At 41.7% G+C, this 144,179-nt stretch overlaps 3 protein-coding genes across 4 annotated transcripts in view; 2 read left to right on the top strand and 1 right to left on the bottom strand.

Annotated features, from left to right (window-relative positions):
* Positions 1–8,160, top strand: part of dlc1 (DLC1 Rho GTPase activating protein) — a 129,344-nt gene extending 121,184 nt beyond the window's left edge. For both annotated transcript variants that reach the window (XM_080722891.1, XM_080722892.1), the window contains 5 exons: positions 1,145–1,259; positions 3,090–3,305; positions 4,341–4,558; positions 4,821–4,994; positions 5,898–8,160. In XM_080722891.1, the coding sequence (XP_080579017.1) occupies positions 1,145–1,259; positions 3,090–3,305; positions 4,341–4,558; positions 4,821–4,994; positions 5,898–5,997 (823 nt within the window). In that variant the 3' untranslated portion in view covers positions 5,998–8,160. The remainder of the gene's footprint in view (positions 1–1,144; positions 1,260–3,089; positions 3,306–4,340; positions 4,559–4,820; positions 4,995–5,897) is intronic.
* Positions 8,161–67,076: 58,916 nt separating this feature from the next.
* On the top strand, positions 67,077–83,549 carry lonrf1 (LON peptidase N-terminal domain and ring finger 1; the record flags this gene model as incomplete). Its single annotated transcript, XM_080722580.1, has 12 exons — positions 67,077–67,746; positions 70,879–71,000; positions 72,030–72,152; positions 75,887–76,072; positions 76,664–76,883; positions 77,792–77,891; positions 78,039–78,153; positions 78,326–78,447; positions 78,598–78,756; positions 79,350–79,512; positions 80,248–80,400; positions 83,391–83,549. The coding sequence occupies exons 1-12, from the start codon at positions 67,140–67,142 to the stop codon at positions 83,547–83,549; spliced, it is 2,229 nt and encodes a 742-aa protein (XP_080578706.1). The 5' UTR covers positions 67,077–67,139.
* Positions 83,550–88,244: 4,695 nt separating this feature from the next.
* On the bottom strand, positions 88,245–131,206 carry cabp4 (calcium binding protein 4; the record flags this gene model as incomplete). The annotated part of the gene is made up of 11 exons (XM_080722579.1): positions 88,245–88,273; positions 93,147–93,294; positions 95,297–95,406; positions 96,121–96,264; positions 96,665–96,695; positions 111,953–112,085; positions 112,529–112,648; positions 113,644–113,701; positions 114,767–114,815; positions 117,322–117,327; positions 131,090–131,206. The coding sequence occupies 11 exons, from the start codon at positions 131,204–131,206 to the stop codon at positions 88,245–88,247; spliced, it is 945 nt and encodes a 314-aa protein (XP_080578705.1).
* Positions 131,207–144,179: the final 12,973 nt, after the last annotated feature.

Genomic DNA, 144,179 nt, shown 5'->3' with positions numbered 1-144,179 from the left:
CAGTTTGGGGTTTGGGTTAGGATTAGGCATTTAAAAGTTAAGTTTAGGGGTTGAAAGGGCACTGAAAATAGTCAATTTACAATTGCTGTAAAAAAACATCAATGTCCTTACAAGTATAGTTAGTTTGTGTGTGTGTGTGTGTGTGTGTGTGTGTGTGTGTGTGTGTGTGTGTGTGTGTGTGTGTGTGTGTGTGCGTGTGTGTGCGTGTGTGCGCGTGCGTGCGTGCGTGCGTGCGCGTGTGTGCGGGCGTGCGTGCTTCTGTGGCCGTTTCACCTTAATCAACCCAATTCCTTTATTTTGTCTATCAACATGAGCATTGTGATCGCAGCAACGGCTTTGCACAACGTGGAATATACCACATGTTCTCAAAACAGGAAAAAGGTCACGCTGCTAGAGATTACAGAAACTGGAGCAGGATGCTGTAGGTAGAGAGAGAGGAGGGAGTGATAAGGACAACCTCTAGAGAAGTAGGAGGTCAGGGGAAGCAGAGAGGTTATGTCAACTAAAAAAAAGAGGAAATATTTCAACCTGATTAAGAAATGTACATTACATTGATCTTTATTAGGCACAACAGGGTTCATCTACGTGACTACGTGTGTTGCGTTCTGTCGGTGTTGTTTTGTGTTTGTTTATGTTATATGTGAAAAAATGAATTGAATGCAAACATGTAATATACCAAAACAAATTCCAGTGTGTATTACACAATGGCAAATAAAGGAATCTGAATATGAATCAAGTTCGTAATGGTTAAGTTCCTTTTAACAACTTAGGCCCTACTTCAGTGTTTCTCACACCTTCAAATTTCAAGGTCTCCCCTTAACTCTGACAGTGTACAAATGGAACCAAATGAACCCGTGGTTCCATTTGTACACTGTCAGAGTTACAGACTTGTATGGGTCAATTTAGACTCCCATAAAGGAACCCACAAAGTCCCTGGAATCCACTTTGAGAACCACTGCCCTACTTTATACTCTGCGTTGTATGATGGTGTTGCGCGAGAATAGCCATTCTACGGGCTTTTTTTCCTCTCTCACACACACTCCTACGTCCTTCCTTTACCACCTATCTGGATGATGGATGATGTCGCTAACTTTTGGCGTGTCCTCGCTTGTGTCTTCCTCCGTTTCTGTTCCTGGGGTCAAAGGGTGATGAACAGGAAGCAGAACCTGGGAAAGCCCGACCAGCGGGACCTGAACGAGAACCTGGCGGCCACCCACGGCCTGACACACATGATCCAGGAGTGCAGGAAACTCTTCAAGGTCAGTAAGGTCTCCGAAAACCAGTGGTTCTCAACCTTTTCAGGCCGCGACCCCCAAAATAATCCTATTTGAACTGGGGACCCCCCACCCTGACAAGAGTTGAGGCATTACATTTTGTATAATCACGATTCTATTGTGAAAATAGCCGATCGACATGCCCACGTACTCCCTCGTACTCTGGTGTCTTTTTTTAAGATATTCTGAAATACCCAGAAAAAAAGACACCAGGTTGAAAGTGCATGGAATGATCTACTGATTGTGATCTGCACGTTCAACTCCCGCTTAGGGTCTGTCCTAGACCGAGGACTTGAACATCGCCCGTGGCCTATCTGTTCCATCTCACTGTCAGACATCTTTGTGTCTCAGTGTTTGTTCTGTAAACACGCTCTAGTCCCAGTTCCTCTGGTTACCAGACGTCAGTTCACACTCACAGCCGTCACTCGCCCAAAGGAATGTTATGGTTACATAAGGTAAATCTGCTTATTATCGTTCCCCTGTGTACACATACCCAGGTTGTACGGTTCCTGACCTCCTTACCTTTCACAATGCTCAAGTCCCATGGTGGGAAGGGCAGTCACATAAGAGCTCCCCACCCCCGCCCCGCCACCCAAGCTTAGTGCCACAAAGCTTCAGAAAAGTCATGTTGCGTATATAAGGAGAGCAAAGGGAAATAGCCCTTTACAATTCAGACGACAGCACCAGTTGGCTCTGAATAGGCTCTGAGCAGCACTTGCTGGTACGACCTTTGCGTAATAGGACCACAAGCAAGGGATCCATGTGAATAACAATACAATTGCATTATAGCAGCTAATTGTGTTCTTGTAATTTGATTTCTATTTGCCTGATGATGGGCAAAAGTGGAAGACAAGCTTTTATTTTCCTTCTCTGATCAAATCAAGTGTGCTGATAGCCTCTCTGTTACGGCTAATATTAGACAATAATGCTCTGAAAACTCAATCAATGCTGACAGAGGGATAGACGGAGAGAGAGAGGGATAGAGAGAGATCAAGAAGGGAGAGAGAGAGAGAAAGAGATCAAGAAGGGGAGAGAGAGAAAGCATATAGGGTTAATAATAACAAAAGGCAGGGAAGAAAACAGGATGTGTTGTGCTTCCATTTTCAGTGGCCCATTATGCTGTCTGAGTTTAAATTAATTTTCCATTTCCCATGGTTTAATACCTTATGAATCTAATCAGGATGGAGAAGCCTCTGAAAGGAATAGAACCATTGGACACTGTAATAGATTATTGCTGTTTGTTGCAGCCCGGATCGTTTGGTTTGAGCTATTTTGGCAGATTTCGTTTTGCAGGAGGTTCACCTACTGTGACATGCAGTCATGTGGATCATAAGTTGTTGTTACAGTTTGATTATTAACCTATTAAGACCTGGAATTATTTTATACTTTAGCTATTGAACAATAGCAGATATACAAGCCCACATACAGCAAATATTTGAATATATCTTTTTAAAAGCAAACATTTGTAACTCAAATATCTGCTTCTGGGGGGTTCCTGGAACAACATATTTTGAGATGGGAGTCCACGGCCAAATTTTGGGCGTCCTTGACATGAAAAAGTTCGAGAACCACTGATTTTTAGAAGAAGGGTTTAGAAGATTTGTATAGTATCCGGTCAAAAATATTCAGACATGCACACATTTTATCTGGTTTTTCAAAAATAGCAGATCTACGAGCTGTATATCTGCTATTTTTCAATAGCTAAAGCATAAAATAACGGTCAAAGCGGTTGAAATCTCAAGTGGACACAGATTTGCTTGTCCAGGTTCTAAAATGGCTTATTAATTGTCCTGTCTCCCCAACCGTCCCGTGCAGATCCCAGAGGAGATGAGCCGCTGCAGGAACTCGTACGTGGAGCAGGCTCTGCTGCCCGTGCGCCTGGAGGAGCTGGGGGGAGAGGAGGCCGGGCCGGGGGGCTACAGGAGCTACCTGAGAGACAGCCTGGACGCCCTGCTCAAGGAGTCCAAGGACAAGTTCAGAGGCTACGACAGCTGCTCCACCCCCGAGCACGCAGAGCTGGCCTATAGGAAGGTAAGAGGGCTCAACCGACCGGCACACATTTCATTTCTCTCTCTCTCTCTCTCTCTCTCTCTCTCTCTCTCTCTCTCTCTCCCTCACACACTCCTTTTCCTGAATATCTAATGGAAAAACAGCAGTTCCTATTTCCTGTGTAGAAGCGCGTCCGTGTGAAACTGGCCCCGGGCTCCTCATTCCCAACCCAGCAAACTGGCCGCTGTCCCAGAATGACATCAGCTTGTCACGCGCAGTCACTCTCTCACACACATACACACACACGCGCACGCACACACACACACACACACACACACACACACACACACACACACACACGCACACACACAGAGCACAGGCCCCCCACTTCCTGTGTCCAGTGTGAAGGGGCCCCTTGCAAGGATCCATGTCAGATGTCCTTCATTTTGAGTCACTCAAGGCCTGCAGAGGGTCTTTATCGGCTGGAAGCTGAAAAATCCACTGGGAACCTTTTAGAAAAGTCCAGCTGGTATTCACTGGTATATACCAGGAAGTCCTGATGTCATGCCAGTGTTATTTATTATATCAAAGGGAAACCTTGTATGCCCAAAACCAAACCAGAACCTGGGTTCCAATAATTGATCCAGATTAGTTAGGATTTAGTCAAAAGATTTAGTCAAAAGCTCTTGTTAATACTTTTCATTGGTTACATATTTATAAAACCCACAGACAGAATGAACCATTACCATTTATTCATTTATTTTCAAAATGTTCCGGAAATAGCTAAAGTCGCTGAACCACAAAATCACAAAAGCATTACCACTCAATGCGATCAGCTATTTCCGCTACTTTTGCACAATACTCTTGTACGACCAAATAGGCCGTATTTGTAACACAAATTTTACTTCTGGGGGTCCCTTGCACAACATATTTTGAGATAGGGGTCCGTGGCCAAATACATGTAATTTTTAGGGTCCTTGACACAAAAAAGTGTGAGAACCACTGATTTAGAAGAAGGATCAATCAGCAGTGGTACCTAACCCTCAATCCTCCATCTGTGCCGTGCCGTGTGTCCAGGTGAACGACGGCTCTCCGCTGCGGCTGTGGAAGGCGACCATCGAGGTGCCCGCCAGCCCCGAAGAGGTCCTGACCCGGGTGCTGCGGGAGCAGGCCCACTGGGACGAGGACCTGCTGGAGAGCCGGGTGGCAGAGACCCTGGACGAGAGGACGGAGGTCTACCAGTACGTGCGGAACGCCATGGCCCCGCACCCCACCAGAGACCACGTGGTGCTCAGGTACGAACAGAGTCAACTTTTATTTTTTTACATTAACCACTTGAACCCCTAGCCTCCCTACTCTGAGGAACATTAGCCAAAAATAACCAGTAAGACTCCCTAAATCGGGAGATAAGCAACCGTCTGCTCTCTGTCGAGTGTGTCTGCAACTTGCGTCTCATGCTCTTTCTCTCCATGATCTCTCTCTCTCTCTTTCTCTCGCTTTGCCCCGCACCCTCTCAACCCATGCTAACATCTCGGTGTGCTCTCTCCCCACCCCCAGGACGTGGCTGACTGACCTGCCTAAAGGTGCGTGTGCGTTGGTGTGCACCTCCGTGGAGCATGCGGGGGCTCCGGTGCTGGGCGTGCGGGCCAACGTCCTGACCTCGCGCTACTTCATCGAGCCCTGCGGCACCAACAAGTCCCGCCTCACGCACATCTCCAGGACCGACTGCAGGTCAGTGGTGGATACTTAAGTAAAAATATCAATACTGCAATATAGGAATACTCTGTTATACAAGTAAAAGTCCAGAATTCAAAATGCACTACTAGAGTAAAAGTACAAACGTATTGGCATCAAAATGTACTTAAAGGAGTAGTTCACCCCCAAAATGACTTTTTTTCTATTGATTACTCAGGCCATGGAGAGTAGAGTTCAATAATATTTTTTGGTTTTTGTCACATTCCTAAGACAACATTTTGATTCAAGTAAATTTACCCCCATTGATTCCGGATGGTGACCTGTTTCGAAATGGGTCACTATCCGGAATCAATGGGGGTAAATTTATTGTTATCACATTTTTGTCTTAGGAATGTGACAAAAACCAAAAAATATTATTGAACTCTACTCTCCATGGCCTGAGTAATCAATAGAGAAAAAGTCATTTTGGGGGTGAACTACTCCTTTAAAGTATTAAAATTAAAGTACATCATTTTTTAAATAGCAGATCTACAAGCTCTGCTATTTTCAAATAGCCTAGGTATAAACTAGGACTAAAGTGGTTAATGTATTTTTTATAATATTATAATGTATATCTACAAAGTTACTAACTAGTAACTAAAGTTACTAGTAACTAAAGTAAATAAAGGTAGTGGAGTAAAAGTGCAATATTTGGATCTGAGATGTAGTGGAGTAGAAGTAAAAGTATTGGAAATTGAAAATACTCAAGTAAAGTACCAAAACCTCAAAATTGCACTTACAGTACAGTACAGTACTTAAGTAAATGTACTTATTTCATTTACACCACTGCATGGGGGTTGACAAAAATAAATGAATAATAATAATGAATGCATGGATGTCGACTAAGATGAAATCATTAACGCTCTCTCTCTGTGTCTGTGTGTCTTTCTGTCTGTTCAGGGGTCGGTTCCCAGAATGGTACAATAAGCTGTATGGTCACTTGTGTGCTGCTGAGGTGGTGCGGATACGTGACTCCTTCACAGTGTCAATGGAGAAGTAAAAGGACCAAAGTGCAGTTTTGGTTGACAAAACATCACAAAAGAACGTATTTGAACGCCTGGCCTGCCTGTTGGGACTACACTTTGAACCCCATTGTGAACATTAAGCGACATATAATATTGTGATATCTAAAACTCTCTATACATACTAAAGTCATATGGACAAACCCTGGATCACGGATGCTCTGATTGTGCCACAAAGATGTGACGTCGTCATTTCCCCTCCCAAGTTAAGAGTTGTGGTTGTGATGTCACTTTTGTTCAACCATATCCAGAGAACGCTACTGCTTCTGAGAAGCAAGGGGATTCAATGTGTGTGTGTGTGTGTGTGTGTATGTATGTATGTATGTAATGTATGTGTAATGTGTACGTGTATGTACTGTATGTGTCTATGTGCACTTGTAAGCACATAAAAGTGGTTGATATCGTCGTTGTCGTGTGAAAACCTTGTTTGTCCAAAACCGTTCGTTTTGCGTTTATTGCGTTTATCATTTTAGCACACAACGGCGTTGTGTGCTTGTAGATCTGCTGTTTTCACAACTTTTGTGCGACGGCCTTGTATGGTGAAGCAGGGCTTTGCTTTGCGAAAGAACGTACCAATTTGAAACTTGGAGATACAAGGTTTCCACCCGACAGCGACGATATATAAGTATGTATGCGCACTGGTTTCCAGGTGTCCAGCTGCAGTGTGTACATATAGTATTCTGAAACTATTCCCAATAGTTCTTGATGTGCATATGTTCCTTTTTCTGTTACAGCAAAACATAGATTGTAGGCAGAGCAATGAATATACCGTATATTATCAGTCGGTGGATGAATCCATTGGGGATAATAGTGAAAATAATGAATGAATGAATGTGCTGGCAATATACAGTGTGAGTTTTGACCACTTGAGCTTTTCGACAATAGCCAATTTACACAAGCTCGCTTGTAGATTGACTCTTTTTTTGGAAAGTGGTTAAATGGTGAACAGGATGTGAGATGACAGGTGGCTAGACAAAACAGAGGGCTTTAGTGTTCCAATGGCCAGAGACACATCGATTGTGGTGGCTGGCTCACCAATAGGAAATCATGTACAGATGGCTTACATACAACCAACATCCCAAAACAGGTTTCTTCTTCATTCCCTTATTAAGAGTATTTTCATGAGAATTCAGTGTTAATCAGTATTGTTGGTGATATAAAGCAAGGGTGTGTTTTCTTGAAGCTTGTTACATTTCATGTTATGATGCGAGGCATTCTACATACCTGGATTTAGCCCTGTCACAGCTTTGCAAAATAATGTGTGCTGACGACGCGTAAGCACAAAACTTAAGAAAACTATACAGAGGCACCGGGAGGAAGTGTTGCATACCTTAAACGATAACACAACTTTTAATTAAGACCAAGCTTTATGATGGACCAAATTTAGAAAAAAAAGCCAAAAGAAATGTTTAAAGAAGCCAAACCAAACTACTACGTCAGTCTCAGTGCTGATAAGGACACAGACAAACCTTTTGCTCGGATGCTTTGGTTTGTGGGCCAAACATAAAAAAAAAAAAAAATAAATAATGGGAGTAAAATTTAAACAACCCTCACAATCCCGTGAGAGCAGACAGAATTTGTTCTGTTCTGACTTGCAGCGGAAACCGCTGAATTACCTTTTGAGAGCGAACGTGAGAAGTAAAAAAGAACAGAGAATGTCCTTTTATAAAGGTGGGGATTTTACAGGTTTTACTGTAAAGAAAAGGCAATGAGGGCTGAGAGAATGTTTCTGTGTGGTTTAAAAGAAGGAAATACATAATCTACGTGCAAGCTTCTTTATCTGTACCGTCTTGTCAGTGTTTAAATGAAGTAAGACTTTTTAAGACCTCATAACAAAGTTGCTCTTAAGTCATATTACTCACGTTTCAATCTGAGAGCTCACATTTATTTTATGTTGTTCTATAATTAATTCACTAAAGCCATTGTTCATATCATAAACGTGTTTGTACATTAACTGTATTCCTGCCAAATAAGAATAACGCATGACAATGACAGTTAATTTAAAACCCATATATTTATACCTCAGATATTATGTTTGTTTTGTATCATACCATGTTATTTTATTGTAAATGTTAAGCTTTATGTTACAGAAATGAACAAAGGTTTTATCTTTTTTATTAATATTATTTCTGTACAGTTTAATCACAGTGCACTATTAAATGTTTTAAAGTAAACTTTTGCTGCCTCAGAGACTTCATATAATGGGATGTCTTGTTCATTCTTCGTTGCATGACCGTGTCTCACGTCGAAAAGAGAAGACCTAAAAGCTTCCATTGCGTTGTGAGCTTGGACGGAGTATAGATTAGGCTTGAGAGAGTACACATGTAACCCAATGAAACTTTACGGATGTGTAGCTCTATGAGAGTGTACAAATGTGACCAATTTGGTTACATTTGTAGTTCTCAGTTAAATTAACTCAGTATTTTACTGTGTACAGTAGTAATATCACCTCCTCTCTCTCCCTCACTCTTCAAAATAAAAAAGCACTGGCTCTCTTCCACCCCTGCACTTCAAATCCTTCGTCGTCTGTCCTCTAATTTGTTTACCATACAAGTTGTACAAACTGCTCGTGTCGAGCGTGGGCATAATAACACAGGAGAACAAACAACCTCTCTCTGTCTCTCTCTCTCTCTTTGTGTCTGTCTCTCTGGGTGTCTCTCTCTCTCTCACTCTCCGCACAAATATGAGCATTAGAGGGAATGGGCTGGGTAGCAACTGGCGTGGATAGATGGTGATCTCACTGCTTGTTTCTTACATAACAGTTTCATATGGCAGAAGACAATGGGGCTCATTGTGCCACAGCTGGCCCGGTCCAGAACGGGTGGGGGGTGAAGGGCGGGGTGGGGAGGGTCACAGGGCACAGAGTGGGGCATCAAGGCGGGCCAGAGAACGGGAGTTGGGAGGGGGCTCCGTGCCCATGTGTTTTTTCTCTCACATGCCATTCAGGCTAACAGGGGCCATCTGTGGGAGGGAAGAAATCTTTCCCACCACACACACACACGCACGCACACACACTGACACACACACACACACACACACACACACACTGTGTACAGTAAAATCCTCAACATCTATTTAACTCTGAGAGCAAATGGAATGGACCTGAATGGGCCCATTCTTCAGAGGCGTCAATTGGGTATGGCAAGCTGTGGCAGCTGCCATACCTTGGTTACAGGGGGAAATAATAAAATGTACTTTTCATCGTGCCTCTTGCTAAGGTAGGCAACATGACTGGTGTCTTGCACGCGTGCAAGACACCAGTCATGTTGCCATTCTTACACTCTCAGTTCAGTTCAAACCGAGCATGTGCACACCAACCAAAAACATGCTTTCGCTTACAAGCGCAAGGCCTCACTTACATCTTCACAAAAAATAGGACTTGTGTACACTGGCGATTTGGCTTCACATGGCTACATAGATGCATAGTGAGTGTATGTACACTTGCGATATCGTGTTCTGTTCCTGGCTTTGCTCTTATTCAAATATCGTACCTTTATGAAGTGTTTACTTTGGCTGTGCATTTACATGGCTTTGACATAGGTGCTTTCCACACGCACGCACGCACGCACGCACGCACGCACGCACGCACGCGCGCGCACACACACACACACACACACACACACACACACACACACACACACACACACACACACAGGGTGAAAGGAAAAACAGGTCCAAACGTGAAAGCCCTCCACCTTTATATCAAGATAATTCAGATATTCTGTGGTCACGCACTCATTCCTTTCCCTGTGGCTCACGTGTACCTCGACACTGCAAGAACTCTGTGTGAGTGTATGTGCATGCATGAGTGCGTGCGTGCATTTGTGCGCTAGTAGGCTCATAGTTTTGCACAAGGATGTGTAAGTGTTTGTGCTGGGAACCCAACCATCTCTGGGAGGTTGTGCAGGGCCAGATAAGACTGACCCACGGTCAGCATTCCTGCGGCCTTTGAGAAGCAAGCAGAGGAGGTTTCCCACATTGATAAATGGATGAAAAGAGGGTCAATACAGCACTGCGTGTGTGCGTGTGTACTTGTGCCTGTGTATAAAGGGTATGCGCAAGTGAATGGCAAATCGAGTGGCAAAGTGAGTTTAACATATTTTAACGTTGTTTAATGCAATCAGATAGGACTTTTCTGTTTGGATGTATGAGCTGTCAAGGCCAGAAAGTAGTTTTTGCCACTTAGTAGGCATTCCTGCATAATTTCCGGGTATGATGATGATGTCACGTGTGCATACCCTCTATTCTTCCAAATTCCTTTCAATTCATTTCATAATCGTAGGTCCCAAATCACAAAATATCATCTAATAAAACCCCAATATTATACCTGTATTCAATGGTGCCCATTCCAGCTTTGACCAGCCTTCCATACAAACCAACCTCTTTATATACAGACTTAGATGATTCAGGGACACCTCAGCCAATGCGAGAAGCCCTGACATGACCACTAGAGGCCCAGTTGATACTTACTTCCTGTGGCTCACTATGTATTTTTAGTCCCATCACAGTGTGCAGCTAAAGCGCCTTTGGCCTTTGGTTTCAGCGTCAACATGGTTGGTGAACAGTTGAGTTTGGTCACTAGAAATCCCACAGGCGTGCCAAATAGCTGTGAGGACCTATCGGTCACGTAGTACCATGTGGAATGGAATGCCCTGATGGATCACTTGCGGTATTGTTGTGGCAACAGAAATGGTATGTCATCATGATAACATGGTATTACAAGTGTCAACATGAGGAGAAAAGACAGCAAAGAATTTGGTCACACGATGTTCAGACAGTTTATGTGATATCATTCCTCAGGATATCTCCATTTATTCCAGGAATGCCAGTGGCCAGAGTCATAATCCATGGCAGAACCGATCTGTGCGATTTTCCACAAAGCAACAGAATTTGCCTCAGTGCAGCAAATTCACACTCACCATTCACTGAAGAACATATACTTCACACGCACATACGCGCGCGCGCGCACGCGCACACACACACACACACACACACACACACACACACACACACACACACACACACACACATTTATATAGTGTCTACTAGTCTTTCCTACCACTCAAATGCGCTTTACAATGTACTTCACGTTCAGCCATTAACACACCACAGTTCACTAGCAAAGACCACACATTCAAACAATCTGTCGTGAATCTCCTCATTCCACTCCAAACATATTTTGAAATATCATCTCTCTCTTATTTTATTTTTTTAAATATATAGTGTGTTGTGGTGCCATATCTCTCTCAGTATCAAAGCAAGCAGGAAAGTGGAGAAATACACGCTTTCTTTTGAGAGAACATGGCCATTGGTCGAGTGACCATCATAACTCTGAAATGAAACAAACATGTTTGTAGCTCACCATCACATTTAACTTTAGTTAACTTGTGCTTCATATTTGTATAAGATGATTGAATTATCTGTGAGAGTACATTTTATAAGGATGTTTAAGGTGCTCCAGGTCACTCTTTCAAAGGAAAAAATGTTTGTCGACTACCTTTTTTCACTGACGAGAACAAAATAAAAACTAAGCTATCATGGCTAAAACTAAGAGTAAATATATTGACAATTATAGACAAAGATGTTAGGGAGGGGCAGCTAGTGGGCCATCAAGGCCGGCCAACATTAGTAGGTAGTCGACAAAATCAACTGTGCATTTATCTATCTCTACATCATGTCAAACACAAGCAAAAAAAAAGAAAAAAGAAAAAAAAAACACTAACACAACCTAATAGTGCAGTGTCCAAAGGTCAGAGCGATAAAAACAACTAGCAAAAGAAAAGAAAAAAAACAAAAAAAAAACAAACAAGAAAGGGTGATGCGGCAAGACGCACAAAAAAACACCCTCCCTGGAAGGTCCTTAGAGGTCAAAGTCAGTGCAGATATAGTTCCAGTAAAGAAAAAAAAGGCTACCGTCGTCCTACGTTAGGAAGGTAGTCCTTGTCAATCGACCGTTGTGTGTCTCGTTGTACAGCTTGAGAGCAGCCGGTACAAAAGACGGTTATGTGGCCATGTACATCCTGGCCATATGGTGCGTTCCTGTTTCCGGCGAAGATAAGATAAAAACACTGAAAAAACGTGGCAGAGGCGGCTGAATGAATTCATTGATTAACGAATTAATTAATTAACAAATTAATTAATTGTGTTGTGACTGCAGGTCGCAGTTTACTATGAAACCCGGCTGATCCTGTCCGTCCGTGAGTCAGTGGGTAACACCTCAATGTCTATAGCTGACCTGTTGTGACATCACATTGTTGACTTTTACGCTCCATATATGACTGCCTGTTCTGGCAAATATATGGAGATCCCTGATATGATTGATATTAAGCCCATATTAGGCAATGCCCATATATGGACGCTCCATATGGCCAAGACAGAATTCATTTGCAAAATCAAGACTGCTGACTATCATCACCTGGATATCCATATATGAAGATCACAACACTGACCTCTGGGCCATTTTTATTTTTTCCTTTTTTTTACCCTCCCCGGGGAGTTTTTTTGTTTTGTTTTACTCCCCCCGTCCCGCATTGTCCCGCGAAACGGGGTCACCTGTCCTGCATTGGGCCTGCTTGGAGGTGGTCACCCTACCTCGCTTCTCGCCCTTAGGGCGTCTTACTGGTAGTTAATGTGTGGTTTCTTTTTCTTTTTCTTTTTTCTTGTTTTTTCTTCTTTATTCATGGCTTCCAGTTCCGACCTGATGTCGTGTGGGAGTTCAGACTGATCCAGACCGTACTGAATAACTGCTAGCATGCATAATGTCTTCAGACTAGGACTCATGTCTAAGATAAACGGGCCCTCTGATCTGTGTCCTCCAAAGAGGATGACACGATCTCCCATCACGCAACAGCAGCTATTAGACATCCATAAGGGATAAGGGTTTCCCTCTGGCTTAACTTTCTTCCAGGATAATGTCTCTGGATTGAATTTCCACAGATCATTGAAGTACTGCCGCAGAGAGCAGTGGCCACCAATTATGTACAGCTCTCCATTGTAGGTAAAGGCTGAATGAAACCAACGTCTTTTTGGAAGAAGCTGTGTAGAAGGTGTGTTCAGCCAGCAGTTGGTCTCTGTGTCAAACACTCTGATGGAGTTATATGCCGCGCATTCCTTTTCCGTCCTTTTCCATGATCCGTAGCCCCCAAATACAAACATCTTTGTCCCGATGATGGTGGCAGAGTGACCACAAGACACAAGGGGTCGAGTTCCTCCAGGGTTAATTAAAGACCAGAGCATTGTGGTGGTGTCCAACTTGTAGACGTCATTAGTGTGTCCAGTCCTATCGTTGAATCCTCCATAGATAAACATGACCTTCCCCAAGACACAGGCAGAGTGGAAGGACCTCCCCTCTGGAACAGTACCAGAAATCCTTGGCTTAAACCATGTGTGGGTGTGGATATCAAATGCATAAAGTGTACCATCCAAACCCATCCCTCCCCAGATGTAGACGGTATCTTCTACCAGCACAGCAGTGTGGTCTTCACGCTTGCAGGGAACTTCAAGGGGACCTTCTCCTCTGCTAGTTGTCACTGGGAGCAACATCCTCCATCCCAGAGACACTGTGTTGAAGACGAAGACATTGATTTGATCCTGTGGAGGTACAATAGAGGGACCTCCAAATAAGTACAGCTTGTACCCCACGGCCACTGCAGCCTGAGTACAATTAGCATTTGGTGCCCATCTCAAATTCACCGTCCAGTGCATCGTTGGACAGCTCACTGAATAACTGATCTGCAACGAAAAGTGTCTGAAGAGTCGGTTCAGTTCTGTTTTCCTTCGATGTCTTATAGAATGTCTGTCGCTGCCTTCTTCAAGCTCCCTGCTCCCAAGTTGTCCAGTTCTGTGACTCTGCTTGACCTTCTTATACTGTGACGCTCCCGCTGAGTCACTATGACTCAGCCATAACCATATATAGATCTCCACCGCAGCCACGCCCCAAATATGGCGTGTGACGTCTAACCTACAGTAGCAGTGTCAGCGTGACAGTATAGAGCTCTAAATCATTCACTGCCCAATGTGCCCATATACAGTACTGTATGGAGTTTTGGGTCGACAATTATGTCCAAATATGGAGTCTGTAGGTTCCTTACTCTGATATTGCAAAAATCACATCTAGTGTGAAGTGAGCGGTGACCCATGAGGTCCCGAGTCAGCATATCACAGGTCTCACAGCACATGGTTGGTTCAACAGACTCCAACATTCGCACATGGATAGCTCAGATTTTTCCTACGTTCTTAGCTACTTTCCCTGCTGTTACTTGTACTTGCACGATGTACAGTTGTACGGAATAAAAAAAATTCTGTAGAACCGCCGATCCAACCAATATGCCCATAAAAGGGGACAAGGACTGAGAGATACATAGATCTACATATATGGGCACATATGCGATTAACGTCACACTAATCACACGCACAGACTTAGTCCTACTGATGTCATCACGTATCTCCATATATAGGCATTAAATGGACAAGGACTGACAGAAACTGACACGCACAGACTTTCACATAATGGCCGTTTATGGTAAAACCTACAATCATATGGTGGACATCACGGACACAAGTCAGGTTTTACTGCAAGGGAGCACTAAAAAACAACAACGCTATGTCCATAAAAATAATGTATAAAGACTACAACTTTTGCACAAAGAAAGCTCAGATTTTGATCTTACAGTAGCTGCTTCCCCTACAGTTACTCTACTTGCACGATGTACAGTTGTACGAAACAACATTTTTTAATAGAACCACTGATCATCCAACCAATATGCCCATATGGGCACATATTATGTGATTTACATCACACTGACACACACAGACTTAGTCCTACTGATGTCATCAGGGATCACTGACACCCTCTAAAATCCCTGATCATAACCTCAAGTTGAAAGTAGGAACACCAGTCATGCTGATAAGAAAGGTCCCGACCGCACTCTCAAGAATGGCACCAGAATGGTGGTAATGGACAAAGTAATTGAGTGTGAGATTGTAGTAGGCACAAACGGGTAAAACAATCTTCCTCACAAGAATACCTCACAATGGCCCTCAATTATCAATGAAGTGTAAAAAGCAGTGTATTCCTTTCCTCCAATATTTGCGTAGGCCAACGTTGAAGTGGCATTTATGAAATCATACTACCTGGCCAACCCTGGCGTACATATGATCCCAGCAGATTTTTCTCCCTCTAAAACATGATTATCAACTATTATGATCACTAGGAGGAAGATTTTTTCCAAAAAAGTGTACAGAAGGAGTTAAAATGCAGAGTGAGTAGAAATCTAACAATGAGCATTAGGACCAATTAAATAAAGATAAGGTTGAATATAGATTGTTTTCCTTACAATATAACATTATGAAGAAATGAAAATATACAACTAACTTTAATCGTCATTATAATATTGTTGGACATCATCACCTACCATTTACTGTGTAGGTTGTTGCATATCGTTGTTGTCGGGTGAAAACCTTGTATCCTAATGGGAGTGTTAATATTCGCTCACGTTCAAAGTGTTATTAAATATAGCCTACTAGAAGCTCGGCCGCCCGAAGGGGCAGGCCGACCCGGGAACGATGTAAATAGGGAATGAATGCCCCGCCCTTTAACGCAAACCCCATTATATCTGATGTCAGACGGCAGGTCTGCATACGAAGATTCCGAACCTTTCGCGCCGGTCCCGGAGAACCGCCTATCGGGTCGGGTCGAGGCCATATATGGATATCTCCGTTGCTTTTTGTTTAGGCCCTATTACACTGGGCCGTTTTCGACGACGATCAGATGTCGGGCTGTATTTTATGACCTCCCCGGGAAAAAGAAAGTTCGGCCACGGACTCGGTCTTGGTTTTGAACGGGACCCCGAATGGCTTTTTTATGACCTTGGAGTTTGATTTTCTCGCACTGTCGGGTAGAAATCCTTTGCAATTATTGTCATCTGAATGAGCTCCCGGGAATTCTCCAGACAATATACCAAGCCACCTCCTCCTCTGCCTTTTGCATGCTTGAAACTATAAGCTAATGACAGCGTCGCAGTAGTGTGCGATGATTTTGTCAAGATTGACAATTGTTTTTAATGAGACATACATTGTAATTAGGCTACACTCCCAACTCCATAATATTATCGTCTGTTCAGTGCGTTCAGTGCTGTGCGTTCCGAACACGCACCGAGAGTTGATGATCTACACAGTACACACTGGCGTGACACACAACCCGAAATGGGAAATGTACAGAATGATGTGTAGTTTTTTTTATCTAGCGACTGGCGAGGCCTTCCCTCCTGTCCTGATCTTATGTTGTTCTGGTCCATGGCACACCAACATACTGTATTATTATTATTTAACCTCTCTTTTTTAGATACTTTAGGGGGTTTTATGCCATCATGATAGTATTTAGTGGAGACAGACAGTAAACTGTTAGCCTGACACATTTACATTTCGTTTCACTCCATCAAACATATAATTTTCCGAATGTCTGTCTGTCTGTCTGAGTGAGTGTCTGAGTGAGTGTCTGTCTGTCTGTCTGTCACAGAGTTTCTCCTCAGTGGCTGGAGCAATTGTTCTGAAATCGCATCACCATAAGCATATGAACACACCTGACATAACTGTGAAGCCTGTTTGTCACTTTCACAAATCGTATGCTGTATATTAGCATTTTTATGGTGTATCTACTATCTATTCTGCATCTAGCGAGGCACATCTATTCTGCATCTAGCTTGAGGCAAAATGTTTAACCAGCTCTGTGTGTGTGTGTGTGTGTGTGTGTGTGTGTGTGTGTGTGCAGGCAGGCGGGTGTGTGTGCAGGCGGGTGGGCGGGCGGGCTGGGGGGGGGGGGGGGGGGACAGTATCTCTGTAGCCATTAAACAAAACGGGTTTCTTACATTGATGCTCCTACATCATGCAAGCACCAGTTAAAGTTACTTTCCATCCCTCATATACTGTGTGCACAGTGCACATCCCATAACCCACACACTGCACATCATTTTGGAGCTCATATCTTTGAACGGGTAAGGGCTAGTCAAACATATAATTTTGCGAATGTCTGTCTGTCTGTCTGTCTGTCTGTCTGTCTGAGTGAGTGTCTGAGTGAGTGTCTGTCTGTCTGTCACAGCGTTTCTCCTCAGTGGCTGGAGCAATTGATCTGAAATCGCATCACCATTAGCATATGAACACACCTAACATAACTGTGAAGCCCGTTTGTCACTTTCACAAATCATATGCTGTATATTAGCATTTTTATGGTGTATCTATATCTATTCTGCATCTAGCTTGAGGCATATCTATTCTGCATCTAGCATGAGGCAACATGTTTAACCAGCTCTGTGTGTGTGTGTGTGTGTGTGTGTGTGTGTGTGTGTGTGTGTGTGTGTGTGTGTGTGTGTGTGTGTGTGTGTGTGTGTGTGTGTGTGTGTGAACAGTATCTCTGTAGCCATTAAACGAAACGGGTTTCTTACATTGATGCTCCTACATCATGCAAGCACCAGTTAAAGTTACTTTCCATCCCTCATATACTGTGTGCACAGTGCACATCCCATAACCCACACACTGCACATCATTTTGGAGCTCATATCTTTGAACGGGTAAGGGCTAGTTATTAAACACATTTTTAAAGGGGTGTGGCTAGCGATTCAGGGTCTGGAACCAGGCTAGGAAACAGTGAGAGAGAGAGATGGGAAGTGACACAAGGCAAAGAATCGGAAGTGGGATTTGGACCTGCAGCGCACTGTCAAGCAGCATTAGAGCGCGTCTGGACCGCTAGGCGAGTGGGCTCCCCCATATTATGTGGTATTCTAAGTGGTACACAACATTCACATGCCAATGGTGGGGTAACCATGCAAGGCATCAGTCAACCTGCTCATCTGAGCATTAGAGCTTCTCTTGTTCCAGGATACTTTGACATGCAGTGGTGGAAAAAGTACTCACATGTTTTACTTAAGTAAAAGTATCAATTACTACAATGTGTAAATACTCTGTTAGGGTGCCCTCAGACCAAAATACCTATGAGAGTGGAATCTGCGTTCCGCCAATGCATTTCAATGATTGATTTTGCAAAAATCCTCTGCTGGCATGAAACCACTTCACTCTCATTGAAATGCATTGGCGGAACACGGATTCCACTCTCATAGGTATTTTGGTGTGAGGGCACCCTTTCAAGTAAAAGTCCAGTTCAAAATGTACTTGAGTAAAAGTACAAAAGTATTGGCATTAAAATATAATTAAAGTACCAAAAGTAAAAGTAGAAAATGTTTGAAAATAGCCTAGGTATAAAATAGAACTGAAGTGGTTTATGAATGTTTTATAATGTAATTTAAATCTGCAAAGTAACTAGTAACTTAAGTTTTCAAATAAATGTAGTGGAGTAAAAGTACAATAGCCGATCCAAGATGTAGCGCAGGATAAGTAAAAGTAAAGTAAATAGGAAATACTCAATTAAAGTACAAAATATAAAACAGTTTGAAAAGCGCAGTAACTAAGTAAATGTACTTAGTTACTTTCCACCACTGTTGACATGCCAGGAGGAGCCAGGAATCAAACAGACCATCAAGACACTGTTTTAAAAGTAAAATTAATAAAAAATGAATTATGATTGTTGTGGCCTCAATAGTCTACTCTATAGAGGCATAGTCAGTCCTCAGCTTTTACACATATCAAATTCAAAACCAGTTCTGTGCAGTTCTCTCTCTCTCTCTCTCTCTCTCTCTCTCTCTCTCTCTCTCTCTCTCTCTCTCTCTCTCTCTCTCTCTCTCTCTCTCTCTCTCTCTCTCCCTACCTCTCTCTTATATTAAAAAATACCTGAAATCGAACCCCAGTCTACCACGTGGAAAATCAACATCTTATAACCACTATGTTTTGGTCTTCTAGCTCAGATTTGTCCTTCTATCAATTCTTGTCAGATGAAAACTATTTTTGCAGCTCAACCCTGCTATCTAGTGGTGACAGTATGCCCTTACAACACCCAATCTCAACAACAATGAATCTAACTGACACTGAGAGACTGAGGCTGAAAGAGAGAGAGAGAGAGAGAGAGACTCAGAAAGAGAGAGACTCAGAAAGACAGAGAGAGAGACTGAAAGAGAGACAGAGCCTGAGACCCATTTTGAGCTGTTAATATATGTTAGTTTGTAACTAACATATTACAAAAATGTATACAAATGTTCATCTGAAATGATCAATGATCAATACAATAAGCAAGGCAATACAGCAACAATACATCAAATGCATAGAAATATCACCCTAGAAAAAATAGCGTTGGTAGACCACTCACCTTATGGATGTTCCCTGGATGTGAGAGCAGAACTGGCATCGTCGAGGTCCCCTGGATGTCGAGAGGAGGCGCGTCAACTCTATCACACACTCAGGTGTTGTCGAGGATCCCTGGATCAAAATATGCATTTGAAAACAATACAGTTAATTGGACACAGTTTCATACCTTTCTTACCTAGAGCACACCTACATAAGGAGGGATTAGTTCCCACTTACCTTGTTATCATGTTAGGGGGAGGCATTATAAAAATGTTCGTCTGAAATTATCTTTGGCCTTGGGAACATGTCAGAGATCTGCTTTTAGCTTACCCTTTCTGATGGAGTGAAATTATCTCAATGCCTTAAGTTCTAATCAATAAAGTGTAATTAAAAATGTTCGTCTGAATTTATCGTTGGCCTTGAAAACTTGTAATTCCATCAGCTATGACCTTACCTCCTCTGAAGGAGTGAACTGATCTCAAATGCCTTCAGATCGAACTAATGCTCAACTTCGCTCCATCTTCAAGTTCTCGTCACAATTTCAAGACTCCTCTTCCATCACTCAGCTTCCCTTCTTCGCTATTTCAGCCTCTGCCTGTAAAATGACACACACAATGAAATGATTATGAGAAAACACACAAACAGGCACCACAAGCACAAAACACAATCAAATACAGTAGCCTATAAGCCTACTATTGAAAACAATACAGTTGGAGTGGACATTGTTTCATACCATAGCCTACCTAGATCACACCTACATAAAAATAAAGCATATGTAATACTGTATTGAAAGGAAACGTTTTCATTATTACTAGTTAGGAATCATTATACAAATATGTGTCTAACTTATTGTTGTCTAAAAACAATACAGATAAGAGTTAAGCAGATATTGTTTCCCACTATATTGTTTACCACTTTCAAGCTAGAAGGTGGCATTATAAAATGTTCATCTGAAATTAACTTAGTCATCAGCTTTTATCTTACCTTTTACTGAGGGATTGAAATGATCTCAATGCCTTCAGATCGAACTAATACCACAACTTCTCTCCATCGTCATAAAAGCCAGTAACAACCTTAATATAAACATTACATTACAAGACAAAGATACAAAATTAACACTTACAACATGAAAACCGCTGTTAAAAATGTAATTTTGCATAAATAAAAATGAAATATGACCCAATCAATCTAGCCTCAACAACACATTAACCATGTCAAACAAACAACCAAACGTTAAGAGGATCTCAACCATCCCAAACCTATTTAATCATGTCCAACAACCAACCATTAATAAGATCTTAACCAAAAAGTCTTTTACAGGTTAGGGGAGAACGGGGTAAGATGAACCGCAGGGTAAGATGAACCACCCACTTTATCTTTAAAACTATACACATGAGTTGTCATTTGACCTTAAAATAAGAACACAAACATCATTTCCACCTGGCTGTGGAGTTTACAGACACATGGGCAAAGTGGAAAGAATATTTCTACCCCAAAAAGTGTTTTTTGCTGGTCAAAGTCAATTTTTGACTTTTATGGTATAATGATTTTTATGTTAAAGCAAATGTACCCAGGTCTAAACGTATATAGCATGCATGTTGGTGATAGCCCAATGTATAAAACTATGTGAATCATTTAGCTAAAGATGAGCCTTAAGCATTAAGCTAGCCAGGTTTTGTCAAAATGGTGGCTCTGGGGTAAGATGAACCATATGCCTTGGGGTAAGTTGAATTCACCATTCATATTTTTTATTAGGTCTTTGCTACTCAAATTATGCTGAATTATCTTTCATTTTGATGAATACACTCATTTAAGACAAGTTTTTAATATTATATTAATAATTGCAAATATTAAAAGGTTCTGAATAACAAACGTTATTTAATTGGTTTTAATAATTTTTCTTACAGTTTAAATAACCGTAAGAAAGGAAATAAGACTATTTGCAGAAGGGAAATGTTTCTGATAAGTAAATACATTCTTTGTTCAAGTTTAAACTGTTAAAAGTTTAGAATATCACGTGGGTCAACTTACCCCTTTACTTGGATCAACTTACCCCTCACCTGGGGCAAGTTGAACCACATGACCACTTTTTTTTATAAGTCATATTTTTATGGTCCTTTGTCATAGACACTTACTTATAATTTCAAATGATAGCAGACATCCTGAAATATGTCTAGATGTTTTGAATTTACTGCCATCTCACTTTTTCTTGCTTCCAGGTCAACTTAAGCAAAAAGCATCTTACCCCGTTCTCACAGCACAACAGTTATTAGCATTTTTCTAACTTGACACAAGTCAAGTGATACATTTTGCAATACTTACAGAACTTTACCGCCCTCCACTGGTCAAACGAGCAGATCAAGATACAAATGGAACCAAATGGCATGGGTTAGGGTCCATCCATTTGGTTCCATTTCTAGTGCACTCTCAGAGTTAAATTAACATTGATTTCACAATTTAAATTGGTGTTCAAAGAAATAGAAATTGGCTACCATTAAATGGGAGGCAGTAGCCTAATGCATGTCAAACTGGGGGTCCATGAAATTGAAATAGTTGAGAATCACTGCTAGAGCTGTAAAAGTCTTCTCTTATGGGGGTCCCTGGCTTATCTTTTCACATGGGGGGCTAGTCATTGTCAATTTGGGGGTCCTTGACATGAAACGGTTCAAGAACTAGTGGATTAAATGAGTAGATCCTTAATATTCTGATTATTTTCCCTTCATTAGGTGGCTATCGTAGTCTCAGTGTTGTTTGTTTGAAAATGGGTGGTTCTCTCTTTAAGTGTGTCAGCGAAATGCCTAAATAGTAAATTGAAACACACATTTAGTAAACAGATTTTAAATCACATTTCACTCCACCCAAATTATACAGTAGGCCTATATGATTCCATGAGGCTAATTATTTCTGGATATAACCAGTAAGACTCCCTAATCGGGAGATAAGCGACCGTAGGTCGCTTATCAAATAGGGCAAAAATGTGGGCAAATAGGGCAAAAATGTGTTTTTCCAAAATCTTCTTGATCCATGTTGATGAGATGAGTGTAGACATGCTGTGTAGTGATTTTCGTGATTTTAGGGCAAAATCTGTAGGAGCAGTGTACAAAAATGTGTTTTTTAAAAATCGGCCTGAAGGTGGCGCTATATGGGACAGATTCATGTTGATGGGATGAGTGTAGACATACTGTGTAGCGATTTGCGTGATTTTAGGACAAAAACTGTAGGAGCAGTGTCCAAAAATGTGTTTTAAAAATCGGCCTGAAGGTGGCGCTAGAAGAGGGCCATGTGAGAAATGAGGGGTGGGGTCTCCGCGTTGCCTTGGCGGACGAATAGGTACCAGCCCCGGCTCTCCCGGACGCTCCTAGCCCGAGTTACGGCATTTTATGTGAGCTGCAGTGGAGGGGGTCCTCCACTGGGGGCGCCACCACTTTTGCATCCGTTCTGGAGCACCAGGAGTGGGTGGTCCCCAGGAATTCCCCGTGAGCAGCCCCGTTGGGGTGGTCATTTGGTCATTTTTGCACATTTGGTCATTTTTTACACCTGAGGGTCCCCCAGGGACCTGGGGGTCCCTGGAGCTCTGGGGGTCCTTGGAGGTTGTAGTTTGCCAGGTAAGGAGTGTGTGTGCAAAATGTGGCATGGATGGGGGCAACGGTTGTGGAGATATGAGCAGGGCAAAAGTGTGACGTGTGACGTCTGACTCACGGAGGGACATTTTTTTACACCTGGGGGTCCCCCAGGGACCTGGGGGTCCCTGGAGCTCCGGGGGTCCTTGGAGGTTGTAGTTTGGCAGGTAAGGAGTGTGTGTGCAAAATTAGGCATGGATGGGGGCAACCAGTGGCGGTTGGTATGTATATTGCGCTCTAGGCGAGGTAGTATAGCGCCGCCCTATGGCCGCGCGAAGCGCGGCCCCTCAACGGCGCCGCAAAGCGGCGCCGGAAAAATCGGTTATTTGCGGGCAAATTATGCATTTTTTCAAGTTATTTGCGGGCAAATTATGCATTTTTTCAAGTTATTTGCGGGCAAATTATGCGGTTCGGTTCTACACGGCGGCAGAACCATTTTGGGCTTAATATAATAGGGTTTATAAAAGCATGATCTGACTGTCTTAGTCTTACCTTGGGCTGGTCAGGAGGAAATGGTTCTTTCACAGTCACGCACAGTGAGACAAAGTCCTGGCTGATAGAGCCTGAGGTTTGTGTTTTGTAGAGGAAGTCAGGTACAAAATGATCCTCTCCATGTGATGTTTCAGGGCAAGCAGCTATATTATAATATCTACCGGTAGTCACGTCCATAGTAGTGAAGAGCTCGAACTCCATGCTTTATTTTTAACAGATGTTGTTTTCAATTTCAATACTGGCGCGTGAATATGACATCACATCAGGAGGGGAGGGGGGGGGGCTGCCTGGAGCTGCCAGCCTCTATCACTACCACCAGGGGGTGTTGTTGTATTCGGTCTGAGTGGACTGTTGATCTTACGTCTGCTCTGCAGGGCCGTCACTTTACTTTTTTTTTTCTTTTTCTTCTTCTGGCGCCCCCGCAAAGTGGCGCCCTGTGCAATGGCCCCGCTAGCCCCCCCTGCCGGCCGCCCCTGGGGGCAACGGTTGTGGAGATATGAGCAGGGCAAAAGTGTGACTGACTCACTCACTCACAGACGGACAGCCGGTGGAGGTTTTGGTAGTAAATGCGACCTACGGTCGCAATAACCAGTAAGACTCCCTAATCGGGAGATAAGCGACCGTAGGTGGCTTATCTCAACAAATAGGGCAAAAATGTAATAATCAGGTTTGGGCTGACAGTGAACACAGGTTCAGTGAACCTGTCTGTGGTTAAAATAAAGGATGTAGCAGAGTATTTGTAGTTGTATTTGCAAGCAGTATTTTAAATAGTGTTTGTTTGTTCCAGACTAATAGAGATGCACACGCTGGCTAACTAACTGATGGAGCTGACATTCCTCGACTACCGGCCGTCTGAGATCGTTGCTGCTTCCTTGTTCCTCTCCCAGCTGCTGCTGGATGGCCTGTCATGGGTGAGTTGACTATAGGACCAATGGAGGTACAGGGATATGTTGGCTTATATTATATTAGTACAGATGGCTAGCTGGACACTTTGTCTTTTGGTTCTAGTTGTTTTTGCTTCATGTGTTACAGACTCCTACAGAGCAGTACTACACCACATAATGACCAGGCTCACCTACAGCCAATCATGCAGCACATCACCAAGAAAGTAGAGGTCGTCAATGAGTTGAAAACAGAGCTCCAGGTAAGTTGGAAAATAAAGGCATTTGGAAGTTGATTGACTGATTGTATACTGTACTTTATGAAACTAATACAGTAAACAGACAAAAAAAAACTCTGCCACTCTCTAGCGTTGCGCGACTATAGCGAGACTAAAATAATTGATTTGCATTATGGGGAACAAAAACAATGCAATGCCAACCGGAACTAGAGATGTGCCGATTGATCGGTGAGTGATAGATAGCCGATAATGCCTCTACAAGCTAAATCAGCTATTTTCACAATATTTATCTGTGGGACTGAATGTAACCTCAGCTTCAACCACTACAAGTTGAATAGAATAGCCTACTAAAGGACCTCAGCCTGCAATCTCTTAATGTTTATACTTAAAGATGGGGTGCCATGATTTTCCCCTCTATAAAACATGATTATCTAGTATTATGATTATACTAGGAGGAAGACTCTTTCCAAAAAAGTGTACAGAAAGAGTTAAAATATGTTTTCTATGTGGCCACACCCACCAGTTCATTGGTATGCGTGGTTGTCATGGTGGGTGGTGACCCAGCTGAAGTTAGCCACACCCACATGTGTTGGGTGAATGGTAGTTAGGGGAGGGGTTGATTCTATGATGTAATAAGTATGGGTGTTTTGGGAACTGCACGTCTGACCCAACAGGTGGCATCCTCCAGCTAAAAACACAAATAAAAAGAGAATGCATAATTGCTCATAACAACCACACCAGGGGGTCTAACGAAGTACTGTCAACCTCCTAGACACATGAAAACCAGAAAAAGTACAAAACTATGGCACCACCTCTTTAATATACAATGTCAATGTTTTGTAAGAATAATAATTAAATATATAAATGCTGCTACAGTAACACAATAAATAGAAGAATTTATGGATTTGACGGTGTGAGCGGGAATATCGGTATCGGCAGATACTGATTCCAGTTGATCGGTAATTGGTACGGAGCATCTCTAACTCGGAACCAACTACCGGCACCACAATTCCTTTTTTATTTATTTTTGAGCGGTGGTCACAACGCTCCTATACGTGGCCGTGTGTGTGGGTATGCGTGTCTGTAGCCTGCAGTAACCTTTTCTGACCACACATGTTAAGGGAGGGGCACTGTTGTTCAGACTCACATTCACACACACACACACACACACACACACGCACGCACACGCGCACACACACACACACACACACACACACACACACACACACACACACACACACACACACAGCCTCCACCGCTCAGTTCACACGAGTGTGATTTTTTTCTAAACTGGAGCTCACAGACAGTTTTAGAACACTAGGCTACATATACAAGGCTTTCCTCCGCGCAGGTGATGCAAGGTTATTTGGGCATGGCTATGTGATGGGTATGGTATGAATACTAATGCTCATGTTCCTTCTCCTCTAGGTGGTCAAGAGAAGTATTCCGGGAGCAAGCTGATGAACATCTCTGTCCTCTGCAGTCTCCTGCTACTGGACAACGTCCCAGTTGAATACTCATGTTTTTTCCTCCCCATCCATTTGCACCTTACTGTGACACACCGATAATATCAACTAGCAGTGAAACTAGCAAAGGTCTCATATGTAAATAATTAATTCAATTGTGTGATTAACAGTATTTGTTGTAGGTCTGACACTTTTTTGTCTAAATCAGGGGGTCTGGGACTCCTAGGGGGTCCCCAGAGATTATGCAGAGGAGGCGCTAAATCTTTGTGTTTATATTAACCACGTGAACCCTCCCATCCCTGTTCTTGGGGGAACATAAGCCTAAAGTAGCTGATCTCACAACGTGTCTGCGACATGTTGTGAGCTTGTAGAAAAAAGAGCAGACCAAGTCAGACGAGCCAAAGGTCAAGTTTACAACGTATTGAGGGTAGTAGTTAATATGTAGTGGGTCCCTGCTTCATCTCTCTCTCTCTCTCAGCTAAGGGGTCCTTGGCCTGAAAATGTAACTCTAAATTATATGACTTTGTAATGGTGATGAATGTCCATCTATCCAAACCTTAGACATTGTTTGAGATTAACTGACAAAATACCATATGGGTTAACATACAACTACAGTGGGTTTCTGCTGTTCATAATCAACACAAACAAAATCATTATTATTATTTTAGGTATGAGTCTATTTCAAAGTCTGAGGTAAAAGTTGTGTATACAGCATAAGACTCAGATGAAACCATAGTATGACTGTATGTAGTTACTTTATTTTGCCACAAGATGGCGGAATTCACTATCAAACCAGAGAGGATGCCACAATGCACAAACTGCTCATCAACCTCTGCCAACGATCTGAGGAGAAAGATCATGGAAGCTTCACAAGTCACATCATCACATTTAAAATACAAACAGAAATTATTTCTAACAGCAATTTACATTAAAACCTAGTTTTCATGTAAATTGTATTCTTGTAAAGTTATTGTCTCAAGGAACCCATAGATCAGGGGGATTGGACAGTTTTCTGTGATAGGCTGGCTGCTTCCCTCACTATGGTTACGCTGCCTGCATGTATCTATTCTGCATCTAGCTTGAGGCAAGGCCCAAATTCAGAGTGAACGTTTCTATCTCAGATCTTTGCTTCTGGGCTGGGGGTCCGAATACATGTCATTTTGGATAGGGCTGTCACGATTATGACATTTTACATGACAATTAATTGTCACTCAAATAATTGTGATTAAATGATTTAATTGTGTTTTTGTTGCTGACAATTACATTTCTGTTTGGCTTGTAGGCTTATTGAAGTTGCACATGGCAGATATAACATAACCTAAATAATTATAAGAAATGACTGACATATTTGAAAACGTAATACTGAGAAATAACATTGATAGTAGAAATAGCAGATCTACAAGATCGCATCTCGATGCATTGTGAGCTTGTAGATGTGCTATTTCCACTATTTTTTGAAAAAGTTTGAAAATGATTTGGCTGCGGAACCCCATCTCAAAAAAGACTTCCTACATCCTTCTCTAACAATTCAATATTCAAGAACAATTCAATTTTCATATAGGATGCAAAAACATGTTAAAACAGCATATGGAATAGAATAGATTCGAGTCTATTCTATGGTATTTTATTCAATGTTGTTATAACCCTTAGGGGTTTGGGAGTTTGCATGGACAATCATTTATAGGCCTATGTACCAGCAGTACTATCAAAGCTGTGAAGACAGCCAAGATGAACCCATATTTTGGGTGTTCCAAAAATATATACAAGTAACGCATTGTGACGGATTGTGAGCTTGTGTTTATTATCTAAAGTATAAAGTAGGGTTAAAGTGGTTAAACTATTTTTCAGGGGACCCCGTGAAACCCCGTTAGGGACCCCTGGAGGTCAACTTTGAGGACCACTGTGGTTATATCTCTCCTTTAACTCTGGACAGAACATCAGAGATCTCATCATTTTACTGTTTAACATGATAGAAATATCAACACAGTTCAGTTCAGGATTACAACTTTCATTATGTTGAATGCTGTATGCCAGTGGTAGCCTTGATCCAGTCTAGGTAATAGCAGACATCCATAAAGAATGCTTCAGAAGCGCCCACTTCAGCACTGTCTGCAGCATGAACCCCCTACAGCTTTTTGTTCTGCACCACTCCTCCACCTGAGTCACCCTGAGAGGAGGAGAGGAGGCGGGGGGGAATACTGTCAATCAAGTTCCAAGAAACACTATTCTTCTTCTTTCGTGTATCATCGTCCTTGATGATTGGTTGACGACATTTTATTTCACAAGATTTCTTGTTACTTAGGGGAGGCCATGGGGTGGCTGTCGTCTTCTCCCCCTTGTAGCTAAGCAGATTAATGGGTCATTTCATCGAAATCGTTCACTTTGTGATACAAGCGTGAAAACTTGGTACATATACTCTTCAAATCCTGCTCTCTTCAAAAATAGCGCTGGCCACTCAAAATTCCAAGATGGCGGTCCCCAAAATCCAAGATGTCTGCCCAAAAATGATGTTATTCCTTCATAACTCGAATTGCATTCATTTTAAGACCCATAAATGTATTGAAATCGAATATAAAGATGGGCATTGCGGATGTTTTGGTACCGAGTACATGTCTGTATCTATTACGGTTATCGAGATACAGCATATAGTCGGAGCAGATTATTGGCTAATATCATACGAATCGTTCATTTGTAATGCAAGCATGAAATTTGGTACAAATACTCTCTAAGGGCCACTCTTATAGAAAAAGGCACTGGCCACTCAAAATTCCAAGATGGTGACCTTTTTTTTCAAAATGGAAGCCACCTTCTCAGAGAAGATCTTGATATAATAAGAATAAGAATCGTTCACTTTGTGATACAAGGATGACATTTGGTACATTTACTCTGTAAGGGCCACTCTTATGAAAAAAGGCACTGGCCACTGAATCATTTGTTCCTTTTTAAAAATTTGCCTTTAATCTGCTCCGACTATATGCTGTATCTCAAGAACCGTAATAGATACAGACATGTACTTGGTACCAAAACATCCGCAATATCCATCTTTATATTCTACTTCAATACATATATGTGTCTTAAAATGAATGCAACTCGAGTTATAAAGGAAAAACAATATTTTTGGAAAGACATCTTGGATTTCGGGGGCTGCCATATTGGAATTTTGCGTGGCCAGCACCTTTTTCCATAAGAGTGGCCCTTACAGAGTAAATGTGCCAAATGTCATCCTTGTATCACAAAGTGAACGATTCTTATTCTTATTGTGGGCTCGCCTGGAAGGCGAGCACACGTATGTTATCTTCATTATTGTGGGCTCGCCTGGAAGGCGAGCACCGTATGTTATCTTCATTATTTATATACTATACTAGTCAGTATCTCCTCAAAACTTTGGCGCGCTTCATCTCTTAAACGCTTACACCTTTCAACACCATTCAAATTTTTATGTGTTCAGCTTACTGAGGACACGTGTGCTTGTACTTTTGGTTTTGAAATGTTTTGTAGTATAAATATAAAAAAATAAAAATGTTTAACTTTAAGCACCCAATGCATTTCCAATGGGTTTAGTGAGTGGAGAGAAGGATAATAGACCCATGTTTATGTTAAGGCGCTGTGGCTGCAGTGTTCACACTTCAGATATGCTATCTATATCATTGCGTTCACACAGGTCTGCTCTCTGATTTGATCCAAATGTCTAAGCTGTGTGATGTATAAAACTATAGTTATAGTTAAAACTATAAATAAATGTCCCTCTCCACTCTACTGATTACACAGCTGTGATCAAGAATCAAGTCCGGGCGATGGGATGTAAATCCCATAGCCATATATCCTAGAGCCCGCAGGGACAGTCAGCCATATTAGTGGTTGTTGTTGGTTGTCAGGGAGATATCAAAACCAATGCATTTCCAAGTCAGATCCACAAACACAATAAAAGCCATGCTCCACTCCTCAGTCTGGAGTGGCCACATAGAAGAACGCCTTGGTTATAGACATAGTGGAGGACAGATGTGATCTGGGATTGTTAGCCTACAGTATATGCACTCAATATACTCCACTACAGTTGGAGTCCATTTGACAGTTGCTGGTTCCCAAACACAGAATCAAAAATGTAGATCTAGAACACATAGAATATGTACAGTACAGTAAGGTTCAGTAGAGTACAGTAAAAGTACAGTAAGGTTCAGTAGAGTACAGTAAAGTACAGTAAGGTACAGAAAGGTACAGTACAGAAAGGTACAGTAGAGTACAGTACAGTAAGGTACAGTAAAGTACAATACAGTACAGTAAGGTACAGTAGAGTACAGTACAGTAGAGTACAGTAAAGTACAGTATAGTAAGGTACAGTAGAGTACAGTACAGTAAGGTACAGTACGGCACAGTAGAGTACAGTACAGTATAGTACAGTAAGGTACAGTAGAGTACAGTAAAGTACAGTACAGTAAGGTACAGTACAGTAAGGTACAGTAGAGTACAGTAAAGTACAGTAAGGTACAGTACAGTAGAGTAGAGTAAAGTACAGTACAGTAAGGTACAGTAGAGTACAGTAAAGTACAGTAAGGTACAGAAAGGTACAGTACAGAAAGGTACAGTAGAGTACAGTACAGTAAGGTACAGTAAAGTACAATACAGTACAGTAAGGTACAGTAGAGTACAGTACAATACTGTAGGGTACTGTACCTTACAGTACCTTAAAGTATCCTATTTGTTGGGTTGGAATCGAGCCCACACTGTTTCGAAGGAACAGTATTTCTAGTTTATTTATTTATCTATCAGTCAGTCAGTATCTCCTCAAAACTTTGGCGCGCTTCATCTCTTAAACGCTTACACCTTTCAACACCATTCAAATTTTTATGTGTTCAGCTTACTGAGGACACGTGTGCGTGTATTTTTGGTTTTGAAATGTTTTGTAGTATAAATATAAAAAAATAAAAATGTTTAACTTTAAGCACCCAATGCATTTCCAATGGGTTTAGTGAGTGGGGACAGAGTGGAGAGAAGGATAATAGACCCATGTTTATGTTAAGGAGCTGTGGCTGCAGTGTTCACACTTCAGATATGCTATCTATATCATTGCGTTCACACAGGTCTGCTCTCTGATTTGATCCAAATGTCTAAGCTGTGTGATGTATAAAACTATAGTTATAGTTAAAACTATAAATAAATGTCCCTCTCCACTCTACTGATTACACAGCTGTGATCAAGAATCAAGTCCGGGCGATGGGATGTAAATCCCATAGCCATATATCCTAGAGCCCGCAGGGACAGTCAGCCATATTAGTGGTTGTTGTTGGTTGTCAGGGAGATATCAAAACCAATGCATTTCCAAGTCAGATCCACAAACACAATAAAAGCCATGCTCCACTCCTCAGTCTGGAGTGGCCACATAGAAGAACGCCTTGGTTATAGACATAGTGGAGGACAGATGTGATCTGGGATTGTTAGCCTACAGTATATGCACTCAATATACTCCACTACAGTTGGAGTCCATTTGACAGTTGCTGGTTCCCAAACACAGAATCAAAAATGTAGATCTAGAACACATAGAATATGTACAGTACAGTAAGGTTCAGTAGAGTACAGTAAAAGTACAGTAAGGTTCAGTAGAGTACAGTAAAGTACAGTAAGGTACAGTACAGAAAGGTACAGTAGAGTACAGTACAGTAAGGTACAGTAAAGTACAATACAGTACAGTACAGTAAGGTACAGTAGAGTACAGTAAAGTACAATAAAGTACAGTAAAGTAGAATAAAGTACAGTAAGGTACAGTGGAGTACAGTAAAGTACAGTAGAGTACAGTAAAGTACAGTATAGTAAGGTACAGTAGAGTACAGTACAGTAAGGTACAGTACGGTACAGTAGAGTACAGTATAGTATAGTACAGTAAGGTACAGTACAGTACAGTAAGGTACAGTAGAGTACAGTACAGTAAGGTACAGTAGAGTACAGTAAAGTACAGTAAGTTACAGTAGAATACAGTAAAGTACAGTAGAGTACAGTAAAGTACAGTAAGTTACAGTACAGTACAGTACAGTACAGTACAGTACAGTACAGTACAGTACAGTACAGTAAGGTGCAGTACAGTATAGTAAGGTACAGTACAATACTGTAAGGTACTGTACCTTACAGTACCTTAAAGTATCCTATTTGTTGGGTTGGAATCGAGCCCACACTGTTTCGAAGGAACAGTATTTCTAGTTATATAAAGATCTCCTCTGAAAAGGTGGCTTCCATTTTGGAAAAAAAAGGTCACCATCTTGGAATTTTGAGTGGCCAGCGCCTTTTTCCATAAGAGTGGCCCTTAGAGAGTAATTGTACCAAATTTCATGCTTGCATTACAAATGAACGATTCGTATGAAATTAGCCATTAATCTGCTCTGAGTATATGCTGTATCTCAAGAACCATAATAGATACAGACATGTACTTGGTACCAAGACATCCGCAATGCCCATCTTTATATTCAACTTCAATACATTTATGGGTCTTAAAATGAATGCAATTCGAGTTATGAAGGAAAAACATCATTTTTGGGCGGACATCTTGGATTTTGGGGGCCGCCATCTTGGAATTTTGAGTGGCCAGCACTATTTTTGAAGAGAGCAGGATTTGAAGAGTATATGTACCAAGTTTCACGCTTGTATCACAAAGTGAACGATTAAACCATTAATCTGCTTAGCTATTGCTGACGTCAGCTTAGGCAGGGTTTGAACCACTCACCTTCCTGATCAACATGATTACATCTAATTACAGTACTAACACAAATGTTCACTAAAGATTTCACCTCAAATTGATCCCCTTTTTAAATGATTTCCCATTTTCTGCACATAGCCTACTACACTACAGTAATCTCAGACCTGTTTCTGGTATTTAAAACATTTTTGTTAAAGAGCAAAAAATCTGGTGAGAATCAGTGGATGCTGAAATAAAATTCAGATGATACAGTGAAATGTGGTTTTGTACTTTTATGCATAAACTTTCAAAAAGAACATTTTAAATCGTAGGATATGTTAACATGCTCACTTTACATAGATCAGCACTATCGCTTTTGCCACAGAAGAAATGTCTGTGCAATCCATCTTTCAAATCGAGTTGGTCATCTTTAAAGGTGGGATTGGTACAGTCGACAACCTTCATCTCTACACATTGCAGTGTAGGTGAGGCCGGAAAGGGTGTATCAGGCATTGTTGAGAAGCAGAATCTGTTAATGTGTTCAGGACATGAGGACAACTAATGCAAACGGACTCAATGACATGTTCAACAGTGTGTTCAAACAGGGTTTATTTATTTTTTTAACTTATAAAGAGATTCTGAAACAGTTAAAATAGTGTATTTGTAGTAGTGGACAAAGCACTCAATCTACTTGAGTATAGATACTCCTGGTCAAATAGGCCTATTATTCACCTACAATTGGAAGTTGCTCACTGCTCAGTCAATTAATTGTACACCTGAGTTAAACCCTAATATCCATTTATTCTGAAGGGAAGAGGGTAGAGTAGAGTGTAGAGGGGAAAGTAGTCACCCCACCTCACCTGCCCACGACCCCACTTTGGGTCGGGACCCATAGTTTGAGAACCGCTGTTCTAGATGTAAGATTGCTAGTATGCTACACTGTCAAGTCAATCAACAATCCATGTTAGGTCCATTATACTGTAAGCACATTATTCACATGCAAGTAGAACAGCAAATATAGATTATTTTGTTAACAATTATTCTCTATACTTTTTTGATTAATCAAGTAGCACTTTAATATATTTTTTCAACAGATTTACCAAATAAGCCCTATTTTATACCGTGTCCCATAACAGTGTTGTGCAGAAATAGTAGATCTATAAGCTCACAATGCATTGCGATACCTTGTTTATTTTGATGGAATTGGAATTCTAAATTGGAACTTTGAAAATAAATGTTTCTGTAGATTTATTTATCAGATTATGGTCTGTTTTTATGATAAATTTGATTTAAACCAGTGTTAATCTGACAAGAAATCTGACACAACTTTTAAAATGTGTTCCTTTTATTCTGTTGTATTACTGCCTTCCTTGTTTCTTAGTTTTAGTTCGTTTTACTTTAACACTCATGTACCTTTTATTTTGTAGTAGGCCTACCATGTGTTAGTGTCTCCTGGTTTCCTCTGTTGCTAATGTTACCTGTTTTGTCTCACCAGTCCTCTGATTATTATGTTTTGCACCTGTGTCCTTTTAGTTCTAGCCTATCCCTGTGTTGATTGTCAATTAGTTTAACCTGTGTCCTGTTACTTTCTGTCTATATACTCCCCTGTAGTTGGTTCCCAGTTTACTTGTCAGATTGTAGTCACAGTGTTCAGTGTTGCCATCAGAGTGCATTCCTTGCTCCGTGTTTGGTGCCTTTCCTAGTGCTCCTTGTGTTCCCTGTTTTGGTGTTGAACACTTCAAATATTTTTGATTACATTTTTTATAAAGCCCACGGGTGAATATACATAAAAATACAAACTCCTTACCCTATTTAATAAACACTGCGTTTGGGCCCTCTGTTTTTGAACCGTGACAACAGTCACGCCCTCTTTGAAAATATCTCATCAACAACTAGAAATACTGTTCCTTCGAAACAGTGTGGGCTCGATTCCAACCCAACAAATAGGATACTTTAAGGTACTGTAAGGTACAGTACCCTACAGTATTGTACTGTACCTTACTATACTGTACTGCACCTTACTGTACTGTGCTGTACTGTACTGTACTGTACTGTAACTTACTGTACTTTACTGTACTCTACTGTACTTTACCTTACTGTACTTTACTGTACTCTACTGTAACTTACTGTACTTTACTGTACTCTACTGTACCTTACTGTACTGTACTTTACTGTACTCTACTGTACCTTACTGTACTGTACTGTACCTTACTGTACTGTACCTTACTGTACTGTACTTAACTGTACTCTACTGTACCTTACTGTACTATACTGTACTGTACTCTACTATGCCGTACTGTAACTTACTGTACTGTACTCTACTGTACCTTACTATACTGTACTTTACTGTACTCTACTGTACCTTACTGTACTCTACTGTACTTTACTGTACTCTACTGTACCTTACTGTACTGTATTGTACTTTACTGTACTGTACTTTACTGTACACTACTGTATCTTGCTGTACCTTACTGTGCTGTACGTTACTGTACTTTACTGTACTTTACTGTACACTACTGTACTGTACTGTACCTTACAGTACTGTACTTTACTGTACTCTGCTGTACCTTACTGTACTTTACTGTACTCTACTGTAACTTACTGTACCTTACTGTACTGTACTTTACTCTACTCTACTGTACTGTACCTTACTGTACTTTACTGTACTCTACTGTACCTTACTGTACTGTACCTTACTGTACCGTACTTTACTGTACTCTACTGTACCTTACTGTACTATACTGTACTGTACTCTACTGTGCCGTACTGTACCTTACTGTACTGTACTCTACTGTACCTTACTATACTGTACTTTACTGTACTCTACTGTACTTTACTGTACTCTACTGTACCTTACTGTACTGTATTGTACTTTACTGTACCTTACTGTACTGTACTCTACTGTACCTTTCTGTACTGTACCTTTCTGTACCTTACTGTACTTTACTGTACTCTACTGAACCTTACTGTACTTTTAATGTACTCTACTGAACCTTACTGTACTGTACATATTCTATGTGTTCTAGATCTACATTTTTGATTCTGTGTTTGGGAACCAGCAACTGTCAAATGGACTCCAACTGTAGTGGAGTATATTGAGTGCATATACTGTAGGCTAACAATCCCAGATCACATCTGTCCTCCACTATGTCTATAACCAAGGCGTTCTTCTATGTGGCCACTCCAGACTGAGGAGTGGAGCATGGCTTTTATTGTGTTTGTGGATCTGACTTGGAAATGCATTGGTTTTGATATCTCCCTGACAACCAACAACAACCACTAATATGGCTGACTGTCCCTGCGGGCTCTAGGATATATGGCTATGGGATTTACATCCCATCGCCCGGACTTGATTCTTGATCACAGCTGTGTAATCAGTAGAGTGGAGAGGGACATTTATTTATAGTTTTAACTATAACTATAGTTTTATACATCACACAGCTTAGACATTTGGATCAAATCAGAGAGCAGACCTGTGTGAACGCAATGATATAGATAGCATATCTGAAGTGTGAACACTGCAGCCACAGCGCCTTAACATAAACATGGGTCTATTATCCTTCTCTCCACTCACTAAACCCATTGGAAATGCATTGGGTGCTTAAAGTTAAACATTTTTATTTTTTTATATTTATACTACAAAACATTTCAAAACCAAAAGTACAAGCACACGTGTCCTCAGTAAGCTGAACACATAAAAATTTGAATGGTGTTGAAAGGTGTAAGCGTTTAAGAGATGAAGCGCGCCAAAGTTTTGAGGAGATACTGACTGACTGACTGACTGACTGACTATAAATAATGAAGATAACATACGTGTGCTCGCCTTCCAGGCGAGCCCACAATTAGAAGGCAGACAGACTGGACCCTATGTGCTCTTGTCAGGAAGATAAAAAAAAAAATCCTAAAGAGATAAACAAAAGGCCAAGAATCAGACAAGAAGTGTACAAGACTTGCTCAGAACCTCAAGGCATTGAGTGATTAAAGCACCTTACCTTTTGGGATAAACCATTCCAGACTAGATGATCTTGGTTGTGGTATTGCAGAAACCCTTGCAATGCATAATGCCCTGTAATTTGTGTGTAGTCAGGGCTGAATCAAAGGCAAGAAAACGAAATGCAGACTTGAACTTAGCCAAGCAACTTGCACGTCTGTAAAAAAAAAAGACTCAGAGCAAGTCCCACTAGCATAATTATGTTTCTTTTGTGATAGCATTATCCATGAAGAAGTAGTTCACAGGGTAGCAAAAACATTTTTATAACAATGTGTGATGCATGGCAACAGAGTTGAGGGATACAAAAATACTGGCTAAATTGTCGTAGGTGATATGACAGCATCAGATGCTATATATCACAAGAAGTGCATGACGCCTCATGCGATACAGATCATTTGTAAGAAAGAAAGAAGCAAATGAAGTCCAATGAAGATATACAGCCAGAATCGGTAGCTTTGACTGAATTGATATCTTATCTGGAAGAAATTAGGTATAGGCTACAGATGACAGTAACATAACACTGTTTAAGCTGATCTTTGGAAGCTTATGTCTGGAACAACTGGGAGGCGACACCTCAAAGAGGATCAATTCAACTCGCCTGAAAGATAACATTCTCAGTCAGCTTCCGCAACTTGAGGCATATAAGACCGAACATGAAGTTCATTCAAACAGGACATTGGTGAAGCTTTATTGTGTGCTGGTCAAAATATCCCTGATGATGCAGTTATTCTCACGACAACTGCCCAGATTTTGAGCAAAGACATTTTGCAAATCAAGCATAAATTCAAAGGATCCCTGGTTGACAATAACAAATCACCAGCATCATCCAGCTTTGATGCAAATGATCCTTGCTGGTACAAACAAAAATAAACTGACAGATCAACAAGGAAGTAAGCATGCCTGTGAAAACCTTAACTCAACTTATAACATTATTTGTATATATATTTTTTATTGGGGTTTTTAACATACAATACCAACTTATAACATTTAACACTATCAAACAAGGAAGGTCAGAAACTACAGCAGTAGGCCTACATCACAATTTTGGGGGCCCAACTGTATTCTCCATGGTAAAAACGTCATGTTTGTTGCTCTCAGCTCCAGTCATGTGGCCTAGCATGTTAGCCTAGGCTGTTAGCATGTTTACCTTTAGGCTGCTACTGTGGGGTGCCATGTTAGCCTTCAGGCTATTCTTCTCTGAGCTAATAGCAGCAATGAATTTTGGGAGGGATTTGATCACTTTCTAATTTTCAGATCGTGCCACTTAGAATAGTGGTATTAATGTGTCCCTTAAAAACTGATCAAAATTCTGTGCAAAAGACTGCATTTCACCTTAACTCTGTTTAAAGCAGCTTTTCTTAGCTGGGCAATTCAAATGGTTTATATCTAGTTTCATTTCATTGCAGCAGTGTGAACATTGCCTACAGAAAAACGATGGCGCAGCTCGTCTCCACCAGCCTCTGCGCATCTTGGAGGCAGCGGATGAACACCCAGATGGAGTCTGTCCACCCGTGTGTTCCATCTGTGATGAAAACCTGAAATAAATGTATAACTATAGCATACATGCAGGACACATGGCACATTTGCATTTCATTCCCACGTTGCTCAGTGATATTGAAGAAATTAATAATAAAGTCAATAAATCTAAGTTGTTTCTTGGCCCAATGAGCCTCACACTTGGTGTTCAATAAGGGTACCATCTGAAGAAAAAAAAAACTAATGTAACCACCAAAAACTCTTTTATTCTGACATGTAGCCTATGACAGTTACAAGAATTACAAAATGTTAACAAACTGCCGTTATCCTGCTATGGAGGCTTATAAAAAGTACAAACATTGTTTATCCACTGCCTCATTCCCCACCTTTTCGTTTTAATTTATTTTATCCCCGGCTCAGTGTGGATGTGACTTTTTCATTTCCCAACCGTAGATCACTTCTAGGTGATCTTGATGTTTTTAGGTTTTGGGGTGGTATTGGCTCCTACCTGCAAATAAATAAAAACACATCACACCAAAAATTACTACATCAGTTTTTGTATTAGTTACATCTAATTCCAATTTCACTTACTCAAATTACTTTACGTGGCTCTAACAATGCTGGAGACATTTATGTAAAGGAAAAAACATGCGTCCACGTCCAGTTATTGGGGATTCTACACCTTACTGTACATACAACAACCCGAGAAGTCGCCCACCCATTTAGACCTGAGGAGGCCAATTCTAAAAACACCTTCTAAAACCCAACCCGTTTCTGAAAAACTTCAAATTCTCAGTAAAAAAATGTAATAAAAATAATTATCTTGCTATATGTATAGCAAGTACTAATGAGACAGAAGTGACTCCCTCTTCAAAAGGTATAACGTATAGGTAGCACCAGGTCTAAATGGGTTAATTAATTGGTTAACTGGTAACTCTGTCTACTTACTATTTGGCAATAGTCATTTTCAGTTCCTTTGCGTTTTGCAATCAATCAAGGTCATCCAGGGTTGTTGGTCCTTTTCGGGCGCTACCCTTTTTTGGCATCCTTCTCTGTGCCTGTTAGGAGTAGGTCCCAATCGGGAAATGGCCATTTTCACTTCCTTCTCGTTTTCCAATCCATCGAGATCATCAAGTGTTGGTGCTTTTGGGTCGATACCCTTTTTTGGACGGCGCTTCTTTTTGTAGCTCTGCCTCCTCCAATGTCTACTTACTCAATTATGTCCATCCTTTCCAATTTGGCAATAGTCATTTTCAGTTCCTTTGCATTTTGCAATCGATCAAGGTCATCCAGGGTTGTTGGTCCTTTTGGGGCGCTCCCCTTTTTTGGATGCCGCTGCTTCTTTGGCATCCTTCTCTGTGCCTGTTAGGAGTAGGACACATTACAACTTTAGGGTCGATTCATACTCCACTTTTAGAGCCCAATTTATTTTGGTTCGGGTCTGTCTAAACTATGATATGGTGTCATTCAGAGGGATCGGGGGGGGCGGGAAACGTCATTAATTCGGCTCCGAATGACGCCATTATAATAGTTTAGACTGAGCCGAACCGAAATAAATTAGGCTCTAAAAGTGGAGTATGAATCGACCCTTAGAAGGGGGTATTTCTATATTGGTATTTCTACCAATATAGTCATGTGTGGCCGTAAGTCCTGCCTGTATGAAGAAATAAGTTACTTAAATACTACTAATTTCATAAGCACTCAATATAGTAATATATTTTACAAAGAAATTATTTAAAAAAAAAAGTTTCTACCCATGTATGAATGGCTTTTCTTTCTTGAATGAAATGCCTGGATCCTGAGACTACCCTACATCTGATAATGCTTATCTGCAACAGGAGCTTAGGCCTATACCTCGTTCACAATTAGGAATGTGCCGAATGAAGGCCCTATTAAAAAAAGATCACCCCATGACCTTTGCTACAATAACTTTAGCCTGTTTGCCTATTAGCAACCACACTAATTATTATTAATAATAATGTTAATTTTATTCATTTTTTTTTTTTACTATTACTGCCTAAATACCAATAAGTATTTCAAGCAGAATGAAAAAACATGCGTCCACGTCCAGTTATTGGGGATTCAGTTATTGGGGATTCTACACACCTTAATACATACAACCTGATAAGTCGCCAACCAATTTTGGACCAGAGGCAGATTCTAAAAACACCTTCTAAAACCCAAAGGTTTCTGAAAACCTTCAAATTCTTAGTAAGAAAATATATGTATAGCTAATACTAATGAGACAGAAGTGACTTCCTCTTCAAAGGTATAACGTAACGTATAGGTAGCACCAGATCTAAATGGGTTAATTCATTGTCAACTGGTAGCTCTGCTGCTCCAATGTCTACTTACTCAACGATGGCCATCTGACCGAGTCTGGCAACGGTCATTTTCATCTCGTCGTTGAACCCTTCCATGGTTCCACCATGGGGTGGTGGTCCCTTCTTGTTGTGCCGCCTCTTCTTTTCCGGGAACCTTATCTGTGCCTGTTAGGAGTAGGACCCTATATACTCTATGAGTAGGACACATTACAACTTTAGGGTCGTTTCATACTCCACTTTTAGAGCCCAATTTATTTTGGTTCGGCTCTGTCTAAACTATGATATGGTGTCATTAACATCATTAACGCAGCGTCATTAATTCGGCTCCGAATGACGCCATATGATAGTTTACTTTAGACAGAGCCGAACCGAAATACATTAGATAGTGCATCATTCAATGTTGAGTAACATTTTTAGATTTGTATTAATGACACTTGTGACAAATGTATAGGCATTATGCAAAAAGTAACTTACAGGTGTGGCCTTCCCTTTGTTCTTGCGGTAGAGGACCGTCCAAGCGAACTCTTCAGGTCCCGGGGCCTCTTTAGGGTCCTTCTTTTTCTGTGCGAGGCAATGCGCCTCGACCTTGGCATTAAGCATGGGTATGGTCTGATGAAAACAAACAAATGTAACCACCACGGCACTGTAGCGTGTCATGTAATTCACTCCGAATGACGCCATATCATAGTTTACTTTAGACAGAGCCGAACCGAAATACATTAGATAGTGCATCATTCAATGTTGAGTAACATTTTTAGATTTGTATTAATGACACTTGTGACAAATGTATAGGCATTATGCAAAAAGTAACTTACAGGTGTGGCCTTCCCTTTGTTCTTGCGGTAGAGGACCGTCCAAGCGAACTCTTCAGGTCCCGGGGCCTCTTTAGGGTCCTTCTTTTTCTGTGCGAGGCAATGCGCCTCGACCTTGGCATTAAGCATGGGTATGGTCTGATGAAAACAAACAAATGTAACCACCACGGCACTGTAGCGTGTCATGTAATTCACTCCGAATGACGCCATATCATAGTTTACTTTAGACAGAGCCGAACCGAAATACATTAGATAGTGCATCATTCAATGTTGAGTAACATTTTTAGATTTGTATTAATGACACTTGTGACAAAATAGGCATTATGCAAAAAGTAACTTACAGGTGTGGCCTTCCCTTTGTTCTTGCGGTAGAGGACCGTCCAAGCGAACTCTTCAGGTCCCGGGGCCTCTTTAGGGTCCTTCTTTTTCTGTGCGAGGCAATGCGCCTCGACCTTGGCATTAAGCATGGGTATGGTCTGATGAAAACAAACAAATGTAACCACCACGGCACTGTAGCGTGTCATGTAATTCATGACCACCAGATACATTAGCCGCAAATTGCTGAGAAGTCGCCAACCCATTTAGACCAGAGGCAGATTCTAAAAACACCTTCTAAAACCCAAAGGTTTCTGAAAACCTTCAAATTCTTAGTAAAAAATATATGTATAGCTAATACTAATGAGACAGAAGTGACTTCCTCTTCAAAGGTATAACGTAACGTATAGGTAGCACCAGATCTAAATGGGTTAATTCATTGTCAACTGGTAGCTCTGCTGCTCCAATGTCTACTTACTCAACGATGGCCATCTGACAGAGTCTGGCAACGGTCATTTTCATCTCGTCGTTGAACCCTTCCATGGTTCCACCATGGGGTGGTGGTCTCTTCTTGTTGTGCCGCCGCTTCTTTTCCGGGAACCTTATCTGTGCCCGTTAGGAGCAGGACCCTATATACTCTATGAGTAGGACACATTACAACTTTAGGGTCGATTCATACTCCACTTTTAGAGCCCAATTTATTTTGGTTCGGCTCTGTCTAAACTATGATATGGTGTCATTAACATCATTAACGCAGCGTCATTAATTCGGCTCCGAATGACGCCATATCATAGTTTACTTTAGACAGAGCCGAACCGAAATACAATAGATAGTGCATCATTCAATGTTGAGTAACATTTTTAGATTTGTATTAATGACACTTGTGACAAATGTATAGGCATTATGCAAAAAGTAACTTACAGGTGTGGCCTTCCCTTTGTTCTTGCGGTAGAGGACCGTCCAAGCGAACTCTTCAGGTCCCGGGGCCTCTTTAGGGTCCTTCTTTTTCTGTGCGAGGCAATGCGCCTCGACCTTAAGCATGGGTATGGTCTGATGAAAACAAACAAATGTAACCACCACACTGTAGCGTGTCATGTAATTCACTCCGAATGACGCCATATCATAGTTTACTTTAGACAGAGCCGAACCGAAATACATTAGATAGTGCATCATTCAATGTTGAGTAACATTTTTAGATTTGTATTAATGACACTTGTGACAAATGTATAGGCATTATGCAAAAAGTAACTTACAGGTGTGGCCTTCCCTTTGTTCTTGCGGTAGAGGACCGTCCAAGCGAACTCTTCAGGTCCCGGGGCCTCTTTAGGGTCCTTCTTTTTCTGTGCGAGGCAATGCGCCTCGACCTTGGCATTAAGCATGGGTATGGTCTGATGAAAACAAACAAATGTAACCACCACGGCACTGTAGCGTGTCATGTAATTCACTCCGAATGACGCCATATCATAGTTTACTTTGGACAGAGCCGAACCGAAATACATTAGATAGTGCATCATTCAATGTTGAGTAACATTTTTAGATTTGTATTAATGACACTTGTGACAAATGTATAGGCATTATGCAAAAAGTAACTTACAGGTGTGGCCTTCCCTTTGTTCTTGCGGTAGAGGACCGTCCAAGCGAACTCTTCAGGTCCCGGGGCCTCTTTAGGGTCCTTCTTTTTCTGTGCGAGGCAATGCGCCTCGACCTTGGCATTAAGCATGGGTATGGTCTGATGAAAACAAACAAATGTAACCACCACGGCACTGTAGCGTGTCATGTAATTCACTCCGAATGACGCCATATCATAGTTTACTTTAGACAGAGCCGAACCGAAATACATTAGATAGTGCATCATTCAATGTTGAGTAACATTTTTAGATTTGTATTAATGACACTTGTGACAAATGTATAGGCATTATGCAAAAAGTAACTTACAGGTGTGGCCTTCCCTTTGTTCTTGCGGTAGAGGACCGTCCAAGCGAACTCTTCAGGCCCCGGGGCCTCTTTAGGGTCCTTCTTTTTCTGTGCGAGGCAATGCGCCTCGACCTTGGCATTAAGCATGGGTATGGTCTGATGAAAACAAACAAATGTAACCACCACGGCACTGTAGCGTGTCATGTAATTCATGACCACCAGATACATTAGCCGCAAATTGCTGAGAAGTCGCCAACCCATTTAGACCAGAGGCAGATTCTAAAAACACCTTCTAAAACCCAAAGGTTTCTGAAAACCTTCAAATTCTTAGTAAAAAATATATGTATAGCTAATACTAATGAGACAGAAGTGACTTCCTCTTCAAAGGTATAACGTAACGTATAGGTAGCACCAGATCTAAATGGGTTAATTCATTGTCAACTGGTAGCTCTGCTGCTCCAATGTCTACTTACTCAACGATGGCCATCTGACAGAGTCTGGCAACGGTCATTTTCATCTCGTCGTTGAACCCTTCCATGGTTCCACCATGGGGTGGTGGTCTCTTCTTGTTGTGCCGCCGCTTCTTTTCCGGGAACCTTATCTGTGCCTGTTAGGAGCAGGACCCTATATACTCTATGAGTAGGACACATTACAACTTTAGGGTCGATTCATACTCCACTTTTAGAGCCCAATTTATTTTGGTTCGGCTCTGTCTAAACTATGATATGGTGTCATTAACATCATTAACGCAGCGTCATTAATTCGGCTCCGAATGACGCCATATCATAGTTTACTTTAGACAGAGCCGAACCGAAATACAATAGATAGTGCATCATTCAATGTTGAGTAACATTTTTAGATTTGTATTAATGACACTTGTGACAAATGTATAGGCATTATGCAAAAAGTAACTTACAGGTGTGGCCTTTCCCTTTTTCTTTCGGTAGAGGACCGTCCATGGAAACTTTTCAGGTCCCGGGGCCTCTTTTGGGTCCTTCTTCTGCGCGAGGCAATGCGCCTCGACTTTTTTGTTTAGCATGGGTATGGTCTGAAGAAAACAAACAAATGTAACCACCACGGCACTGTAGCGTGTCATGTAATTCATGACCACCAGATACATTAGCCGCAAATAGCCGCAACTTGCTGAGAAGTCGCCAACCCATTTAGACCAGAGGCAGATTCTAAAAACACCTTCTAAAACCCAAAGGTTTCTGAAAACCTTCAAATTCTTAGTAAAAAAATATATGTATAGCTAATACTAATGAGACAGAAGTGACTTCCTCTTCAAAAGTATAACGTAACGTATAGGTAGCACCAGATCTAAATGGGTTAATTCATTGTCAACTGGTAGCTCTGCTGCTCCAATGTCTACTTACTCAACGATGGCCATCTGACCGAGTCTGGCAACGGTCATTTTCATCTCGTAGTTGAACCCTTCCATGGTTCCACCATGGGGTGGTGGTCCCTTCTTGTTGTGCCGCCGCTTCTTTTCCTGGAACCTTATCTGTGCCTGTTAGGAGTAGGACCCTATATACTCTATGAGTAGGACACATTACAACTTTAGGGTCGATTCATACTCCACTTTTAGAGCCCAATTTATTTTGGTTCGGCTCTGTCTAAACTATGATATGGTGTCATTAACATCATTAACGCAGCGTCATTAATTCGGCTCCGAATGACGCCATATCATAGTTTACTTTAGACAGAGCCGAACCGAAATACATTAGATAGTGCATCATTCAATGTTGAGTAACATTTTTAGATTTGTATTAATGACACTTGTGACAAATGTATAGGCATTATGCAAAAAGTAACTTACAGGTGTGGCCTTCCCTTTGTTCTTGCGGTAGAGGACCGTCCAAGCGAACTCTTCAGGTCCCGGGGCCTCTTTAGGGTCCTTCTTTTTCTGTGCGAGGCAATGCGCCTCGACCTTGGCATTAAGCATGGGTATGGTCTGATGAAAACAAACAAATGTAACCACCACACTGTAGCGTGTCATGTAATTCACTCCGAATGACGCCATATCATAGTTTACTTTAGACAGAGCCGAACCGAAATACATTAGATAGTGCATCATTCAATGTTGAGTAACATTTTTAGATTTGTATTAATGACACTTGTGACAAATGTATAGGCATTATGCAAAAAGTAACTTACAGGTGTGGCCTTCCCTTTGTTCTTGCGGTAGAGGACCGTCCAAGCGAACTCTTCAGGTCCCGGGGCCTCTTTAGGGTCCTTCTTTTTCTGTGCGAGGCAATGCGCCTCGACCTTGGCATTAACCATGGGTATGGTCTGATGAAAACAAACAAATGTAACCACCACGGCACTGTAGCGTGTCATGTAATTCACTCCGAATGACGCCATATCATAGTTTACTTTAGACAGAGCCGAACCGAAATACATTAGATAGTGCATCATTCAATGTTGAGTAACATTTTTAGATTTGTATTAATGACACTTGTGACAAATGTATAGGCATTATGCAAAAAGTAACTTACAGGTGTGGCCTTCCCTTTGTTCTTGCGGTAGAGGACCGTCCAAGCGAACTCTTCAGGTCCCGGGGCCTCTTTAGGGTCCTTCTTTTTCTGTGCGAGGCAATGCGCCTCGACCTTGGCATTAAGCATGGGTATGGTCTGATGAAAACAAACAAATGTAACCACCACGGCACTGTAGCGTGTCATGTAATTCACTCCGAATGACGCCATATCATAGTTTACTTTAGACAGAGCCGAACCGAAATACATTAGATAGTGCATCATTCAATGTTGAGTAACATTTTTAGATTTGTATTAATGACACTTGTGACAAATGTATAGGCATTATGCAAAAAGTAACTTACAGGTGTGGCCTTCCCTTTGTTCTTGCGGTAGAGGACCGTCCAAGCGAACTCTTCAGGCCCCGGGGCCTCTTTAGGGTCCTTCTTTTTCTGTGCGAGGCAATGCGCCTCGACCTTGGCATTAAGCATGGGTATGGTCTGATGAAAACAAACAAATGTAACCACCACGGCACTGTAGCGTGTCATGTAATTCACTCCGAATGACGCCATATCATAGTTTACTTTAGACAGAGCCGAACCGAAATACATTAGATAGTGCATCATTCAATGTTGAGTAACATTTTTAGATTTGTATTAATGACACTTGTGACAAATGTATAGGCATTATGCAAAAAGTAACTTACAGGTGTGGCCTTCCCTTTGTTCTTGCGGTAGAGGACCGTCCAAGCGAACTCTTCAGGCCCCGGGGCCTCTTTAGGGTCCTTCTTTTTCTGTGCGAGGCAATGCGCCTCGACCTTGGCATTAAGCATGGGTATGGTCTGATGAAAACAAACAAATGTAACCACCACGGCACTGTAGCGTGTCATGTAATTCATGACCACCAGATACATTAGCCGCAAATTGCTGAGAAGTCGCCAACCCATTTAGACCAGAGGCAGATTCTAAAAACACCTTCTAAAACCCAAAGGTTTCTGAAAACCTTCAAATTCTTAGTAAAAAATATATGTATAGCTAATACTAATGAGACAGAAGTGACTTCCTCTTCAAAGGTATAACGTAACGTATAGGTAGCACCAGATCTAAATGGGTTAATTCATTGTCAACTGGTAGCTCTGCTGCTCCAATGTCTACTTACTCAACGATGGCCATCTGACAGAGTCTGGCAACGGTCATTTTCATCTCGTCGTTGAACCCTTCCATGGTTCCACCATGGGGTGGTGGTCTCTTCTTGTTGTGCCGCCGCTTCTTTTCCGGGAACCTTATCTGTGCCTGTTAGGAGCAGGACCCTATATACTCTATGAGTAGGACACATTACAACTTTAGGGTCGATTCATACTCCACTTTTAGAGCCCAATTTATTTTGGTTCGGCTCTGTCTAAACTATGATATGGTGTCATTAACATCATTAACGCAGCGTCATTAATTCGGCTCCGAATGACGCCATATCATAGTTTACTTTAGACAGAGCCGAACCGAAATACAATAGATAGTGCATCATTCAATGTTGAGTAACATTTTTAGATTTGTATTAATGACACTTGTGACAAATGTATAGGCATTATGCAAAAAGTAACTTACAGGTGTGGCCTTTCCCTTTTTCTTTCGGTAGAGGACCGTCCATGGAAACTTTTCAGGTCCCGGGGCCTCTTTTGGGTCCTTCTTCTGCGCGAGGCAATGCGCCTCGACTTTTTTGTTTAGCATGGGTATGGTCTGAAGAAAACAAACAAATGTAACCACCACGGCACTGTAGCGTGTCATGTAATTCATGACCACCAGATACATTAGCCGCAAATAGCCGCAACTTGCTGAGAAGTCGCCAACCCATTTAGACCAGAGGCAGATTCTAAAAACACCTTCTAAAACCCAAAGGTTTCTGAAAACCTTCAAATTCTTAGTAAAAAAATATATGTATAGCTAATACTAATGAGACAGAAGTGACTTCCTCTTCAAAAGTATAACGTAACGTATAGGTAGCACCAGATCTAAATGGGTTAATTCATTGTCAACTGGTAGCTCTGCTGCTCCAATGTCTACTTACTCAACGATGGCCATCTGACCGAGTCTGGCAACGGTCATTTTCATCTCGTAGTTGAACCCTTCCATGGTTCCACCATGGGGTGGTGGTCCCTTCTTGTTGTGCCGCCGCTTCTTTTCCTGGAACCTTATCTGTGCCTGTTAGGAGTAGGACCCTATATACTCTATGAGTAGGACACATTACAACTTTAGGGTCGATTCATACTCCACTTTTAGAGCCCAATTTATTTTGGTTCGGCTCTGTCTAAACTATGATATGGTGTCATTAACATCATTAACGCAGCGTCATTAATTCGGCTCCGAATGACGCCATATCATAGTTTACTTTAGACAGAGCCGAACCGAAATACATTAGATAGTGCATCATTCAATGTTGAGTAACATTTTTAGATTTGTATTAATGACACTTGTGACAAATGTATAGGCATTATGCAAAAAGTAACTTACAGGTGTGGCCTTCCCTTTGTTCTTGCGGTAGAGGACCGTCCAAGCGAACTCTTCAGGTCCCGGGGCCTCTTTAGGGTCCTTCTTTTTCTGTGCGAGGCAATGCGCCTCGACCTTGGCATTAAGCATGGGTATGGTCTGATGAAAACAAACAAATGTAACCACCACACTGTAGCGTGTCATGTAATTCACTCCGAATGACGCCATATCATAGTTTACTTTAGACAGAGCCGAACCGAAATACATTAGATAGTGCATCATTCAATGTTGAGTAACATTTTTAGATTTGTATTAATGACACTTGTGACAAATGTATAGGCATTATGCAAAAAGTAACTTACAGGTGTGGCCTTCCCTTTGTTCTTGCGGTAGAGGACCGTCCAAGCGAACTCTTCAGGTCCCGGGGCCTCTTTAGGGTCCTTCTTTTTCTGTGCGAGGCAATGCGCCTCGACCTTGGCATTAACCATGGGTATGGTCTGATGAAAACAAACAAATGTAACCACCACGGCACTGTAGCGTGTCATGTAATTCACTCCGAATGACGCCATATCATAGTTTACTTTAGACAGAGCCGAACCGAAATACATTAGATAGTGCATCATTCAATGTTGAGTAACATTTTTAGATTTGTATTAATGACACTTGTGACAAATGTATAGGCATTATGCAAAAAGTAACTTACAGGTGTGGCCTTCCCTTTGTTCTTGCGGTAGAGGACCGTCCAAGCGAACTCTTCAGGTCCCGGGGCCTCTTTAGGGTCCTTCTTTTTCTGTGCGAGGCAATGCGCCTCGACCTTGGCATTAAGCATGGGTATGGTCTGATGAAAACAAACAAATGTAACCACCACGGCACTGTAGCGTGTCATGTAATTCACTCCGAATGACGCCATATCATAGTTTACTTTAGACAGAGCCGAACCGAAATACATTAGATAGTGCATCATTCAATGTTGAGTAACATTTTTAGATTTGTATTAATGACACTTGTGACAAATGTATAGGCATTATGCAAAAAGTAACTTACAGGTGTGGCCTTCCCTTTGTTCTTGCGGTAGAGGACCGTCCAAGCGAACTCTTCAGGCCCCGGGGCCTCTTTAGGGTCCTTCTTTTTCTGTGCGAGGCAATGCGCCTCGACCTTGGCATTAAGCATGGGTATGGTCTGATGAAAACAAACAAATGTAACCACCACGGCACTGTAGCGTGTCATGTAATTCATGACCACCAGATACATTAGCCGCAAATTGCTGAGAAGTCGCCAACCCATTTAGACCAGAGGCAGATTCTAAAAACACCTTCTAAAACCCAAAGGTTTCTGAAAACCTTCAAATTCTTAGTAAAAAATATATGTATAGCTAATACTAATGAGACAGAAGTGACTTCCTCTTCAAAGGTATAACGTAACGTATAGGTAGCACCAGATCTAAATGGGTTAATTCATTGTCAACTGGTAGCTCTGCTGCTCCAATGTCTACTTACTCAACGATGGCCATCTGACCGAGTCTGGCAACGGTCATTTTCATCTCGTCGTTGAACCCTTCCATGGTTCCACCATGGGGTGGTGGTCTCTTCTTGTTGTGCCGCCGCTTCTTTTCCGGGAACCTTATCTGTGCCTGTTAGGAGCAGGACCCTATATACTCTATGAGTAGGACACATTACAACTTTAGGGTCGATTCATACTCCACTTTTAGAGCCCAATTTATTTTGGTTCAGCTCTGTCTAAACTATGATATGGTGTCATTAACATCATTAACGCAGCGTCATTAATTCGGCTCCGAATGACGCCATATCATAGTTTACTTTAGACAGAGCCGAACCGAAATACAATAGATAGTGCATCATTCAATGTTGAGTAACATTTTTAGATTTGTATTAATGACACTTGTGACAAATGTATAGGCATTATGCAAAAAGTAACTTACAGGTGTGGCCTTCCCTTTGTTCTTGCGGTAGAGGACCGTCCAAGCGAACTCTTCAGGCCCCGGGGCCTCTTTAGGGTCCTTCTTTTTCTGTGCGAGGCAATGCGCCTCGACCTTGGCATTAAGCATGGGTATGGTCTGATGAAAACAAACAAATGTAACCACCACGGCACTGTAGCGTGTCATGTAATTCATGACCACCAGATACATTAGCCGCAAATTGCTGAGAAGTCGCCAACCCATTTAGACCAGAGGCAGATTCTAAAAACACCTTCTAAAACCCAAAGGTTTCTGAAAACCTTCAAATTCTTAGTAAAAAATATATGTATAGCTAATACTAATGAGACAGAAGTGACTTCCTCTTCAAAGGTATAACGTAACGTATAGGTAGCACCAGATCTAAATGGGTTAATTCATTGTCAACTGGTAGCTCTGCTGCTCCAATGTCTACTTACTCAACGATGGCCATCTGACAGAGTCTGGCAACGGTCATTTTCATCTCGTCGTTGAACCCTTCCATGGTTCCACCATGGGGTGGTGGTCTCTTCTTTTTGTGCCGCCGCTTCTTTTCCGGGAACCTTATCTGTGCCTGTTAGGAGCAGGACCCTATACACTCTATGAGTAGGACACATTACAACTTTAGTGTCGATTCATACTCCACTTTTAGAGCCCAATTTATTTTGGTTCGGCTCTGTCTAAACTATGATATGGTGTCATTAACATCATTAACGCAGCGTCATTAATTCGGCTCCGAATGACGCCATATCATAGTTTACTTTAGACAGAGCCGAAACGAAATACAATAGATAGTGCATCATTCAATGTTGAGTAACATTTTTAGATTTGTATTAATGACACTTGTGACAAATGTATAGGCATTATGCAAAAAGTAACTTACAGGTGTGGCCTTTCCCTTTTTCTTTCGGTAGAAGACCGTCCATGGAAACTTTTCAGGTCCCGGGGCCTCTTTTGGGTCCTTCTGCGCGAGGCAATGCGCCTCGACTTTTTTGTTTAGCATGGGTATGGTCTGAAGAAAACAAACAAATGTAACCACCACGGCACTGTAGCGTGTCATGTAATTCATGACCACCAGATACATTAGCCGCAAATTGCTGAGAAGTCGCCAACCCATTTAGACCAGAGGCAGATTCTAAAAACACCTTCTAAAACCCAAAGGTTTCTGAAAACCTTCAAATTCTTAGTAAGAAAATATAGGTATAGCTAATACTAATGAGACAGAAGTGACTTCCTCTTCAAAGGTATAACGTAACGTATAGGTAGCACCAGATCTAAATGGGTTAATTCATTGTCAACTGGTAGCTCTGCTGCTCCAATGTCTACTTACTCAACGATGGCCATCTGACCGAGTCTGGCAACGGTCATTTTCATCTCGTCGTTGAACCCTTCCATGGTTCCACCATGGGGTGGTGGTCCCTTCTTGTTGTGCCGCCGCTTCTTTTCCGGGAACCTTATCTGTGCCTGTTAGGAGTAGGACCCTATATACTCTATGAGTAGGACACATTACAACTTTAGGGTCGATTCATACTCCACTTTTAGAGCCCAATTTATTTTGGTTCGGCTCTGTCTAAACTATGATATGGTGTCATTAACATCATTAACGCAGCGTCATTAATTCGGCTCCGAATGACGCCATATCATAGTTTACTTTAGACAGAGCCGAACCGAAATACAATAGATAGTGCATCATTCAATGTTGAGTAACATTTTTAGATTTGTATTAATGACACTTGTGACAAATGTATAGGCATTATGCAAAAAGTAACTTACAGGTGTGGCCTTTCCCTTTTTCTTTCGGTAGAGGACCGTCCATGGAAACTTTTCAGGTCCCGGGGCCTCTTTTGGGTCCTTCTTCTGCGCGAGGCAATGCGCCTCGACTTTTTTGTTTAGCATGGGTATGGTCTGAAGAAAACAAACAAATGTAACCACCACGGCACTGTAGCGTGTCATGTAATTCATGACCACCAGATACATTAGCCGCAAATTGCTGAGAAGTCGCCAACCCATTTAGACCAGAGGCAGATTCTAAAAACACCTTCTAAAACCCAAAGGTTTCTGAAAACCTTCAAATTCTTAGTAAAAAAATATATGTATAGCTAATACTAATGAGACAGAAGTGACTTCCTCTTCAAAAGTATAACGTAACGTATAGGTAGCACCAGATCTAAATGGGTTAATTCATTGTCAACTGGTAGCTCTGCTGCTCCAATGTCTACTTACTCAACGATGGCCATCTGACCGAGTCTGGCAACGGTCATTTTCATCTCGTCGTTGAACCCTTCCATGGTTCCACCATGGGGTGGTGGTCCCTTCTTGTTGTGCCGCCGCTTCTTTTCCGGGAACCTTATCTGTGCCTGATAGGAGTAGGACCCTATATACTCTATGAGTAGGACACATTACAACTTTAGGGTCGATTCATACTCCACTTTTAGAGCCCAATTTATTTTGGTTCGGCTCTGTCTAAACTATGATATGGTGTCATTAACATCATTAACGCAGCGTCATTAATTCGGCTCCGAATGACGCCATATCATAGTTTACTTTAGACAGAGCCGAACCGAAATACATTAGATAGTGCATCATTCAATGTCCAGTAACATTTTTAGATTTGTATTAATGACACTTGTGCATCATTCAATGTTGAGTAACATTTTTAGATTTGTATTAATGACACTTGTGACAAATGTATAGGCATTATGCAAAAAGTAACTTACAGGTGTGGCCTTCCCTTTGTTCTTGCGGTAGAGGACCGTCCAAGCGAACTCTTCAGGTCCCGGGGCCTCTTTAGGGTCCTTCTTTTTCTGTGCGAGGCAATGCGCCTCGACCTTGGCATTAAGCATGGGTATGGTCTGATGAAAACAAACAAATGTAACCACCACGGCACTGTAGCGTGTCATGTAATTCATGACCACCAGATACATTAGCCGCAAATTGCTGAGAAGTCGCCAACCCATTTAGACCAGAGGCAGATTCTAAAAACACCTTCTAAAACCCAAAGGTTTCTGAAAACCTTCAAATTCTTAGTAAAAAATATATGTATAGCTAATACTAATGAGACAGAAGTGACTTCCTCTTCAAAGGTATAACGTAACGTATAGGTAGCACCAGATCTAAATGGGTTAATTCATTGTCAACTGGTAGCTCTGCTGCTCCAATGTCTACTTACTCAACGATGGCCATCTGACAGAGTCTGGCAACGGTCATTTTCATCTCGTCGTTGAACCCTTCCATGGTTCCACCATGGGGTGGTGGTCTCTTCTTTTTGTGCCGCCGCTTCTTTTCCGGGAACCTTATCTGTGCCTGTTAGGAGCAGGACCCTATACACTCTATGAGTAGGACACATTACAACTTTAGTGTCGATTCATACTCCACTTTTAGAGCCCAATTTATTTTGGTTCGGCTCTGTCTAAACTATGATATGGTGTCATTAACATCATTAACGCAGCGTCATTAATTCGGCTCCGAATGACGCCATATCATAGTTTACTTTAGACAGAGCCGAAACGAAATACAATAGATAGTGCATCATTCAATGTTGAGTAACATTTTTAGATTTGTATTAATGACACTTGTGACAAATGTATAGGCATTATGCAAAAAGTAACTTACAGGTGTGGCCTTTCCCTTTTTCTTTCGGTAGAGGACCGTCCATGGAAACTTTTCAGGTCCCGGGGCCTCTTTTGGGTCCTTCTGCGCGAGGCAATGCGCCTCGACTTTTTTGTTTAGCATGGGTATGGTCTGAAGAAAACAAACAAATGTAACCACCACGGCACTGTAGCGTGTCATGTAATTCATGACCACCAGATACATTAGCCGCAAATTGCTGAGAAGTCGCCAACCCATTTAGACCAGAGGCAGATTCTAAAAACACCTTCTAAAACCCAAAGGTTTCTGAAAACCTTCAAATTCTTAGTAAGAAAATATAGGTATAGCTAATACTAATGAGACAGAAGTGACTTCCTCTTCAAAGGTATAACGTAACGTATAGGTAGCACCAGATCTAAATGGGTTAATTCATTGTCAACTGGTAGCTCTGCTGCTCCAATGTCTACTTACTCAACGATGGCCATCTGACCGAGTCTGGCAACGGTCATTTTCATCTCGTCGTTGAACCCTTCCATGGTTCCACCATGGGGTGGTGGTCCCTTCTTGTTGTGCCGCCGCTTCTTTTCCGGGAACCTTATCTGTGCCTGTTAGGAGTAGGACCCTATATACTCTATGAGTAGGACACATTACAACTTTAGGGTCGATTCATACTCCACTTTTAGAGCCCAATTTATTTTGGTTCGGCTCTGTCTAAACTATGATATGGTGTCATTAACATCATTAACGCAGCGTCATTAATTCGGCTCCGAATGACGCCATATCATAGTTTACTTTAGACAGAGCCGAACCGAAATACAATAGATAGTGCATCATTCAATGTTGAGTAACATTTTTAGATTTGTATTAATGACACTTGTGACAAATGTATAGGCATTATGCAAAAAGTAACTTACAGGTGTGGCCTTTCCCTTTTTCTTTCGGTAGAGGACCGTCCATGGAAACTTTTCAGGTCCCGGGGCCTCTTTTGGGTCCTTCTTCTGCGCGAGGCAATGCGCCTCGACTTTTTTGTTTAGCATGGGTATGGTCTGAAGAAAACAAACAAATGTAACCACCACGGCACTGTAGCGTGTCATGTAATTCATGACCACCAGATACATTAGCCGCAAATTGCTGAGAAGTCGCCAACCCATTTAGACCAGAGGCAGATTCTAAAAACACCTTCTAAAACCCAAAGGTTTCTGAAAACCTTCAAATTCTTAGTAAAAAAATATATGTATAGCTAATACTAATGAGACAGAAGTGACTTCCTCTTCAAAAGTATAACGTAACGTATAGGTAGCACCAGATCTAAATGGGTTAATTCATTGTCAACTGGTAGCTCTGCTGCTCCAATGTCTACTTACTCAACGATGGCCATCTGACCGAGTCTGGCAACGGTCATTTTCATCTCGTCGTTGAACCCTTCCATGGTTCCACCATGGGGTGGTGGTCCCTTCTTGTTGTGCCGCCGCTTCTTTTCCGGGAACCTTATCTGTGCCTGATAGGAGTAGGACCCTATATACTCTATGAGTAGGACACATTACAACTTTAGGGTCGATTCATACTCCACTTTTAGAGCCCAATTTATTTTGGTTCGGCTCTGTCTAAACTATGATATGGTGTCATTAACATCATTAACGCAGCGTCATTAATTCGGCTCCGAATGACGCCATATCATAGTTTACTTTAGACAGAGCCGAACCGAAATACATTAGATAGTGCATCATTCAATGTCCAGTAACATTTTTAGATTTGTATTAATGACACTTGTGCATCATTCAATGTTGAGTAACATTTTTAGATTTGTATTAATGACACTTGTGACAAATGTATAGGCATTATGCAAAAAGTAACTTACAGGTGTGGCCTTCCCTTTGTTCTTGCGGTAGAGGACCGTCCAAGCGAACTCTTCAGGTCCCGGGGCCTCTTTAGGGTCCTTCTTTTTCTGTGCGAGGCAATGCGCCTCGACCTTGGCATTAAGCATGGGTATGGTCTGATGAAAACAAACAAATGTAACCACCACGGCACTGTAGCGTGTCATGTAATTCATGACCACCAGATACATTAGCCGCAAATTGCTGAGAAGTCGCCAACCCATTTAGACCAGAGGCAGATTCTAAAAACACCTTCTAAAACCCAAAGGTTTCTGAAAACCTTCAAATTCTTAGTAAAAAATATATGTATAGCTAATACTAATGAGACAGAAGTGACTTCCTCTTCAAAGGTATAACGTAACGTATAGGTAGCACCAGATCTAAATGGGTTAATTCATTGTCAACTGGTAGCTCTGCTGCTCCAATGTCTACTTACTCAACGATGGCCATCTGACAGAGTCTGGCAACGGTCATTTTCATCTCGTCGTTGAACCCTTCCATGGTTCCACCATGGGGTGGTGGTCTCTTCTTGTTGTGCCGCCGCTTCTTTTCCGGGAACCTTATCTGTGCCTGTTAGGAGCAGGACCCTATATACTCTATGAGTAGGACACATTACAACTTTAGGGTCGATTCATACTCCACTTTTAGAGCCCAATTTATTTTGGTTCGGCTCCGTCTAAACTATGATATGGTGTCATTGACATCATTAACGCAGCGTCATTAATTCGGCTCCGAATGACGCCATATCATAGTTTACTTTAGACAGAGCCGAACCGAAATACAATAGATAGTGCATCATTCAATGTTGAGTAACATTTTTAGATTTGTATTAATGACACTTGTGACAAATGTATAGGCATTATGCAAAAAGTAACTTACAGGTGTGGCCTTTCCCTTTTTCTTTCGGTAGAGGACCGTCCATGGAAACTTTTCAGGTCCCGGGCCCTCTTTTGGGTCCTTCTGCGCGAGGCAATGCGCCTCGACTTTTTTGTTTAGCATGGGTATGGTCTGAAGAAAACAAACAAATGTATGTAACCACCACGGCACTGTAGCGTGTCATGTAATTCATGACCACCAGATACATTAGCCGCAAATTGCTGAGAAGTCGCCAACCCATTTAGACCAGAGGCAGATTCTAAAAACACCTTCTAAAACCCAAAGGTTTCTGAAAACCTTCAAATTCTTAGTAAGAAAATATATGTATAGCTAATACTAATGAGACAGAAGTGACTTCCTCTTCAAAGGTATAACGTAACGTATAGGTAGCACCAGATCTAAATGGGTTAATTCATTGTCAACTGGTAGCTCTGCTGCTCCAATGTCTACTTACTCAACGATGGCCATCTGACCGAGTCTGGCAACGGTCATTTTCATCTCGTCGTTGAACCTTTCCATGGTTCCACCATGGGGTGGTGGTCCCTTCTTGTTGTGCCGCCGCTTCTTTTCCGGGAACCTTATCTGTGCCCGTTAGGAGTAGGACCCGTGGGAAGTCACTCAATGGTCCTGTGTACCAGCTGGTTCTAAATGACACAATGCAGGAGGCAGTTGCGGTATCAAAAGACAAATGCTTCCAAAGTTCAACACTTAGAAAAATAAAACATGTCTGCTCGGATTGATCTTGACATAATAATCTCATAATGTCCATGGTGGATCTTTCTGAAACAATAGAGCAGCCCCGAGACCTGATGGATCCGATCCGAACGGCCTCGCCTGTTATTAGAAAAATTAGATCCGATACCCGAACCCGAGCAGAATGAGAGATCCGAGACCCGAACCTGTGGCCCCGAAATGAAAGAATGCCAACGTTATTATATTAAGAGTTGTATGAGACGTATTTCTTACCCAACGACGTCGCCATGGTTGCAGCTGCATCAGCGCTGAGGCGCTGTGCCTCTTGTCAAAAAATTATCTTTTCCCAGACCAGTAAGTCAATGCGGACAGTTTGTAAATACAAATAAATCCATGTTTTTATTCCTTCTTCTTTGGCTAGCCAATGCTAATGCTATCGTTTTCTGTCGCATGTGTTGTTCATTATATCTTTCTGCCTTGAGTGTCCATTTTCCTCTGCAGAGCATGACAACACGCAATGACAACTCCATTGTAAACCATTAACCAAAACGTTAATATCAACAATCTTTGATAATAATAACAATCCAACTGAGTGTTGTTGTGACTGAGTGAGTTCTAAACTTATCACAACCAATGCATCAGATTACATGCTGCATCTTTAGTGCCATAGTGTGGCGTTATCTATTTGGTGCAGTTGTTGCGTTCTCTTTCATTCAATCTCGGCCTAACTCGGCTCCACTCGGGTAACAGGAACCGGCGACTTCACTATCAGATACCCGGGAAGCTATTATTCCAACCGTAGGAGACTTCGTTTGAAGGAGCGCTCGTTTTATGGTTAGATGTCACAGTTATGGTCCACGACATTGCAAGCGGCGCGAAGGCCAGCTTCGCGCCGCTTGCAATGCCTGCGGCGCTCGGGCGCGAAGAGCGGGCCAGGAAGCCGTGGTGAACGCAATCTTTATATTTATGCCCAGGCCGTAAGGCCTGGGCAAGCCCACGATAAACACATTCACACCCGCCCGCGCAGTCCAAGTGACCACAGCCGAGCGCTCCAGACCTCCGCTCCACCCAATCACAAGCCGCGCCTTCTAATTTATGTAACCAACTCTCCTATGGTAGGAATACTCGCACCCGGGAACCGGGGCAGACGGCCCCGGCCCGGGCCCGGCCCGCGGTAAATGCTCGGAAATGGCCCCGTTACCCGGCTCGGGGCGGGTCGGATCGCGGGTAATTTCGGATCTAAAAAGTAACTTACAGGCGTGGCTTTTCCCTTCTTGCCTCTGTACAGGAGAGTCCAGGCAAAGCTTTCCGGAAACTATAACACTGGTCCTGGGGCCTCTTTAGGATCCTTATTTTTTTTGACAAGGCAATGAGCCTCACACTTGCTGTTCAACATGGGTATCTGTAACATCCCCAATAGGCAATAGGTGGTCTATAGGGTTTAAAGGGACAATAACATATCCAGTGAAAAGGAGGAAACTAATGTATAAAATGAATATTCAGTGTTTTATTTACAATGGTCTGAACCAACACAGGGAAACTCACTGGTGAGTGCCAAATCAAAATACCAAAAACCCAAACCCTACTAACTCTAGAACAAATGGAAATGACAAACAAAACCTAACCTAACGAACTATCCAAAAATACAGATACACTCACCCCTAAACTAATGTGTTTAACAGAAAATAACTATGTGATGGAAATGTACAGGGCACCCCAAATCTTACCTAATGTTTCCCTGATAGAAACAATACAGACACTCAACAGAAGGCACATGAACATGCCTGAGTTTGACACAAGATGTAGGTGACTAAAACAGAACTGTCTTTCAGCATGGTGGAAGGGAGAAGGGACTGATTGCAAACACACAGGTGTAATTATAGGAACTAAAAATGGAGATGATTGGTGGACTGATTATTAGAGGACCAATAGAATGGTGAGGCGGAGTTTAGCGATGATTATTCAGTGATGAGCTGGACCTGGGTTTGAGGACAGAAGGAGAATCAGTAGAGGAGGAGAGAAATACAGAAAATAGTGCATGCTCTAAGCATACACGTAACAGTATCATCTGAAGAAAACAAACAAATGTAACCACCACAGCACTGTAGCATGACAAGTAATTTATGAACACCAGATACATGTGCATGCTATTTCATTAACAGCAGTTACTAATGACCTAAATACAATGTTGGGGCAATTAATAATAATAATAATAATAACAACAACAATCATAATAATATAGTATATACATCTAAGTTGTTACCATCCACCCGTTATTCCTGCGATTGTCGGAGCGACGGCGATGGACGCTCCACACTGCCCGTGGGAACAGTGCCTGCTCCCCCACGTATGTCTCCTCCAAATATTGTAGGAAATAATCTATTGTGCGGTAGAGCCGGAGCAGCTGGTGGGTCTGTCTGCTCCTGCAAAAGGCCCTGAAATTTTGCCTCAAGACGATAGATAGATAGATAGATAGATAGATAGATAGATAGATAGATAGATACCTTTATTATCCCAAGGGGGAAAATCAGTTGCCCAGAGGCAGCACAGCAGTATAAGGTTATTTACAAAGTTACAGAGAAGTATGAAAAAGATAAAAGATAAAACAAGAGGGATTAAATAAATCTTAGTTTAGGGTTAATCAAGGGTTTGTTGATCTAGGTTTTATTTTAAATTGAGGTGTGTTGCACCACTTAAATGTAAGCATTGCTTAACAAATCTGTGATTAAACCCTTAACCTGTGATTAAAACCATAAACTGTGATTAATTCATGGATTAAATGTCCTCCATCTTGGATTTCGATGTAAACAAACTGGAATATGCTATTCTCTTGAGCCTAATATCATTAGCGTTACTCTTTTATTCACTTCTAGGAGAATGTGGACAGGCCTATGTTAAGAAGAGCGCATGCAGCCAAAACAAAACAAAACAAAATATATAACGCTCCGTCATACGACGGTGACGTTTGGACGCTACACAGTGCGGTGCGGCGCAGCGATGCGCGGCTATCTAGGAAGCAAGAAAAGACCACCGTTTTGATCATATTCACATTTGAGTCAATTATGAAGCAGAAGCGATTTCGAAAATGAAAACGTCTCCATGTTGCTTGGGAAGTCCACAAGCTTCCATGACAAATGTCTGTATTATGTCCCTGTAAATATTTAAATGTTCGCTAATTTAAAATAGCCGATGTACAGTAGGCCTACTAGAAGGATGTATTGAAGACAACAATATGATGAGATGTTTGTTTTCAGCTGTGAAACGCTGTCCGCGGCTTACAGTTGCAAGCCTGCAGGGCTTGCTGTGATTGCCTGGTAAATAAACCACACTACCGCCAGGGGGTGGTGTTGAGTGCAGTCTGGTTTATTAACCAGGCAATTGCTGTGAGGCTTCCCTCACAGGAGGGGGACCCCCATTCATGTCAATGGCATGTTTGCATTTAAACCACCTCTACAGCAGGTTTAAAATTAATCCCTTACTGATGTTTAAATCAAAGTTTAAAGTAGTGGTGCAACAGGATTAACAGTAATCCAGGTTTACAGTGAAATTCAAACCAAGATTAAAAGGGTGGTTTAAAACTAAACCTGATTAATGAAAACTAGGTTTAAGGTTTGGTGCAAGCTGATTAAAAGATAAACCTTGATTTAAACCAGTTTAAGGCTTAAACCGTGTTGGTGCAAGCCGCCCAAAGTGTCCTAAAGCACAACTATAATACAGTGCCCAAATCAAAGTGACCATAACAGTCAAAGCTAGTTAGTGTAACAAGTATCTCAACATCATGTCAAACACAATCAGAAATACAAAAAAAAAAAAAAAAAAACACAAACTAATAGTGCAGTGTCCAACGGTCAGAGCGATAAAAACAACTAGCAAAAGAAAAAAAACAAGGACGGCAACGGGCAGGTAGCCTGTGGCCATCGCCTTCCTGATCCATGCTCTCAGGTGCCTGTCCTGCCTGTATGGACCTGCAAAAGTTACTTAAATACTATTCCTTTCATAAGCACTCAACACTCAATATAGTAATATCTTTTACAAAAAAATGTTATATATATATATATATATATATATATATATATATATATATATATATAAATAAAACCTTCTACCAATGAATGGTATTATATCAATCACAATTATAATTCTACATCTGATTATCTGATACTGCTATATCTGTAACAGGAGCTTAGGCCTATACCTCGTTCACAATTAGGAATGTGCCAAATAAAGGCCCTATTAAAAAAAATCACCCCATGACCTTTGCTACAATAACTCTAGTCGGTTTGCCTATCAGCAACCACACTAATCTTACTATAAATGCGAGAAATCTCTGTGAGTATGTATGTATGTATGTGCCCCGCCGCGTATCTCGAGAACCGTTCGTCCCACCGGCTTCAGATTCGGCACGCGCGTTCCCCGCCGCGGTGCGGAGGGCAGTTCCGGGCCTCGGCCCGACCCGACATGTGGTTTTTCCCGAACCGGCGCGAAACGTTCGGAATCTCCGTATGTGGAGATGATTGTTGACATCAGGCTATTTCTGAGGAAACCGGCAAAATCGCTGACTCACTTGTGACATCACTTCATAAAAGGCTCTGACATCACGTACGCCACATGAGTCAACAAAAAATCTCTGTGAGTGTGTATGTATGTATGTAATCCACGTATCTCGAGAACCGTTCGTCCCACCGGCTTCAAATTCGGCACGTGCGTTCCCCGCCACGGGTATGATGGGTATTGCCTATATCTCTATATATGGGCATAAATGGACACATGCAAACAGATAAATGGGGTTTGCGTTAAAGGGTGGGGCATTCATTCCCTCTTTACATAATTCCCGAGTAGGCCGGTCCCCGACTAGACGATTGGCCACCCGAAGGGCAGAGATCTCCATATATGGGCATAAAAGGGACACAGACAGACAGATACAGAGATCTCCATATATGGGCATAAAATGGACGCAGACAGACAGATATCTCCATATATGGGCATGATATCTTCATATATGGGCATAAATGGACACAGGCAAACAGATGGTCAAAACGGGCCACCCGAAGGGCAGAGATCTCCATATATGGGCATAAAAGGGACACAGACAGACACATACAGAGATCTCCATATATGGGCATAAAATGGATGCAGACAGACATATATCTCCATATATGGGCATGATATCTTCATATATGGGCATAAATGGACACATGCAAACAGATGGTCAAAACGGGTCCTACGACAACAGGTATAATGGGGTTTGCATTAAAGGGTGGGGCATTCATTCCCTATTTACTGTACATCGTTCCCGAGTAGGCCAGTCCTCGAATAGACGCTCGGCCGCCCGTCAGGCAGATACAGGGATCTCCATATATGAGCATAAAATGGACGCAAACAGACAGATATCTCCATATATGGACAAAGGCAAACAGATGGTCAAAACGGGTCCTATGGCTATGGCAACAGGTATAATGGGGTTTGCATTAAAGGGCGGGGCATTCATTCCCTATACATCGTTCCCGAGTTGGCCAGGTCGCCAACTAGACGTTGAGCAAAATGCCTACCCTAAATCGCCCAGCAAAAAATATCACTACAAATTTTAAATACTTGATGGTGGGTGAGCTGCTGGGGGCGGCAGCAGCAAGGAAGGTCCTAGCGCTGGTCCGGGCGGCACCAAGGTCTTGCTGGCGGCGGTGAAATGGGGAGCGTTTCGCTGTTACTACATGTCATCTTTTCGACACCCAAACCCAACCCTTACCCTAACCCTAACCTCAGTAAAACTATGCCTAAACCTAACCCTAACCTCAGTAAAACTATGCCTAAACCTATAACCCTAACCTCAGTAACCCTGACGCTGGCGAGTATCCGACGCTGGTGAACGGAAAAGAAGCGCTCCTTCCGCCACTGTCTCCTACGGTAGGCTATTATTCCAAACGTAGGAGGCGGTAGTTGAAGGAGCGCTTCTTTTCCTTTCACGCACGCCAAGGTTAGAGTTAGGTTTAGGTTTAGGCATAATTCTACTGAGGTTAGGGTTAGAGTTAGGCATAGTTTTACTGAGGTTAAGGTTAGGGTTAGGGTTAGAGTTAGGCATAGCTTTTGGGGTTAGGTTTAGGCATAGAGGTTAACATTCACACCCGCGCGGTCCAAGTGACCACAGCCGAGCGCTCCAGACCTCCGCTCCAGCCAATCACAAGCCGCGCCTTCTAATTTATGTAACACCGTCTCCTACGGTAGGAATAATCGCCTACGGTAGCGTGCCGGTGATGGCCCAAATCCCCCACCCACTCCTGCCACCCCATAAAGACAAAAGCCTCATGCCTCCACCGAGGCTCCACGATGACTACACCACTGATTAAGTCCATATCTGGGAATGGGCATATAATGCCCTACTCTGTGCCGGGCACCGAACATGGCCCAATCTACAAGCTCACAACACGTCGCACCTTCCACACGCTGCGCTGTGAGCTTGTAGATCGACCATATCGGGCCCTCGACACCGCAGTATGAGGAGGTATAGCCTACTAGTACTTGCCTGGCTCCAGCCAATAGACCCGCCCACTCTCTGAGTGGACTGCTTCTCTTGGTCTGGTTTTGTCATATGACGCGTCTCTTTCTATCGGTGTCTTGGCGCACCGACCAATGAAGGAGGGGTGCGTCTAACTTTTGAAAATCAACAGAAACAGTGGAGGGAGGGGTGGCTCACCAGAGCTCTTAATTGCTCCCTTTGAACTTCAAAGGGGTTCTGAACTGCAGTCATTAGGCGCATTTCCACTGCAGGGCCAAGCCAGAACCAGAACCAGAACTTTCCAGAACCAAGAACTTTCAAGAACCTGTTAAGTTCCAGAACCAAGTTCTGCTTTTGTTTCCATATAACCAGACCCAACCGGGAAGCTCCACTGGTCAGCCTGATTTGGCTGAGACAAAACAGCTGGTCATTTTAACAGCAGCACATTCGGGAATCTAAAATCTAAAATAACAGCTGTATGTAAATAGAAATACGTATATTATTAATTACTACTTTCTGAATATAAAAAAATAAAAAAAAAACAATAGAACGTTCAAACAAGCTGCTGACTGAGCGTTTGGTCGGTACGCTGCCTTTGCTCTAGGGAGGGGAAAAAAGTGTCTCCCTCTCTCTCTCTCACACACACACACGCACAGGCACGGCACGGCACGGCTCGGCTGCTGCCTCGGGAGTCTGTAGAAATGCGTATCTCCACCGTAGTTTGTTGTCTGTCTATCGACGTACATTTTCTTTATTTTTGCTTGGCACCGTGTCTGTCTGCTTGTGCACTCGACGCTCATTTCAGAAAGACGGCGACGGAATTCGTTTGAAAATCCTTTCATTTAGAACGGATGCTTCTAGCTCCTTCTGGATATGGCGTCGCGTCCATAGTGTTTCTGTGTTTCTGTCTGTCGGAATAGGATTTTAAAAATGACGCTGTTGTGTTGTGAGAGATTTCTCCCCGTTCTCCTCGGTGTCGTTACCTCCGCTCGACCAATCAAGAGCAGTAGCGCTGCTAGCCCCGCCCATAGGTTCCCAGAACTCAAGTTTAGTTCTACATCAGGAGCAGGACCTAAAAAAGGTTCCAGGAGGTTCCAGGAACCTTGTCTGGAACCGGGCCGTTCGCAATGGAAACAAAACCAGAACCAAAAAAATAGGTTCTGGTTCCTGAAAGTTCTGGTTCCACCTTGCAGTGGAAAAGCGCCTATTGATTGAGCCATACAAGTGTAAATAGCTCGAGTCATTCCACGAAACCGGTACGATTTGGACATTTTTTTCGGGAAAATTTGATCGAAATGAATTACTTTTCTGAATAGCCTACACCATTAAGGACATATTTAACATGCAGAAAAACATATTTTCCCATCTCAGGCATTAAATTAATATTTTTATATGGAATAATCCATTCAACAGGGTTGACATTGATAACGGGGTTGAGTGGAACGGGGTTGAGATTTTTTACTCAAGATGGCAATTACTCTACCTGTGGTGATTAAGAGGAGACCACATGACATGCATGACATTAAGAAATCAGATACATTGTTGAAATAACAAAGATAGTTTTCACAAATGATTGTTTTCTATCTTTATTTCATGTAACGGGGTTGAGTTGTTAAGCTTTACGACCACACTATGAAAGTATAAATGACTATAAATAGGTGTAAAAAGTTGGGAAATGTCCTCTTTCTGCAGCATCTTGGTCAGAAGACTTGTAGAATGCCATTGCATGTTGTTGATGTCACTAAAGGAGCAGTTCATACTTTTTACAGAGAGGAGAATGACTTTGTAACGGGGTTGAGTGCGATTGGGGGACGGAGCTATATTATGTGATTTTAATGATAAATCATCTATCTATTAAAATACTAAACATGACCAGCAATAGAGTACATTGCTGGTTTTATGTGAATACCATAATTTATGGATTATTTTACATTTTTATTAGTTATATCTCAAGTCCACTTTCCTTAGCAGCCATCGGGGACATGAGAAAATGGACAAAATAGGTGGTGTCTACTAAAAAAAGGGAAGATAATTTCTGGAATTAAGATAAAATGTATGTAAGTTTTACACAATATTAAAGGGAACATTTCAATTAATGATAAAAGCTTTTAAAAATCAATTTTGGTGACCAAATAGATAAAATACAGCTAAAAGGATTAGAGGGACCTCAAATCGTACCGGTTTCGTGGAATGACTCCGTTAGTGCTTCTCTCTAATCAATGAAACATCAAAGACAACAACTTGATTCCTGTCATACAGGGGGAGGGGGAATGTTTTGTGTACACAAGTCAAACACAACCCCTCCCACCAGATCTCTTGTGATTGGGAATTTAACATTTTAAATCCCCTCCCCTTTTAAATCAAATAGAATAGGGAGTGGGACAACTTCAGACTCAAGCTCCAGCGCAGAGTCTGACATCAGGCTATACTAGTACTACATCAGGGCAGACTTGAAAGACCTAAAAGTCTGGTTAAAAGTTTGTGAAACCTTTCAGTCGAGATCCAAGATTAAATGTTAGCCTGGGACCCAAACTAGAGAATTAGTGAACTAAGCACTGCGTTGTGAGCTTGTAGATCTGCTGTTTTCACTAGTCTACTTCTTAAATGTTTGTGTTCTAATTTATGGAATTTCTTTGATTTTAATTGTATTTATTTATTAAATTACAGAAACATTTAATTATTTTTATTCATGAAAAAAATAGCTTTTTGGGGAATGTTTTTTTATGTATTCAAATAATGATAATTAAAAACCAAATGGAGGAAACCCATAAGAATGTGTCCGCGACCCACAAATGGGTCCTGAGTCTGACCCAACTCTATGGTCCTGACTCCAGTCCTGACCCATGCCATGCATCATCAGAGCGCTCCGTCCTACGCCGTTTACGTACTGTCCGGTAGTTATGAAACTTTCCACCTCAACGTTTTGTAATCGAGACGTGTTGTCCAATCAAAGCGCCGCTCCGGGTGATCACATGACGTGACGCCATGTTTTTTTTTATGTAATGGTTGGAATGGGTGTCCTACTGTGCTACAGTAAATCCTCACTATACCGCTGCTGTCTGTGTCAACGCACATATAGAACATCTATACAAATGTCTAGACAGACACACAGAGGACAATTGAAGCTGAGATAGTAGCAGCCAGCCAGCCATGTCTCTCCAACGACCTGAGCCGAAGAAGGACGCGCCGCCGGATAAAAAAAGAGGCGGATTTTTCATTGAAACCGATTCGTCGGAAAGCGACTGCTGCTGGGGTGGACCGCCGCCGCCATACGCCATGGACCACCACCACCATGACGCCGACCACCACAAACTCATACTGCAGAAGGCGGACGCGCTGGCGGCGGAAAACCGCCTCAAAGAGGCCGTCGACTGCTTCTCGATGGCGATGCGTTACGGCTCCGTCCGCCCGGAGCACCTGAGCACTTTAGTGGACTGCATCCTGCACAACTTCAAGAAGAAGCAGCAGCAGCGCGCTGGTCCACCTCGCCATGCCTTCTCCTCCAGCCTGGAGGGTGCTAAAGGTGATGATGATATGTTTGACTGTCCGAGTTGTCGTCGCTTTTTAGCCCATCCTGTGACCGTGGCTTGTGGACACTCGTACTGCAGGCGGTGTTTGGAACGGAGGATGTTGTCCAGATGCAAGGTGTGCAACGAGACAGTGGGGGAGACATCACCACCACCGGCATCCTCATCATCATCATCATCATCATCCACCACCGGGGAGGACATTATTAGAGTCAACGTGGTGCTGTGTGGACTGTTGGAGAAATGGTTCCCCAGCGAGACGGACGCGTGTAAAGTTATTAGCGAAATAGAGGAGTTCTCCAGAAGAAAACACCACGAAAAGGCTGTGTCGTTAGCGTCGCAGGTTGTAGCGTCTGGTAAGTAGCCTATAGGCTACCATGTTGTCACTTTTCAAAAGGAACAGGTCTATAAGCTAGATATGTGCTTTTTTGTTCAGCTTTACATCACTATATTCACATTTCCAGTTCCACTGACCAACATTATGTAAAATGCCAGCTGTGTAGCAGTAGATCTCACACTACAGCAGCTCTTGGTTGTCAGTCATGTAACTCTCTCATGCGACCCCATTATGAAATTAGCAGGAGCGTGACATGCGCAGTACGCGCGCATTGCATAAGGCAGGTCGTGACACTTACTGTACCAGGGAATGTTCTGTAACTTATTATTATTATTATTATTGGGGGTCAGTCAGGCAGCGGGTTTATTTATTAGTAGTTTGCAAGACGTTTTAGTGATCCACTATTCTATGCATCCACAGTGCCACGGTTGGGTCTGTTAATTGTGCCTCTTTAGGCAGCAGAATCAACGGGTTCAAGAGTGTAGGACTGGTCCTGGTCTGCATAACATGATGCATTCAGTGAATAATATGATGCATTCATGCATGCAAATGCAAACGGGCTTTTGTAACAGCCTAGCGTGCAGGGCATGGAGGATGTAGGTGCAGACAACATTGTGCATCGGATTCATCTTTCCAGAATAAACCAGTTATAACATTGTTATAAAACTGAGCAGCAGGTGTGGCACTGACTTCTCTGTATGGCCTTTAGAGGCTAGCCTTTTACATTTTTTTCATGTACACCAAGTATATGAAACATCAATTCACTAAGTATATGAAACATGAATTCACTCACTAAGTATATGAAACTTTAATTCACTAAGTATATGAAACGAGTCTTTTCACATATCCCTCCTAGTTACACACATCATATGTAGCCTAATACAAAACTCAAACTTTAACATTTCAAGGACCACCATAACTCTTACGAGTGTACAAATGGAACCAAATTTGGTTCCATTTGTACACTCTCAGAGTTACAGACCAGTGGGGCGCACGCTGGCCTAGTGGTCCAGGTGCATGCCACATAGGCTCTGATGCCTGACAGTGTGTCGCGCATTCGAGTCCCGATCCTGGCGACCTTTGCTGCGTGTCAATCCCAATCTCTTTCCCTGTTTCCTTTCTACCGACTGTACAATGAAGAAAGTCAGAAAAGCCCCAGAAAATATCTTAAACTAGAAAGAAGGCAATTCTGGGAAATTGCGAGTGTGGTTGTCTGGATAGCCAAATTGTCCTGTGAAGCTCAACCAATCCCACTCCCCTATTGAACTCAATGTACTTACTATTTATAGCATGAATTGTTTATCTAGAATAAAAATAAAGCTACACTAAATACAAAGTTACAGACCTGTAACTTAAGGGTCCATTTGGAATCCCATATAGCAGTGAACTTGAAGGTATTCCTGTTGATCCCCATGTAAATGATGGAGAGTTGATAACCAAATGGACCCTTATAGATCTTTAACTCTTGGAGTGTAAAATGAAACCAAATGGGTCCATGTAGTTTCATTTTACGCTTTCAGCTTCTCAAGAGTTACATTATTGTAGAAGAATTGTTATTTTGATCAACGTTTAACTTTGCTTGTTATCGCTCCTATGGCACCTCATCAATACAGTGGACAAAATGTTATCCAATGGCAACAAAATATCCTAACATTTTGTCATCAAATGGTGGTCTGTGGCTCAAATGCAGAATAATTAATGGACCTTGATATAAGCTGGGTTGAAAACCACTGCCCCTATAGGCGTCGTTAAGGGGAATGGTGGGATTCGTTAAGGTACTCTTTAAAATCCTAAAGGATCCCAACCCTACACACATACTGCAGTACACCGCAGTTGCCAATGGCACGTTTAGTCTTTGTCTACATACACACAATTCATGTGCTGATCATCACTCAATGGTTGACATACAGCTCAGTAGGTGTAATTAGATGCCAATTTATTGTGGGTGATGTAGAATGAGTATCTATCTATTATACTTCTTAAAAGTGTAACTTAATTATACAGTAAAAAGTCAATTCATCAGGAGGACCTAAAGCCTTACACCTGTACCTTTTGGAGGCATGCTTAGGTATGCATGAAGAGTGTCCACCGCGCCTCTAGCCTAGTTCAGGGGGTGGGCCACCCCCTGAGGGGTCCATGTCATGTAATGACTTTGACCATGGCCTACACAAGATTAGCATATGGAAGACTAGCCTGCAAACAGTTCACCTCGCATCGTGCAAATTGCTGACACTTATACAACAAGTAACAACCGTTCTACACAGTATGTGCTCTTATCTCGGTACAGGACAACTTTGGAATTAGGTCAGTGGAATATGTGACGATACAGTACATGCTGTTCATTCACAGAGCATCACTTCTTCATGCACTCTCATGCATTGCACATGCCTTGTGTAATGCAGATATATTTACAATCTAGGCCTGTCACTATTATTACATAGTCTATATAATCGCAATTATTTGTATGACAATGAATCATCAAGTCAGTTGAACTAATTTTGTCGGGTTGTTGTCATGACCTTGACTGCAGCAATCCATACTTGTTTTGAAAGAATGTTAAAGTGGCATGTCTGGCACCTTGAGGAAAGCCTTTGCAATAATTTGCAAAGGATTTAGGTAATACTGACAAGATTGGGAGAGTTATGCCAGCAGCATTGACAGTGGGTTTTATCTCTAATGTTGCAGATAAGTACAGCAACCACAAAAAAAGGGTTTTAGACATTCAGGTTGTTTGTGTCATGCATTTGTCTTAATACATGACCTTGGGGCAACAGTTGATAACTGTCTAGATTGCATCAAAAGGTTGCATCATGGTTGTTGATTGCCCCTATTGCAAGCACAAAAGGACTAGATTTTCTCTGGCAAATGATAATAACATCATTATATGTAATAACAATATTCAAAATGTTACTTTTTATATTATCCCAAAGCTTGCTTGTACATCTGCTATTTCTTTAAGATCTTGAAAGATTACGAATTCCTTTACACAAATGTTCTCCCTGGCTCAGAAGGGGGTCCATGGCCAAATACATATCAATTTAGAAGTCCTTGACGAGGAAAAAGTGTGTGAACCACTGCACTAAAACACTCCTTTTCATTTTCAATGTTGAATAAAAAGTCTAACTTTTAGCATCTCTTTCCTATCTCCCAGCAGAGCCAGGGCCTGCGGCAGTGGCACGGTTATCTCGTGCAGAAGCGTACATGGCTCTGAGACAGTACCGTCTGGCTCTGGAGGACACAGAAGTTTATCTCTCGTCTAGACAGTCTGCGGAGGTAGGTCACTGGAGCAGAGACACTATGGCATTGCATTGATGCCCCAAAGCCCCAAGTAGCTTGGTGTAGCTGGTCTGGCTAGTATTAGTATACTAGTATTTTTAGTTGACTATGGGCGATATGAAATTCCTAGCCGATATCGATATTCGATATAATTAATTGCTGTTATGGCCGATAACGTTAAACCGATTGATATGATCCCATTCTGTATTAAAAACATTTTAAAATCATTTTGTCATTATATGACTTTCTGAAAAAGTCATACAAACACACTGAATTCCAACATAAACAGCTTGAATGTAGTATTTTTATTTAAAAATGTTCCAACTTGTAGATCCTGTGGAAATCGTCCCCAGAAAACACTGATAGTAGTATTAGTATGTGGTTAGGCTGCACAGGAACAGAACCATTCCATCCCTTTGCCTTAATGGTTTAATGTGCAATCACAACAGAACAAGGAGCATTTTTTTAAGTTACAGGTTACCTTAGAAGTCTATAATGTTTCCCTAGAACTATAATGTGTTGCCCTGTCAGGCAACCACAGTAACAAGAACATGGCTCCTAGTTTCCAGAATCGGGAACACAGGCAACATGTATGTAACATCCAACTGCATAAACTCCATCTTGTATGTTATATTTCTATTTTCAGCTATGTTTGATACAGTGACCTATTTAAGCTTATTGGGAACAAACAATTGCACAAGCCAGTTATAGAGAGAACTATTTCATCCATGGCTTTCTGTCTGATCCTCTCCAAGGGATTCAGCTTGACTCTAAATGCAGACGTTCGCTCAGACTGACTGGGGCAGATAAACCCATCTGACCTGTTTATTGAGTAGCTATGTTATAATAAGTAGGAAGTTGGGAACAGCCAAAGCCATGCCAAAATACACGAATTTAAATGTATTTCACAGATATGTTCCAAAACGAAATTTGAATAGTTGAAAATATATTTTGAGCTGATGCAGATCAAGCTTACCCAGTTAAATAAAAAGTACTTTCTCTCTCTGTGTATTCTCTCACTTTCAGGGTTTATATCAGAAGGCTATTGTTCTCCAGACGATGGGCCGAGTGGATGAGTCTCTCCAGGTGTTCCTCCACTGCCTGGCTGTAGACAAGGACTTCCCCCATGCTAGACGACAGGTTCAAATGGTGAGGAAATTGAACTACTTGAGTCCTAGCATCCCTATTATGCGGGACCATTCTCTGATAATAGACGATGACGCATTGTGTGAGCTTGTAGATTGTCTATTTTCAGCCAAAAAGACTGGACCAAGTACAGAGCAAACCCCAGTCAACTTAGTATTTGTTAACAAGTATAGAGGGTTACGTCTTTAAAGGAATTGTTTTGAAAGTTTAAAGGTAGCTCCCTACTGCACCAACCTCAGTGGCAGACACGTCTTGGAATGCTATTGAATGGGTGGTGGTGGGTACACTGTTAAATCTGCTGTTGAATGCGGAGACGAGGTAGAGCTCTCTGGTTGGCTGCTAGGAGGGGTAGCGGGCCGAAGACCCTTTCTAAAATGCAATACAGAAGTATGCACTCGCCTTTTATGTATTTTGTCTGAATACAGCGCATTTCCATGGTAAATGCGGGCACAAAGCATGGGGCGGTGCGCACACGCATGTGGCTCGTCTCATTCAAAGTAAACATCAGCTGTCAGCTGGTGTTTGCCCTAGGCACCGTGCTGTGCAGTAGTTATCTTTATAATTTCTGAAATGATTTACGTATGCTATGCACATGTTGTTGAAAAAATACTTCAAGCCATTGGCTATTTTTAGCACCATGGTAGACGCCTGTCGATGTGGCTCTCAGGTGCATTCAGCAACTTTGTTTCACACCTTTCAACTGACATCAATGAATCAATGAATCGACTGCCAGTCTGTTGTAGTCTGTACTAGTCTGTTGTGTGGCGAGCACGCTTAAAGAATCTTATTTAGGTGGAAGAATGAGCTTCCATTACCTTTTAAGCCAAGTGTTATTTAACTATTACTGTATGTGGATATGGCTATCTCTAAAGCACAGATAACTCTGTGCTTTAGAGTTAGTTATTCAGTTATTTAAAAAAGCTCAGTTCACCTGAGCTTTTTTAATCCATTTTATACGATGGTAGGGATCTTTGAAGTGCCTCTCTGTTGGTTCTTTCTTGAGCCTGAACCATACAAGACTGCTGCTTTGTATCCAGAAAGGGAACCGATTGCCTGTCGTCATAGTTACACAGTAGTTAGCATATGCTGTCATGCCAGAACTGTTTCTTAAAAGTAAGGGAATCAGTCTGTTTTGCACCATAGGATGGCCATCAGGATGCCACGAAGGGGCTTTTAAGCCGTGACATCATTTTGTAGGCAGAGGAGAACTCTGCCCCCAGAGCATTTTCTGTCCCTCGCTATTTCAACAGATCCGAGACAAAAATAACGACTAAAGTATAATTCTAACACTTTCCTTTCAACAACAAAGAGAAGAAAAATGTGTAAATATTAAAAATAGTAAAAAGATTCACGGAAACTGGGGGCAGAAATTCTCCTCTGCCTACAAAATGATGTCATACTTAACAGCCGTCAACACAGTCTTACACAGGTGTTCTGATTGGAGTAGAGCATTAGTTCTATGCAATCAAGCAATTGAAACACCTGTGTTTTGACCCAAAATATGGCTATAAGGACTACAATTGCGTCACCGTTGGCACACACTATAGCTAAATTGAATAATTAAAGTGACGACATAGCAATTGTGTTGTTTTACGTTGGTGTGCTGCACAATCCTTGTATCCTCAATGTGTGTACAAATTATATTTTCTTTACTTGTAGAACATGTTTCATGACCACATGAGTAAGGCAAAGCAGTGATAATGAAGAATAAAATATCAAAATCAAACCAGTGCTTCGAGGTGGAGCGGTGAATTTGAGCAGCTAAACCCTGTGTGTGTGTGTGTGTGTGTGTGTGTGTCTAGGCTGCGCAACAGTGGCCATCTATCCAAAAATAAATGGTGCCAATTTTTGCCAACACATATGTACATGTTCATTTAATCCATTTTGGGCGGGCACCCCTTTTGGTGTTTTTACCCCTTTTGGGGTTACTTCAGTATGTGTGACAGCATAAAGTTTCTCAGAAAACTTGGGTCATGATTTAGAAGGCGTTTTTAGAATCGGCCTCAGTCCTAAATGGGTTAATGAAATAAATTTAAAGCAGCAGAAATAGAGAATAAAACATTTTTTATATATTTTGATAACACATTGAATAATATTTTGTATTTGCATGTTTTCTTCTCTGGTTGCATCTTGGCTAGGAAAATGTTTCAGATAAGCATGAACGTCATCTTAACCAGGAACTGCCAGTGGATCGGTGGGTACACTGGCATGGGTTGAATGGGTGGTGGGTACGAAAGTTGTAGGGAAGCGTCGAAAGCCGACAAGCTTGCCGTCAGGTTGGCGGAGAGGAGGTAGAGCTCTCTGGTTGGCTGCCAGGAGGGGTAGCGGACCGAAGACCCTTTTCTAAAATGCAATACAGAAGTATGCACTCGCCGTTAATGTATTTTGTCTGAATAGAGCGCATTTCCATCGTAAATGCGGGCACAAAGCGTGGGGCGGTACGCACACGCATGTGGCTCGTCTCATTCAAAGTAAACATCAGCTGTCAACTGGTGTTTGCCCTAGGCACCCTGCTGTGCAGTAGTTATCTTTATAATTTCTGAAATGATTCACGTATGCTATGCACATGTTGTTGAAAAAAGACTTCAAGCCATTGGCTATTTTTAGCACCATGGTAGCCGCCTGTCGATGTTGGCTCTCAGGTGCATTCAGCAACTTTGTTTCACACCTTTCAACTGACATCAATGAATCAACTGCCAGTCTGTTGTAGTCTGTACTAGACTGTTGGGTGGGGAGCAAGCTTAAAGAATCTTATTTGGGCATTGAATAAGATTTTGTAGTGGCCAGTTTTCTTCTCTGGTTGCATGTTAGCTAGGAACATGTTTCAGATAAGCATGAACGTCATCTTAACCAGGAACTGCTAGTGGATCTTGTGACTGCTCGCTCGCAGTTAATCCCATTTGTAAGGCAATCTGTGCAGTACATGTTCAAATGTTACATAAGTGAAACACTGAAGATCTCTGTTCAATCGGCAGCATGTACCTTCAACACTGTTAACACTGTTGTAATATTGTGCTTCAGCCACAACCATTTTTTTATACTTGCTAATGTTGCTTAGCCTTTACTTGTGTTGTTGTGACATTTATACATGAATCGGTGTGCCATTTAGGCAGTGTATATTCTTTCTAGCAGTTAGGCCACGTTTACTCGATTCGTTCTCACTTGTTATTCTGCGTCTATATGGAAACGCATCAGCATTGAAAATGATGTTATGTGCATGTCATGTCGCTAAGTGGCGGTGACGCACAGATAGACGAGTCAGTGTGCTTTGTCTATCTGAAATTGTACTTCCTTGTTTACATTCACCATGGTAGCGTCTAGCGTGGCTGCACATAGTCTGCACCTGAGCCATGACATCACACGTTTTGTCGTTTCCTGCGTTTCTCCTGTTCAGATGGAGACACGAGGTAGAGCGTCTTCAAAGATTTCCACCCTAAAAAGAGGTTTCACTTTGTTGCGTTTTCAACCCCCAAAATCGCCGTTGTCGTCTAAACGGATGGCATATCTGAATTTTCTGAAAATGTATTTTGCTGGTTTTCTTTTTTATATATATAAAAAACTGCGGCGTCTTGACTCTGAACAGCGCCTTAGAAAGGTTTGCTGAATAATCCAGGATTGACTTTCTGAATAGAATTTCTCTCTGACGACAGTGTTGACCTGCAATTAAGACATTTGGAGATTGCCCCAGCACTGGAAGACATATACTGTTTATAGGTCTAACAAAGTGTTCTTTACAGATACTGTTTGACCTGCTGTCTCCTGCGGGGGAGAATGTCAAAGTTGGCCTGAGGGAAACGGCACAGAGCACCTCTCCTCACCTGCGGAGTAAAACCCTTGTGGTTGATGCTCAGGCTGAGAACTCAGTCCAACACCAGAATCAAGTGCGTGCTGCCTCGGCACATCACTCTCCTGACAACCACAAGGTAGGTCTACTGAGACTCGACCCCAAAGCAAGTGTTTAACCCATTTAGACCTGGAACTATTAACTATTATATATACAAGCTCGCGGACTTTCTAGATCTGCTATTTCTTTTTCTTTTTCTTTGCAAATCTTCATATATTCTTTTAAAAGTGAACATTTGTGACTCAAATATTTGCTTCTGGGGGGGTCCCTGGAACAAGATATTTTGAGATGGGGCTCCGCGGCCAAATACATGTAATTTTGGGGGTCCTTGACATGAAAAGGTTTGAGAACCACTGATTTAGAAGAAGGATTTCGAAGACATTTATAGAATCGGGTCAAAATATTCAAAGACTTGTGCAAATGTTCACGATTCTACAGATCTATAATGGTTAAAGTAATAATGCGTAAGAATGCGTTCCAGGTCTCTGTACATGACTGGATGCTACGTTGAACACATAGATTCTGGCTGGCTCTGTTGCTTATGTCCGTGGCTTCCGGTCTCTACTGTCCTGTCTAAATGAAACAATTAAAATTGGAAACTGGAATAACTGTGTTTGTAATAGTGTGATAATCAACCATCTTTCTTTCTCTCCATTTCTTGTTTTCTCAGAGATCTGGACGGTCTGAGAGCCTGGAGCGTCCGGCACTGAGCCGAGCTCATTCGCTACGAACCCACGGCTTCAGCGGTGGGGAGGAGGGACTGAAGAGAGTCTGCTCCGCCCCTCAGCTTGGGGACCAGGAAAAGGGGAGTCTGCTGAAGAGGAAGCTCTCCGTGTCAGACTCGGGACCCTGTGTTGTGAATAGCGGAGGCAGCAAAAAAAAGCAAGGAGGTAAGTCTTCACCCACGACACACTACCTATAGCATACATGGGCAACTGGCGGCCCGGGGGCCACATGTGGCCACCACCTTCACTTAATGCGGCCCGCAGGTTAATACCGGAATACTGATATATTACTGATTTCAGCTGTTACAATTCCAAACATGACCTGCTTTAATTACGTCAGTCTATATTAGTAGCTTAATGACTAGTATAGTAGTATTAAAATGTATTTTTTTATGTCCAATGTATTTGTATTTAGATTCATAAATTTAACATGAGTATATAACTAAATGCCTTTGAAATTAAATCAAAATGTTACATTTTAGAATTCCAATTCAAAATGGCCAAAACATTATTCAGGATTCCAATTCAAAAGAAGCAAAAATAGCCGATCTTCAAGCTCAAAACGCATCGCAGCGCAATGCGTTTTGAGCTTGTAGATCTGCTATTTGAAATTAAATCAAAATGTTACATTTTAGAATTCCAATTCAAAATGGCCAAAACATTATTCAGGATTCCAATTCAAAAGAAGCAAAAATAGCCGATCTTCAAGCTCAAAACGCATCGCAGCGCAATGCGTTTTGAGCTTGTAGATCTGCTATTTTTGCTTCTTTTGTAAAAGATACTAGAATGGCAAAGTAGGACGTAGCAATATGCAATGTGGCCCTCTGGAGTGAAGGTGGAAATATAGTGGCTCTCGCCATCATCAAAGTTGCCCACCCCTGACCTACAGGTATAAGCCATCTCGGTTCCTGCTGCGTTCTGTTAGTCCAGCGGTTCTCAGACCTAAACAACCAAAATAAATTGTGCTGTCACCTAGAGATGGTAACCCTGTTTTCCTTTGTCTGTCTATGATGTTAAACCTTCTGCACCTTCACCCTCCCCCGTTGTCCCCTCACCTCCCACCTGTGGGGTAGCCGGTGCCTCCTGCCAACCTGCTGCTATAGCCAAAACGTGTAGAACAGTTCCCAAGGACATGTTGAATGCCAATGATTTGGAGTGCTCCCTCTGCATGAGGTAAGAACATGTACTCACTCACTTAAATTGATGTTTAACAACTTTATACTTAGTTGACCGGAGTCCCCCATGGATCTATAATATGCAAAAGCAAAGCAATGTTTAGTTTTTTACCAGCCTACGGTACTGACTTTCTCAACATTCCAGGTTGTTCTATGAGCCAGTGACGACGACATGTGGCCACACCTTCTGCAAGAGCTGTCTGGAACGCTGCTTGGACCATACACCCCAATGTCCCCTCTGCAAAGACAGCCTCAAAGAAGTAAGAGACCGGAGTCATGGAATCAATTATTTTATTTTTCCTAACCCATTTAGACCTGGAACACCTCAGAATACTGTATATACCTCAGAAGACTGTATGTAGTGAGTTGTGTTTGGTTCAACTGATACTGAGTTCTTCTACTTTTCTCCTGTCTGCATCTTGTTCTCTACAGTATCTAGCATCCAGAAAGTACATGGTAACACACATCCTCGATAAACTTATCAAGCAATATCTGAGACAGGAGCATGAACAGAGGACTAAGATTCACCAGGAAGAGAAACAGGAGCTTTCAGAGTGAGTGATCTTATTCTCTCTCTCTCTCTCTCCTCTCTCTCTCTCTCTCTCTCTCTCTCTCTGATTGAAATCTTATTTTCATTTAGCTCATTTTTTATGAAGGGTTCAAACGTAACTTCTGTCTCCGTCTCTGCTCCTCACTTGGTATAGTTTGACGAAGAATGTGCCTATCTTTGTGTGTACTATGGCGTACCCCACCGTGCCTTGCCCACTGCACGTCTTTGAGCCGCGCTACCGCCTGATGATTCGCCGGTGCATGGACACGGGCACACGGCAGTTTGGGATGTGCATCAGCGATCCAGAGAAAGGGTACGCACGCACACACAGCACTTTTCTGTTCTGCACCAATGCTTTTTGTCCAGGAGAATTCATTTAAAAAATGGGTTGCCCTCTGCTAGAACGAGATAAAGTTAGAAAGAGCTTAACTGTAGCAATTATAACCAACAGGATTTCAAAATCAATATGTTAGGTTTTGTGGTGAGCTGAATGAAGCTTTGGACAAACATTAGAAAAAGTACGATGTAATATCCCCAACCCTTTCCCAAAGTTATTTATAATTGCTGTCCCATTTCTTCACTGAATAACAAGAAAAAAAACATATGACAACACATTATTTATTTGCTTTGCATGTGAACCTTTGCGTGACCTTATACCTTGCAGCATTTGACTCACTACTTAAACTTTGAACCTTTTTAGTATTGTCATGGAACCCAAAGTATCATAATTAAAAATGTAAATGAACACACACACACCCTCTCTCCCCCTCTCTTTTGGGAGATCCTATTCATTTAGCCACAGTAATATAGAATGGTCCAGCTAATTAGTCATAAATCTCGGTTCCAGTGTGACAAACTGCCACCACGTCTCCACACTATTCTAACTGAACTGATCTCTGTTTCCAGGTTTGTGGATCACGGTTGCATGTTAATCATTCGGTCAGTGCACTTCCTCCCTGATGGGCGGTCAATAGTCGACACTGTCGGAGGGAAGCGCTTCCAGGTTGTGTCCCGAGGAATGAGGGATGGCTACAGCATCGCTGACATAGAGCACCTGCAGGATACTCGGGTAAGGATGTGTCCCGCACCGAAAACAGCATACCGTACTTACTTATACACGTTGCATTGTATTTGTGGAGCGGGTGTTGCCTGGTTTATACCTCTATAAGTGGGTTCCAGGGAACTCAGGGTTTCACCTCTACAGGTTTGTAACTCTGAGAGTGAACCAAATAGGCCCTTCGATTCGTACGCTCTCAGAGTTGTGGGCGGCCGTTGAAATGTAAAAGTTTGAGAACCACTCATCCAATAAATCAGTGTTTCTCAAATGGGGGTACGTGTACCCCTCGGGGTACGCGGAGGTACTGCAGGGGGTACTCAAGACATTTTCCCCCAAAAAGAAAAATAGAAATATAAATCATGCTAATATTGTTCATCATTAAATAATTGACTACAATTGAATTTAATGATGACACATGGAGTAACTTGATATGAGCCTGAGTTGCTAACCCAAATTACATGGTACCAGGCAACTGGGATGTGTTTTAAAGTTGTTTGAATGTATTGAAGTTATTGACATGAAAACCGTTTTAAACTCTTTCACTCCATTTTTTATTTGTGATTTTTGAAATGGGTTATAGCTGTAGCATAATTACAGTTTTATAAGCAAAATGTTGTTTCCGGGTAAAGGGGGTACTTGGATTCAGAAATCAGGCAAAGGGGGTACTCAAGCCAAGAAAGATTGAGAAACACTGCAATAAATCATTCTGATAGTAACTCTTTGAAATGATGTTGACGGGCCAATCAGGTGGAGGATGAGGAGGAGCTGTTGGAACTGCAGGAGCTGCATGACGCGGTGTATGAGCAGGCCCGCACCTGGTTCCAGAACCTCAAGGTCCGCTTCCATAAGCAGATCCTGCAGCACTTTGGACCCATGCCAGAGAGGGAAGACGACATTCAGGTACGCACTGTACTGTACACTAGGGATGCCACGATATGAGATTTTGCACTACGATATGGTATGGAACAAAATACTGTGTTGTACGGTTTCTACGGTATTTAGTGGTGTTAGCCCTGCAAGGCCCACTGTCGCTTTTTGGACACATTTATATTTGATAAAAAATGCTACAATATTGTTGTAAGACAAAGGAAGTTATTCTGCCAAGCAGTAGGGGGAGCGAGAGAGCTAGTGGGGGAGAGAGAGAAGTTTTACTGTAATTTGCCTAAGCTCTGCAGAGAGGTGTGCTGCGGTCCGCCTATTGAGGAATAGACTGTTAAAAACCATATGACTAACAAAACTGTTTTGGTTGGACGTGTTCTCCCAGCTCTTCTAGACATTAAGCCCCTGAAGTATTACATGAAGCTCAAAGCGTAATATCTCAGACGGCCTTCAGCAGTAGAAACACTGAGACATAACATTTTAGGGATAGCAGCTTTACGGCCACTGTGAGGAGACACTGTTTTGTGGTGACACCCCTCAGTGTTGTCCTGCGGCGTCCCCACAGGAAGCAGCAGTGCTAATCCAGTTGTCTAAAGGGATTACAGCTTCCCTCCAGCACTGTGGAATAGAGAGGCCAGTCAGTGGGTGGCATCTATTGGCAATGTAGGTTAAAGACCATTATGTGTGCTACTTAGCTAATCTCCCTGACCATGTTGCGTCACAATTTACAGTGTCATAATGAGAAAAACTACAACACCGCGTGCCAATCGTCCATACAGTACATACATGCTTAGGGGTAGAGCTTGGCAACCGGAAGGTTTCCAGTTCGATCCCGGGCTCCCCCAAAGTTACTCAAAGTGTCCTTGAGCAAGACTCTGAACCCCTCCAGATGAATAGGTTGGTGCCTTGCATGGTGTATGAATGTGTGTATGAATGGGTGGGTGAATGTAATGCACAATCTCTGTAAAGCACCTTGGATAAAGCCGCTATTTAAACACACCATTTACCATTGTGAATGTAAATGCCACGCCACACTGAGATCGTCACTGACGCATAGAAGCCATTGTTATTGCATTGGTAAAACATAAAAATAAATAATCTGGTTTGAAATGACCAAACCAAAAACTCTTCAGAAACCTGCCTACCAGTGATGTAATTGGAAGGAACCAATGATGTCACTGGTAGGCAGGTTTCTGAACGGTCCACAGCTCTCTTCGACACAGACTGAATGGACAGAAATGGTACCAACTTACATTGGGCATTAAGTGAGGACCAATTATATGAAGATAGGTTGAAAATAAGTGAAGTGGTCCTTTATTTGCTATGCCATTATTGATAATGCTTGCTCCAGCATTAAATGATATTGATTGAATGGTTTTGATCCTATTATGTGGTAAATTATGTGGTTTGGCATAGACTGCCATGCTCTCCAATACCGGTACCAGCATTTTAGACGCTACCATCAGCTTTTCCGATACTGGTATCGGAACAACTCTACCAATTGTACAAGTTATGTTGTATTAACTTACTCATTACATTGCTCATTACATTGTATTCACGAAAAAGGTGACATTGTGTAGCTAAAGACCTGAGCCAGGGAAATGCAGAGAATGTTAGAGAGGCAGGGGCTGAAACTTCTAAAAGGGCCTTTTGGTGAAAATATCGAAAATAGCAGACCCCCAAGAGGTCGGCTATTTTCGGTACTTCGGATAGAGTTTGGACAAGGCAATTCTCTTGACTGCTGCCTTCAGGTATGTCACGGAAAGAGGGCATTTGCATTTTCGCCATAGTAAAAACTGCATTCATGGTCTGTAGAGGGCACTTCTTTTACAGACGGGTAAAAGGGCAGTGGCTCAAGCCCCCTTTGATGTAGCCTCGCGTAGCCAGGCTTACTCATCTGCGAAGAGAACAGCCTGGTGACAATAGAAGGCAGAAACCAGTCTAGGAGGTGGGGCTGAATTTTCCCGGAAGCTGTATTTTTTTCACAGTGCGGTGTTCCTGCAAACGTATTCCCTGCACGAAAAACTCTGGTCTATGTCTCCTGCTCCGTCGGTTGCGCTCGCAATAAACAATATACAAACAAAAACATTGATTCAAGCAATGTTACACCTATTAACTCATTGAGTGCCAATCCCGAACTAGTTCGGCTTTATTAGCGTATCGTAGTGTGCCGATCCCGAACAAGTTCGGCTTTAAAAAAAAAAAAAAAAAAAAAAAAAAAATTTGAAAAAAAATTTTTTGATTTTTTTTTTTTTTTTTTTTTTGGACCCCATCAAATCTGGTGAACATGATTTCAATCGCGATTTTGCATGTTCCACCCCCATACAACCCCATCTAACATACAGGGCAGCCATTTTTGTTTACATTACATGTAAAACATAATGGCGATTATCTCAAGAATGCCTGAACGGATTTCCAATCGGATTTTTTTGTTTGAAAGCTGTGAACAAACTGCACAAATCCACTCCAATGCAATCCAGGATTGCATTGGATTTTTTAGAGCTCATTCTTCTCTGTTTTTTTCCCATGCATGAGGTGTGCAAGGTTTAATCATGGCTAAGTTGACGAAAATAAGGCTTCTAAAATGCTTGGTAGCCAATAGCTAACTTCAAGCTAACTTCATCCTCTTCCTGTACATGCACAAAGGAAAGTGTCCTTTCCTTTGTAAAAAAAGTCATGGCTCCAGGGCTTGGGCATGCATTACCAGCATATCTCTATTATTCTCTGGTCACTGGGCGCCCTCTAGTGGTGATAGGCTGGCACTCAATGAGTTAAGAGCGAGTTAAGAGCTACAATCTATTTTAGTTTTTTCGCTGGGGAATGTAAACAGACCCGCACCGCATGACGTAATGTCCGTTAAACGCAGACTTCCGCTAGAAATCTTGGAACCTACCGGAAGGCATATTGTCTACAGGGTGCCTTTGATGTCTATGTGTGCTCGTGCCTGACCTGAGCTGTGTGGAAGCATCCATCCATCCATCCGTCTCACACTGTTTCCTCCTCTCCTCCAGGCCACTCCTAATGGCCCAGCATGCTGCTGGTGGCTCCTGGCCGTCCTGCCTGTTGACCCGCGCTACCAGCTGTCTGTCCTCTCCATGACGTCCCTGAGAGAGCGGCTGGTCAAGATCCAGCACATCCTCACCTACCTGCAAAGCATCCCCGACGACTAAGGGCTTCCTCCTTCCTCTCTTCCCTCCCGGCCAGCATCCCAGAGCTTCAGAACTTTGCGACGACGTTAAGCCAACCGTCTTTTTTTTTTTTTTTTTTTAACCCATTTAGAACGGGTACACATTATTGTGTATCATTGTTTTATGCTTTAACTATTGAAAAATCGCAGATATACAAGCTCACAGCCGCGCTGCGAGCTTGTAGATCTGCTATTTTTGAAAAATCGTGAAAATTTCAATTTTGACCCGATTCTATGTGTCTTTTGAATTTTTTTTTTTTTTTTTCTAAACTGTGTTTCTATGTCAGCAATCTGGCCAGCCATCGTCAAGGAAAAGGTCCTTTTCACTTAACTGGAGCTCAGTTAGTCTGTTCTTGAGAGACTACTATGTCAGTGGTTCTCAAACCTTTTCATGTGAAGGACCCCCAAAATGATATGCATTTGGCCACAGACCCCCCATCTCAAAATATTTAGTTCCAGGGACCCCCCAGAAGCAAAATTTGAGTTACAAACGTTCACTTTGAAAATACATATATTCAAAGATTTGCACATATTTTCACGACTTTTTCAAAAATAGCAGATCTACAAGCTCGCAGCGAGGCACTCGGTGCCACGCTGTGAGCTTGTATATCTGCTATTTTTCACTAGTTAAAGCATTCAATAATTCTAGGCCTAAATGGGTTAATAGCAGATGTACAATCTTGTACAAGCTTGTATATCTGCTATTTTTTGAATTAGCCAACGCTGAAATCTAAAAAGACACAGAAGCCTTCCCGGTCTTAATGGGTTCAGATGTTCGCCTACTTCCGAGTTTTTACTGGCGAATTCCGTCAGAAACACTCCTTTTTACAGCTTCCAACAGCTCTGCTGAGCTCTCTCCTCGGCGCTGTCCAAGGTACAGATAAAACATTCTTTTTATGTTGTAAAGACATCCAATGCAAGATCAGAGAAAAACGCTGAAATGGCAACGTTGCAGCTGATGTTCAACAACACAGAACAGAAACCAGGGAGATGAAAGAAACGCCTCAGGGAACAAAGTGACACCTGTTCTTAGTTCAGAAGCAGCTTGAATACAAGTCGTTTGGCTTCTTGTGTCTGTGAAAAGGGCTGCTGTTGTACAAAAATGGATTTTAATGATCCATATCTCCTGTACTTATTTCCGGGATGGGGGGGGCTTACTAATGCAGTAATTGTGCCGGTTTCACCATTCAGGATAAAGTCTTCTTACTAATAATACTGGACAGCAGCCAGTGAAAAGTCTAAATCGATTTCAGTAGCTTGCACCCATGTTGGAATGGCAAATCCCGCCTACATAAGGTGATGTTTGGATCTGGCACTTGCAGTCCTGGACTTGCTTTTAACATAACTGCAGTATTGTATTCTGATTAAAAAAAAAAAGAAAACTGTTGCTTTGTTTGTGCATGTCAAAATGCGTGATTTGTATTTTATTTTTATTTATTTTTACTTTTTCAACACTCATCTAACTGCAATTTTTAATTTAACTTAAATTTTAATTGAAATTGGCTCATGTTATCATGGTTGACAAGGCACATATCCGATTCTGAATCAGTTTGGGTTGCAGTGTGTCAATGACTGTAGTTACATAAGGTCTGTCCTAATTCTGTATGGCCATCTAGTCTGGGATATTGGTGGCCCACTTAATTTGTATTTATTATTGTTTGTTTTGAATAATTCTATCTCTAAACTAAATGAAATCAAATTAACCATTTGAATAATATTTCCTGTATAGGCTCGTTCTGTGTTGCTGCAGAAGTGCTAGACAGGATATTAGGGAAAGAAGCAATCGATTGGACATGTACAATAATGAGGAGATGATTGAGACGTCAAGATTCTTCAGGAGTGATTTATTTGAACTTATTTAAGAGCTGTCATCGCAATTGTGTTGGATGACAATACAGCATTGTCTGCTTTGCAGGCAGCGTGTTCCTTTGCCGGCTGTACAGCTTTATTCATCTTCGTATTCTCGATGTACGTGAAATTGCCTTTCTTTTTCTTAGCCACAGTCGTGTGGGCTTACACAAGGATGCTCATCGCTAACAACACCAGCCATGGTTGTGACCAGGCTTAAGTTTGATTCAGTGTAAGCAACGTGAGGTCTGCTCTAAAGATAAAATTGGCCCCTGGTCTTGTTCATGTTGTGGATGATGGTGGAAATGACCAGACTATTATGTGCAAGAATAACGGTGTACAGCATATGGCACTTCAGTTGTGGCAGGTTATGGAAAGCAATGTTATAGAGTTTAGATGACTTATTTATGATCGTGTTTATTTGTATCATCTCCACTTGAGATAATAGTCTGTCCGTGAAATTATATCCTTCCTGATTGCTGAAAGACTTAGAAAGGTGGACACTGAAAAGGCTATTTGAAGCTGAGAAAGTGGGAGTTTGAAGACTGGACTCCAAAATAATAGGCAGGCAGGAGAACTAAAAAAAACTAAAACTAAATGATGAATCTTCCTCTAGTGAGCAGTGAGCCTCTTCATCAAGCACCTATATGCTGTGAAACATTCACTATGACCCAGGCCACCCAACAGTGGTCTCATTGTCCTCAATGCTTTTCCATTTTCAGTTTCTTCCAAACTGTCATGTAATTTAAGCCAGGGGTCTTCAACAGGGGGTCCAGGACCCCTAGGTTACTTTTTAACATGGAACACTTAACTGTTCTGCTGCCCTTGACGACGCTCACTGTCAGTGAAAGGGTTAATACCATGACGCTGTTGACGGCGAGGACTGTCAATCTTACTGTATATACAGTAAAGATATTATTACTTACTGTACGTCGCTCCGGTCCCGCCCGCATCGGTAATGTCCGCGATTTGTTTACAACGCACGTCGGGCATGCACGCGAAGTTAACGTCCTCCATAGTAAATCCATTGAGAGGCCCATAAAGAGACTTTCTCCAAAAGGGACATTCTTATACAAAGGATGGTCTCCACTCTCCATACTTGTACACAAAAGCTGGGCGCAGCCATGTTCTCTTCTGGGCTCACACTGTCATGTGACTAGATGACGTAATCGTTGCCGTCAAGTGATAATCCAAAAAAACAAAAACAACCCCCTTCCGGCCCTTCAAAATAATAGCGGCGGCCTATGGAGGAAACGGCGTGGCACCGAGGCACCAAGCAAACCTTCAGATTAAGAGGCAGTAGTTGTGTTAAACCCTAGCATCCCTATTCTGTGGCAAACATTAGCTGAAAATAACAGATCTACAAGTTCACAACAACTTGCACTGAGAGGCGCTGTGAGCTTGTAGATCGGCTATTTTCAGCAAAGAGTTTGGGGGGGGGGGAGCAAATCAAGTACATGTACTGTAGTATTGAGGGTTTAATTGTCTGAAAATACACATTAACATGAATCAAACAGCGCTTGTACATTGATAGTAAACAAGTCTCTTGGAAATCTTTGAAAAAGTTGAATCTGCAACACACTTTAATACAATGTGTAGTGGGGGTCCCTGCTTCATCTCTCTCTCAGCTAAGGGGTCCCTGGCCTGAAAAACGTTGAAGACCCTGATGGAAGCCATTGTGTCTCTAATGAACCTACTGTTTAAGGAATAGTAGTGGCCTCAAAATATGTGAGATGACGCTAACAACCGGTCATGACTTTAAACTTCCTTTTTTTGTTGTAAATGTAGATCCTCTAAAAAGGTATTGTACATTAAAGCTTGATGATTTTTGCAGTGGAAATGCAGGTATTACAGATTTGAGAGAGCTCTAAACATGTATTAACCATCTGTGTTTGAAGCCAAAAGTTCCAGCTAGCACTTAATCCAATGTTAATAGAAGTAATTTAAGATTTTTCTCTTTTCTTTTTCTTTTTTTTGTCTCAATAAATTGTGTGTAAATAATAAACGAAGGGGAACTTGCAATACTATGACAAATCAAAAGGAAATACATAATATACTATTGTACTGTACATCAGTTCAGGAAACCACTCTGCTATATTTCATTAGAAGGTACACTACTTGGAGAACAAAGACACTACAGCCAGTGGGTCATTTTTGCCTTATATCATTTTTGAATTATTTTATTTAAACAGCACGACTCATTAGGTTGGTTACCATTCCTCTTGCCATAGAAATGAGTATGTTTTGTTCGTTCAGTCAGTTCACCTAGTTCAGCGCACAAACTGTTCAATGTAAATAAAAAAAAAGACAAATCGAAGACAACGCTGTTTCATGTAAATCATTTGTAAAAAAAAAAAGAAAAGAAAAGAAAAACACTTTTTTTGAGCTTCTCTTTTTGCCTACATGTTTTAAGTTATCAATTTTTGAATAATAAATCCTCTTTTTCAACTCAAGTCTCAATGTATTCATTGTTTAAGTAATGCAAAATGTTAAGAGTTAAGTAACATGACATTATGTCACCAGTCTCCTCAGAACAGTGTGTTCTGACATTGCTGTGCAGCTTGTAACCACTGGGCGGCAGTACTTCCACATTGTTGCTAATATGTAACAAAGGTTTCATAACTCACCCTTTGCCCTCTGCAGTTACTCAACCACTTTTATTACGAAAAATAAACAAATCTGTTTGTTTAGCTTATCTTAAAACATGCAGCCATTTCACAAAGTACCGTGGTATCACAGAACAACAAGAAGACAACTCGCTTATGAATGAATCACAGTAGTCTACATGTACACATACTGTATGCTCCTCCATTGTATTTGAATGATAAGGTCACCGTGTAGACAGCATCATGATGAATTCTGTAGGGGGAGACAGAGACAAATGCTGAACCATTATTTAAGATTTTAGCATGTTATTCCAATATCCCTAATTTAACGTAGGCATAACCTGCCTGAATTCTATTGCACTCGGAACCAATAAAGATCACATTGATATATATAGCTCGTTTTACAATGCTCTTTTCTTTCATACCAAGATAATAAAACTAAACACAAGAAGGGAGTGGGCTATAAATAAAAGCACAGAAAAGTGTATAATTAAATGACAGACTTTTCAATTTAATCAACTTTGAAAGTTATCGACTCCTTAATGTTCAGCTCAGTGGCCTCGTGGTTAAGAGTGTCCGCCCGGGGATTGGGAGGTCAGGGTTCAATCCCCCTGCCGCTGGACCAGGTCATAACAAAGACTGTAAAATGTATGGATCTCGCTGTCTTTCAAAAATGGAATGGAACCCAATGCTTCCCTGCTTGTCACTAAGCATCAAGGGTTGTACTGGGGGTAATATAAGTGCCTGCAACATACATGCGTCCTGTCCATGGGGTGTACTTGTATACCGCGCCGTCTCACACTACAGAAACAGGAGATATGTGCTCCTGCCCTATATTGGCCACATATAGGCTACTTTCCTTTTAATGTACTGTAGGCCTACATACACACACACTGCTGTGATAGTATCGCCAGAGTTGAGCACATCTGTCTATACTTGAATCAAAACAGTCAGATTCTCAAAGCAAAAAAAAAAGTAAGTTAGTTAGTATGATGACCTACCTATCTAGAAATAAAAGATAGCTATTGATCTCCTAGTCAATGAGAACGTTGCTGTGCTAACTGCTTGTTGCTTGAGGCAGATTAATCAAGGCCATTCAGTCAGTCACTTGTTTCATTCCCCATTCTTTTCTCTGAGATAACAGTGAAACTGCTGTGAAAGACGCTTGCGGCTGTAGGAGTGAAGCCATTGATTGATCCAGCTCTAAAACTTAATTCCACACTAACCCACTCTCCTCAAAGCACTGCTGCACATATCCAGGTTAACAAGAGATAAACCAACCAGCCTCATATCATAGGAATCCTTGATGTTGAGCTCGTGATTGAATATCTTTCACAAAGGTTCCGTTTCCTCGCTTATCTGCTGGCTTCAGTTGAATGCCTGTTAGCCATGTGGAGCAGTGTTTGGCATTCCAGCCGTGCAGCTAAGCTAGATGGATAAGCCAGCTGTGTAGCCCTGGGGGCTAATTGGAGATAATGTGGGGCATATGCTTATTGATCCCTGCTCAAACTGGCACGCCCATTTGTGTGTTTCTGATAATTGTAATTGATTGGATCAATGGGACAAGGCGAAGAGGATCAGATCTCCAGAGTTTACAGGATCACATCATTCAGCCCTCGATGGTCTGCTGCCTGTAATCACTGCCACATTCTGCCACTCGTGCGGGTGGGCATGATTGCGCGCGGCCGCACGTGCGTGCGCGCGTGTGTACTGTATGTGTGTTGGCATGCAGTCATCTGTCCCACTATGCATGTGCTGATGAATTATTAATGTCCTCCCTGTGGTTATATGTGTTAGTTTAATTTCTGTAAAACGACGGACGTCCTTGAACCGTCCAGCGGTGGGTGTCATGCCTCGGGCGTCCAGGCATGTGTATTGATTGCCTTAATGTGCTGCTGATTGGATTGGCCCTTCAAACCCACCTTGACTTCCCATCCCATCCCATCTTGCACCTTTTTGCTTCATATCATCCCTCGGTGTCTCCTGTTCTGTCTATCAACCCAACTCATTCTCCAATGACATTTGTTGACCTTTTCTTCAGCACTCTTCAACTGCTCGTCTTACTGGACCACTTAAACTCTTATATACTTAGTTGGCAGGAGTCCCCCAGCCAGGCTCTATAAACAGTTCCTTCCTTTTTCCCCCTGTACACGAAATATCCTGGCCAAAAATAGCATATCTACAAGCTCGCATCGCATCGCAACGCAACACATTGTGAGCTTCTAGATCTGCTATTTTTGCTGAATGTCACCCCAGAATAAGGACAATACCAGGGTTTATGTGGTTAACACAATTATCTCTCCTCCTGTCCCCTCTCATTCATTCATCCATTAAAAAATCATTCAGGGTATGCCTGGCCCCTTCTGTCTGTTCTCACTCCTCCACTCTGTATTCACACCCTCTTTGACACATGCAGAAGGATCCAGCTCTCTGTCATACATCCCGGCCCCAGCATCTCCACACCTCTACTCTCGCTATTTCTCCCTGTCCCCTCACATTCACTCATATTTTGTCTATCTTAAGATAACTTAAGATACTTAACATATTTACCTTGACTGACTTTTGACTGGCTTTTCATTTAGAGACTCTTTGTCAGCAAATGACTTTATATCTCTCTGTAATGAAAATATCTATACCTATACTCTAGCCCAGGTGTTTTCAAAGTGGATGACGGGTGCCATGACAGCAGTCCAGGGGTGCCGCGAGATAATTTGATAATAGTTGGAATTTATTTGGGCACTTAAGAAATATATTTAGTATCATTTTAAACTTGAAATACAATGATATTTGCAGTTCTAACCAAAATGTCTATTATCTCAACGTTTTCCTTGCAACATAACCGCTAAAATATGCTATAAATATAAAGGTGCTGGAAGTGAAAATTATGATTTAGTAGGGGTGCCTCGGATGAAAGATACATTTCTAGGGGTGCCTTGAGCCCAAAATGTTTGGGAACCCCTGCTCTAGCCTATACCTATCTATCCACAACTTTCCAACGTCCCATCATGCATTGCGCACAAGTTGTGCGGCAGCTTCCGGCGCCGCAGACGAGTGTGATCTACAAGCTCACAACGGCTGCATCCGCGAACGTGACGTGAGCTTGTATGTCTGCTGTTCTCCGGAAGTGTCCCACAGATAATGCTACAGTAAATTCTCGTGGAAACAGGTGGATAGCCTCTCTGTCTTCAAGTTTGTTGACTGAAGAAGATAGTAACATTTGGGTCAGTGGTGGCCTGACATTCAGAGGGGTGTCCCTGTTGCCAGAAGATTGCCGGTTCAAACGTCCAGACAGGCAGGGAAATATCAGGTTGGGGAAGTGAATAAGCAACATTCACCTATCCCTCAATACCTGCCGGTGTTGTGTTCTTGAGCAAGGCACTTAACCCCAACTACTACATTTAATTGTTCAGTGGCCAACAGTATAAGACGTTGGTTGTACTTGGCAGCTCCCAGGTTTGAATATTATGTCTAACTGTATACTGTATAGATTTTGAATCAGGGCGTTGCTGAAAAACTGCTTTTGTGGTCTGTGGATAACCTGGATAAATAAAGTTTATCCACTTACAACCTGGCATCATTATGGTAAAGAATTTTGTAAACAAGCAAAAAATTGCATAACTACAAGCTCACAATAAGCTCACAAAGTAGATCAGCTTTGCCCTACGATGTGCCCTTTGGTTATCACTTTGGGCGTCACAAGGGGGGCGAAAGTGGGACTGAGTTACTAGGGCCCAAGGTGGAGGGGCCTTAATTATTTTATACTGAAAAATAGCAGATCTACAAGCTTGCATGAGCTTGTATATCTGCTATTTTTCGATAGTTAAAGTAGGCCTACCCAGGGCCCAGAATTTGGTGCGACACCCCTCACCACTTCTCTTTGTCATTATCCCAGTGCAGGGGCGTCACAAGGGGTAGGAAAGTGGGACTGAGTTACTGGGGCCCAAGGTGGAGAGGCCCTAATAACTTTATCTATTGAAAAATAGCAGATATACAAGCTCACAGCGCGGCACCGAGTGCCGCGCTGCGAGCTTGTAGATCTGCTATTTTTGAAAAGTTGTGAAAATGTGTGAAAATCTTTGAATATATGTATTTTTTAAGCGAACATTTCTACTCAAATTTTGCTTCTGGGGGTCCCTGGAACTAAATATTTTGAGATCGGGGTCCGTGGCCAAATACATATCATCTTGGGGGTCCTTGACATAGGTTTCTTCAACCCATTCTCACTCCCTTTGCTTCACCCTCCCGACGCCGTGTCTTTCTTTCCTTTGCTTCACCCCTGTGAAGTTTTGGGAGTGACTATTGCGTCTAGGGTGCAACGGAGACGGAGAGTTTTTGGACGAGACAGAGTCTTAGTACGCATGCGCCGACATGTGTTTACTGGAAGATTTTTCACTGACGGCCGTCACGGGGAATCGAATCCCGGTCTCTGGATTTGTATCTCCATGCTCTACCGACTGAGCTAACGAGAGTGACTGGGAAGTACCTTTTTTTTTGTGCTTTTATCTTTGACAAAACGTGAAATGATAACGTAGTCCCTTCTTTGAGCCACATTCGGAGGCGGAAGCAGTCCCCTGGTCAAGATTTACTATTCTGTCCATAACGGCACGTAATTCGGTAACGCGGCTGAGTCGGCTCATGCGGCGTTCCCACCGCTCGTCGCGGCAACTCGGCTCGCTATCGCTCGCCTCGGTGGCGACTCACGGGGGTCATCGCCGCCTGAGACGGCGCCGCTCCGTCGTTTATAGTGGCGTGAACGGTAGCGACGGGTGGCTGGTAAACCAAGAAGCCTTCAGAGCGTATCGAATCCCGCATCAGGAACTACTTTTTTTTCTTTCTTCTTAGACCACCCAATGCGTCTAACCCTTGAGACATTAGGCAATCCGTCCGCGTCTATGGTGAGAAGCATTCGGTATTTAAGATCGCGTCGGTTGTATGACGCAATAGGGGTGAGAACCTGTTGGTTTCTTGCACACAGATATACAAGCTCGCAGCGCGGCACTCGGTGCCGCGCTGTGAGCTTGTATATCTGCTATTTTTCAATAGTTAACATTCTTGGGGGGCCCGCAGTGAATCCTTGTACCCAGGGCCCAGAATTTGGTGTGACGCCCCTGTCCCAGTGTGCTCACCGTCAAAGTCGATGGTGCCGTCCTTATTGAAGTCCATGTCGGCGTGGACCTCCTCCAACTCGCCTTTCTTCAGTTTCTCCCCTAGGAGTGTCTTCATGGCCTCCTTCATCTCCTCTAGCGTGATCTTTCCATCACCGTTAGAGTCAAACTGAGAGAGAGAGAGAGAACAAGGATGAAAAGTCATGGTGACCGGGACATAGTATCAGTGGTGTAAACTAAAGTAACCAAGTACATTTACTTAAGTAATGTACTCAAGTACAATTTTGAGATACTTTACTTGAGTATTTCCAATACTTTTACTTCTACTCCACTACATCTCGGATCCAAATATTGCACTTTTACTTCACTAAATGTATTTGACAACTTTAATTACTAGTTACTTTGCAGGTATAAATTATAATATTAAAAAACATACATAAACCACTTTAGCCCTATTTTATACCTTGGCTATTTGAAAAAAGCAGATCTACAAGCTACGAGCTATTTTCAAACATTTTGTACTTTTACTTTTGATACTTGAAGTACATTTTGATGCCAACACTTTCATACTTTGAATTCTGGACTTTTACGAGTATTTCTATATTGCAGTATTGATACTTTTACTTAAGTAAAATATGTGAGTACTTTTTCCACCACTGCATAGTATGGAGAAAAAGAAATGGGGGGGGGGATAATTAGAGGTGACAAAATACATCAAAGAATTGACAAAGAGAAGAGTCCGGGGTCATGGAAGGCCTGGGCAAAGTCAATACTTCGAGGGGGGAGGAGGGGAGGGTGTGAAGGAACAGACAGACAGACACAAATAGAGGCAGACAGAGGAGTTTAGGCGATCATGGCATGCCAAAACCGTTTAACAAAAGATGCCTGCAATTAACACAAGTGGCTAAGTGCATCACTGATAAAGGCTCCAACGCGACTAGCAGAGGTCTTTGAGGTCAGAGTATACTGTTCAGGATTGCTGATGGTCTGATGCCGACTCAGAAGGTATTAGGATTGAAGCGACAACTAAGAAAGATGTCAACAAGCAGACAGGCTTCACTAACTCCTTTCAGAGGAAAACACAATCCAATTAATTGGCAGTGATTATGAGCATGAGCTGACTGGGAATGCTTAGTGATATCTTGACCTCACTAATGGAATTCCTCATTTGTTTATATAGTTAGTCTGCAGTGCAAGCAATACATATTAATGAGACATTAAGAAGTGAATGTATTCTTTCTGTCCTGAAGCAGTGTTGCGTGTTTAGCAAATGAGACAACTCCACTCCTTCGCCTTCATAATGAAGGCGAAGCAGTGGAGTTGTCTCCTCTTTGATATTGAATGAAGGCTTCATTCAATATCAAAGATGACCTCTTCAATTAACTCTTTATTAGTTTTTGCAAACTGACTCAAAAGTACATTTCTTGGAAAAACTGTTCTCTGCTTGGCACATAAACTATTCAGGGTGATTATGATATGAAAACTTCCTCTGAAGAAGTCAGGAATGATTTGCTGTATTTCTGCAGGGTCTTCAAAGATACAGAATATAATTCCCAATGGTCTTAATTTTCAGTTCAAAAGTGCATTTCCTAGGTGGTGTTACCATTCTCTGGGGTGTGTCATTGGGCAATGTGAATAAGTACTATTTCACACTAGCAAAGTTCACTTTGTATAACGTGTGAAAACTGTTATTTTCTGTCAATTTATTTATTTTCCAGTGAAACCTACGTACCAACTACTACCTAATTGACACATTTTCTTTTTTATACATTTGGAAGTGAAGGTGTTTTGTTCCCTCACTGTTGTCAGTACAGCATAACAGTGAGTCCGGCACAAGCTGCGCTTAGAGTGTGTGGGTATACTTCTGAAGAGTCCACACGTTATGGTCTCACCTGGGGCGGCATAGCTCAGGGGTAGAGAAACCGTTATTAGAGCACGAAGGGTTCCCGAAGGGTTCCCAGTTCGAATCCGGGCTCCCCCTGAGTTAATGTCAAAGGGTCCTTGGGCAAGACTCTGAACCCCACATTGCTCCTGGTGAGCTGGTTGGTGTCTTGCATGGTTTCCTCCGCCACCGGTGTATGAATGTGCGCGTGAATGGGTGAATGTAATGCACAATCTCTGTAAAGCGCTTTGGATAAAAGCGCTATATAAATGCACCATTTACCATTTACCTGTCTGAAGGCACTCTGGAGCTCTTTCAGCCCAAACATACCAGCTGTCTCAGTTGTCATCCTTGGACGCATGAGCTCCAAGAAATCGTCAAAGTCCACATGACCGCCCCCTACAGAAGGACATAAGAGAACACACACACACACACACACACACATGCACGCATTCATGCACACATGTACAAAGACTAGTTGCAAGCACATTCAAAGTTATACTCCGCCTAAGCACTTTCTAGGCACCACCTCAAAAACTCAAAAAAGTTGCATATTCATATACAGTAGGAATGCAGGGTTAAGTGGTTAATGAGATTAATAGATTTAGTCTATTATAACTGTAAAACTGTTAAGAAACCTTGCTTCTCGATTGAAGTCAGTTATTGTTTTTTTAAATATCGGTTTTGATATATTTTTGGTTAATTGCCCCCCCCCCCCCCCCCCCCCCCCCCCCCCCCCCCCCCCCCCCCCCCCACACACACACACACACACACACACACACACACACACACACACACACACACACATACATGTTTGTATACATCACTTTTGGGGACATTACATACAGGGCTGTATTAACCATTGGGCCGGTGGGGCCGTTGCCAGGGGCCCTTTGCTCTCAGGGGCCCTTGGGGGAACTGGGCCGCGTAGTCATTGACAACTTACTAAAATTAAATGCATATGTTAATTCAAAATCAAATGTTATGGGGACCTACTATTTTGTCCCCACAATGTAGGTGGTCCCCTGCATGTGACTGTGTGAACATGTTTTTAGTACCCAAAAGTGATGAAAACAAACACACACACACACACACACTTGCAGGTGTACGCACATCTCATCTTTACTTGCTGAATGATCTCAATGAGTTCCATCTCAGTGGGCATGTATCCCATGGTTCTCATACAGTCGGCTATATCGTGGTAATGGATGAATCCGTCACAGTCATAGTCAAACTCTTTAAAGGCAAAGTGCAGTTCTGAAATTCATTAGAACACACACACACACACACACACACACACACACACACACACACACACACACACACACACACACACACACACACACATTTGTATTACTATGCTTTTAAGGTGGCATTGAAAATAGCTGACAAAATATACAAGTACACGCCCACACACACACACACGCACAAACCGAAAGTTGAGCCGCTGTAATGCAAGTTCTGAGTTTTTTATTGACTTTGTCACTGGCATAAAAATTCTGAAACGTTTGATGATGACAAAATGTGTGAAAAGTGCTGTGCTGTGCTGGCCTGTGTGAGTCATAAAGGACAGGAAGCTCATGAAATATCAACACAATGCAAAAGACCTGTGATTTATTATGCTCCAGTAACAGTTATTACCCAAATGAGGGCTTACCATCCAACTCCTCTGCCGACAGCTCTCGTTCCTGTGCAAGAAAGAGTGTGAGAGAGAGAGAACAAAAGGGAGAGAGAGATGGAGATAGGGAGAGAGAGGGGGAGGAATACAGAGAAGTTTAAGAACAAAGGCCGAGAAGGTTAGAACAGATTAAACCCTCGTACTTCAGTGAAACGGAACTGAATTACAAAACTCTGTATGCCAATTTTTCACCCAACACCAAATCTCTTCGCCAAAAACAGCCGATCTACAAGCTCACAACATGTTTCAACGCATTGTTAGCTAGCTTGTGGATCTGCTCTTTTTGGCAAATGTTCCCCCCAGAATAGGGGGGTTCAATGGCCATAAGAGAGTCTGATGATTAGCTGTAAAATCACACAGTCTTTTAAAACACTCAGTGGTAATCTTTTTTTTTTTACTGCAGCATTAGAATAACATGCATATCTTGTCAACACTGCAGCGTGCTGGCAGCGAGCTGTAATGGATTTTCACCCAACTACATGCTCTTCTAATTTGCACAATGACATAATACTACAGTACACACACACACACACACACACACACACACACACACACACACACACACACACACACACACACACACACACACACACACACACACACACACACACACTGCAGTTGCAGCATCCACAGGGAGACAAGAGCTTAAGGATTGGGAGTTTCATTGTCACACTCACAAACGCGCGCGCACGCACACACACACACACACACACACACACACACACACACACACACACACACACGCATGCATGCATGCAGGCACAAACATACACACGCGTGCGCACACACTCAGATTATAAATATACCGTATAACCCAATGCACTGTTTGGCACCATGCTCAGGATGACTTTGCGACGGTTACATGCGTTCTCGCTCTGTCCCTCATTCTCTCTCTCTCTCTCTCATCACCATTTAAAGTGGGCTCAGAGAGGTTGAGGTGAGGAGAGCTTGGAAGTTAATGTTTAGATATCACAGTAAATGTAATGGATCTGAGTGGGACTGAGGAGCACTAGTGGATAAAAACAGATTAACAGAAACATAGTACAATTGGGCTGGAGTCACCGGGGAGACACATTGTGAACATTGGTTCTCAATGTTCTCCAAAAATTGGTTCCCAGGGGCAGCAGTGGCTCAGGAGGAGCGGCCACTTGGGAACCGAAAGGTTCCCAGTTAAATTCCGGGCTTCCCCATAGTTAGACTTTAAAAGGTTGGAGAATTTGGAGATGGAGAAAGGTTACAGAATTTCTGTGGATTATTGGCCTGTTATAACATGCCCATTAGGGACACTATATGGGGAGGGGTTCTTAATGACTTGGAAAGAAACTATTTGCACAAAGATAGCTTCAAGCAAAATAACAACAACCAAAACTAACCAAAAAACACTTGGGCATATGTAGCCTATATTATGTGATACACCACATGCTGTTCATAATGTGTATACAGTATTATAATTATATATATAAAAGGACCAATAGGGCAACAAGTAGCCCTATCAGTAGACCAAGTAGACCAATCAGTGCAAGATAAAGTACCAATGTGTGGTGAATTGACTTTGCTGCAGAGAGAACGAATATCTTTCTATATATTTCTATAAATGCAGACTCTCTCTCTGTCTCTCTCTCTCTCTCTCTCTCTCTCTCTCTCTCTCTCTCTCTCTCTCTCTCTCTCTGTCTGTCTGTCTGTCCTCCCTTTTCATATCTCGAGAACGGTTTCATCCGATAGACTTCACATGGGACCCAAGGGATGAGAAGGGCTGCCTGGAGCACATACAGGCAGATTTATGGCACAGGCAGTTTCATAAACATGCTGCCCCTGAAGTCTGTGTATCAGAAAATAGTTTCTGATTGCATTTTAGCTAGTTTATAAACAATATACAGAAGCAGAAATGGACATGGAACCAACGTAGTCCTATGGGCAATTAAAAACAAACATCAGTACACAACTTGGACAGTGCTGATGAATAGACATCAGGGCCATTAACTCGCTTGGCTTATGCGGCTCACTTTGGATGCTGCACGGGGCTCAAGCCCCCTTTTGTCGGCGCATCTGCCTTGCTTTCAATACAATCCAAATGTTCTCAGAAACTGTTTTTGTAGTACTATACTGTAGGAGAAATAGATTCACGATAGAGGACTGATGGTCCTTCCGGTTTCTCTTTGGAGCTGGTTATTTTGATCTGGGTCGTGAAACTGCTTGGGCTGTATACTAACAAAGGCCACATATCTGCCTGAGCTCCAGAACTGCAGGTTCCCTATAAAAGCCTATAAAGTAGGAGAGACAGCCGCTGGCCGCCGCGTCCACGTCCATGGACGCGACCGTGGACGCGTCCATGGACGCGGCCGCGAAAAAAACGTCCGTGGACGCGAGGCCGCGTCCACGGACGCAAACGGCCGGCCGTCCCGGCCGTGGACGCGACCGTGGACGCGGCCGTGGACGCAGACGGCCGGGGACGCGGCCGTGGACGCGGCCGTGGACGAGGCCGCGGCCGTGGACGCAAACGGCCGGCCGTGGACGCAAACGGCCGGCCGTGGACGGGTCCATGGACGAGGTCGCGAAAAAAAGGCAGCGAAAAAGAAAAAAAAAGGTGTCTATTGTATGTATTTTTTGATGGAGAATTCAAATATGACCTTCTTTTTTGCATAGGACAACTCTAACCTGCATCAATTGGTATTTTATAATTGCCAATTGTACCCTATCCATCTAAAAAACAAATTGGATGTCTATTGTATGTATTTTTTGATGGGGAATTCAAATGTTACCTTCTTTTTTAGATATGACAACTCTGACCTGCATCAATTGGTGCATCAACCTACTTACTATCTATCTATCTATCTATCTATCTATCTATCTATCTATCTATCTATCTATCTATCTATCTATCCATCTATCCATCTATCTATCCATCTATTTATTTATACTTCACCTTTAGTCCAGAAGAGAGTTCAGCCTCAGGAACTTGCACACATGGAACTGTGTCATGACTGTGTCATGGAGCTAAAACAGAGCCATGTTAAATACTCACAATGACTCTGATGGACCAATCAGGGTGGTGGTGGGGGGAGGGATCAACAATAGACAGAAACTGGATAATGCTTTGTTAACTGTCCCACCTAAGTCCCTGCTAGTCTGAACAAACATCACCTTCCCTCTCATAACACTACTACTACTACATTTATATAAAGCTGCTCTTGCATTTGAATTCAAGTCTGACACAAGTTAAGGTTAACTTAGGTAGTATTTCATTTTGCTGGCTTTTAGGGTCTGTGTGAGTGTGTAGGCTCACAAATTATTATAATTGTCATTAAGTGACTCTGAGATCTATCCATCCATCCATCCATCCATCCATCCATCCATCCATCCATTTATTTATACTTACTGTTTACATTTTCTATAAATATTTATTTCTATATAAAACTCAGTTGTGTGGAGTTATTGTGTGCCTTTTCTTGTTGCTAAAGAGTCCATTTGTTTACTAGACATTAAGTCAAGGTTACTATTTTGAGTTGAAGCTAAGTGTTTTATTGCTTTGTGGTTTAACATGATTTAAAAGGCAAATTCATTGTTATGGTTACTTTAGAAGACTGCTTTTGCATTCATGAGTTAAGAGAGCCAAGCTAATTCAAAGAGTTAGGTTAAAGGAACACAAAACATGACCTAACTCACAGCTGCCATTGGACAGACAGTTACAACATACTCTTATCTTTCACAGAACAGACAATTATCATTTATTTGATCTATTTGAGACTATGTAGCTGCTCTAGGGGAAATAGAGCATTATATCAGCCTATTCAATTGATAATGACCAATGGGTGCCAGTTTCTAAGTAGTTAAAGCATATTAACATAACAATATATGTGGCCTAGACATGGACATTGCCCAATCAACTCGTAATCTACAGAAATGTCCACCACATCACACAGTATAAAACCTAGTAGGCTTAGTGGATTACCTATGTTAAATCATGTCAGGTTAGTTTGGTTCAAGATTCAAGTATAATAATTTATGAGACAAAAATGTAAACAGCACAAATGTACAATCACATCTAGGCTAGAATGATAACATAAAGTCCTGACTACTCCTTGTTATTGTGGTCCTAAATACTACAATGATTAGTTTGGATGCATTGCTTCTATCATGTCCAATTAAAAATAAATACATGACATACATACAGAAATCTGCCTTCTCCTGTATTGTATTAGTGACATTCATTATAAATAGTAAAATAACAGGACAGAGCAAAAAAGGCCTCTGTTGTGTCTTTATCTGATCACATGCAATCAGACACTCACACTGCACAGCAATACTTTATTACAGGCTCAAGGCCCACAGGGTAAGAAGACCATACATTACAAAGATAATAATTAAAAAAACAACAACAGAGTACATTCACCAAGCCCCAACAGAGCTAAAAAGGCACTCATGCCAGTGGCCTCTAACGGTAGACATGTACCTGACAGAGTTTTCCCCACATTGGTTACAGATATAAGGTTTCTCTCCGGTGTGAATTTGTTGGTGTATTTTGATATGTTCCAGTCTAGGAAAGCTCTTTCCACACTGGTCACAGCAATAAGGTTTCTTTCCAGTGTGATTTTTCTGGTGTGCTTTGAGATGATGAATATCACTGAACCTTTTCTCACACTGGACACAGCAGTATATGGCTTCTCACCAGTGTGGATTTTCAGGTGTCTTTTCAGAGCCGTCTTCAGAGTGAACCATTTCCCACATTGGTGACAGCAGTAAGGTCTCTCTCAAGTGTGAATCTTCTTGTGTTGTACGAGGCTAGATTTTACAGTGAAACGTTTGCCACAGTGTTCACAGCAGTAAGGCTTTTCTTCGGTGTGAAATCTCTGGTGTACTTTCAGAGCAGCCGTTAAACTGAACTTTTCCCCACATTGGACACAGCTGTACGGTTTCTCTCCTGTGTGAATTCGTTCATGTATTTTGAGATAAGACAATCGAGTAAAGCTTTTCCCACACTGGTCACAGCAATAGGGCTTCTCTCTAGTGTGAATTCTCTGGTGTTCTTTTAAAATCCCCTTTTGAACAAATCTTTTCCCACACTGGTCACAACAATAAGGTTTCTCTCCAGTATGTGAACGCTTATGATCTTTTAATTGTCCAGACGAGCAAAATACTTCCCACATTGTTCACAGCTGAATGGCTTCACTCCGGTATGAATTCTCTGGTCTACTTTGAGATAATAAATTGAGCTGAAGGCTTTTTCCACATTGGTCACAACAGTACTGTCTTGGTTTAACTGAGGACAGCACAGGACAGGGAGAGAAAACACACACCTGATAAGAGCCAGATTCACACATTGATCAGCATTTAAGTAACATCATCATTATTATTGTTGAGTCTGAAAAGAACAATACAATGTGATAGATCTTTACACATCTGACCCATAACATTATTAGCAATTCACATGGTTACTATAATAGGTGAGTCTTCTAGCTTTTAAAAAAAATATATGTCATTAATTCTTTCTCTTACTAAGTGGAACATCCCACTTCTTAATTGTATATTATTTGGAAAGGGTTGAGTAGCAAAATGTTTGCCATAAATTCAATGCTGAGTTGCATTTGTTTTCCTACATTTCCCCTTCAATGTATTATTACAATGTATTTACTATTTCTTACTTAGGTCTACTTAACTTTGTATTTTTACATTATTATATTGATCAACATTAACACATAGTGTGTGTTAGGTTAGGTTAGTTGCAGAGGCCTTTTTTGCAGAGGCCTTTTTTGCTCTGTCCTGTTATTTTACTATTTATAATGAATGTCACTAATACAATACAGGAGAAGGCAGATTTCTGTATATGTAATGTATTTATTTTTAATTGGACATGATAGAAGCAATGCATCCAAACTAATCATTGTAGTATTTAGGACCACAATAACAAGGAGTAGTCAGGACTTTATGTTATCATTCTAGCCTAGATGTGATTGTACATTTGTGCACATTTTTGGCTCATAAATTATTATACTTGAACCTTGAACCAAACTAACCTGACATGATTTAACATAGGTAATCCACTAAGCCTACTAGGTTTTATACTGTGTGATGTGGTGGACATTTCTGTAGATTACGAGTTGATTGGGCAATATCCATGTCTAGGCCACATATATTGTTATGTTAACTCATTGAATGCCATTTCAAGATGGCCCCCAAGTACCAGACTGCCACTATCCTAGATTTCTAGTGCACGGATCAATCTTTAGTGCACGGATCGTGCACGCCCATGCACCATATATGCATCATATGTGTAGTACTTTTTAACAGCTTTCAAACAAAAAAATCCGCTTGGAAATCCGTTCAGGCATTCATGAGTTACAAGCCTTCAAAGTCAGACAAAACAACACTGCCACCTTCCTAAATTTCTAGTGCACGGATACATTTTTAGTGCACGGATCGTGCACGCCCATGCCTAGATCATGCACCATATGTGTAGTACTTTTTAACAGCTTTCAAACAAAAAAATCCGCTTGGAAATCCGTTCAGGCATTCATGAGATACAAGCCTTCAAAGTCAGACAAAACAGCCATTTTTGACATTTTGAAAGATATGTTTGTTATGGGGCTAAACATGCAATTTCGCAATTGCGATCATGCCTAATACATTTGAGGCATTTTTAGAAATTTTTTTATAAAAAAAAATTTTGAAAAAAAAAAAAAAAAAAAAAAAAAAATTTTTTTTTTTCAAAATGGCTTCCAACTCGGGAAACTCGGGCTGTGGCAGCCTGGGACTACTGTAATAACTCGTGAAACTCGTGCCTTGGCAGTCAATGAGTTAATATGCTTTAACTACTTAGAAACTGGCACCCATTGGTCATTATCAATTGAATAGGCTGATATAATGCTCTATTTCCCCTAGAGCAGCTACATAGTCTCAAATAGATAAAATAAATGATAATTGTCTGTTCTGTGAAAGATAAGAGTATGTTGTAACTGTCTGTCCAATGGCAGCTGTGAGTTAGGTCATGTTTTGTGTTCCTTTAACCTAACTCTTTGAATTAGCTTGGCTCTCTTAACTCATGAATGCAAAAGCAGTCTTCTAAAGTAACCATAACAATGAATTTGCCTTTTAAATCATGTTAAACCACAAAGCAATAAAACACTTAGCTTCAACTCAAAATAGTAACCTTGACTTAATGTCTAGTGAACAAATGGACTCTTTAGCAACAAGAAAGGGCACACAATAACTCCACACAACTGAGTTTTATATAGAAATAAATATTTATAGAAAATGTAAACAGTAAGTATAAATAAATAGATGGATGGATGGATGGATGGATGGATAGATCTCAGAGTCACTTAATGACAATTATAATAATTTGTGAGCCTACACACTCACACAGACCCTAAAAGCCAGCGAAATGAAATACTACCTAAGTTAACCTTAACTTGTGTCAGACTTGAATTCAAATGCAAGAGCAGCTTTATATAAATGTAGTAGTAGTAGTGTTATGAGAGGGAAGGTGATGTTTGTTCAGACTAGCAGGGACTTAGGTGGGACAGTTAACAAAGCATTATCCAGTTTCTGTCTATTGTTGATCCCTCCCCCCACCACCACCCTGATTGGTCCATCAGAGTCATTGTGAGTATTTAACATAGCTCTGTTTTAGCTCCATGACACAGTCATGACACAGTTCCATGTGTGCAAGTTCCTGAGGCTGAACTCTCTTCTGGACTAAAGGTGAAGTATAGATAGATAGATAGATAGATAGATAGATAGATAGATAGATAGATAGATAGATAGATAGATAGATAGACAGACAGATAGATAGATAGATAGTAAGTAGGTTGATGCACCAATTGATTTAGGTTAGAGTTGTCATATCTAAAAAAGAAGGTAACATTTGAATTCCCCATCAAAAAATACATACAATAGACATCCAATTTGTTTTTGAGATGGATAGGGTACAATTGGCAATTATAAAATACCAATTGATGCAGGTTAGAGTTGTCCTATCCCAAAAAGAAATTAATATTTGAATTCTCCATCAAAAAATACATACAATAGACATCCAATTTGTTTTTTAGATGGATGGGGTACAATTGGCAATTATAAAATACCAATTGATGCAGGTTAGAGTTGTCCTATGCAAAAAAGAAGGTCATATTTGAAATCTCCATCAAAAAATACATACAATAGCCACCTTTTTTTTTCTTTTTCGCTGCCTTTTTTTCGCGGCCTCGTCCATGGACCCGTCCACGGCCGGCCGTTTGCGTCCACGGCCGGCCGTTTGCTTCCACGGCCGCGGCCTCGTCCACGGCCGCGTCCACGGCCGCGTCCCCGGCCGTCTGCGTCCACGGCCGCGTCCACGGCCGGGACGGCCGGCCGTTTGCGTCCGTGGACGCGGCCTCGCGTCCACGGACGTTTTTTTCGCGGCCGCGTCCATGGACGCGTCCACGGCCGCGTCCATGGACGTGGACGCGGCGGCCAACGGCTCTTGCTGGAGAGTAGAAGGCAATAAAACTGTTAGAATAGCTCACCTACAAGCTCACAATGCCTCCTAGCAGTGTGCTTATGGAACTGATACTTTTGTTATTTTTTGGGGGGAAAAAATGAAATTTCAGAAAATGTTTTCCTACAATGTGCATCACTTTGAAATCGGCTAATGAATAGCAGACAAGAAAATAAGTATATAATGTGTGTTACACGTGTCTGTAACTTGCGTGTCACATCTCACACATAGATGGCAGTACAAGGATTGAGATCGCCGCAAAATTGGTCAGAGTTGTAGAAAATATTCATAGAATAAATTAATTTGATGTTAAATGTGGATTATGATGGAAGTAGCCATCCCCTGGGCCTCAGTCCAAATAATGCCCCTGCCTATAGCAAGTGGGAGCACAGTGTGAAGTCGATCGGATGAGCGGTTTTCAAGAACGCTGCAAGAAGCACTTCGGGGGCCAAACAATCTGGCCACTCCAAACAGCCAGACACTGTGAACGGCCGTGCCCCGAACGGGCACTGCATTAGTCTACTCTAAACAACGGAGTGCTACTGTTTGTACTCCTAAATGCCAGTTTGTGATGGGTTCCCCATAAGGACACAAGATCTGTACAGAGCTTAACGTTTTGTTCTGCAACATAAAACTGCAATTAACATGGCAACTATGATTTTTTTGAGCTGTTAAGTGCTCTTTAAAACATATTATGAATTCCCTGTGTGGTTAAAACATTAATAAAAATGTGATGATTTGTGGAGATTATCTTAATGAACAAAATGTGTTGTCTCCAGATTCCCACAGTTTAGATAGGATTAATGCAGAGCCAAGCCTCTCAGTAAAGCAACTGAGCCTGACATGATACAATACGGAGACATCTTTTAACACAAAGATGCAATGAGCCTGGAAGCCTTAAGCCTGGCTATAGACTGAGCCTTGCACACAAACAGCATTCATCAAAAGAAAAGCCACGTCGACATTCAGGCATGCAAGCAATGTGCAATTTATCCTTTCCTAAATTAAACAAGTGATATTAATTAAAACATCAGTATTCCAACTTATATTTCAAAAGGTAGATGCAAAATGTTGGTAAACAAAGTCATTGCATTAATATGCAAGACTTAGTTATTTTCCGTTGAACATAATTAGCATTCATGGTCCTCCATCACTCGAAAAACACAGGATAAGTCATGTACAGTATACAGGAAATAATTCTAATTATCATTCACTCCCACACTGATGATATATCCTGCAACGAGCATAGGGTTAGAAATGCTGGAACTCCATTAACCCAAAAGTCAGCTCTTTGCATGATTACTGTGGCAAAAATAATAAGATTTCCATTATTTATTTATTTAGTGTCTTTAATACACTTTACAAAATAAAAGAACAGTTTTCGCGCAGAGCCCGCCACCACCCCTGTTTACTCTGCAGAGAATTCCGCCTACAAGGGCATATTTAGACAGTAACAAGGTCAACACATTAATTGGATTTTTTCCCCACTCCCTGCACCCTTAAAGGGTTAGGCAGCATGTCATTGCAGTCTCAAATGATTAGTCAATCTGTTCCCATTAACAGTTAATTTCATTCTGTCTGCTCTCACTTGGGGCATTGAGCAGTCTGGTGCCTCGTAAGCAAGATACAGCACTTGCAAGCCCAAGAGATACAGTATATGGATGCTGCACGCACGCGCGCAAATGGAGTTCAGATTGGAAACATTATGACACATTCTGATTCACATAGAAACACGCCCATGCTTATTGTGCTTGTGCACTGATTAGTGCAATCCATTGTGCTTCACATCCACCCCATGGTGTTGCAATAATTATCTGACATAAAAAATATAGCAGTCATTTTTCTCTTTGGGTATTTGTCTCTCCCTCCATGTCCCATCGGAACTAATGAGGGATGACTGAAGCGTGCCAAGGGGGTTATTAATACTTGTGTCACAGCAGAGATTAGGAATACTGTAGGGTGGAGTAACTCACTATAATAGGCTCAGGGCAGCAGCCCAAACACGCAGCGCTGCGTCATACGGTATATGACGCAGCCAGTTTTTTTCTTTCTTTTTTTACCTCACTGGGACTGGTGAATTAAAGTCGCGTGATTCCTAAACCCACCAGGATTGAGTTAAGACCCGCCTCGCGGAAACGCGAGGACGACTTCCAGGAGTGGCTGAAATCCCTGAAGTCAGAGGCATGAAGACTTGTACTTGAGAAAAGCCTGCATTTGCACAATGCACAACTATTAATTTCTCACTACAGTGCTCAAAATTAACTGTGCTAAAAAAAACTTGAAACTGACTTAATTGTACTGTAAAGGGAAAACTTTGTAACTTTGCTAAAGAGAAAAACGTACTGAGAAAGCTATTAATTTGTCACTACTGTGCTCAAAATAAAAACTCTTACTGATTATCAGTTAAATTGTTATGGTTAGGATATGGCTTTGGGCCTATTATGCTGCGTGTATTATTGTAATGGATCAGTAGGTAGTAGGAACTTTGCACTTGAGCGAGCAGCACTAACGTTCATGGGCACTTTCACACTTAAGATTATCGAGAGGAGGCGGGTCTTAACTCAATCCTGGTGGGTTTAGGAATCACGCATTAAAGTCACATCAGATCACCCAGTTCAGTGCAATGTAGAGCACTCTGCCATGACTGCTAAGGACGTGCCAAGGAAAGTAGAGTAGGACACGGCATGTCACATCACAGGGGACTCCCTAAAAAAAACAGGTGTTTCACCTGGATGGGCAGAGTTTTACAGGACAATGCAGGCCATGTCGACTCAATAAGAAAGTTTATCATTTAAAAAAAGGCAGACAGAAAGTGGACCTCAAAATGTGTTTGGGGTTCAGAAACATTGACATTGACAACTAGTATCCGTTGTTTGCAGAAAAGTAAAATGTAAAACATTTTTTGCTCTGTCGAACAGGCTGCAGCAGTACAAGGAGAAAGAGCAGATATCCTAAATCTGTGCTCACAAAATAAAACTAAAATCATCTCCGTTTAAGTTACAATTAGGCATGAGGTCTCGTGTAGGTCTAACCTCAGGGTTTAGGCAAACTTTAGGTCCACAAACAACTTTTTAGGTGTTTAGGTTCAGCTATAGCGCATCCAAAAAGTGACTGACAAGACAAGCTGATGCGAGCTGACAGGAGCGCTCGTCTATCAGGCATACAGCGCTCTGTGTGACACAGGATGCAGGATAGACAGCGGCCCTGGATGAGGCACTCTATACATCACAAGTGGTACGAGGCTGTGGTGCAGGCTGCAGGTCACACAAGGTAAAGGTAGAGCAGGAACAATTTGCACCGATGTTCCCTTCTTATAAAGTGCATTAATTGATGAAAGGCATCCATATCTATATATAATCATGCGTTTTGTTTTCTTCTGAGGCTTAATGCTAATCCTGTGGGTTCCATTTGATGTTTTCCTTTTTTCTTTGCTGACCCATTTAGAAATGCCTGTGGCTCTGCTTTACAATAAGTTGGCCAGGACCCAGGATGAAAAGGATTCATTATACATCGCCTCCTAAGAGCTTGTATCTTATGTGAATAGGCTGTATAGGATATTAACCAGGGAGTCAATTAGCAGTGGTAGGGAGTGGGACTATATCTATACAGCCTCAGATAGATGTGTGTAGAATCCAGTGACGTCCCGCTTGGGCAGGCAACAGACTGTTCTCCTCCCGGGTGACACATTTCTAGCATCCCTTGTGCAAAAGACACAAGGGATGCTAAGTAGTAACCTTGGGCGTGGGCGTGTGTTACGTACATATCTGGAAGCACTCGCTGTTATAACACAAGGCTATAGAACTAGCCAAAAACTGGCCAAACAAAAGTTTAAATGAATGTATCAGTGTCGTGACTAAAGTCTTTTCAAACCCTGTGCTTTGAGGACGCGGCGATGATTATGTAAGGCAGAGCAACACCTGAGCCAAAGGATTTAAGAGCCAGAAGAATACTCAGAGTTTTCATCCGGAGTGTCTGCGTGGGTTGAGCCGGTTCAATCTTTATAGTCATAGAAAAAATAGAAGAATGGATTTCATCTTCAAAGTAAGTATGCCCCCATATATATTTCCCCCTGTTGCTGGTAGGTTTTTTTTGGGCACTGTCGTCTAATTCAGAGTGGATTCCCTCCGAATGGAGTGGTCTGGTTATGGTGCACTGACATGATGCTGTTATGGTTTGTGACTGTCACTGGGCTGCTTTGGCATGTTGTCACTCTGTAGCTGCTGTTGTCACTCTTTGGGCTGCAGGTCTGTCAGACTGAATGAATCCATACTGTGCTCATACATATTCTAACCTCGCTGCAGTTTCCCATAGCTATGGTGCTCCTTCAGGACAAATCTAGTTTTGTGGTGTCAGATTGTTTTGTAAAGACTGTTCTGAGACGAGTGGTAATGGTTTGATACACAATCATACTGATTAGTCTTATTAGATAAAATAAATTAACAAACAAACAAATAAATAAAACATGGTTTGACATTTTGATTTATTTTTTAATTTCAGCAATATACTGAAGATACTGTATTAGACCTATTCTACTATTTGCATTACCTGGCACAGTATCAGGCACGACAGCATTTTTGCATTAAAACTTTGGTTGCCTGCCTAATACCTCCCATATCGCTGATAAAATGAAGACGTAAAATAAATTGGGAATGTGTCGTTCTTTTTCCTCACTAAATAGAATGACTTTGGAGTACTTAAATGAGGTACTAAAATCAATTACCTCATCAGCCCGAACACCTACATTGCACCGCCCATTTCCAACCAATATGTCTGAGTCATAGTGTCGGGGGCGATGCCAGGCCGTCTCCTGGTTCAAGCCAGCACAGACTGATAGAATTAGAACTCTGCCAGTGTCTAAACCAGGGGTGTCAAATCATTGTAAGGTCACGACTCACAAACCAGACTGGACAAAAAACATGTGGGCCGGAACAGTTGTGCATGAACAAACCTGCTCCCCACAGCTTCCATGTCCTGCATTTTTGTGTCTCTCTGATAAAACTGCAAAATGTGTCACCCCACGAATTCCATTTCTTATGAAGAAGGTTGCCTAGAAAGAGTTGCTTTTATACATTTTTAGGTGCCAACCTAACAACAGCACGTTGGCAAAGCACAAGCTCTAAGCTATGTTACACGCAGTGCATACACAAAATCTATCATAGAGAGAGAGACCCACGCGAAAGGCATGAAAACCCTGCAGTCATAAAAATGCTTGCATAAAGCTGTCTGAACGGAAATATGCAAATGTGTTTGTTTCTCTCAGGTTTATGATCTGCTTTTATAAATTGTGAAGTTGGCCCCAGCCTGCAACAGCCCAAATGCATGTTTCGTTTGTATGAAAAGGATAGAAACACTATTAAATTAAACAGACAATCGAATATTTCTAGAACTTATGCCGGCTCCACCACTCATTATACCTGTCAATGAGGAGAACGGCAAAGAAGAAGTGCAATTTCACAGATTTTGTTGCATAGGCACAGCACGAGAACAGCTGTGATTACGCACGGCCATTTCACACTGTGAATATTTATAGCTCCCATGCCATTAATCACGTTGAATGAAGAGACTTTTCGGCCATATTTAAGCCCTTGGGAGCGGAATGTGCTGGCACTAGTGAAAATATTGGTAAGAAATGTTGTCATAATATCCCGTAACAACTTTGTTGGGGCCTTGCATATTAATATTAACATTAAACACCTCATTGAGGCACAACAAACTGTAAGGCAAGGAAAGAGCAAGAACACATATATAGATGGTCATGAATATTGTTTTATTCTTCCCAAAATCACCCTGCGGGCTGCCAGTTTAACATCCCTGGTCTAGACTGTTGAAGTTTCTGACACTTGTATTAAAGATAACAAATATTTTATCATGATTGGACAGACCCTCGTTCATTTAAGGCCACATTTGCTGCAGGCCAAGCCGGTCAATTTTTCGAAAACATTTTGGGGACGGGGGACATGTTTCAATAACGTAATAAAAAATAATATCCAGCAGCAAGTGTGGTGACATTTGGACAAACTGCGATTGATTTAAGGCCAAATTTGTACCAGACCCATGTAAAATAAATTCTTCTCCGCTGTTAAATTGATGGTTTTGATGGATTATATGACACGTTTTGATGCAGCAATTATTAAATGGACAAGATGCCAGTTGACTTAAAGTTTAATATAATCGCTTTTCTCTGCCCAGTACTACTCACCCCTAGCAGTTTCTACCCTAGCTGTTTGAACAAGCTCATTTCCAGCTGTACTGCCCCAGATATCTCATGACGCCCCGTGGCAATCTTGGCAGGCAGACAGATTTGTGTAGCGTAATGGGAACTGACCCCTAATGTCCAGACACTGTGTAACTTGTGAAGTGGAGTCACGGGTGTCACTTCCCAATGAGGATATTTTTTTGAGAGTGCAACTGGTGGTTAAATCTACAGGAGACTCTCCTGAAGATTAGATGAGGAATTGTAGCATCAATCTACTCTGGCAAGACTGTCATTTTCCAATATTTCCAGGTCATGATTCATTCCTATATGTTGCCAGCCCATCGAGGGTATTTAATATCAGGTCATGATAGCACACCAGGGGTACCAATACAGTAGCAGTGCCACACTTTATCACTGCCCACAGTTACAGCGTAGCACAACTAAAAAGTAGGACAGTGTAGAATCCCCTGAGAGCAGACTGAGCGGCCATGCGCCCAACACTGTGCGCACTAAACCAAGGACTGTATTGAGGTTGGAACCACTTGTTTTAACTTGCGAAACCAAACCAGTATGTGAAGCAAAGCTTTGAGCGGTAGCTGACCTGTCCGAAGAGTTTGTTGAGATAGGAGACTTGAGCAGCGGCCACGGCCGAGCCGTGGCTGAGCTTACGGCGTGGCTGGCCCTCGGCGCTGCCTTGGCTCTTCAGAGCTGGTTTGGCCGCGGTGGACCTTGCGCTGTAAAAGTGCATTTAGAGCAAAGAGAGTTTAGTTCATCAAAGCCGGACGACCAGGTCCATCATCTTCACAACATGCCACTTAAGTGCCTTGTTGTTAGTGATATTCTTAGAAGGTATCCTAACCCCCCCCCCCATACCCCCATACACAAGCGCGCGTGTGCACGTGCACGCACACACGCCTCCTCCCTCCTTTGTAATGATTGCCAAGCTTGAGCGGTGTAATTGATGAAAGCAATGAGGCTCAAAGAAAGCGATCCAAACAGGTTACCTCAGCTATTACTTCAAGGGAGATAAATGATGCGAGCTTTTTAAGCAAACAGGCTTATTGCTGAGGTCTATTTTCAACCAATCAATGATACTGACTGTATAGCGTACCAATTTTTTTTTTTTATTCTGCATATTCTGAGTCAGTCCTGATTAAACACAGAGAAAAGTAGTCACCCCAATTTCTGTACGAGGGTGATCTGAGCAGCCTTTTTCTGGAATCTTCCTGCAGGTGCGGCGGCTAGTTTGGTGGCTGTGGGCGGCGGTCCTCCTCCCCTCCCCACTTTGGGTGACAGGCTAGAAGAGAGATGTTCTGTTCAGTTGAAATGATTCAACCACATGAACCCTAGCATCCCTATTCTGAGCATAAGACAGTGGTTCTCAACCTGTGGGTTAGGACCCCCAGGGGAGTCTCCACAGATGACAGTAACAATTTAAGGACTTTTACAGCCTTTTTTAATACCTAAGAAAAGAAAGAAAAGAAAAAGACCATTGCTGCATCGTAATAAACAATATCTTATAAAAAGAACTGGTCAAACATTGACCTAATTGTCAGTTAAAATGATTGGGGGGGGGGTTACAGCCTGAAAAGGTTGAGAACCCCTGTCATAATGGACAAACATTCACTGATAATAACCGATATACAAACTCATAACGCATTGCAATGCGATGCATTGTGAGCTTGTAGATTGGCATGGACATTAACATGGCATGGACATTTGGTGTGTAGAGGGGGCAAAGGGGCGACAGAGTATAACCCTGTCAATCGAAGAGAGTGTATTGTATTGTATTGTATTGTATTGTATTGTATTGTATTGTATTGTATTGTATCTCTTAGTGGTTATGGTGCAGATGTTGTGATCAGATATTGTGTAGCATTTTAGCATAGCATTTAACCAAATGGATAGATCTGTAACTCTTGAGAGTGTAAAATGAAACGAAATGGACCCGAACGGGTCAATGTTGTTTGCATTTTGTTGTTAAAGATCTGCATTACGTAATTTACAAGAAGTCTACACAATTAGATAATGTAGAATAATTGTTATTTTGATCAACGTTTGCCTGTCATCTCTACTAACACATCAATGAATACAGCATGGAATTGTGGACAACATCTTATCCAACATTAATGAACTTTTCAAAGTTTTGGGTCTGAGAGGCTACGTCTCATCAAATGGTGGTCCGCGACTCAAAATGCTGAATAGGCCTTGATATGAAGAGGGTTGAGAACCACTGGGTTAAGTTATCCTCTCATCTATGACCATTGCTAGGGTTAGTAGGGTATCACTAACCTGCCAGGGGAGGTCGGGCTGCTGCTGCCTCCCTTCGAACCTCTCCCAGTCATGACAGCTGGAAGGAAAAGAGAGGTTGTTAACTTTCCACTCAGTATTTTACTGTGTATTGGGGGTGGGGATTGACCCTTTTTACAGCGGCCACCTTGACAGGTAAAAGCAGCTGAAAGTAATAACGTTAATTTCGGGGAGGTTCCATCTAGGTGTGCCAGGTTTTACATCAGCTTCTCAATGCTGGCACGTATAGAAATGCATCCACTAACATTATTAACAGTCAGCTGTGTTTACGACCAGTCAAAATGAAAAGCGCAATCAAAGACTCTAAATCAAACTCAAAACAGAAACATAGATGTGGAGTTGTAAATGTAGATATTCATTTCAGAACATGAGAGATGGAAAAAATATTGTATATTGTATAAAAGATATTGCATCATTATCAGGAAAAAAACAAGTAGGAGAGGGAGGAAGATTATACCAAGTTAAGACTTTATTATTATTATACTTTTTATTATTACTGACCTAAGAATTCACCACGTGAACCTTACATCTCAAACATTCTGCGAGAATAGTTGAACATTCTGCAAACATAGCAGGTCTACAAAAAACTCACAACGGGTCACAACCTGATACGTTATGAACTTGTAGATCGGCTATATTTGCAGAAGAGATCTGGTATAGGCCAAAAGTCTAGACCCCTTGGGGGACCCTGGTCAATGAAGTATGTAGGGTTTAAGTGGTTAAGACCCAAAGAGCCAAAGAGAGTGGGTGAAAAGACAGGCAAGCCCAGCTTAGATAAATTGAAAGAGAGTGAGGAAAGGAAGGGCTTTTTGAGAGATAGGGCGAAAGGGAGAGGTGAAAGAAAGAGAGATGGAGTGTTAGTGTACAACAATCACAGACATGTGGGTGTTTGTGAGACGAATTATGAGTGTCTATTTGAGTGATGCATTAATGGTTGGTCATGGCCTTTTGCTGTTCCAGGCATCAGTCCGGGATGACGAATAGCTATACATGGCAGCAACACAAAATAAACAAAATAAACACAATAGCCAGTCTCCGTCATATCAGGTTCCATAAATACGCCTCTAATGTCCCTTCCAAGACAAGACTAATTCTCAGGGTTCACCTTCAGCGGTCGCCACGCACGCAGGCGACACGTGCAGGCCACGCGAGCCCTAATGAGAAGAGACATGAAGACGAGCGAGAGATCTAAATTACAATCAACAGTCTAATGTGGCCCTCTACCAAATCATACCCCACCCCAATCTCACTGGCTTGAACAGAACAGCCCATTACGCAGAACGGATTGCCTGCCTGTCACGCTTCCACACGAGCACCATGGCATGCATATCGTCACTGTCGGGCAGAAACCTCGTATCTCCAAGTTTCAAATTTGTCATTTTTTTTGGCAAAGTAAAGCACTGCTTCATCAAACAAGGCCTTCGCTCAAAAGTAGTGAAAACAGCTGATCTACAAGCACACAGTGTGCTTGTAGGTCGGCTGTTTTCACTAGTTTAGATCATTTTTAAAATGATAAATACCAAACAAACGGTTTTGGACATACAAGGTTTCCACCCGACAACGACGCATATGATATATGTGCTCTGATAGCAACACGCGCTTAAAGCATGTTAACCGTACTGGGTGAATGAGGATGTCATTTTTTCTCCTTCTCTTCTCTTCTCTCTCTTTTTTTTCTTTCTTTTTTTACCAAGCTACACGTTCTGCACATGTTCCTGTCAAAGAATGTAATTCTTTGAAAGATGTATAGTGTCTAATATAGAAGAGAATGAATGAATGCATCGTGTGCTTAACAAAAGACCATGCCACAGCGTACTACACACATCATCTCTGCACATTACAGTGCTCAAGGTTTTATTCACATGAAAACACTTGCCCCTAGACAGGCTTGCACACACACACACACACACACATATATCCACACCGAAATCCACCCCCACGCACGCAGACACATTTGTATTCACACGCAAATGAACTGAGATATTTCCATCTCTATATAGACATGTGGTATCAGATTGTTTGCCTCAAGAGTTGCTGTCATCCTCAGTGATAAACAAACGAACACACACACACACGCGCGCGCGCGCACTCACACGCACGCACGCACGCACACACACACACACACACACGCATGCACGCACGCACACGCACGCACACACACACACACACACACACACACACACACACACACACACAAACAAACACACACTGTTGTAAGTACCAAGCTGATATGAGCCTTTTTGGATCTTAATCGCACTCATTTAAATAATTAAATGAGGGGCCAGGGGGACTTTGCATAAAACCAACACAGCTAAACAGATAATGATAACCAGGGGAAATTGCAGTGTTTTCACCACACTTGAATGGACATTGGCAAAGAACTCTATAGGGCAACTCCTCGTATGGAATTATCTAAACTCATTTCAAAAGTGCCCGTCGAGAGAAGAACACCATTAAAGCTTCCTTATCTACCACAAACCCATAGCACATGCATGTGTGCACTGACATACACGCTCGCTGGGCTCGCACGCAGAGACCTCGCATTGTCCTCTGTCCTCTATTCTCTCTCTGTTTTTGTAATCTTTCTATTTGCTTGCCATCCAGTCACAAAACAATCAATCCCAAAGGACCGGCCGAGAGAGACCAGCCTGTGATCCATAAAAAAAATGGGTAATGCAGTGGGAGCAGGTCCATCCACATCTAACGCCCTCACTAGCACCACCACCTCCTAACCCCTACACCCCCTCTAGTGATTTTATGTCACGGCTCTGAAATGAGACTGTCACCTTCAGTATCAGTGGTGATAGGAGGGAGTAGAAGGTGAGAATTAGATTTTTTTTTCTTTTTCGTTCACACAGCCAGGGTCATCTTTTCCTGTCCGCGTTTTTTCTTGACACTCTCCTTGAACTTTTTTGTGTAATTTGTTGACTAATTAGTACTCTTTAGTACACTCATTCTGTTGTTTCTGGAGTCCATCCTGCGAATCGCCGATTGGCGATGGTTTTGTTTATGCCACTGGTGTGATTATGTTGCAAGCAAATACAACACAAGCGCTGGGACGCAAATATTGTGCCAAAACAAATCCAAACAGTGGGCTGACCATCTGCTAGCCTGTACAGCATATCTACTCTAAATCCGTATTATGATTAAGAATTAGGAAGCAGACAAGTTCGTCAAAGGCTCATTAGGCTATGCGTGGCATTGCGTGGGCTACCCTAAATTGACTTTCCATATAAATGTCTGCAAAAGGCTTCCTCACCACCAATTTACTGTGGTTGGTACTTTAAATGTTTTATTGTTAAAGTAACCACCACAAGGGGAATATATCGTCACTGTCGGCAGAATCCTTGTATCTCCAAGTTTAAAAAGTGTAAATCTTTTCGCAAAGCAAAGCCCTGCTTCATCATACAAGGCCGTCGAACAAAAGTAGTGAAAACAGCAGATCTACGCCTCGCGGTGCGAGGCGTTGTGTGCTTGTGTGCTTGTAGATCGGTTTTCACTAGTTTAAATCATTTTAAAAATGATAAATACAAAACAAACGATTTTGGACATACACGGTTTCCACCCGACAACGACGAATATAGGCCTATATATTGTCACTTTGCTATATGAATCAGTCCCACAGCATAACACCCATCCACCCCACCCCTCTGGCCTTACCTTCTCCTGGCAGAAAAAGAAGGGAGAGGAAGAGGAGAGAGAAGGCAAAGCAATGTTGTGTATGCTGCCTTCCTTTGCCCTGGGTGACAGATATGAACGAGGCGTATGAGTGAATGCATTCTCACATAACCTCAGGATTAGTCTCTTACAGGTGATTATCCAGCTAAATATGTCTGGATTAGAGATGCACAGTAACTGTCTGCCTTTGTTCTCAGATACAATTGTGGAGCTGTATTCTCTCACAATATATATATATATATATATATAATGATCTCTGTAGGCCCCAAGGCTCATGACAGGGGTGAAACAGGATGACAAATAAGTATGGTAAAAAATACTGACAGGAACAAATTCAACATTTCAGGCCTGGTTAAACTTAACTTACCTACAACTGCACCAATTGGTGTGAAGCTTCACATGCACACTCCCTAGAGGCCAAGGAAAAACCTGTTTCCATGTCTCAAAGCAGACTTTTAGAGCGCCAAGTTTGCAGCAAATCATGAACGCAGCGTTCTACAGTATTGGCGTGAAACTTTGCACGTACACATTCCCACCAGTCCGGCGGCTGAGCGGAAAATCGTGCTCTTTACGATAAAAACATGGAATTTGGCACACTGTTAGAGCATGTCCTAAGAACCATTTTTGGCTATAGGGCCATCGCAGATTTCTTCTGTGGTTCCAAAATGGCCACCATCTGCTCATATTTTACCAGTAACTCAGCTTGTAGACCAACTAGGATCATTTAGTCCAAAGTTGTCTTATCCTACATTTTCAAGGATGGAGAATACAGTGGTACTATTTACAATATGCTAGCAGCTAAGGACACCCACAAGATTACTTATTTTCTATCAATTACACATGGAGCCTTGAAGTCATGGAGATGTTTTAGTTTTTGAGGTATTCCAAAGCCAATCATTTGATGACCAATGGAGACTCCAGGAATAGAGACTCTCCATGTAATCTCCATGAATTCAATGCTTCATGGTGTGTTTCTTATTGACAGAAAATACAAAGTTTTGGAGATGAACTACTGCTTTAACTATTTGGCATCCAGGGAACTAAATAAGAGTAAAAACATAACATTTTAGCAATATATACACATTTTCCTTAATTACAGAATCAGCCAATGACATGTGCTTAGAGTGGTGTCCAGAGTGGCCATGGCCTCCCTGACAAAATGACTAACCGGCCAACCGTGCCAGTCAAAGACTTGTGAGAAATAGCCAGCCCAGGACCAAAAATTGCAAAATCTCCCTGGAAAATAATGTGGTAGGTATTTTAAGGGGAAGTACTTCTCTCCTTTCAATATTATTGTCATTTGCTATATCAATTTCTGCTGTATGTCAAGCTCTAAAGGTATTTTAGTCATAAACATACAAGCATAATAATTAGTTGATTGATTGATTGATTGATTGATTGATTGATTGATTGATTGGTTGATTGAAGTATTTATTAGAAGTTTGCATAGGGAAAGGTATAGTTTCATGACAGTACAGTTCACTGGTACAAGGTCAACTAAAAGGAAACTCAGGTAAGCCTTGCGGCTTATTTCCATTGAGATCCTTTTCTTTAACTCATATAACATTGAATGACAGACAGATAGAACACAGTACTATGATAGATGTTTAACTCATATAACACTGAATGACAGACAGATAGAACACAGTACTATGATAGATGTTTAACTCATATAACACTGAATGACAGACAGATAGAACACAGTACTATGATAGATATTTAACTCATATAACATTGAATGACAGACAGATAGAACACAGTACTATGATAGATATTTAACTCATATAACATTGAATGACAGACAGATAGAACACAGTACTATGATAGATGTTTAACTCATATAACACTGAATGACAGACAGATAGAACACAGTACTATGATAGATATTTAACTCATATAACACTGAATGACAGACAGATAGAACACAGTACTATGATAGATATTTAACTCATATAACATTGAATGACAGACAGATAGAACACAGTACTATGATAGATATTTAACTCATATAACATTGAATGACAGACAGATAGAACACAGTACTATGATAGATATTTAACTCATATAACACTGAATGACAGACAGATAGAACACAGTACTATGATAGATATTTAACTCATATAACATTGAATGACAGACAGATAGAACACAGTACTATGATAGATATTTAACTCATATAACATTGAATGACAGACAGATAGAACACAGTACTATGATAGATATTTAACTCATATAACACTGAATGACAGACAGATAGAACACAGTACTATGATAGATATTTAACTCATATAACATTGAATGACAGACAGATAGAACACAGTACTATGATAGATATTTAACTCATATAACATTGAATGACAGACAGATAGAACACAGTACTATGATAGATATTTAACTCATATAACATTGAATGACAGACAGATAGAACACAGTACTATGATAGATATTTAACTCATATAACACTGAATGACAGACAGATAGAACACAGTACTATGATATATATTTAACTCATATAACACTGAATGACAGACAGATAGAACACAGTACTATGATAGATATTTAACTCATATAACATTGAATGACAGACAGATAGAACACAGTACTATGATAGATATTTAACTCATATAACATTGAATGACAGACAGATAGAACACAGTACTATGATAGATATTTAACTCATATAACATTGAATGACAGACAGATAGAACACAGTACTATGATAGATATTTAACTCATATAACATTGAATGACAGACAGATAGAACACAGTACTATGATAGATATTTAACTCATATAACATTGAATGACAGACAGATAGAACACAGTACTATGCAGTAGATATCATCAGTTATAAACAAAAACAACATTGCAAAATAAGAAGGTATTTACAAAGAAGGGTCAGGGGAAGGTCCGGTTAGGCTAGGTTTATTGTTACCAGTTTCGAGTGGCAGCCGCCAGTCTGTGGTTTTTCAGTGCAGTTTTAAAGCAAGTTAGGGATTTACTTTGCCTGGTTAATAAACCAGACGAACACAACAACACCCCCTGGCGGAAGTGTGTGATAGAGGCTGGCAACGCCAGGCAAGGATTTACTAGCCTGGGTGCCAGCCTGTTCGCTCTGTTCCGCGATTTGTTTTTTCTCTGTGATGCGGAGAGACAAAACAAATCGCGGAACGGAGCGAACAGAACCCAGGCTAGGGATTTACTCTCCTGTAAGGACTTCGGTAGGGCATTCCACATTTTAGTGGTATAGAACTAATTTGACCCTTTGTTTGAGCCAAATCTGGGTTGGACATGGTCTGTGGTGCTGCCTCTGGTGTTGTAACTGTGGACATTCTTGACGTTTTTAAAGTATTTTGTCTGGTACATGGGTATCTTAGTGTTGTAGTGTACAGTATCTTGTACACCAGGCCCTTTGCAAGATGCTGTACTCTCTGTCATCTACCCTGAGCCACCCCACGCTAGACTGGTGAATAGGGGTAAAGTGAGTCCGAGGATGCAGGTTAAGCAGGACCCTAATTATTTAGTTTTGGGCTGTTTTACTTGTTTTCAGGGCCTTTTTGGTGCGTCACGATACCATAAGTGGACTCCATAGTCATAGAGGGGATGAATGATTGCACCCACTAGAGTCTAATGAACTCATTCACTGCCGAGAATATTTAACCAAACCACTAACCACTGCCTGGCTATTTTTTCAGTCAAAGAATATTTATCTCCAGTATGATCAGTCCTTGATGCTTGAGTTGCACCTGTGTCTCTGTGTATACGGTATTACAGTATTGTTTCAGCATGGTTGGTTAGATCCTGTTTACCTGTGCCTGTTCTGGTTTTTATATGACTGAAAGAAATAAATTGTTGTTTGTACTTCAAGTTTGTGCCAGTCTTTTACCTGCATTTGGGTTGAAAATCCCTGACACTTGTCTTTTACTTGAATTTGTGGGGTAGTGTACCTACTACCTACAGTATGCTCCCTCAGCTTTATGTTCCCTCAAAACAATTGTAACGCTAACGCCAGTAAGATGCCCAAAGGGCGAGAAGCGTGAAACAACAGAGACTGACACAATATGTCCGTCCTTATGAGCATTCCCAGATGTCATATCAGGGATCCCCATATATGGGCATAAAAGGGACAAGAACAGAATTCATTTGCAACTGTGACCACGCTGGTTATCATGAGACTGACACAATATATCCATATATGTATATATATATATATATATATCCCAGATAAGGGCTTAATAATGAGGACATCAGGGATCTTGGCCATACACTATGGAGCGTGACTGATGCTAACCCCAACCCTAATCCTAAAATGCGGGAACATACTGTATATGACCCCTCTTGTGGTTTATGGATTGCACCACAGAAGCGGGAAAGTAGATTCATCTGCTTATTGTTTTTAACTTACATACTTAAACTAAACCCATATCAGCTGATATATTTTGACGTCTCTGTCACATGTCATGCGGTCTCAAGGCACAAAGGGAAAGTAGGCCTACCATAAAGTCATGGTTTGATTTGATTTGATTTGATTTATTTATCACAAATTGTAAAAAAAACAATACAAAAAAAGGAAAAATATAAAAAGGAAAAGTGCCAGGAGGAGGCAAGAAGCCCAAAGGGCTCATACAAGGTCTCTACCTACTGTACCTATTAACATTAATAGAACATGATTTGAAAATAGCAAATTAGCCAACAAAGTTGGCACGCATGACTAGATAGAATAGATAGAATTATAAATGACATGATTGCAGTATAAAAATGTTAATCTTCAACATAGTTGAAATACATGATTATACCTGATTTACCAGTGTCAAGATTACTGATAATAATAATTAGCCCACATCGTTGACATTTATGATTTTACACAGTGTCAAATCCATATTGCAAACAAGCAAACAGGGAATAGACAAAAAATAAACATTTTCAGGGAATGTGTGATAATGACTGTGACATTATGTGACCTGGTCAACCAGAACGTCCTTCAATTCAGCTCAATTCAGATTCAGCTCTCCTATTGCAAGGGTGGATGGAAAGGTAAAATAACCAGGGAGGAAGATGAGGAGGTTAAGCATTTAACCCATTTAGGCCTAGAATTATTGAATGCTTTAACCAGTGAAAAATAGCAGATATACAAGCTCACAGTGCGGCACCGAGTGCCGCGCTACAAGCTTGTAGATCTGCTATTTTTGAAAAAGTCATGAAAATGTCTGCACATCTTTGAATATATGTACTTTCAAAGCGAACGTTTGAAACTCAAATTTTGCTTCTGGGTGGTCCCTGGAACTAAATATTTTGAGATGCGGGTCCGTGGCCAAATAAATATCATTTTTGACATAGTAGTCTCTCAAGAACAGACTAACTGAGCTCCATTTAACTCTTTGAGCGCCAGCGCCCTCTAGGGGCCAAAGAATGCCAGCGCATCTCTCATAGGCGAGCGCTTTAGCTTCCAGGACTTCAGCTTCCAGGACCTGACGTCCTCACGTTCATGCACGGCATGGAAATGTCCCGGATGAAGATGCTAACAGAATGGCTATTCCCATTTTGTCATCTAAAAGATCATTTTTGGGCGATTTCGCCGTAAATAAACCTCGCGCCGCTTTCCTAAAACACAAAAAAGAGATATAAGCCTTTAAAGATGCGGTCTTTCATTGGATTAGGCGGAGATTGGCGATTGCGTTCGCAAATTACGGCCGGCCGGGACATTGTTAGCTTTCGGCTAGTAGCTACAAAAATCAAGCCAGGCTTCAGAAGGCCTCTTATCATTTTATTCATTTAATTAAATAAAGCCGAACTACTTCGGGATCGGCACACTCGTGTACTCATCGGAAGCGGCGCCGAACATCGGTGAACATTGGGGAGCTCAAAAATGTATTTTAAACCATTTTTAATGGAATATATCGTCGGACAGAGTAGAACGGCTAGCTGGCTAGCGGCTAGCGAGCCAGGACCACCCACGACTCTACAAGCAGCTCGGGGTAAGTGAATTAATAAAAAAAAGATTGTATTGGATTGAAATAAAGCCGAACTAGTTCGGGATCGGCACCAGATGAGTTAAGTGAAAAGGACCTTTTCTTTGACGATGGCTAGCCAGATTGCTGAGAAACATAGGTTTAAAAAAAAATCTCAGCGTTAATTAATTAAACACAGAGGACTTTGCTGTAAGATAAATGTAGAATAATGTAGAATAATGTATGATCCAGGGCTTGCATTGCAGCATGTAAAGTTTGGCTGTTCTGAATATTCTTTGTGAAACACAAGCCCCTTTTTAATTACGTAGATGAAGGTCTGCACAGACAAAAAATAAAGATGTCTGTGAAACTACAGTAGTCCCGTCTTCCTTTGCACATAATGACATGCAGAAGTACTGTCACACGTTCAAGCTCAAGTTCAAGAGCTCAGTATTGCCAGCGTCGGAGTGCATGCAGAACTGAGAGAGAAAGGGAGTGTGAATGGAACAATAGAGGTATACTAGCTGCATACACAGTGGTGAAAGTAACTAAGTACATTTACTCAAGTACTGTACTTAAAGGGGCACTCCACCACTTTTCAACCTATCTTCATATAGTAGGTCCTCACTAATGTTCATGATAAGTTTGGGTCTCAGTTTGGGTCTCAAAGGAGAGCTGTGGGTGGGTCAAATCCTTCTACCGGTGACATCATCAATGGGAAATGCAAGCTAATAGAAACTGCAGGCTTTCTATTCCTGAAAAAGTTGCAATGTTAAAGTGGAAGCCATTGTTCTCGTGATAATAAAAATCTAAATATTTTTTTTCAAAAATATTATTATTATTTTTTTTGTCAAACGATGATGTCACCGGTAGAAGGATTTGACAGCTCTCCTATGAGACCCAGACTGAATAGAAAAAAATGTTGCTATTTTATTATGAACATTAGTGAGGACCTATTATATGAAGACAGGTTGAAAAGTTGTGAACTATTCCTTTAAGTACAATTTTGAGGTATTTTGTACTTTACTGGAGTACAATATTCTGTCATTTTACTTCTACTCCACTACACCTCAAAGGCAAATATTGTACTTTTACTCCACTACAATTATTTGAAAACTCACAGTACTAGTTGCGATACAATGTAGATTTGGATTATTATTACAAAACCACCTCAGACCTATATATTGGGTATATACTTGCAAAGCGATGTGTTGTGGCTTGTAGATCTGCCGTTTTCAAAGGATTTTAATACATTTTATACATTTGAAAACTTGTGAAATGGGACCTTCTGCATAATCAGTACTTTTACTCAAGTAAACTTTGAATACTGAGCTTTTACTTGTAAAATCTGTACAATAAGATAGATACTTTTGCTAAAAGAAATGTAGCACTTCTTTCATCACTGAGCATACAACAGTCCTGCAGATACTTGAAACAAAAACCACCGAAGTGGAAAAAGCGGCACGCCTAAAAAGGATGCAAGACTGGCTCTAATACACATCCTCAATTTATTGAGAACGCTTACGTGTTTCGGCCTCAGCCTTCCTCAGAGCAGATTTAAAAGTTGTATTTATTTATAGCTGAGCAGAGCACCCACTGCCTAAACAAAAAAGGCATCCAGAGGAAGTGCACCTGCTTTCCCCCCTCCCCTGTCCTGCATATACTGTATGCGTGTGTGTGTGTGTGTGTGTGTGTGTGTGTGTGTGTGTGTGTGTGTGTGTGTGTGTGTGTGTGTGTGTGTGTGTGTGTGTGTGTGTGTGTGTGTGCGCGTGTGCGTGTGCGTGTGCGTGCGTGCGCGTGTGTGGTTGCATGTGTGTTTTCGTATGTTCCGGTGATTTGTAGTTCAACCGATTAAAGGTAGGACAACAGATAAGGGATAACTCCTGATATGTAAATAATAGTCCATATCTAAACATCTTTTATCATATCAAATTATCTAGAATGTACTTAAACGTTGTGGAGGTATAGCTATAGTATACTGATTGTATTGCCGCCAGTGCTTCAAGTATAACATTGGCCTATTGTAAAGTCTAGCATGTGATTTCATCTGAATTCATTCAATAATTCAGATTCACTTTGTGAAGGCCATCATCAGAACTAGGTGTTGTATATTTGATCAATTAATTTACATTTGAAGCACACATTTTAAATGATTTATTTTAACTGTTTTATGTAACAAATACAATACCTCAATAGTTATCTATAATTATTAAATTCCCTCATCCAATGTTCTAATTTCTTTTGCCCAAAGGGATTAAGGCATCCAATTTAAGTCTCTTGAAACTCATTCCATGCTGTAGGAGCACAATAATTGTCTCCGCCAGGCCGAAAGGCATGGCAGAGACCCGTCCGTCCGTCCGTCCGTCCGTCCGTCCGTTTGTCCGTCCGTCCGTCCGTGTGTGTTCTTTTACAGAACTCCTAAAGATTTTGTCCAAATATCACGAAAATCGGTATACATTATCTCTAGGCTATAGTCATGTCATCAACATAGATTTTCCATATTCCATCCTATATTGGCTAAGATTGGCTTCCAAAATGTGCAGGATTGGTCCATTTTGAACAAGATGCCTCAAATCATGAATGCAGCGTGTGATTTCTGTTAAGTTTTGCACGCACATTCCCACTAGGTCAAGGAACAAATGCCACCCTTTTGGCATTGACCTGTTATAGCGCCACCAGCAGGCCGACTTTCGCAAAATACATTTGTGGAACAAAATGCCTCAAAACATGATTGCAGTGTCCGATTGACATTAGAAGAAGAAGAAGAAGACATGGCGCCCTTTTCACAATGGCCTATTATAGTGCCACCAGGAGGCCACAATAACATACCTGACCTGGCGGAGACCTGAGCACTGCTTCTAGTTAAAAACGTTTTTTTCCAAGCTCAGTGTTGACTCAATATAATATAATATGTCAGCTTGTCGTTGGTCAACGGGTCAAGTACCTTGTGCCTGGACAAGCGAAAGGAAATTAAAAGAAATCTGAGGGCCAAGAGCCTCACAAAGTTAGTGTTTATATTGTGATGATTTTACAATGGTCTTCAACAAGTTGTCTGCCTGCTAACTACACTTAAACATATTTTGTTAATGGCAGACAGTTTCTCTCTATAACCGACAAGTGTCTGGATCAACTGCTGCTTGTTCGTTAAAGCAAGCTAAGGATTTACAGGGATTTCTACCCCCCTTGAGTCAATCTTTATTGACCACCATGCTGTTTATTGACTGAAGCCTTTCGTAACATATGCTCAGTGATCGAGCTGAAAGCAGACCTTCTGAGTTCTGACAAGGCCATGGACTAGTGCGGTTTAGCCTTCGCCTTTCTCTCAGCCCTTGATGGAAACAATACAATGTTAATCAGGAACAAAAAGTTTCCTCAGCGCCTCAAGACAAATTCAGGATGGTCCGGTGCAGCTCCAGGAGGTCAAGGTCAAGATTATTAATATCTCTCAAAGCTGGGCAATTTATGTTACAGCAGATAATAAAAACTCTAAAACACAGTAAAGATACATAAACAAGAACATAGACACGGACATGGTCACAAGATCCAGATAATAATAATAGAGTAAGTAAAAGTGTAACAACAACCATCCTCCCACCCACCTCCATACCGGTAATTGTGGACAGCAGACGACAACCATATTGCACTACAATACATAGGAAACAAAACACAGAAACACATCGATACCATCCTCCCAGATGGAGATGGGCTGTCAACTGTCCCTTGAAACTGAGCAGCTACCTCCTCTTGCTTCCATCATTGATGGCACAAATGGAAGTACCAGAAGGTATAAATGAGAATTTGTACCTATTGTTTTTAGTTTCATGGACCTCTAAGCGTTGGCCGGAAGGCAAGAATTAATATTCAGGATTTAGGGGGTGAGAACTGGCCGCTCTAATAAATGCCGCTTTCGTGAACACCTGCTTGTCATAATACTGTATATGACCTAGAAAGCTGAATTGTGCCCCAATACAAACAAGTGACAGCAAAGGAAATAACGATTATATGAATGCCCTGTAGAACAAAAGCATCAAAGACTTATCCACCTGAAATTTGAGGGGAGCAGGACTAGTATGAAGAGGGAATGCACTGGTGCAAACTCTGACAATTAAAACCTTTTTAATGACAGGGCTATTAATACACAGTCTTTTGAGCACCATGGTCTGGCATTGTTATTTTAGGTTAACTTGGACACTTTCTTAGAGTTATCCCCCAAAAAATAGAGTTCACAGACATGTCACTGTACTGTACGTACAAAGCCTCTGTTATTTCTCTTCTTGGCATCTTTGCCTCGCTCTCTAGAATTCACTCTGATGTCACAACCTGAACTTATTCACTTGACTGGTGCAGCCTAGTGCCTTGCACAAGCTTTGCTCCTGAAATGTCACAGCTCCCAGATGGTTTGAACTTCATCCTGCCAAATGTTGTGTGCTGCCCTCCTGCTTTTTCATCTTAGGTCGATAGCAAATTGCGTTCTCCAAATTCGTTCTACTATGCCACAAAAATGTGGAATGCCCTGCCGACAGCCTTAAAGTAGCGTAAATCCCAGCTCTTCTTTTAAACCGCTCTGAAAAATCACTTCAGGGGCTGCAACTCAAAACTGGTAAAAAGACAAAGCCAAAGCCTACCCATAACCCCCCCTTGACCTGTTTACTGTACTGTAAATATTTGTATATTTCTGATTTCTGACTGTTATATGATGTTTTTTGCATAGTACTGTGTATCTTTGTCTGTCATTTATGTCTCAATGAAATGAGTAAAAGGACCCCAATGTAAACAAGCCAAGTATTGTGCTTTTTTGCAGTCAATCAATCAATCAATCAATCAATCAATCAATCAATCAATCGTTGGTTATCGAATACAAGAATTGGAGTCCTTTTATTATTATAGAGTTAAGAGTCTTGCTCATAAAAAAAAGCTCTGTCAAGCTCTCCTATCTCAATCTCTCTCATGGCGCAGTGGGAGACTCTTCCGGAGCCTATTCCCCTGTGTGACGTATCACTTCTCCATGCTCAAATATGCTTAGTGAGTCCAAGCAAAACCCTTTGCGCTTTGCGGTTTCGGAAACATATCTCCATACCCCCCACCTCAACACCAACAAAAATGGCAAAAAGGTAAAATAGTGTTATTGCATTACACGCACCAGTCAGCTCCCCGTGGAATATAAACCCCTGAAAAGTGGACTTTTCTTTTTGGTTGACTTCGCTAAAGACTAAGATGCAGTTCTAAGCAGCATAACATCAAATTACGTTTACGTTTCTTTATGAGGTAGCACACTTTTCTAGATGGACATGGATTTATGTATAGCTGGTGCAACTGTGCTCCTTGTCTTTTTTGATTCTCTTTTTATCCATTCATTTCATTTTCTCCCATATTTTGTTGCCGTTATGCTAATTCCCAATTCTCCCATGTAGGTGAAGACTGCGTTTTTCTCAGGTGACTAATTGGCTTGTGCAGTTGACCCTGACAGAAATGTTGATGCGTGTCTACATCGATAACACAAGTGACAGGAGATTCACGGTTGCGTGCATGCACATGCATGTGCAAGTGTGTCCAAGAGTGACACACATAGACAGACAGAGACGGAGGCAGAGAGGAAGGCTGTGGAATTTGATGGTGCATTCACTTATTGGTGAGTGATAATGTCATATCGGGAACTAAATTACCCACACTATCGCCTCATTAAACACGGCGAGGCATCCCGTGGGGCACTGGCTGGAATGCACAACACAGCTACTACTCTATCTTCAACACCTTTTACCTTCACATTTTCTCCTCCATCTTTCATTCCTCCACTCTTGTGAGGTCTGCTCAAGTGCCTTTTCTACCCACCTTTAAACCACTTAAAGGGGAATTCCGGAGGAGTGCTTTTCTTAAGGTAATCTGATGTTGTTCCATCCATTAACAAACAAACAAAATCTGCCATTATGAAAGTCAGTTGTGAATTTTTTTTAAGGAAATGTCAAGCGATACAAATTAGCGATTTAGCGTAAAATCCCACAGCTTGTGGTCGAAGCTGCCGAGGACTCGAGATGCAAAAAATATATATATTTACCGATTGTTCATGGACATCATAACATCAGATTAACGTGGTAATATCGCTCGTCCGGAATTCCCCTTTAAGCCCTGTGGCCTACAGTATAATAATGACATACGATGAAGCATAAATTAGGCTTTACGCGGTCATGGGTCATAAGGCAAAAACAAACTTCATCAGGCCGTTTAGACCAGTGGTTCTCAACCTTTTCAGGCCACGTCCCCCAAAATAATTATATTTTAACTGGGGACCCCCCACCCTGACAAGCACTAAGAGTTGAGGCATTACATTTTGTATAACATGAAACGGTTCTATTGTGAAAATAGACGATCTACATGCTCACAAAGCGAGGCGTTGTGAGCATGTAGATTGTCTATTTTTACAATTTCTGCCTCTAATATTTGACAATTTGGCCAATGTTTAATTTTTTTTAGTAGTATTAAAAAGTCCTTCAATTGTCACTTTAGAAATGTGCATATACCCTCTATACACTTAAACTTTATGTTGGTTTGTTTACTGTTGAGTGAGAAAACAATGTTGCACATTAATTATCTGGGGACCCCCCAAAATATTTTGGGGACCCCTTGGGGGTCCCGACCCACAGGTAGAGAACCACTGGTTTAGACCAAACCTGTGTATAATAAACTATTCCTGTGAGTGAAGACAGTGTGCAGTACTTCCTTATTGTTTTTAGTAACTGAGATTGCATTTCATTCAGTTCCACTCATCGCACAGTGCATGCTGGGAATCATCCTGCTCTCCATCTTTCCCTTCTAATGTCCACCGGCATTAACTAGAGAGTTGAAAAGGGCAAAGTCACAATGGAGGTCATGGTCAAACTCGCGAACAGATGGAAGAATGTTCATGAAACCAAGTTGGTGGTGCATGCAGTTTCCCCCCAAAGAGATGATTAACTTCAGATAATTACAAAATCGGTCATGTCTCAGCATTGGAGTCAAGAGACGTTGTTGTGGGCATTTTCTTTTTAATTAACATTATTGATCGATTCTTGATAGCACACAGCTGGGAGCTGGTTTTGGTAATCACATTATGGGTTTAAATTTGAGCGAGGAAACTCCAGTTGAATTACTGGTTTAAAATGAAATGTGTAAGGACGTTTCACACACAATTGGATTTAACCACTTTATCCCGGCGTCCCTATATTTTGTCATTACACCGCATGATTATTACACCTGTTGAGAAATTCAAAGCTTTAGCTAATAGCTAATCCACAAGCATTTGTATGCAGATCTGCTATTTTCTCTATTTTGTCATACAAGTAAGTATTGGGCATAAGTGACTATACAATTTACTGGTGCAACACATCCTTGTTCCTCTATTTTTTGCACAAAATATGCTCACATATCGTCGTTGTCGGGTGGAAACCTCTTATCTCCAAGTTTCAAATTTGTACGTTCTTTCCCAAAGTAAACGCGGTGCGAGGCATTGTGTGCTTGTAGATCGGCTGTTTTCACTACTTTAAATCATTTTTAAAATGATAAATGCAAGACGAACGGCTTTGGACATAACGGTACAAGGTTTCCACCCGACAACGACGATATCTTGCCTTCTCTTTCGCGGTGAGGATAAAGGAGCTAGGACAGAGCAGAATAAGGACCTAAGAAGCAGTGATTCATTCTCTCTCTCTCTCCCCCTCCTATTTCCCTCTTCCTCTCATACTTTCTCTTTCTCCCCCCTCTACAGTATCTCTCTTCCTCTCTCTTTCTCTCCATCTCTCTCTCTCTCTCTCTCTTTCTATCTTCAGTCACCTTCACACTCCTGATCTGGAGCAGCTGGCTCACGTCCCCTCCCGTCCCTCCATCCTCTCGCCCCTCCATCCTCTCATCCCTCCATCCTCCCGTCCCTCCATCCTCCCGTCCCTCCATTCTCTCATCCCTCCATCCCACACATGCCCGTTGCCCTACCTTTGGGCCACGCTTCCCCTCCACTCTGCCTCACCCCCTTGTCGTTTATTTATGGGAATATGCTGATGGGGTAAACCCAGGTGACGATAGAGAGAGAGAGAGATAGAGAGAGAGAGAGAGAGGGAGAGAGAGGTAGAGGGGGTGGTTGCGGAGGGCAGAAATGGAAGGGAGGGGGTGAAAGAGTGCGCACTATTAATCACTGAACTGTCATTTGTCCTAAAAAGCCAAGTAACCATTCATCAAAAGGAGCAGAGAAACATAACGAAAGGAGTGAACAAGAGAGAGGGAGAGAGCGAGGAAATATGAATCACGAGGCGGTAGGACCTAATTGGGTCAGCAGCAAATAATGTGACTGTGTAAGCGCTGAGCTCGGCTCTGAGCTCAGCTACAGCTGGAGACTAAAGCCCGAGGTATGCCTGGTTTGCTCACCATGTCGCACACCGGAAATAGACAATCTACAAGCTCACAAAGTGGGCTTGTTATTCACGACGACCAGGAACATGCAGAGAATGTTAGAGAGGCAGGGGCTGAAATTTCTAAAAGGGAAATACGCGTTGTGAGCTTGGAGGTCGGCTATTTTCGGTGCGTGATACCACACTGAACTAAGCATAATCAACAGAGAGGACAATTCTTTTAACATAAGACGCTGCATTCAAGTTCAGGAGAGTATGGACAGGGCAATTCTCTTGAATGGTACCTTCAGGTATGGCATGGAAAGAGGGAATTTGCATTTCTTTCACCACAGTAAAAACTGCATTCGTGGTCTGGAGAGGGCACCTTTTACAGACGGATAAAAGGGCAGGGGCTCAAGCCCCCTTTGATGTCTATGTGTGTACATGCCTGACGACGACATAAAACAGGCTTCATTCAACATCTAGAGGAATCGTATGCTTTTCCAAATGGGCAACTTGGAACAAAAACGACGTGACAATGGAGGAATGTCAGAGGACGTTTTGTGTGTTGGTAACGGTATTCTTTTCCAAAATATGGTTTAAGAACTCACAAAGGAAAACAAATTACCATGACACATCTTTCCCCAGGGAACATCGCCCTGTCAATCTGTCATTTCATCTGACAGCGAGTTTAGTTTATTTTGCACCGCTGGCTTGGACTGCCATGAAATGTCACCAAAAAGAAGAACTTATACGAATCACAAAGAAACAAGGGAGAGGGAGCAAAAGAGATGCATGTCTTGTTCTTTTATTTGTGATCCCCTGCTTGTCAAAGTTAAGGACAAGTCATGGGTAGGGTTAATGGAATCTGTCTGTGTCCGATGAGATGATGTCAAAAAGAGAGAGAAAGGAACATAGAGGAGAGAGAGAGAGAAGGGGAGGACAGAAAGACAGATATAGCATCATATCAGAGGGTAAAAGAGAGAGCGGTTTTGGGCAAAGAAAGACGGATGATGACAGAGTGAGTCGTTCAGGGGTTCTATGACTGGGGGACATAGGAGCCAGTGAGAGAGAATAATGTCCCTGGCCTTGATGGAAAACTACTCTCTGCCAACGTGACCAGTGGTCCACACAAAGCGGACTAAACAGGAACGCCAGGCAGTACCTGTGTCAACCGCTGTCACTTTGTGCCCGTATCAACAACTCGCCACCTGTTTTTAAGCTGCACTCGCCAACACAACACATGCTGATGCATTGCTTTGTGATAACTGGCCCATCTTTTCAGTGCTGGAGTCAAAACCGAATGCAGTTGAAGCAAAGATTTCGGGGGGAAAGGGAAAAGAGTCCAATAAACTCTAATCACAGTTTGACACCTGGTGCAGTGGATCAGCGTTTGTCCCAGGTGTGAATATCGGTGTGGTAAGTACAGTAAGTAGCCCTGGGAAACAACGGTTCCCCAGCCAGGTGGCCGAGAGAGCTCAGGAGCTATCTCCTGTTTCCTTATCTGTGTGGAGAAGGAAAGGACTCTGACAATGCACTGGCCCAGCTACTTGGAGTCCACTGCTCCAAATAGTTAGGGTGCTTTAAATGCAGACTGCAGAGGATGGATTTCTCCACAGAAAAAAAAAAAAGCAATTTACTTATACTGTACCACTTACTGTAAGCCCTGAAAATTTAAAGAAAAAACTTTTTCACTAAAGCTGTCATATTTGTATAATTTAAACTTGTGTTATTTTGCTAGGTTGATTTTAAAAAACGTAAATTTCTTTTTTCTGATAGAAATCATCAGGCGTGTTAAGAAAGTGGTCAGTGGTGTCATGTGTAACAGGAGGGACTGATAGACAGACCGACCAACCGTGTGTGTGTGTGTGTGTGTGGCTGTGCGTGCGTGCGTGCGTGTGTGCGTGCGTGCGTTATATAAAAAACCCGTATGTGTCTTTAGAGCTGTGGGCTGTGGAAAAACTCAACCTACGTAAAACATGTCATCTGGAGAAGAACAGAAGTGTTTTCCGTAGGTTAAAAATTGGCAGGTGGCCTTTAAAAAACTACTGTACAGTACTGTACTGTACTGTACTGTACTGTACTGTACTGTACGTACTGTACAAACAGGTGGCAAATTAAAGGATAAACTTGAATAAATGAGTGGAGATACATAACAAATGCAGATGAACACCATGATAGTTAGCATATCAAGACTGCACACAATGGCATATGCAAACATTTAAATAGATATTTATACACAATATGGAAGCTTCTTAGGATGGGTTAAATGCAGAGGACACGTTTCTCCAAGGACTCGGAGACAAAAGCACCTTCAAGAACTTCAAAAAGTGCGATGACCTTACATACTCTTACATACTTAATTTTTTCCCATCAATATTGCTGCTATTGTTATTATTATTTTGTTCGTTATTGTTGGGTTATGTTGAGGAATCAATAAAAAACTGTTTTACTCTTGTGTACTCATTAAGATAAAAACCTTGAGGTGCAACAGCATGGTACAATTAAGCAAACAAGGGCCATCGCCTTTATCGTCTCAATTCACATCACAGCCCATCTCTATGAGCCCTCCCGGACCTCCTGTTCCTAGGGGGCGAGACAATAACATCTAATAATGCACTGCGGTGTGCTCATGCAGTTCACGCAGGCAGGACCGATTTTGGATTACATATTGCATCAGTGCAATATGAAGAGCAGGTCTTCCTCAGGTGACTGAGAATGTCAATGCAAGATGTGTTCTGTCAGGAACAACAGCCTGTCAACAACTACATATAGAGGGATGGTATTGTTGTTGGGCACGAACTCCAACAAATGCCAGTTTGAGGGTTCAGTCGTGCAAAAACCATAGGATTTTGCACCTGATACAATGCATGCGTTATCATCCTTTGGGATGGTTCTGTTATCACTGTTGTCATGCCTTAGCCAAGGCTCAGTAGTCTGACTACCAGCTCCCAGGAGCTGGGAGACCCGATATCAGCCTTGGTCTTGTCATTGCAATGCGCATGCGCCAACACACGTTCAGAGGGGAAAAAAAGAAGTCACGCTGGGATTCGAGACTACCAGGTTGGGCATTCTAGCCATGCGCTCTTACTGAGGACGCTACTGCGATGGAGGCACCGCTCTGACAATTTTTTTTGGGGGGGTTAGGTTGTTTAGGCATAGTTTTACTGAGGTTAGGGTTAGGGTTTGGGTTAGGTTTAGGCATAGTTTTACTGAGGTTAGGGTTAGGGTTTGGGTTAGGTTTAGGCATAGTTTTACTGAGGTTAGGGTTAGGGTTAGGTTTAGGTGTATAGGCATAGTATTTTTCACCGCCGAGCCGCGTGCCGTTACTGAGTTATGTGCAGTTAAAAGTTAAAACCAAGCCAAAAAAAGGGTTTGAACGAACAGTACATTATTCCTCTGAACGTGTGTTGGCGCATACGCATTGCAATGACAAGACCAAGGGTGATAACGGAGCTACCAGCTCCTGGGAGCTACTGTTCGGGCTCCTGGGAGCTGGTAGTCAGACTACTGAGCCTTGGCTAAGGCATGACAGCGGTGATAACAGACCCATCCCAAGGGAGGATAACGCGGATATCGGCTGGAATTTGTCTATAGAGATATGGAAAACAAGGATAAGTATGAGATAAGGATGAGTCATCCTTCTCCACTTTCTCCACAAGTGGGCGAGTGCATGTGTGGTGGACTTGTGTACACCAACAGAACAGTACAAGTCTGAATCCTTGACCTCTTCAGTGAGTTGATCCAGCCAGAGGCTCTGTTATGCTGCAGAGGTCACTGCAAATCAATAAAACCTTATTCTGAGTGATGTCTTTATCTTATGAGTAACATTTCTATTCTGATGGGTGGTCTCTTCCAGTTTCACAAGTTTTGATGCCTGGCTCCACCTGGCTTTTTGTCTGTGTTCTTCAGCAAGACACACTAACTGCTCCCAATGGTGAGGAACCAGTGTTGGTTTTGTCGACTAAAACTATGACAAAAAATCAAAGATGTTTGTCGACTAAGCTTTTTTCACTGACGACAGCTAAATAAAAACAAAATAAAAACTAAACTATGATTACTAAAACTAAGACTAAATATATTGACAATTTTGTCAACAAAATGAGGAAGTCATTTTATGTTTGGTTGCTCTCAGGTGTTGCACGCTGAAAATAGCAGATCTACAGTACAAGCTCACAACGCGTTGCAGCGCTTGTAGATCGGCTATTTTCAGCGCGCAACCAAGTGTAAAATATCAGTCATTACGATGCCATCAAGGCCTGCCAAAATACATCTTATGATATTTAGTTGACTAAAATTAGACTAAAACTAAAACTGTTCGGGTGACTAAATTGTGACTAAAACTAAAATACATTTTATTCAAAAGACTATGACTAAAACTAAATAAAAATTTGCTGTCAAAAACAACACTGTGAGGAACAAAGGGGTTCCACTGCGCCTGAAGCCGAATTCAGTCTGGCCTGGTGCATCTCAGGGGCAGGACTGGTACGTATGAAGAAGGATGGCACTGGAGCAAACTCTGACAAATTAATGCCCTTTTTAATAACAGGGTGAAGGTAAAAAATTGCGTGACAACTCTTCGACATCAATACAAAAGGCTACAAATGGCTTAAATACAGGTGAGGAACAGGGGCAGGGAGCAAAGGCCTGGCTGGCTGCCTATATGCCGTCAGCGTGTAAACGTGTGTGAATGGATGAATGCAATGCACATTGTAAAGTGCTTTGGAGAAAGGCACTATATAAATGCATCATTTACCATTGTACCTTATATTGATCCCCTGGGGGGAATTCAGGTGGCAGCAGCAGCAGCAGTAAAACTGAAACACAGTACAGTAAAGGTACAGGTACAGGAGTGGTACAGGAGTCAAGAACCAAAGGCTCAGACTGACACTGAATTAGCATATGTACACTCGTACAGTCTATCAATAATACACAGTCTATCAACTCAACAGTATTGTAACGACACTGCAAGAGATCGGGCCATATACCGGTACAAGTATACGTGGTTGGTTGTACATGCAATACTGTGGAAAAACATCAGATAATGGTAACAAATACCGCAATAGTTGCTGGATTCAATGCAGAGGGAACTTCCGGATATGTGCAAATGTACTTGATATTTAAATAAATAATTGATATTATTGAATAGCACCCCAAACCTACCGGTAGGTGGAGCACAGCCCTATGTCTCCCTTACCAAATGGCATACACATAGAAGGCAGGACCTCACAGAATGAGGGAGTTTTGTTGACACCAAGCAGAATGTTCCAGCAAGCAGAGACACATTTGCACTTGCAAGGGTGAGTGTAGGACGCAACGAGCTGTTCTCTCCATGTAAATCATTAGAATTATGTGACTTTCTCACCCTGCACTCCAAATATAAATATCATGCGTGTATGTTGGTATAGGCCTTCTTGGCAGAATGTAAATAGAAGAGAACTTTATCTGGGAGCTATACGTGTTAATGCCAGGCTGGGGAAGTTACGGCTGCATATTTTAATAGAGTCCCACTGCAGCTTTGTGCTGAAGTAATGGGGAGGAGATTATCTCGCCATGCAGAAGGACTGGAGGAATTATCTTTCTCAAATGACTCTTTAGCCTGATTTACACTTTGTCGTAAGACGACAGAAATAGCCAATCTCCAAGCTCACAACGCGTTGTGAGTTTGGAGATCGTCTATTTTCGGCAACCGACACCATCTAAATCAGGTATTACCCCCCCTGCCTCTCTCTCTTTCTCTCTCTCTCTCTCTCCTTCCTCTCTTACCATCTATTCCTTTCTCACCCCCTCTCTTTCTGTGTCACACTCTGTCTCTGGTGGAAGGAAGTAGAACATTCATGTTAGAGTCATGAGCAACCTGGCTGCTTTCATCTGCTAATGTGTGGCTTCAGGGATGTACTGTACACTGTTGGGAAGATGCTACTTTATCCTGATGTTTTGTTTTTTGCTTTGTTTTAGTTTTTTTGCTTTGTGGCTTGTGAGTTATACATTCAAAGATGCTAAGTGATTTATAAATAATATATAAACAAATTGGTCAAAATAAGTGTGTATAATAATAATAAACTAAAATACCATTAAAGGACGTCTTCACCACCTTTCAACCTATATTTCATAATAATTGGTCAGCACAGTTTTTGAAGCGGTGAAAGCCGCTTCCAAGGAATGGCTTTGTCTGTCCCGTACATGTTTTTTTGAGAATTCCCATAGATTCTCAAGGAGTGAGAATGTCTGTCCCGTACATGTCCCGTGCATGCAGAATTGAGGATTGGTCAAGCTTCACATGACAATTTGGCCCTCCAGACAAAATAATTCATTCATTCAGAATTCATAGAAAATATAGAACTAAAGCACATAGAAAGTAAAGCTCTAGAACAAAGATTCACTGCTTCACTTCGAACCGAGGTTTGATTTTTTTCTTCTCTGTGCCTCTTAGGAGGGCTGTGGGCAGAAACCCATCTACCAATGATATCATCGTTAGCAGGCCAGGATTAACACCTCTGAGACAGTGTTGAATTTGTTGACTAAAACTCTGACGAAAACGAAATAAAAACTAAACTATGATGACTAAGTGTAAAATCAGTCATTACGATGCCATCAAGGCCTGTCAAAATACATCTTATGATATTTAGTCGACTAAAATTAGACTAAAACTAAAATTGTTCGGGTGACTAAATTATGACTAAAACTAAAAGAAATTCTATTCAAAAGACTATGACTAAAACTAAATCAAAATTTGCTGTCAAAAACAACACTGCTCTGAGGGCCCCTGGGCACTGAAGCTCCAAGGGCCCCCCCTGCGCGCGCGACTGCACGCTACAGGGCTTCAGACTAACCTTTTTCAGCATTTTAACAAGTAGCTTAAGATATCAGCAGCCAGTGAACAAACTTAAGACAATAACAGTCTGGGGTAAGAAACAGTGGCAGTGTGTCCACTGACAATCAAAATAAATAACAATGTACTATTATAGTACTACTATATGGTCAAAACAAGCCATATTCTTCGCAAAAAAACTAAATACCAATTGTGACCAGATTACTGATACAAGGCAAAATACAAAACACAGGGCTATACAGTACTATTCCAATTGATTATTATTTATTCACAATTATGAACATTTATAAGTTTAATGCATGGATGATTTTGGTGCAGAGTAGTGTGTCATTAAATGTAGCCTACATAAAGGTTTTGTGTAAAAAGATGAAGAGTTTACTGGGATCTCCTTTTAGTTGACCTTTGACCAGTGAACTGTACCGTCATGAAACTGTACCTTTCCTATGCAAACTACTAATAAAGTCTTCAATCAATCAATCAATGCTCTTTACAACGTTCACACTAGTCAGTGTGTGACACACTCAAAAATCAGCAGTGGGAGGCATGTAGAATCTCTGTCTCTGTCTCTCTCCCCCCAGTCATTTCTTCTTTCTCTTCTTTGTGGATTGATTTAATGGGGAAATGGAAGGGGAAGTCACAACTTACAGCCACAAAAAGCCAAACAAGCAGCCTAAGAAACTAGTGTTATAGTGCTATAAAGTCAGTCAGTCTGCCTGTCCTCCTCCATTTCAGTAGCCTAGCCAAACACAGCAAAATACACTGTCCATGGTCCTGAATTCTATACAGTCCAAATTTGTCACGGTGGCAGCAGTGATAATAATGCCATAATCCAGGCATATCTATTATAGCTACAGTGTGCACAGTGTACACAGTATACAGTAGCCTATATTACCAATTGCTCCTGTCACATAGGCCTAGCAGATATGCAATGCACGTGACGTTAGGTAGATTTTTTTTAAACACGATTTTGAAAAAATATATTTAGATTTGCGAGAACAATGGCTTCCATTATAGTATGGTAAAGCCTGCAGTTTTTATTAGCTTCCATTCCCCATCGATATCACTATAGACAGTTTTCTGAACTGCCCACAGCCCTCCTATGAGACACAGACCGAGTAGTCTAATGTCTTTTATTTTTTTGTTGCTATTTTATCATTAACATTATGAGGATGTGGACCAATTACATGAAGATAGGATTAATAGGTTGAAATGGTGAAGTCGTCCTTTAATCAGACATTGCCATATAGAGTTTATTCAGTAACGGGGTCTCCCTGCATGTCTGGTCCCCAGTCAAGGAAAACCAGGCTTTTTAAAATATGTACCTTATTTTCTATAAGCCTATAATAATATTTACTGGAAGACAATCGGGTACAAAAACTAGGTAAAAACGAATTACTGATATAGACCTACATTATATCAGTGTACATTAAATGGAAAGAGTTGCTAATATGTGCCCCTTCCCCCACAGTCCACATTGAGGCTGTGCCCAGAACCAGCGCTGGTGCCCACTGGAATTCAAAATGCACAGACATGAGACATCAGCAAGTGCTTGTGCCAAACAAAAAACTATGAAACGAAAAATAATCATAGAACATCAACATATAATCACGATTCACAAAGTAGACCTACCTGCTGGAGGGTTTGCTGAATGCTGACATAATCAGGGAGATTGTCTTCAGGTGCGGATGTTTCAGGTCGATGAGGAAGTAAGAAGTGCCCCTGCATGTTTGTTTTGATCTATGCACTTTGTTAGCATAGTCAAGAAAGAAGTTATAAAGAAGCTATTCTATCTAACGGCAAGCCACCCACTAAACAATTTGAACTAGAAGTATAAGTTTATACGTATAAAAAATGGTCTACCAGAGGTATAGATATGCAAGTTTTTTAGAGGTCTAAACTTAGACTAGACGTCTAATATACGTCTAATAGACGTCTAAGTTTATACCTGGGTCTAAATTTAGACGTCTAATAGACGTTTATATTTAGACCTTAACGGCCGGACGTCTATTAGAAGTCTAAATTTAGACCCAGGTATAAACTTAGACGTCTATTAGACGTATATTAGACGTCTAGTCTAAGTTTAGACCTCTAAAAAACTTGCATTTCTATACCATTTTTATACGTATAAACTTAGACCTCTTGTATAAGTTTAGACGTATATTAGACGTCTAATATACCTCAAAATGTTTGCTGGGCAGGCTACACAAAGCCTTTTCACGCGTGTCAAAGGTAAGTCTTGTGTTGTAGTAGGCCTACACAGCTGTGTTGAGCGTCTGAGTAAACAGTATAAAATAATGTTTTTCAGCACTACAAAGGCGTGGAGAGCGCGCGCGCGCGCGTGTGTGTGTGTGTGTGTGAGTGAGTGACAGAAAGAGAGAGAGGAGAGAGAGAGAGATAGAGTTTGGGGCCTACTCAAATTGTTTTGCATGTAGCCTAGTCCCCGACCCCATACAGTCCGTTTATGATGGAAATATTTAGCATGATGTGTTGCATAACTTGCATTTGGTGTGAGTGACTATTGTATTGTTGCGACCGAAGGTCGCAGTTTACCATGAGAAATGTCACAGCTTGTCCACGTGTAGACGTGTGTGTACACATTTTTACGGTCTATGGGCAAACCCATAGACCGTAAAAATGTGTCATCATGCTCTGTCACTGTGATGTCAGGGGAACCACTCTACCAGAATGTGTTTGCCGCTCTGACATCACACTCTGGCTTCACTGTGATGTCAAACTAACAGAATCCTTTTATGCCCATATATGGAGTTCCCTGATGTCATCAATATTGACTATCATGCAGGGGTCTCCACTCTCCATATATGGGTAACTGGTCGGATACATCACTGGCCAGATGGCCAAGAATTGGCGAACCTCGCCTTGGTGTGAGTTGCATTCAGATGTGCATCAATGTAAGGGCCCGGGGTATTATAACATTTTTAGGCTTATATCTATCATATATTTGGTATCATACTGTATATAGCAATATGTTCATGTAGGACTAAATATAAGGTGCTTAGCCTATTAGCCTATTTGTAAATTTCACTTTTTTAGTTAAGTGAGAGTAAAGGGTCATTTCAAATCAGGTCACCCTTTGGGGCACCACACTGTGTTAATACAGGCCTGCTCCCTTTCCAGGTCTTTAGTAAACAGAAGCAGAAGAAGAAGGGAAAAAAAGGAATGTCATAGTATCAGTTCAAGAGAGTACATGATACTGGATAAACAAGTGAAATGTGAAGAGATTAAACAATTTAAAGAGCAGACAAAATGTAATCTGAAACACATGCAGATAAAGTATCTATGTGGGATGAATTCATAACCACCTGAAAATGCTTTTTCTGTTCACGATTGATTGATTGATTGATTGATTGATTGATTGATTGATTGATTGATTGATTGATTGATTGGAGTTGATTGAATATTTTATTCACAGATTGTTTTCAAGTATTTTCAAGAGTTGAAAAGAGGTCAAATGGATGATACACAAAAAGCCAGAGGCTTGTTTCCATTGTGGTCCATAAGACTTTCAAACAACTAGACAAAACCTTTAATACCATGGCAACTTCACCTTAATGTCTTGCTCTCCTGGTGTGTTATTTCTAAAATGAAACTGAAGTGAAGTAAAAGAAAATAACAGGTAAGAAGAAAGCACAGGAGCAACTTGGTGCTTTTTCTTTGATAGAGCAGGGTGCAAGGCAGGAATGACAATGTTACAATCTGTCTGGTCATAAAGCGGCTACAGGTGATTTATAAACAGGTGAGAGGCAGGGATAATATGCAACTGAAAATAAAACTGGATGGGTGAGTGAGTTTATGAGTGGGTTCAGGGAATCCTACGGTACCTCTGCTTTTTGATACAAATTCATGTTCAAAGTAAGAGAGAAATTATTCCCAGACTGAAAAATCTCTTAGTTAAGCCTCTTTAGAGTTTTGGGTGTGTGACGGTGGCTTGTTAGATTTCCACTGTAGCTGTATCAACCTTCATCCTAGTAGGGAGGAAAAAGAGACATTTTGCAGGGGCAACAACAAATATTTTACAGATTGCAGTCCAGAATGGAGCCATGAGGGCATGCAAAACATGCACTTTTCTAGTATAGATCAAAAACTTGTCTTTCTGGCTCTGCATTTACTCCCTTTGGCTGCTACTGCTGCTGCTGCATACTGCTTAATTGTGACTCAATGTGGACAACAACACTTTCTTAGAGAATACCAATCTGATACCTAGTTATCCTGGAGATTGAGAATAATCAATAATTCAGCACCTTGGTCTGTCTTCATTCTTCAAGCGCAATTGATTACTTCTCATCCACTAGACTAGACTAGGCTGACCATGGAGAGCTGCAGACAAATCTATGTGCTGCAGGTTCACTGTGATGGACTACGGCATGTGGTTTGCCTGTAGCTGTCCTATTTGCCCATTGGTGCTGTCACTGCTTCGTCACCCCTTTTGTCACCCAATTGTCTCTCTTTGCAATTAAGGGATAGTGAGTCCATGGTGAGTCTATTATAGGACATCATTGTTGCTTGATAGTCCTGTGTCACGGTGACTTTGAGCTCTAGGCAGCATGCTAGGTGCAGACAGATTACCAAATTTGTAGATTAGCTGTCTAGAGAATAAAAGCATAGTGGGGAATCCAGTTTCAAGAGAGAATTATGGACATTATGAAAAATGGTTATGTAATACCGTCTGTTAGTCGGTGACCAGCATATCTCAAAAAGTCCAGATTGCCATGAAATGTTATGTGTAAATTCATGCTCCTTAGAGGTAGAAACCTATTGATTTTGTTGACCCCATGCCCTTTCTCTTGATCAGGCCGGTTCTGACCAACATATCTCAAAAGGTAATGCCAGATTGCCATGAAATTTGTTGTGCAAATTCATGCCCCTAAGAGAAATACATGTATTGATTTGAGGAGCCCAAGACCTTTCCTCTAGCACTAAACCATCAAACTTTACATTTGCAAATAAGGGTATCTAGAAAATAAATAAAAAAAATAATTGCTGGATTGCTGTGAAATTTGCTTGTGCATGTTCACGCTCCCAAGTGTAAGAAACATATTGATTTTAGTCACCCCATGATCTTTTCTCTAGCGCCACTATATCGGCCCAAACTTTACACTTTCAAATGAGTGCATCTCTTGACCTCTTAATTGTATAGACAAAACTCTGCTGTGCACATTCATGCTCCCAAGAGGAACAACTCCATGACCTTTGCTCTTGCAAAGCGTTTCTCAAATAGGCATACGTGTACCCCTAGGACCTAGAAGTACTACAGGGGGTACAGTAGGTGATGGAAGGAGGAAATGGAAGCAAAATAAATCACTATGTTTAATGGTACAACATTGGCGAACTTTGTGTGAACTTGCTTGTATGGAATACCAGTAAGACTCCCTAATCGGGAGATAAGCGACCTTCAGGTCACATGTATACACAAATTGGCCTTCGCAACCTCATGGTGGCACTAGAAGAGGGGCATGTGAGAAATCAGGGGCGGGGTTGTTGGTTTGCCAACCAAGGAGTGTGTGTACAAAGTTTGGCATGGATAGGGGCAATGGTGCCGGAGATAAGAGTAGGGCCAAAAGTGTGACGTGACGTGACGTGATGGACAGACGGAGGGACTGACTAACGGAGAGACTGACTGACAGACAGCCGGTGGAGGTTTTCATAGACCTGACGGTCGCAAAAAAGCAATACTTATTTGCTGTTACGCTAT

This window comes from Nannobrachium achirus, assembly GCF_963921795.1.
Source record: "Nannobrachium achirus genome assembly, chromosome: 3".
Classification (NCBI taxonomy): domain Eukaryota; kingdom Metazoa; phylum Chordata; class Actinopteri; order Myctophiformes; family Myctophidae; genus Nannobrachium; species Nannobrachium achirus.
This window is presented reverse-complemented; position numbering and strand designations above follow the sequence as displayed.